We start from the raw sequence: 144179 nt of genomic DNA, 5'->3' as shown, positions 1-144179 counted from the left end.
TGGTAGAAGTCAGCCGGATTGCCAGCAACATTACAACCTAGAAGTACTTCAGGGAGCCATCACTGTCCTTCTTGGAGAACTTTCTTGGTCCATGCTAGCTCTCATCTTCAATGTTTTGGGATCATTTTTCAGTTCACTTGTCAATTCTGAAGCTTTCAAGCCAAAGCAACCATTGTGGGCTACTTTATGTCACTCCTTCCTGACTTTGGGAGATTTAATCTAAGGAAGCATTCGGAGGGCACGGCAAATGCAGCTGGAAGAAAGTTAAAAACAACAAATGAAAGGGGAAGAAATTTAGCAGTGCAAACCCACAAGGTGAGCCTTTCCTTAATCTGCTAAAGGTGAAAGACCCTACAGACCCCCTCCACAAAACCCGCAGCTAGCATGCTCCCGGGGGAATGTCCTGTTTGCTTTAAAAAAAAATTCTCCGGATCAGCAGCCAGCCTGCTCTCATAAGAACATCCCATGTGCTTGAGAGAGCAGGATGTCTATGAGACAAGAAGACTGCAAGGCAGGATATCAATAAGATAGGACATCAACAAAGCAGGTTGACTGCAAAACAGGATATCTATAAGATAGGCCAGGCATCCATGCTGAGAGAGGAAACCATTCATGCCCCCGCCTCATTCCAATCAACCGATAACCACACTTTCGCTTCTGTAAACTTGCTTTTTGCTCTTCCCTATAAAAAGACCTCCCCCCAGTCTGCAGGCGTGCAAGTCCTCCGAAAGACTTTGCTGCCCACAGGTACCTGTGTTTACTCAATAAACCTCTTGCTAATTGCATCCTGTGGTCTGGACTCGGAGTGTCCTGGTTCTGGGGACTTCATTGGAGGAAAAGGTCCTCTCTGAGGGTCTTTCAAAGGTATTTGGAAAACTCGACACTATCATATATTTATATATAAGTTAAATACACAGGCTCTAGAGTTGTGCATCGCTGGCATAAGTAGGCAGATATAGGCATGATGAACAACGTAGGCATTTTGTCTGAAAATAAAACTGACCGGCAGAATGAAATGCAAAACAAAACAAAAAACTAGAGACTCCCAGAGAGTTAGAAACAAAACAAAGACTAGAGACTCCCAGAGAGTTAGAAACAAAGTAAAGGATCACAGACACCCAGAGAGTTAGAAACAAAACAAAGGTCTAAAGACTCCCAGAGAATTAGAAACAAAGTAAAGGACCACAGACTCCCAGAGAGTTAGAAACAAAACAAAGGTCTAAAGACTCCCAGAGAGTTAGAAACAAAGTAAAGGACCACAGACTCCCAGAGAGTTAGAAACAAAACAAAGGTCTAGAGACTCCCAGAGAGTTAGAAACAAAGTAAAGGACCACAGACTCCCAGAGAGTTAGAAACAAAACAAAGGTCTAGAGACTCCCAGAGAGTTAGAAACAAAGTAAAGGACCATAGACTCCCAGAGAGTTAGAAAGCACTGACCTTGATGGCATCACCCTGACTGGGTGAATGTTTTCACCAGCACTGAGAGGAACGTTCACTCTGCTTAAGTCACTGTCACGCAGAGTGTCCACTCTACAGAGAAGAAGTGAATGCCAACTGAGATTTACCCACAAAAGGAGGGAGGGGCTATCACTAAGGCATGCCCCTCCAGTTCTTTCCATCCCCTTTGACCTTGTTCTGTTCCTCCGCACCACCCTACCACCCCGACAGGATGTGAGTTCCAGAAGCTGGATGCTCAGTTGCCTTTTCTAGGATAATAGAGGTCATCTTTGGATACTTGGTAGTGTTCTGTGCTCTGTTTGCATTAATTCAGCAAGACCAGCACAGGGGAAATGACGTACTGAACTACTTCTCAGATGTCCCCGCATATGCCTACTTATTCTCACTATGCAAAACTCCTCTACAGCCTGTTTCGTTAATCACCCTGATTAGACCTGCAAGGGATTGCATACAGCATCAGTCAGCAATGCAATAATGGTTTTGCCGGAGAGCATCAGCATGCAGTGTGACTCTCCTCATTCCCACAATGGAAGTCCCACAAACTAGCATCCGTGTAACTTCCCACAAAACCCTCCAGTCAGTGTCTAGAACTCTCCTCTCTCCTTCCTCACCTGTCCCCTCCACACACCCACTTCTCCTCCTTTGTTCCACCCTTCCCTTGACAGGGCTCTACTCTGTTGCTTAGGGTCTCAATCATCAATCCTCATCCTCCATCTTCCCCTTGCTGATGTGACCTAAAGAATGGGGTCTTTCTCCAGTGGAGAGAGGCCCTCCTCTCCTCCTCCCTAAGGGTAAATGCAGCGGGGCAGGTCAGGGACCTGACTGGGGGGCCACCCCTAGGAAGGCAGTCACCTAAAGATGATGCTCACCAGCCTTCCCCTCCAGATTCCTCAGCCTGTGGCATGGTCCCTAGCAGCTACCATGAGGTCCAGCTCAGTGTGCTTGCCTTGCCTCAGAAAAGCATAGCTACTTATTTTTCCTTTTCTGTCCTTTTCTTCCTTTTGTTGACCAGAGTCCAAGTATGTTTTAAATCTCCCACTAACTCTTTCTGAAGCGCCCCTCTCTGCCATGTGGCTGCTTGTCACCAGGTGGCTGACCTCTGACCTCCAGCTTCATCTGCAGCTGCATGGCTTCTGCTTCTTCTCTTTTCTGTTCTCCTCCTCCCTTCCAGGAAGGTGAGAGGGGCAGCTCTCTTCCTTTCCTTTAAAACCCCAACACATTGCCCCCAAGATCCGGCTGAAGTCTGTTGTCTTTGCTCCTCTCGTTGTGTCTGTTATTAAATTACTTTGTTAATGAGACCAAGAGGAGCCCTGATTTGTCCAGCATCACATCATGTCTTCGGGACTCCCTAAGATGCTCAGTGCATTTCTTCCTTGCCCTTAAGTCTTTAACCAGCAGAGGAAAAACAAGAACAACAGAAGCGGTTCCTGCGCCGCTGATGACACCAGTGTCAGCACACATGGCTTTCTTGTGTTTCTGAACAAGGAAACCCTGAGGTGTTTTTGCTCATTTTTAGGATGCGGTTATTTTAGAGCAGCTGACTGGTTGGGTGGTGTGTGTGTGTGTGTGTGTGTGTGTGTGTGTGTGTCTGTGTGTGCATGTGTGTAAATGGATGAAGGAGTGGGTGGATGTACTGTTAGGTGGCTGGGAGGTGGATAGATGGGTGACTGCAGAGCCACGGACAAGTGAATCAGTGGATGGATGGAGGAATGAATGAACTGATGGGTAGATGCATTGGTGGGTAGGTGGGTGGTTGTGTGGATGGATGTGTGCATGGCTAGATGAATGGGTGGGGGATGGATGGGTAGTGGGTGGTTGTGTGGATGGATGAGTACATGGCTAGATGAATGGGTGGGGGATGGATGGGTAGGTAGGTGGGTGGTTGTGTGGATGGATGTGTGCATGGCTAGATGAATGGGTGGGGGGTGGATGGGTAGGTGGGTGGTTGTGTGGATGGATGTGTGCATGGCTAGATGAATGGGTGGGGGATGGATGGGTAGTGGGTGGTTGTGTGGATGGATGTGTGCATGGCTAGATGAATAGGTGGGGGATGGATGGGTAGGTGGGTGGTTGTGTGGATGGATGAGTACATGGCTAGATGAATGGGTGGGGGATGGATGGGTAGTGGGTGGTTGTGTGGATGGATGTGTGCATGGCTAGATGAATAGGTAGGGGATGGATGGGTAGGTGGGTGGTTGTGTGGATGGATGAGTACATGGCTAGATGAATGGGTGGGGGATGGATGGGTAGGTAGGTGGGTGGTTGTGTGGATGGATGTGTGCATGGCTAGATGAATGGGTGGGGGGTAGATGGGTAGGTGGGTGGTTGTGTGGATGGATGTGTGCATGGCTAGATGAATGGGTGGGGGATGGATGGGTAGTGGGTGGTTGTGTGGATGGATGTTTGCATGGCTAGATGAATAGGTGGGGGATGGATGGGTAGGTGGGTGGTTGTGTGGATGGATGAGTACATGGCTAGATGAATGGGTGGGGGATGGATGGGTAGTGGGTGGTTGTGTGGATGGATGTGTGCATGGCTAGATGAATAGGTGGGGGATGGATGGGTAGTGGGTGGTTGTGTGGTTGGATGTGTGCATGGCTAGATGAATGGGTGGGGGATGGATGGGTAGGTGGGTGGTTGTGTGGATGGATGAGTACATGGCTAGATGAATGGGTGGGGGATGGATGGGTAGTGGGTGGTTGTGTGGATGGATGTGTGCATGGCTAGATGAATGGGTGGAGGATGGATGGGTAGGTAGGTGGGTGGTTGTGTGGATGGATGTGTGCATGGCTAGATGAATGGGTGTGGCATGGATGGGTAGGTGGGTGGTTGTGTGGATGGATGAGTACATGGCTAGATGAATGGGTGGGGGATGGATGGGTAGTGGGTGGTTGTGTGGATGGATGTGTGCATGGCTAGATGAATGGGTGGGGGATGGATGGGTAGGTAGGTGGGTGGTTGTGTGGATGGATGTGTGCATGGCTAGATGAATGGGTGGGGGATGGATGGGTAGGTAGGTGGGTGGTTGTGTGGATGGATGTGTGCATGGCTAGATGAATGGGTGTGGGATGGATGGGTAGTGGGTGGTTGTGTGGATGGATGAGTACATGGCTAGATGAATGGGTGGGGGATGGATGGGTAGGTAGGTGGGTGGTTGTGTGGATGGATGTGTGCATGGCTAGATGAATGGGTGGGGGATGGATGGGTAGGTAGGTGGGTGGTTGTGTTGATGGATGTCTGCACACACACAGGTGGCTCAGCAATCAAGAGTGCACACTGCTCTAGCAAGGACTGGACTTTGGGTCCCAGAACTCATATTAGGTGTGGTTTTAAACAAAATTTCAATCATTCAATTTTACCAATAAAGACTCAAGAGCCAGATTCTGGTGTGAAAACCTGCTAGCTCAGAGTGGTAGAAAAACACCTGACTGACCTTCCTCCTCTGCTGATGTCCCAGAAATAGACCTTTCTCCTACACCATCTCAAACAAAACTCCTCAAACAGAAAGAACCGCCCTTCTACTTCCTACTTCCTGTGTGTCTCTCTATCCATCCTCCTGACTCTCTCTGTCTCTCTGTGTTTTTTTTCCTGTCAACTGGTTGCTTCCTCCATCTCTTGACCTATGAATGACTTTATTTAATCCAGGGGCTGGGTCTGTCATCCAGGGCCTCCTGCCATCTAAGCAGAATGCAGGAAGTGCCCTCCACTGCTGAGCCACTGAGCTGGCTATTAATACACAGTTGTAAACTGGTAGGGCCTATCGGTATTCTGACTAGGGACCCCAACCCGGTGATGCGTGGTACTCTAAAGTAATGAAGAAGTGGACAGCTCAGGCCACTGGCTGATGACGGACACCAGAGGGAAAGGTCATTGTCCCAGGAAAAGCTGGCAGGAAGGCTGGTAACCGACCTTCACCAGACTGCGCAGGTGGGCCCACAGAAAGTTCCGAGCTGCTCTGTGTGTTTTAATTGGACTAGCATGGGATGTCTCCGACAGATGCCAGGTTTGTGCTCAATTAAATCCGAAACAGAGAGCCCTTATGTAGGCAGTGTCCAAAGAGACGTCAACACCCCAGCAAACTCTGGGAGGACTGACCTAGCTGAGACCCTGCTTGCTCCAGGAGGATAAAAGTACTTGTTAGTTTTAAAAGATGCCTTCTTGAAATGAGAGGTCCTTGGACTCCCCACAGGGAAGGGAACCCTGACTGCTCTTAGGGCTGATGAGAGAGGGGGAGTTGGTGAGGAGAGGGGAAGGGAAATGGGAGGCGGTGAGGAGACAGAAATCTTTAGTAAATAAATAAATAATAATAGTAATGAAAGAAAAGGATGCCTTCTCTGAGTGGGTAGAAAAATTCCTCACCTGGACTGAAACTGCCCAAATTGATAAAAATCTCTTCTAAAGAACTGGTCCTTGTCAGGCGGTGGTGGCACATGCCTTTAATCCCAGCACTCGAGAGGCAGAGGCAGGCAGATTTCTGTGAGTTCGAGGCCAGCCTAGTCTACAAGAACTAGTTTCTAGGACAAGCTCCAAAGCTACAGAGAAACCATGTCTTGAAAAACCAAAAAAAGAACTGCTCCTCTAATTTAGCCTCCCCCTAACAATGGGGTCTGACATTGGCTTGGCTTTCATAGCTAAAATCTCTCACTAAGAGGCAGTGCTTTAGGCATAGATTGAAAACTGCATTGTGCATATAGACCTCAGAGTTCCTGGCAGGTAAGAAGAATAAACATGGTGTTAAAAGAAACTCTAACAAAACTTTCACATCATCCAGAGAAGGACGGATCGGCCTCCTTCCTTTGCTTTGGTCTGCTACACCCCTTATAGGGAGTGATTTGCTCCACTCTGAGATTGTGCTTGGAAGGCTTCCTCACTGCTTCTGAGGCTCAGAGAGCAGCAGCTGGCAGAACTCTATAACCATTGCTTTCTCGGGTCACTACAGGCACCCCAGTCCTCCACAAAGACCAATCACTGGACTATCTGAGAGACCCACCAGTTTCCCCATGTTCCAGTCCAGGGACACTGAGTCAGGCTCCTAGTCAAAGAGGCCCTAAAGCAACCTGGAAAGGACCCTACCTGGTGACTCCATCCACTCCTAGGCTAGGAAGGTAGCTGGCATTACACCGTGGATCCACCTCACCCAGGTCAAGACAGTGGGAGCCGCAGATGCTGCCAAGGGGACTGTCTCTGAACTATGAACCCTTGAAATTAAGGCCCTTCCACTCCCTGCTTCTCTGCCTCCTCCTGAGACTCGTGTTTGATGTGAATACAGGATATGGTCCAACCCTGATGGCCCTCAGGCCTGGACATGGGAACTGAGGAAGACAGACACAGGGAAGGAATTCTTGTGTGACTACAGACCAGCAGCTGAAGAACCTGCCTGACTCCATTTTGAAGGCAGGGGCCGTTGTGCTGTATTGTTAAAAACAAGTTTCCATTTACTGTAAGAGCTGAGTTACTGTTTTTAAGTCTGTTTCCCGGATCCTCACCTGCCCCAGCTGATGGCCTCAGCTTGTTTTTGAGTGTGCCCTTCCTAGTCACCTTTCTAATCACATGGCGATCACATGGTGGGGTTTTTTTGGGGGGAGATTTTTCTACATTTCCTTATTGTTCCATCGTCTGTCTTCTGCAGTCCTGCTTTGCAGCTACTTGTGATTTTACTCCTTTAAAGAGGCACAAAAGATGGATTCGGGGCTTCTCTCTTTAATTCAACTTAGGAGGCAGTCATTGAGCAGCTGTTCAGTGCACCCCAATAAAATCAAGCTTGCTTCAAATTTGGCTCAAAATTGTTGTGGTGGTCTTATTCTTGGCCAGTGAGATTAATATTTTCTGGAGGCCCCAGTGAAATTCAAAGCACACACTGAGGTTGCGGGGCCGCTTCAGGAGCATGTGCCTTGAGATGCTCCCAGGTCCCAAGGCTCCTTCTGTTCGCAGACTGTCAAGGTGAACTGCTGTGTGGTGGAATATTAATTTAAGATGCGTTACATTTGCTTATATTGTGGAACAGTCGTGTAATGATGCAAATATGTGCTGCATTCCTTTTTGTTACATTTTTTAACTCTGTGAAGCTGTGTTACTTTGCCTGTCTAAAACACCTGATGGTCTAATAAAGAGCTGAACGGCCAATAGCAAGGCAGGAGACAGGATAGGTGGGGATGGCAGGTGGAGAGAATAAATAGAAGGAAAGAGAAAAGAAGGAGGAGGACTCTGGGGGTCAACCAGCCATACAGCCAGCCACAGAGTAAGAGTGGAAGAAAGAAATACAGAAGTAAGAAAAGGAAGAAGCCTGGAAGCAAAAGGTAGATAGTTAGTAAAGAAAAGCTGACTAGAAACAAGCCAATTAAGTCTGGGCATTTATAAGAAAGAAGAAGCCTCCAAGTGATTTATTTGGGAGTTGGGTGGTGGGCCCCCCAAAGAGTCAAAAGATCAAAAGAGTAAAAATCCTCAGCACTACTGTGCTGGGAAAAGCAGCAAGCATCCGTGGAGACCTCCTGGGGAGTCATAGTCTGGTTCTGTTGTGTGGGATTCCCATCTGGGATGTCAGGGCGTTTGGTGGTACCCAATATTCTCCCATCCAGGGCATACAATGAGATGTCACACCGCCCATCTCAGGTTCTTGGTTTGTTTTATGTCCCGATTATCCTGCCTTTGGCTTCATTTTTACTGTCTCCTTCTGTGTCTTGTACTTTCTGTGTTAATTGGCTTATTTTGGACTTAGGGTGACTGAACTGATTGACAGTGTGGGTGATAGGATGAGCAAGCCTAACCGCCCTCTAGTCTGTGTTCTCAGAGTTTTGATGCGCCTTACCCCTATAGCTAAGGAGGATTATGATTACCCTGTCATCAAGAGTCACTTCCAAACATTCCGTGAAGCTGAATGCACATTCTGTGAACCCACATCGGGGTTAACTGGCCCTCCTGAGGTGCTTTGGATTCTCAGATACCCTCGGTAAGCCCGGCCACCCAGATCAGATTGGGTACATCGTGCCTTGGGCTGAAGCAACTTCTAACCCATCTCCTAGATGAAGGTCTATATGGTCTGCAACAGACAAGGGGACCAAGCCTTGGTTGTCAGCAGATGGACCCTGCGAGAGCCTGGAGCAGGGACCAAAGAGACCCCTCTGAAAACCATCCCACAGGACTCCCAGGAGGAAGAATCCTTCTTCCTCCGTATAATCATCTTTACCCGCTACCTCAGCCCCCATCTTTGCCACACCATTCTCGCCACCATGCTCTCACTCTGTCCTATTTGCACCTCTTCTGCCCAACCATCTAGCTCCTCCCCACCTCCGTGTATCTTCTCCCCACGGCTCCTCCTCACCTCCGTGTATCTTCTCCCCACGGCTCCTCCCCACCTCCGTGTATCTTCTCCCCACAGCTCCTCCCTACTCCCTGTATCTTCTCCCCACAGCTCCTCCCTACCTCCATGTATCTTCTCCCCACGGCTCCTCCCCACCTCCGTGTATCTCCTCCCCACGGCTCCTCCCCACCTCCGTGTATCTCCTCCCCACGGCTCCTCCCCACCTCCGTGTATCTCCTCCCCACGGCTCCTCCCCACCTCCGTGTATCTCCTCCCCACGGCTCCTCCCCACCTCCGTGTATCTCCTCCCCACGGCTCCTCCCCACCTCCGTGTATCTCCTCCCCACGGCTCCTCCCCACCTCCGTGTATCTCCTCCCCACGGCTCCTCCCCACCTCCGTGTATCTCCTCCCCACGGCTCCTCCCCACCTCCGTGTATCTCCTCCCCACGGCTCCTCCCCACCTCCGTGTATCTCCTCCCCACGGCTCCTCCCCACCTCCGTGTATCTCCTCCCCACGGCTCCTCCCCACCTTCGTGTATCTCCTCCCCACGGCTCCTCCCCACCTCCGTGTATCTCCTCCCCACGGCTCCTCCCCACCTCCGTGTATCTCCTCCCCATGGCTCCTCCCCACCTCCGTGTATCTTCTCCCCACAGCTCCTCCCTACCTCCCCCTGTCTTTTCTCCTCCCCAGACTTACTAGGGAGTCCCAATTTCTACTCCGATTCTGGTTCTGGGTGCCACCTCCTTCAGTCCTTGCTCCCTTATGGTCATTTCCTGACAATCGGTACCCGTACAGCCCTTTCTCTACCACATAGCTCTACAACTGGAAGAACCAGAACCTCCCCTTTCAGCCCTTAGCCCCGATTCCTTAATTTCTCTACCTGACTGTGTTTTCCAATGATCTCCCCATGGATGACCGTCAGCAGATTCTCTTTGCCCTTGTCACTCTGAAGAAGGGGAACAGATTCTCATAAAAGCAACTGGAGCACTCCTGGAGCAGCTTCAATGGCTGATGTTCAGATGGCAGTGGTGACTGACCATGCTCTGCCAAGATGGAGACTCCAATGGGACCGCAACCCAGAGAGAGGTAGGAGGTCACTCAGTAACACCAGGCTCTGCTAGAAGGGATGAAACGGGCAGTCTGGAAGTCCACTAACTTATTTAGGTTACAGATGTGAAACAGGGCCAGATGAATCGCCTTCAGCTTACCTCCTGGGTACCTATCAGTTATACACTTCTACAGAGCCAGAGGACCTGGCAAATCTCAAGGTGATTAGCCTGGACTTTGTTACTCAGTCAGCCCCTGACACGTGTAGAAAGATTTAAAAACTGGGTGGGGCTACAGGAAAGAACAGGTCAGAACAGTTAGAAACAGCCCAGAAAGTGTTTGACAGCAGAGACAGCAAAGATGATCTTCCGATAAAGAAGATGGGGCATGACACTATGATTATAAGCCACATGAACCCCATGATAAAAGGAAGAGACTTTTACAAAAGAACCAGTTACAAAGAATTGAGTCTCTGGAAAAATGAAGGCCCACAGCAGATGCAGGTAGCTCCCACCCCAAACTAAGCCAATCCTAGTTATGGAGTATTAGTGAGGCCAAGGCTCTTTCAAACTGGGCACCATAGAAGGCCAACCTGTAAAATTTCTAGTGGAAACAGGGACTACTCATTCAGTATCATGGGAGTCCCCAGATCCTTTACCAACCAAACAATGGAAGTTCAGGGGACATCAGGGGACGTCAAAGAACACAGATGGACCACTGACCAGATTGCTAACCTGGGACTAGGGACTGTGACTCATTCTTTTATTGAAATCCCTGAATGTCCCTACCCTTTACTGGGACAGAACCTCTTGAGCAAGCCCCAGGCAACAGTGTCATTCTCAGAAGACTCTTCTAGGTTGTGATTGGGAAAGCCCTGCTAAGGCTTTAACTGTAACCACCCAAAAAGTGAGGAACATCCGCTCCTCCAAAATCCAGTCCATTCTCTGCTGGGGTAATGGAAAAGTTGCTGATCCAGAAAAGTCCTACAGTTTAGGCAAAAGACAATCCTCCTGGCTTGGCAAAATATGTGCAACCAACATCTGGGGCAGTGCTCATTCGAGTCAAGCAGTACCCTCATCGAAGCCAGGGGTGCCTGTGGAAACCCTGCTGAGGGATGCCACCAACTGGCAGATGCTAAATGCCCATCTGACTCAGTACCAAGCCCTGTCTTTAGATAAGGACAGATTAACCTTCGATAATTCCTTGGCCATCAATCCCACCACCCTGCGGCTGGCTGACGTGACCCTGAGGAGCCCACCCATGACTTCCTGGAAATTCTGGACATCATCCAAGGTATGCAACCTGACCTGACAGATGTTCCTCTAGCCACCAGAGATGCGGATTTCTACACAGATGGCAGCAGCATTCAAGAAGGAACTAGGTGGTAGCGGTGGTCACGGGCCAGAAGGAGGTCGTTTGGGCAAAGCCTTGTCCTGGGGGCACATCCACTCAGAGAGCAGAAATAATTGCTCTGACCCAGGCTTTAATGTGAGCTGAAGGGGAAAAAAATGAACATCCACATAGACAGCTGCTCTGCTTTTGCAATGTACAACTCACGTTCGCGGACAGATATATAAACACAGGGGCTTACTCTGATCATGGAAATTACAGCTTGCAAAAGTAAGAAGGGGAAGGAAAGATTCATTAATCACTTCAGTTGAACTTAACATACCTAGAATAACCCTGTGTGTAATAATAATATGGGAATAATCTCTGAATCCATCTAGCATTCAAAAGTCAAGGAGAAAACTCCTTCTCTGTCAGAGGAGCCTGTCTGATTCCATTTTGAAAGCAGGAGCCATTATGCTGTATTGTTTTCTTTTTCTTTTTTTCAAGATTTATTTATTATGTATACAGTGTTCTGCCTGCTTGTACACCTGTATGCCAGAAGAGGGCACCAGATCTCATAGATTGTGAGCCACTATGTGGTCTCTAGGAACTAAACTCAGGACTGCTGGAAAAGCAGCCAGTCAGTGTTCTTAGCCACTGAGCCATCTTTCCAGCCCATTCTGCTGTATTGTTGAAAACAAGTTTCCATTTACTGAAAGAGCTGTCACTGTCTTTAAGTCTGTTTCCTGGAGCCTGACCTGCCCGATCCATGACCCTGACTTGTTTTTGAGAATACTCTTACCCTCCTTATTCATGGCAACCACATGGGTTTTGTTTGTTTGGAGACTTTTCTGTGTTTCCTTATTGCCCCATCGTCTCTCTTCTGTAAACCTGCTATGCAGCTGCTTGTGCTTTTACTCCATAAAAGGGGTCCAGAGATGGACTCGGGGCTTCTCTCTTTACCTGAAGTAGGAGGCAGCCACTGGCCAGCTGTTGGGTGCACCCCGTAGAATCAAGTTTGCTTCCAATTGGCTCAAAATCATGGTGATGGTCTTTTTCTCTTCTGGTGGGATTAAGAGACTTTGTATTCATCTTGACCTTGGCTGTTGTATGAGAAGTGGCCTGCGTCCCACCACCCAGCTAGCTTAACCCCTGAAATAACCACACAGAAACTGTATTAATTAAATTACTGCCTAGCCCATTATATCTAGCCTCTTCTCGGCCAGCTCTCACATCCTGATCTAACCCATTTCTACCAGTCTGTGTAACACCACGAGGTCATGGCTTACCGGAAAAGATTCTAACCAGTGTCAGTCTCAGGCAGAGATTCATGGCATCTGCCACACTGTCCTTCTTCCCAGAATCCAGTTCTGTGTTCCCCACCTATCTAAGTTCTGCCCTATCAAAAGGCCAAGGCAGTTTCTTTATTTAATCAATGAAAGCAACACATAGACAGAAGAACCTCCGATACCACTTGGCTTACTGATACCCACTTTAAATGTCTGGTTGTACTGGAGGAAGGAAAGCCGTAGGTGTTTGTCTTTTCTGATAGGAATACAGAGTTCACAATTCCTGTGGCTGGGCCCCTACTTGCCAGAAACACGGGAATTTCTATTGTAAAAAAATAGGGTTATGAAACTGAAGCTTTTTGGAAAATTCCTTAAAAAATATTCTGGCCTTTGGGAACAGAGAAAACCTGGGGAATCAGACTCTATGCCACAGACAGGGACCATGGGGATAGAGGTACTAGAAACTTCACCCCTCCCAACCCCATCCCTAGACCTTTGTGTCCTAAATACACCCAGGGCCAGAGTCACCGCCTGATGTCCAGGAAGCTGAGGGTTCCCTGTGCTCATTTTCCACTCTTGATAAGGAGCCCAATCATTTCTAACCAGAAATTGATTAGGATTGCTAGTTATTCCTAGACACCAGCACTGTAAAACATAGGGATAGGAACTAACCAGCCAGCCCATTGACTGACAAATCCACATGACTGGGGGCAGAGCGATCAACACTAGAGGACTCATAAGGGGCTGAAACTTGTCCAGTATCTAAAGACTTTAACCTAGGCCCTTCCCCTTATTCTGATGCCTGCTATTCTGCCTGATGGCCATAGTTAGTTCATAGTTAGTTAGTTAGTTCATCTGGGTAATAGTTCATTCTGAAATAGTTAGTTCATCTAGATAACAGCTATATTACCGAGCCGCGAGACTACTTGGTGGGCATGTTCCAATGATTTGACTAAACGTGCCTCTTCTGATGCTTTCCAAACTAAGCAGACCAGATGATCAAGGACCTGGAGGTATTAAAAATTTCCATTTCTGAATTGTAACAACAATTAGATTCCCTTGCAGAAATGATCCTACAAAACTGAAAAGGCTTAGACTGACTTCTCGTGAGATAAAGGAAGCTATGCATGGCGGTGGGAGAAACCTGCTCTTTCCATGCTAACTGAACAGGAGTAATTAGATTGAGAAACCCCCAAAAGATAAAGAGATAAAAACACCGGTTGTTCTCTTGGTCCCCCTGACTAGCTACTGTGCTATTAGCACTGGCTGGGCCTTTACTTCTCATTCTGATTGGACTAAGAGTGGGGCCCTGCATTTTAAACTATATGGCCAAATATATATCAGTTTGGTAAACTGACAGTCCTTAGGACCAACTACACCTCTTCAGAGCAGGATGAGTCCATGAACTGACTCATTTCCTAAGACTAGTGGGGAATGTAAGAGGCCCCCAATCCTTAGCACAACTGACTCCATGATGGAAGTACCATCCAGGACACAGAACTCAGCATGTAGACAGCACTGCCTGCCAAAACTAACACAGAGGCCTAACCCATCAAAGTCCATAGTTTGGGGAACGCCTCTAAATGAACTGATGTAGCACTTTGGCTTCTGTATTTCCGCTTCCGGCTAACTGGTCTTGTCAACTGCAGTATGTCAGTCCAGAACATGATTCTTATGTTTGAAAGTTCATCCTGAGAAAGTCTGGGTGCTACACTGGGATCGCGAACACCCAGTATGGTCACCGACCAGCTAATAAAGACTTTCTATTGGCTTAAACCTGTGTCCAAGCAGACTTCTCTGGTGAACGCCTCACAAAGGACTGTGTTACATTGCCCTGGCCAGACTCAAGCCTGTTCTCCCGCGTGCCGAGCAACAGGCTCACGCCATTGCTTTAGTTTCTTTTCCATTGCTGGGGTACAACACTCTGCAAAAGCAACGTAAGAGGGGCAGTTTATTCCGGCTCCTATCTAAGAGGCAGCATCATGAAAGAGGAGCGGAGGAGCATGAAACACTAGCTACTTCCCATCCAGGCAGAAAACAGAGGGATGAGCCTATGGCTTGGCTCATCTTCTCTGCCTTGCACAGGGCAGGACCCCTGTCCTGAGAATGGGCTCACTTGCAGCTAGGATGGGTCTTTCAACATCAATTACAAAGTCAAGATAAAAGGTTACCCCACCCTCACCCCAGGTGTGCACAGAGGCCTGTCTTCTAGATAACAATTTACACTAACATTCTATCCATTGTGCCTTAGTTACTGGTGGTGGGCCAGCCATGACCTTGTGCGTGCTAGGCAAGTATTCTACTTCTGAATCACACCCCAGTCCAGCTTGTGTCTGTAAGTTATCCCTGTCAGGCCCACAGAGTTTCTTATATTTATTGTCTCTTGCTGGGTCACAAATTATAGAGCCATCCATGTGGCAAGGTCTCATCCTCGGACATGGTTCATGGTGTCATGGCTGAGTAGGACTTGGGAAGCGTGCATGGTGTCTCTGGTACCAGAAAAGATAGTATCAGGGAGGCTAGCTCTCAGGCAGGTGGCACTCAGGTTAGTTTCTGCCCAGGGACCTCTGGGACCTGTGTCTGAAGTACGGTATCCTCAGCAACAGTGACTAACCTTCCACTTCTCAGTGGGGGAGAACCAGGGCCGTACAATAAGCTATATGTTTTGGGAGTCTCTTGGACAGCAACTCAAAAAGGATAAAGGGGGAGAAGAGGGCTTCTTATGTTTAATATCGGGGGTCCTTGGCCCAGATGAGAAAAGTTCATTAAAACTATATATGCATATTTATACACTGAATTTTTTGTATTAATAGTCTTTAAGGTAAATAGTTAACAGTAAAATTTTTTGTGGCCTTTTCAGACACCTTTATTGTTATTTTACCCACCTCCCTTCTTCTGTGTTTACCTTCCTCTCCCTACCTAAGAAGCACCTCCTTTGCCGTTTCCCTGATCAAATCACTGGTACCCTGCTGTTCCCTTCTCTATTGCTCCCTAACCTTCCTATCCTGGCAATGATCCTGTCTTACTTTCCTGTAGTTACTACAGGCCATGTACTCAGATCTCAGGATTTGGAGCTAGGAGTCCCCAGTAAGAGAGAACAAGCACCATATGTTTCTGGGTCTGGGTTACCTCACTCAATATGATCTTAGTTCTGTCCTCTTACCTGTGGAAGTTCATGATCTCACTTTTTCTTACAGCCGGAGAGCATCCCATGGTGCGCATGGACCACATTTTCATCATCCCTGCCTCAGTCACAGGACATCCAGGTTGTTTCCATTTCCTAGCTATTGTGAGCAGAGCAGCAATGGACACGGCTGAGCAAGTGTGCATCTGTGGAGTAGGACGTCGCATCCTTTGGGACATGGCTGAATCACGTGGTAGAATTATTTTTAGCTTTTGGGGAATTCCCCCCACGGATTTCCATAGTAGCTGTACCAGTTTTCTGTCCCACCAACAGTGAGGAAAGTTCCCTTTTCCCCCACCCCTCCGTCATCTGTTCAGTTGTTCTGCTGAGTTTGTTATACTGACTGGTGGAAGATAAAATCTCCAAGTTGTTTTCATTTGCAGATCCCCAATTACTAGAGATTATTAATAGATTTTCTACTTCCCCGTAATAAGTTTCTCCACTGACACAGGAGGAAGCCAGATCAAGTCGAATTGAAAAAGAATAACAACAGGTCTATTGAACAAAGCAACTTCCAGGCGGTTTCTCAGTCTCAGATCGGGGTCAGGGAAGTTGTGCACCCGTACCAGGGCAGGAAAGTTTTATAGACTGAGGGGTGTCCACCAGAAGCTTGGTTTGTGCACAATGTGAAGGCCTGCCCTCAGTGTTTGTCTATAAAATTGGTTAGTTGCTGTGTGTGTGTGTCTGTCTGTCTGTGACAAAATGCCCAATGGAAGGGATTTGGGGATCATGGGGTCTGGAAACACAATCCACAAGACTGCTGAGCTCAGTGTCTGGCAGCAGGAGGGAGCAGCTTGTTCATATCATGGTGGACCAGAAAGAAGCTTTCTCAGGCTCCCTGAGCAGGAGATAGACACCTGGGAAGCTGTCCTTCTGTCCCCTGACTCCCACAGCGTCTGTCTATATGAAGCCCACATTGGTTTTTCTTTTCTGTTCTCCTCCCTCTTTTTTCTATCCTTTCTTCTCTCCTCCTTCCTTCTCTCCCTCCTCTTTTCCTCATCTCCCCTCCACCTTCTCTCTCCCCTCCTCTTTTATCTTCTCTTCCGTTTCTTCATCTCTCCTTCCTCCCCCTTAAGCAATCCTCAGCCTGTTAAGTAGCTGGCACCCTAGGCACCGTCCCCGCAACAGGCTGGCTTCTGCCATGCACTCTGTGATATTTCCACCCACAGGCTCTTTGTATCCATGGGCACTGAGCTCCGGGCAGGTATGTCCTGCAACTGCCTCTTCTACTTATCATCAAATGATGATTAGGTCTTCCTAATGTCCTGCCCAGAGGAACAGAGAGCCTCTGGGCTCCCAGAGGACCTGAGAGTTTATATTTATCTGCTTCCCTCATGGAAGGTGTCTCCTGAGGATCTAACAGCTGGTAATGATATCAATTCCCCAAGCAACATGGTGAACAACAAAAAAGAACTAGCAGGTTTCCCTGCCAGGGGATTCACACTGGTTCTCAGTCTGCCTGCTTGGGACTAGAGGGATTGGTCACAGAACCTATGCTGGCCAGGAACATTAAACCTGGGGTTGACACCCCTTTGATCCATCTGAGGGGTGACTGGATTACATCCTTAGGGTGCTTGGCTCTACTGAATTACCGGGAAGGTCTGCTTTTCTTCATTTAGTAACAATTTGCTTTCCATGTACTAAATGACTGCTATCTAGATCTCTTTGCCTCCCTCCCTCCTTTCCTCCCTCCCTCCTTCCCTTCTTCCTTCCTTCCTTTCTTTTTCTTTCTTTCTTTTGTCTCTCTTTCCTCCCTCCTTCCCTCCCTCCCTCTCTCCCTCCCTCCCTCCCTCCCTCCCTCCCTCCCTCCCTCCCTCCCTCCCTCCCATGAGACAAGGTTGTTGTTATATTGGCTGCATAGTGGCTGAACTGAGCCTGCCACCACTGCGCAGCAGTGGGAAGTTATGGTCAAGTCACAACGTAAGGACAGAATGGGCTCCAGGGCCTTCTAGAAACTTCTCTTGTCAGCAACTCCCTTGTGCACTGTGGTACGGTCCTACCTGCTGGTCATCTGCTAAACAGTCAATTTTTGTCAGTGGTGGTGGTGTACGCCTTTAATTCCAGCACTTGGGAGGCAGAGACAGGTGGATTTCCATGAGTTTGAGGCCAGCCTGGTCTACAGAGTGAGTTCCAGGACAAGCCAGGGCACAGGGCTACACAGAGAAACGCTGTTTCAAAAAACAAAACAAAACAAGTCAATTTTATTCTTAAAAATTTTTAGTACATATCTTTTAATTAATTAATAAATTAATTAATTTTCAACTTGATCACAGTTTCCTCTCCTTCCCTCCTCTCCTCCCAGTCCTTTCCCCAACCCCTGTGCTTGCTCCACCATCTACTCATTCTTTCTCTACAGAAAAGGCCAAGCCTCCCACGCATATCAAGTTGTAGTAAGACTAGGCATCCCCACTTCTATTAAGGCTGGATGAAGCAACTAAGCAGGAGGAAAAGGTCCCAAAAGCTGGCACCAGGTCAGAGCTACCCCTTTCTCCCACTGTTATGAGTCCCATAAGAAGACCAAGCTACACAACTATAACATATATGCAGAGGGCCATAGGTCAGTCACGTGCAACATCTCTGGTTGGTGGTTCAGACTCTGTGAGCTCCTATGAGCCCGGGTTAGTGGATGCTATGTTTTTGTTTTGTTTTGTTTTGTTTTGTTTTGTGTGATATCCTTGGATCCTCTGGCTCCCACAATCCTCCCTCCTGCTCTTCCGCAGGATTTCCCTGAGATTCACCTAATGTTTGGCTGTGGGTCTCTGTATTTGTTTCCATTAGTTGTTGGGTGAACCTCTCTGAAGGCAATTAGCTAGGCAGCAATCTATGAGTATAGTAGAATGTCATTAGGAATCATTTTATTTACTCTTTTGCAATTGCTAGGCATGTTTGAATCTTAGGTCTCTGGGTTATCTAGCCTCTAGGTCCTGGCCCTCCAGGCAGTGACAGGGGTGGACTCGCTCTCGTGGCATGGGTCTCAAGCTGGACCAATCATGGTTGGTCACTCCCATAATTTCTGCACCATCTTTACCCCAGCACATCTTGTAGGCAGGGCAAATTGTAGGTCGGAGGTTATGTGGCTGGGTTGGTGTTCTAACCCCTTCACTGCAAGTCTTTCCTGGTTACAGGAGATGGCTGATTCAGGCTCTGTACTCCCCATTGCTAGGAGTCTTAGCTGGGGTCACCCTCACAAAGTCCTGAGAGTTTCCACTGCATTAGGTTTCTAGTTCATCCCAGAGATGCCCACTGATTCCAGCTGCCTTTCCATTATTCTCTCCTTCCATCTCCCCCCACACGATCCCTCCTGTTTCCACGCCCACCCACCCATCCAGACCTTCCCCCTCCATCTGTGATATCTATTCTATTTCCCCTCCCAGTGAGATCCACCGTCTCTCCACCCCAGCCCTCCTTGTTACTTAACTTCTTTGGGTCTGTGGATTGTGGCATGATTATCCTCTACTTCATGGCTAATATCCACCTATAAGTGAATGCACACCATGCTTGTCTTTCTGGGTCTGGGTTACCTCACTTAGGATGATCCTTTCTAGTTTAATCCATTTGCCAGAAGATTTCATGTTGTTATTGTTTTTAACAGCTAAGTAATACTCCATTGTGTAAATATACCACATTTTCTTTGTCCATTTTTTGATTGATGGACATCTAGGTTGTTTCAGTTCCTTGCTATTATGAATGAAGCTGTTATGAACATAGTTGAGCAAGTACCCTTGTGGTATGGTGGAGCATCCTTTGAATGTATGCCCAGGAGTGGTATAGCTGTGTCTTGAGGTAGGCCAATTTTCAGTTTTCTGAGAGATTGCCATATTGATTTCCAATTGGCTGTATAAGCTGGCACTCTCACTACCAGTAGAGGAGTGTTTCTCTTTCTCCACATCCTCGCCAGCGTGAGCTGTCTCTTGTGTTTTTGAGCTTAGCCATTCTGACAGGTGTAAGATGGAATCTCAGAGTCATTTTGATTTGCATTTCCATGATGACTAAGGATATTGAACATTTCTTTTTTCATTACTTAAAAAATAATACCAATCCAAATTCCCACATCCTCCCCTCCTCCCATTCCCTCCACACACCCTTCCCTCACCCCCCCTCCAATCTTAAGAGAGGGCAAGGCACCCTGCCCTGTGGAAAGTCCAAGGCCCTCCCCACTACATCCAGGTTGAGCAAGGTATACATTCAAAGAGAATAGGAGCCCAAAAAGCCAGTACATGCAGTAGAGATAGATCCCAGAGCCATTGTCATTGGCCCCTCAGTCTACCCCAACTGTCAGCTACATTCAGAGGGACTAGTTTGATCCCATGCTCATTCACTTCCAGTCCAGTTGTAGTTGGTGAGCTCCCATTAATTCAGGCAATCTGTCTCAGTGGATGAACCCTTCATGATCTTGAATTCCTTGCTCATACTCTCCCTCCTTCCACTCTTCAACTGGACCTTGGGAGCTCAGTCCAGTGTTCCGATGTGGGTCTCTGTCTCTGTTTCCATATGTTTTTGGAAGAAGGTTCTATGGTAATATTTAAGATAATCATCAGTCTGACTACAGGGCAAGGCTAGTTCAGGCACCCTCTCCTCTATTTTCTTAGGGTCTTAGCTGGGGTCATCCTTGTGGATTCCTGGGAATTTTTCTAGAGTCAGGTTTCTTGCTAACTCCCAAATGACTCCCTCAATCAAGATATCTCTTTCCTTGCTCTCATATCTATCCTTCCTCCATCTCCACTATCCCACTCCCTCAAGTTCTCCCAACCCTCCCCTTCTCCAGTCCTCTTCCCATTCTCCCCTTCCTTCTATCCCCCGGCCCCATGCTCCCAAATTTTGTCAGGTGATCTTGTCTGCTTCAAATTTCCAGGTGGATCTATATATGTTTTTCTTTGGATTCACCTTATTACTTAGCTTCTCTAGGAGCATGAATTATAGGCTCAACGTCCTTTGTTTATGGTTAGTATCCACTAATGAGTGAGTACATACCATATTCTTATTTTTGGGTCTGAGTTATCTTACTCAGGGTAGTGTTTTCTAATTCCATCCATTTGCATGCGAAATTCAAGATGTCATTTTTTTTTTGCCCGCTGAGTAGTACTCTAATGTGTATATATTCCACACTTTCTTTATCCATTCTTCCATTGAGGGGCATCTAGGTTGTTTCCAGATTCTGACTATCACAAATAATGCTGCTATGAACATAGTTGAACAAATGCTTTTGTAGTATGATTGAGCATCTTTTGGGTATATTCCCAAGAGTGGTATTGGTGGATCCTGAGGTAGGTTGACATTTCTTTAAGCGCTTCTCGGCCAATTGAGATTCCTCTGTTGAGGATTTTCTGGTTAGATCTGTACACTATTTTTAAATTGGATTAGTTGGTTTGTTGATGTCTAGCTTTTTGAGTTTTTTATATATTTTGGAAATCAGTCCTCTGACAGATGTGGAGTTGGCAAAAATATTTTCCCATTCTGTAGGCTGCCGTTTTGTCCTATTGATGGTGTCTTTGCCTTACAGTAACTTCTGTAAGGTCCTATTTATTAATTATTGATCTTAGTGCCTAGTCTACTGGTATTCTATTCAGAAAGTTGTCTCCTGTGCCAATGCATTCAAGGCTATCCTCTGCTTTTTCTTCTATCACGTTCAGTGTTTGTGGATTTATGCTGAAGTCTTTGATCCACTTGGACTTGTGTTTCATGCAGAGTTATAGATATGGATTTATTTGCATTCTTCTACATGCAGACATCCAGTTAGACCAGCACCATTTGTTGAAGAAAGTTTATTTTTTCCATTGTATATTTCTGGTTTCTTTATCAAAAGTCAGGTGATCGTAGGTATGTGAATTAACACCTGTGTTTCGATTCAGTTCCACTGATCAACCTGTCTTTTTTTTCCCAATACCATGTGGTTTTTATTACTATTGCTCTGTAGTACAGCTTGAAATTATGGATGATGATACAACTGGAAGTTCGTTTATTGTACAGGATTGTTTTTGCTATCCTAGATTTTTTGGTTTTTCCATAAAAAGTTGAGCATTTTTTCTTTCAAGGTCTGTAAAGAATCATGTTGGGATTTTAATGGTATCTGCATTGAATGTATAGATTGCTTTTGGTAAGATGGCCAATTTTATTATGTTAATCCTACTGATCCATGAGCATGGGGGATCTTTCCATCTCCTGATGTCTTCTACAATTTATTTTTTCAAAGACTTGAAGTTGTCATAAAAGTCTTTCACTTGCTTGGTTAGAGTTACACCAAGCTATTTTATATTATGTGTGGCTATTGTGGAGGGGTTGTTTCCCTGGTTTCTTTCTGAGTCCATTTATCATTTGTATATAGGAGGACTACTGATTTTCTTTTTTACTTTATTTTTTTTGTCCAGCCACTTTATTGAAGGAGTTCCCTCATAGAATTTTGGAGGTTGCTTAATGTATACTATCATAACATCTGCAAATAGTGGTACCTTGACTTCTTTCTTTCCAGTTTGTGTTGTCTTGATCTATAGATAGAAGTTTCTGTTCTGCCTGGTCCTGCAGCTGTTCAGTCCCATCAAAACACACAGAGGCTTATATTAATTATAAACTGGTTGGCCTATTAACTTAGGCTTATAATTAGCTATCTTTTACAACTTAAATTAACCCATAATTCTTGTCTATGTTATCCACGTAGCTTGGTACCTTTTCTCAGTGGAGCATTTTCATCTTGCTTCTTCTGCGTCTGGGTAGTGACTGCAGACTGACCTTTTCTTCTTCCCAGAATTCTCCTAGTCTGGTCACCCCGCCTATACTTCCTGCCTAGCTACTGGCCAATCAGTGTTTTATTAAACCAACACAAGTGACAGATCTTTACAGGGTACAAGAGCACTGATCTCCTTTTGTTGACTTATTGCTCTAATTAGAACTTTGAATACTGTATTGAATAGATATGGAGAGAGTGGACAGCCTTGTTTTATCCCTGATTTTAATGGAATTGCTTTAGTTTCCCTTTAATTTGATGTTGGCTTTTGGCTTGCGGTAAAAAGCCTGTATTAGGCTTATGTATATTCCTTAAACCCTGTTCTCCCCAAGAGTTTTATCATGAAGGGGTGTTAGATTTTGTAAAAGGCTTTCTCAGCATCTAATGAGATGATCATATGGCTTTTTTCTTTCAGTTTGTTTATATGGAAGATTACACTGACAGATTTTTGTATGTTGAATCATTCCTACATCTCTGGGATGAAGCCAACTTGATCATGGAGGATGATCTTTTGGATGTGTTCTTGAATTTGGTTTGCAAGTGTTTTATTGAGTATTTTTGTGTCAATGTTCATGCAGGAAATTGGTTTGTAATTCTCTTTCTTTGTTGAGTCTTTGTGTGGTTTGGGTATCAGGATGTCTGTGACCTCATAAAATAAATTTGGCAATATTCTTTCTGTTTCTATTTTGTGAAATAATTTGAGGAGTATTGGCATTAGTTCTTATTTGAAAGTCTGGTAGAATTATGCACTGAAACTACCTGGTCCTGGGATGGTTTGGTTGGGAGCCTTTTAATAACTGTTTCTATTTCCTTAGGTGATATTGGTCTATTTAAATTGTTTCTCTGATCTTGATTTAACTTGGTAGGTGGTATCTAGTGAGAAAATTGTCTGTTTCTTTTAGATTTTTCAATTTTGTGGAGTACAGGCTTTTGAAATATGACCTAAAGATTCTTTGGATTCCCTCGACACCTGTGGTTATGTCCCCCTTTTGTTTCTGATCTTGTTAATTCAGCAAGAGCTGGGCACTGAAGTCTCTCCCCCCCCCCTCTCTCTTTCTCTGTCAACCATGGAGTGATGCAGCAAGAAGGCTCTCATTGACAGGCGTGGTAGCACATGCCATTAGTCCCAGCACATGCAGAGGTTAAGGTCTGAGATGGTGTGACAGGGAGGTGCAATCAATATTGTCTAAAAGGGGTGATGTTAGGGATGTAAGGACCATTGGGGAGCTTCTACCAGATGCCTATACCTAGAGTTTGAGAAACTGTGATAGGTACCCTCTTTATTTTGATTGTGTCTGACAGGCAGCTATGATAAATATTTACCAGACGTAAAGTTCACTGGTGATCCTCATCTCCCATCTGGGGTGCCATGGGTCATTAGTTAGAATATCAAAGCCTGGTATGCATACAAGGAGACCTTCCTGAGTATGTGCCGTGTCTCCTACAGGACCAGTGACAGCCTCCATAGTCTCTGGCCAACGTCAACAGTACTCTCTAGTCTGATCATAGAGAAAGCAAGCACAGGGGATGGGTGCTTTAGAAGTTGATTTAGGTGTCATAGGGACAAGTGTCCCCTTTTGGCAACCTGCTGGTGAGCAGTCTCCACCATGAGAACCATTGAGCATAGGTTTCTTGAATCTTTGAAATCCTAATATAACAGTAGCATAGAGGGGGAAAGAAACCTGAACGTTTCCCATCACCCCAAATCACTCTCCTCTACCTCCAGAACCTTCATTCACACACCACTTTCTTGGACCCTCAGAACTTAAAGCTTTCACATTCTCAGACCCCATTGCCACTGGGCTGCGTTTTCACCGATAGCCTCTCCTGGACTCTCTAGGGAAGTCAGTCCTGTCACACAGAGCCAAGTCTCAGCTTCTCTCCATGACTCCTTCGTGTCTCTTTAAAACAAATCCACCTATGTGTCCCTTATGTTACCAAGTTCAGCTACCAGCACGAGGCACTTCCTGTATGAGCACATGGAAGGGGGTGCAGCTTTAATTCCTTGTTAAACATGCAGTTTCTCTTAAATCTTACCACGACCTTGTCTTTATGGTTTTTGTTTTCAGGACAGGAATTATCTTACAAAAATAGAAAACACTGGCCAGGTGGTGGTGGCACACTCCTTTAATCCCAGCACTCGGGAGGCAGAGGCAGGCAGATCTCTGTGAGTTCGAGGCCAGCCTGGTCTACAAGAGCTAGTTCCAGGACAAGAACCAAAAGCTACAGAGAAACCCTGTCTCGAAAAATCCAAAAAAAAAGAAAAAGAAAAAACTGGCATGGGGTAAGGCCCAGTGAAGGAGAGATGGACAAGGGAGTTAGAGGGAGCTACAATGACCTTTGACAGCCTGACGTAGAACAATTCCCTTACTCTATTAGGACAGGCTGCTGGTTAGAGGTGGGGGGGTCTCTATATGTAAGAGGTACCCCCAGACAAGCTGTTGGTTAGAGCTTGTGGAGGGTCTCCATATGTAACAGGTACCCTGGACAGGCTGTTAGAGCTTGTGGAGGGTCTCCATATGTAACAGGTACCCTGGACAGGCTGTTAGAGCTTGTGAGGGTCTCCATATGTAACAGGTACCCTGGACAGGCTGTTGTTAGAGCTGAGGATCTCCATCTGTAACAGGTACCCTGGACAGGCTGTTGTTAGAGCTGGGGGGGTCTCCATATGTAACAGGTACCCTGGACAGGCTGTTGTTAGAGCTGGGGATCTCCATCTGTAAGCGCTACCCTGGACAGCTGTGGTTGGAAACAGGGGGAGAGAGCTAGTTTAGCTCTAAAGATTTTCAGATCATTTGTGCAATCGCAGAAGTTGCCACCATTATAAACTGAGCATGCTAATTAGGCCATCGGAATGTACTGAGGCCACGCTGTTTGTAACAACAGGGTGAGGCTTTCATAAAATTCACGGCAGTGGTGGGAGAGAGGAGGGGTCACGGAATGAATTCCACTGGAGAAAGTTTCTGTAAGCTCCAAGTGGGAGTTGAGAAGCAAGAAGGAAGCCCGGGAGGGCATGGAGAAGCTGTGAGACTTCCAGGACACAGCGGAGAAACAGGAGGTACAAGGTCACAGAGGGCTTAAGGAAGCCGTGGGACTTAGCAGGTAGCTCCTGGGAGGCAAGGAAAATGACAACTTAGAGGCCTAGGAGGGCAAGGAAAGTCGCCGAACCTGGGACATGCAGGCAGCTCCTCGGGGAGGGGAGAAGTAGCACAAATTCTAGTTGGTCTTAATAATAAAAACCAGAGTCGATATGGGGGTTAATGCTGAAGGTCAGAGAAGCAAAGCGCCAGCCACTGGAGTTACCTCTACCGATGCCCAGACTGAAGGGGCGAGCCTGTCCTCAGACTGCATCTCCAGACTCCCTCTGTCTCCACCAAACCTCAGGCTGCACTGCTCTTCAGACTTGTCCTGCCCTATATTCCTCTCTCTGCCCAGCCGTATCACTCCTGTGCTCTCTGTGCTGGAATTAAAGATGTGTGCCACCATACTCTGACCTCTAGGGGCTTAACTCTGCACTCTGATCTTCAGGTGAGCTTTTGTTACAACACAAAATATCACTACAGTGAGGAAGTTCCAGAAAGAGCTGAGAGGAACCACGAGGGAGCAGAGAGGGTTAGTGTCGTGGTTACAAGAATTTCAATTTGGGGCCTCTCCAAGCAGACTGAGGGACTCATCAGGGAGAAATGTCCTAAATCATAAAGAAGAGTCATTCCTTTTCACGGGATGGAGGCCCAGTAGGGGAGAGGAAGCTTCCTGGCACCCAGGTGAGGCTTTTATAGTAAAAGTAGACGAAGCGGAGACCTCCATAGTGACACCCGCCCTGTAGAAGGGGAGAGACAAGTGGTTAGAGCAGGCAGGGGAGAAACAGCTGGAGAAGCCCAAGGGTCAAAAGGGCACAGCAGGGAGAGAGGACGCTTACTGAGCAGGCAAGGGAGAGATGGATGGTTGTTAAGGTGAACAGAAGTGACTGAAGAGGCAGACTCCAGAATCGAATTTGGTGGGTGGCAGAAGCCGGCAGAAGCGAAGTATTTGTACATTCCTCGGGGGAGTCAGCCCAGCAGCTTGAGTCAGTTTGAAACGTGGAGACGAGGGCATGGCAGAAAGGTCCACGTAGCATTTTCTGCCAGTGCTACCCAAAGAGAGGGAACTCTGGAAGGGGGTGGTGTTTGGAGACCCCGTAATTTAGGGGATGGGACAGTGGTGAAAACGAGGACAGTAGTGGGTGACCCGCAGGGTAACCCTTTTATTCACGTATAAGAAGTTCAGCTGTGGCCAGAGCGCATAGGCAAGGTGCCATCCTTGGACAACATGTCCTAAGTTTTTGATAAGTAATCAACAGGTGTCCCAGTTAGTGACCAGGAACCCGAGGGCATATCCTCCTTTCCTGTAACCTGGAGAGACAAAGGGCAAGTTAGGTCCAGAAGATGCCAGGCTGGAGCCTGGAGGGGGCCTGCTGAAGCCTATGAAGTGGCTTAGCAATGGGTGCAAGAGGAGTTCATGCAAGGGGCCAAGGGCTGCCTCATATAGCATATGGCAAGAAGAGAGAAGGGATCCAAGAGCACGAGAAGCTGGCCATCCCTCGGAAGGACAGGATTTCATTCTTGGTGGTTGCGGCTGTCAGTGACTGAATTAAGTGTTTTCTATCTAGGGTAAACGCCTTGTGCGTTAGAGCAATAGTTAACCCCAGATAAGTCACCTGGGGAGTTGACTGCTGGACCCAGAGGGTGAGACCTTACATCCCCAGCTGGACAGAAAGTTTAAAAAGGCAGAGGTGTCTGTCTGGCTAATTTGCAGGCATGGACTACGAAGAAGATTGGTAATGTACTGTATAATCTTGGATTTAGGAAGAGTAAGTCCCGGAACCCCTGGGGTATGACAGTCCAGAAGAGTTGAGGGGAAGATAAGTATCCGGGTCAGTCCAAGTTAAGGCAAGGGGTATTTTGTGATTGGGGATCAAGAGGTATGAAAAATAAGGCATCCTTGGGGTCTAGAGCAGAGAAATGGAAGGTCCCTGAAGAGAAGCTGATCTGGGCCTTTCCATATCAATCATTGATCAAAAATTGTCCTACAGACCCGCCTACAGGCAACTATCTCAACTGAGCTTCCTCTTCCAGGTATGCGTAGGTTGTGCTAAGCTGCCAGCCCTGATGGCCTGAGGTGCATGGTAGCTGCAGAGAGCTGACTCCTGCCGGCTCTCCTCTGATCTCATATGTACATTGTGGCATAACCAACTTGTCCGCAGAAATAAACAAACAAAGGTAATTTTTAAACATTTAAGATTCGGAAGAGGGGGATGGTGTCATATGCCTTTAATCTTAGCACTTGGGGGGGTTGTATAAAAATAAAATACATAAAGTCAAATTAGGACTGGGAGAGGAGGTTAAAGAGCCTGCTTTGGAAACACAAGAACCTCAATCCAAGTACCAGAACCCAAGTGAAACAGCTAGTCAGCGTGGTATTGTCTTATGATGCCAGTGCTGGACAGAAGGAGACAAGAACACCCCTGGGGCTCACTCAGTAGCCTCCTAGCCTCTTGCTGCGTTCCAGGTCAGTGAGATACCCTAGCTCGACAAATGACAGGAAGCACGTGAGGAGTAACATTTGAGGCTTCTGGCCTCTTCATGGATGCACACACATGAGTACATACATGTGCACAAAAGAAAAAATAAAGACAAAACAGAAAGAGTAAAACAGCACTAGATGCAGTAACATAGATGCAATTCTTATTTTCCTTATGACTGTGACCAAACGCTTGTACACCACGATGCTCGGAAGGAAGACTGAGTCTCCCTTGGTAGAAAGAAAGTGGGTGGAGTTCACAGTGGGAGTCAAGGCTCCTCACATCCTGGGGTCAGGAAGCCAAGAAAGGGGAATGCAGACTCTCAGCTGGCTTTCTTCTTTTTCTCGATTTATTGAGTGTGAACCCTGAGCTCGTGAGACGGTGCTGCCTACCTTCAGGGTAGGTCTTCTAAGATAGACCAGAATGCTCTCCACTTAGAGTGATCCTCCAGCCTCTGCAGCCAGAGTGTTGAGATTAAAGGTGTGCACCACCATGCCTGGCACAACCGATACTAGTTCATGAGCATTTCCCCAAATTCTTCTGGAACTGTAAGCAATGTCTAGGAGTCAGCAGCATTATCCTCAAACATTGCTCACGGCTGCCATGGCTGCCCACAGACGGCTGGCTGCCATCACTCATCAGAGAATCCTCTTTGTTCAGCAAGTGGAAACCACAGCTGGACTCAGTGCAGAGAAGAGAAGATTGCGGTGAGCCCAGCCCTGATGGGTACATCTATATCACTGCTCCTGCATCTGTGGCTCAGGGACCATGGAGGAAGAGGGGACAGAAAGGTGGTAAGAGCCAGAACACCAGGAAGCCTGCTGTGAAACCAGCTCTCCTAGAAATGGCTGCATAAAAACCAGAAAGTGGCAGTATCAATAGACCAGCTAACATGGAAGGAACAAGTTTCACTTGGTCCTACCCCTAGGTGAAGAGCTTTACGCAACTTATGTCTTCTGATTTAGCCCCTCCCAGGGATGAGCTCCCTCACTGTTATCTAATACAACAAAAATGGCCTCATTGGGTTATATTAATATATTTTTGCATACATATACACATACAGACATACATACATATACACATATGTATGCACACACATGCATAAAATGTACACACATATACATACACATATGCACATACACATACATATATGTGTGTACATAGCATAATGTTTCCAGAAAAAGAAGCTACTGATTTGAGAATGACGGGTGTAAGAGGGTTGGAGGAAGGAAAGGAGAGGAGAAAGTGATATAGCTCTGTGTTAAAATTGCTTGATAGAAGAGAAAACAGACTAGAGTGAAAGGAAGTGTCACAGCTCCCACTGCATGCGAAGCGGACAGATGGCGAGGGCTGTATCTGCTTCACCACAAAAACGACCAGATTTACCGTGTTCAAAGGAGAATTTAGTTATCTATTTATTTGTTTACTTTTTTCAGATTTTTGAGATAGGGTTTCTGTGTAGCTCTGGCTGTCCTGGAACTCACTCTGTAGAACAGGCTGGCCTTGACTTAGACAGATCCCCCTGCCTCTAACTCCCGAGTGCTGGAATTAAAGGTGTGCGCCACCACCGCCCAGTTTACTTATTTTATTTGAGACAAGGCGTCTGAGACTGCCCTAGAACTCATTCTGCAGCCCCGGCTGACCACCCCCGTGTCTTGGACTCCTGAGTGCTGGGATAGCAGATGTGTACTACTCTACTTGGCTTTCCTGCACCCGAGTTTTGTTTTCTTTCATCGTCATGATCGCCCTGTGATGAAGTGGACTCTGTCCAGAACGCGGAAGTAGCCGTTTGCTCACCTGGACAAACAGAAGAGGTGTCCTCAGAGTGATGGTTGCCAGGTGGCACAGTTCCCAGCCAGGGCCTGTGTGTGAAGCTGTCAAACTTGGAGCAAGCACTCTCCCTCTGTGTGGGCTGTTATAAGCACAGCTGCCCTGTCCCTTGGCCAAACAACATGCATGCTCTCCTTTCTCTGGTGGGTAGCTCAGGATGATGGTGCCAGGAATGGAGATGTGTCGGAGGGGTTTCTCCTGGAGAGTCATCACACAGGCTTCTCCGGGATCTGCTTTTTTTCTCATCCTGTATCCTTTGGTAGCAAGAAGAGAGTAAGATAATGAGATGAGTCTATAGCCAGCTAGTGAGAAAGACTGCCTGACCTGCAGTATCAGGAAGCTGGGGAGAAAAAGGTTGCTGTTCCCTGGACCTGGTGCCTCACCTGCTCAGTTCCTGGAAAGCTAAACCAAATCAGGCTCTGTTGCTCCCTGCCTGCCATTCAGCTCATCCAACAGGAGTCTCTTACGGACAAAAAGAGAGAGAAGGTGAGCAGATCTAAGGTGCTTCCTCCTGCTGCCCTGGTTGCTGAGAGCCTCGTGTATCCTTCTGCTGGGGGCCATGCCTCCTTCTCCTTCTGTCTGCATGTTCTGGAGACGTCTCATTGCTCTTTCAAATTTTGCAGCAGTTGCCTTCTGTGGACACCACATCACCCAGCTAGCACTATGCTTGTTGTTAATTTAAGTGCTTTGAAGGCATCATCAGTTTCGAGTGTGGTCTGCTTTCTGTGAACTCTGGTGGAAAGGGGATCCCACTCTGGCTAAGGCTGCACAGCAGCATACACAGCAAACACACGTGTGCTGCTTCTCCATAAGCCTGAGATGGAAATGTGGGCCTTATCATGGACATGTTGCTGACTGCAGAGCTGAGCCATGGAGAGCTTCGTGGGTTCCCGAAAGTCTCAGAGCTGGTAGAAACATAGGCACAAAGTGTCTAATGCAGGTTTTCTGGGTTCAGGCTTTAACCATTCTTGTTGCTCTGAACTTTCCTAAGAAATAATGGTGATGGTGGAGATAATGGGGACAATGAAGATCACCATGATGGTGATGTGGTAATGTTGGCCATGGTGAGATGAGGGTCATGGTGGTGATGACTGTAGCGATAGAGGTGACGATGGTGATTGTCATGGTAGTGATGTAGTGACGGTGGTCATGGTGGAGAAGATGGCCATGGTGATGCTGGTAGGGATGGTGCTGATGTAGTGATGGTGGTCATGGTGGTGAAGATGGCCATGGTGATGCTGGTAGGGATGGTGCTGATGTAGTGATGGTGGTCATGGTGGTGAAGATGGCCATGGTGATGCTGGTAGGGATGGTGCTGATGTAGTGATGGTGGTCATGGTGGAGATGGTGGCCATGGTGATGCTGGTAGGGATGGTGCTGATGTAGTGATGGTGGTCATGGTGGAGATGGTGGCCATGGTGATGCTGGTAGGGATGGTGCTGATGTAGTGATGGTGGTCATGGTGGAAATGGTGGTTGTGGTAATGATGGTCATGTTGGTTAGTTGGTTAGTTTTATCACAACTTAACACAAGCTAGAATTGTTTGGGATAAGGACTCTCAATTTGAGAAAATGCTTCCATAAGACTGATCTGTAGACATGACTGTGGGGCATTTTCTTGATTAATGATTGATGTGGGAGAGCCTAGCCCACTATGTATGGTGCCATCCCTACACAGGTGGTCTGGAGTGTGTAAGGAAGCAGCTGAGCAAACAGGGGGGACAAGCCAGTAAGCAGCATTCCTCCATGGCCCCTGCTTCAGTTCCTGACTCCTGGTTCCTGCTCTGGCTTCTCTCAGTGAAGGACTAAGCTGTAAGGAGAAATAAACTCTTCCCTTCTCAAGGTATTCTTGGTTATGGTCTTTATCACAGCAATAGGAAGCAAACTAAGACCATGGTGGTGGTGATTGCGATGGTGGCGAAGATGGAGGTGGTGATGATAATGGTGATTATAGTGGCGATGACGATGGTGGTGGTTATAGTGGTGGTAAAGGTTGAAGTGCTGATGATAATGGTGATGATGGTGGTAGCGGTTACAGTGGTGGATATGGTGGTGATAATGGTGATTATAGTGGCGATGACGATGGTGGTGGTTATAGTGGTGGTAAAGGTTGAAGTGCTGATGATAATGCTGATGATGGTGGTAGCAGTGATAGTGGTGATGACAGTGACTGTGGTGGTGGTGTTGATAGTGGTCGTGGTGGTGGCAGACACAGTGATGACTTACATTTGGACAGGACCCACAGATGCTCTCTGGTTGAATAAAACTCAGCAATATACAAGTAAATGATCTCTCATGATGCCTTTGAACGACCCAACCAAGGCCTTGGAACACAACATCCCACCTGAGACATGGTGCTATTCTGAAAAATCCCTTCACAGACACACCTAACAATCAGGTCTTGCCAACTATGTGGGTATCTCTAAGCCCAGTCAAGCTGACACCTGGAATGAGCCATTACAGCCATATTCTAAACTACTCCAGAATGCAGTGACTTGAGCTGGGCATGGTCACATGTGCCATTTATCCCTGCAGTCAGGAATCGGAGGCAGGGGGAATCACCCGTTCAAGGCGAGTCTGGGTTTCTTAGTGAGACTGTGTTGGTTGCTTGGCATATATCCAGTTGGGTGGAGCTTAGCTGGGTGACAACTCGGGTGTCTTTCATTCTTTTCTGGGGACACTTGTTCTCAGGGTAAGTGCAAGAGGACAGGCCATACCCACACTTCAGGTTGGCTATGTGCCATCAACTAAAGCAGTTCATAGGGCCACGTCCAAGCCCAAGGGGTGGGAGAGCAGTGTTACCCCACTGAAAATGCAGCAAGGCTCTGTAAACAGGAAGGAGAGAATAACCAAGCAGTTCTTCAACCTAAAAAGCCACAGGAGTTAGAAGAGAGCTGACTCGGGCTGATCTCATTCGTGTGAAGGAAAATCAGAACTTTTTGACATTTCCAAAGGACTTCTGAGGAAGCTGGGGTGGCTATTTATGTTCACAGAGTGACTCACAGGAGTCACATGGCATGAAATAGGAAAATTCAATGCTAATTGTGCAGCCCCAGGGCTCCCTGCCTAACAGTAATAACATCTTGTGTTGTTTGGCCTTTTCCAGCTCACAGCGCCTCCAACCTTAGCATCTGACTTCACAGTCAAAACAACCCTTCTCAGGTCTTAACCCGGGAGGGAACACAGGTGGAAGGGACTTGTTCAAGGTAACAAACTTGATGGGTGTAAATGTTTGTATTCCCCAGTTGGTAAAGTGCTTGCTATGCAAGCCTGAGTACCCCAGAAGCCGCGTGTAAACTGGAGGGGTGGTGGGGTAGCAACAGCCTGCCACCCTGGGCTGAGGTGGGGAGGCAGGTAGATCCTTGGGGTGCATTGGCCAGCTAGTCTAAGCTAAACAGTGAACTCCAGGCCAATAACTGGGGGTGTTCTTTGGGCTCTAGGAGCATGCGCGTGCATAGAAAGACACCCCCCCACACACACACACATACACACACACCCAGAGATCGCTTTGTACAGTCAATGCCTATTCATTCACAGACCCTGGCTGCTTCCACGGGGCAAAAAGAGTGGAAGTAAAGAAGCCGCCTCTGCTTCAGCAACCTCATCCACCTGCTCACTTTGCCGCTGAGTCAGCCCTGGACCAAGGCACAGAGGGGCTCCTTCCCTCCTTCCCTCTCCCTCAGCAGTTGGCCGGAGCCCACCAGCCTGGGGCTGTATGTATTCTTCTCACTCCGCAGACCTCCACACTTCTTCAGATAGAAACAGTTTTTGTTGTTGGTAAAGACGTGTGTGTGTGTGTGTGTGTGTGTGTGTGTGTGTGTGTGTGTAACTGTGTGCATCATTGCATGGTGGGCGTGGAGGTCACAGGTCAATCTTAGGAGACCTTCCTTTGTAACCGTCAAAAAAGCTTCTTCCCTCCCACCATAGTGTCTCAGGGATGGAACTCAGGTGTCAGGCTTGGCAGCAAGCTCTTTATCTGGCACCATCCATCATGAGGGCCCCCAAACAGAAGCAAAGAGTGCAACAACCCTGGTGTGGGGGTGTTCCCAACATCTTCAGCGAGCTTTGTTTCCTTGTCTGTGCTTGTCCCTCCCTTCTTTTGTGTGTGGGATATTATTTTAAAAGGTGCACTTTTGTTTCTATATATGTGCATGCACACACAAGTGCAGCTGCCCTCAGAGGCCAGAAGAGGGTGTTACATCCCCTGGAGCCACAGTTAACAGAAGCTGTGAACCACCTGGCTGGGTTGTTGGGAAGTGAGCACTGGTCCTTTGTGATAGCAGTGTTTGCTCTTAATTATAGAGACTGGCATTCGCTTAAAGGGTGTGTGCGCGTGTGAGTGTGTGTGTGTGTGCACCCGCGTGTGTGTGTGTGTGTGTGTGTGTGTGTGTGTGTGTGTGCGTGCGTGCACACGTGCATGTGAAGAGGTTAGAGAACGTCTTACAGAATCGAGGGCTGTTGTGGCCCTATTAAATATTAGTCACAGATTTACCATGTGGTCCCAGGGTTGAAGTTGTTAGACTTGGAAGTGGGCACCTTTACCCAGGGAGCCATCTTGCTGGTCCCTTGCTGCTTCTTATGGGAAAAACAACACTATCAACTCTAAAAAGAAACGCAGGTGTCCAGTGTGGCAGCGGAAGTCTGTGATCCCAGTACTGCGGCGCGCTGAGGCAGGATGTAGAATCCTAAGCTAGCCTGGACTACATAGTGAGACCCTGCCTCAAAAAGAGGTAAGTAGGATCTAGCAGTGATAGCACACGCCTTTAATCCCAGCACTCGGGAGGCAGAGGCAGGCGAATCTTTGAGAGTTCGAGGCCAGTCTGGTCGGGTTCCAGCACAGCCAGGGTTCTGTAGTGAGATCCTGCCTCAATCAATCAATCAATCAAACAAATAATCAACCACTCAGTGAGTAAGTAAAGTAAATCGCGGGGAGCGTTGGAAGGGGTGTGGTACACCCCTTGCCTAGCATTTCCAAGCATTTTCTAAATCCTGGGTTCCATTCCTTAAAGAGGAGAAAAAGATCTTTAGTCTCACTGCTCAGTTGCAGACAAGCGCGATGCACGCAGTCCACGACCCTGAGCCCCCGAGCCGCTTCCCCCTCTCTCTGTCCTGCTGCGGCAACGTCACTCTTGGGGTGGGGGGCAGAAGAAACCTGTTTCCAGAGCATGGATTAGCAGTTGCACCCTAAATACTGTTTTTCTAAGAGCATGAATTATTTAGGTCGCCATCGGCAAAGGGGACATGGCTGAAATTCCTGGCAGCCTCCTGCCTTCCTACCGCCTCAGCAGGAACAGGTAGGTGGAACTGGGTTTCCACAGCTCTGCTTCTCAAAATGCCAGCCCCTCGAAGCCCTCCCTTCCTTAGTTCTGTTCCGCATTGAGAAGTCACCTTAAGGGACACAGAAAACCAAGAAAAGCCCATTGCAAGGAGCGATGGGGGATGCTTGCTCTCAGCTCCTGGTTGGAAGGTCACTTGGCTGCGAATGATGACAGGGCTCGGTCTGTCCAGCCTTCCCCCTAGCTTCGGAGAAGCCTCCCCCTCCTTCGCGCCACAGCTGGAGCAGCTGCCCTGTTCCACATTGGCTTCGCTGCGCAGGTCTCCGCGACCCACGCAGCTCTTTTATGCACCCCTCGGGCTGGTCCGTGGGTCGGTGTACCACACGCTGCTTGCAAGCCTCGGCGTTGACCAGGTGGGATCCTCGCGACTCGGGGAGAACTGGCCAAGGCACCCACTAGATCCGATGCAGGTGAGCAGGGCTCCTCAGAGTGGGGTGCCTGGGGTAGGACCTGGCGTTCGACTAGGAGCTCGGTTTTCCTTTATATTGCAATAGATCTTCAGCCCTCTCTGTGAATAAGTTTTCTTTTGAGTTGATTTCCAAATTTTATTTGATTCTCTGAAAAACAAAACAAACCACGTCTTTCTCTGAAGAGTTTCTCTTGAAGTGTGTGTAAGTGAATAGACTTATTTCTCTCTTTAAAATGGTTTTGGGGGGGGGCGTTGGGACCCAGGGCCTCGCACATGAAAAGAACTCTGCCATTCAGTCGCATCCCCAGCCCCCAAATCCGTTTTCTTCTAACTATTCTCAGCTCTGGGTCTGCAGCCCCTGGCGACCAGTGTCTTTGCCACCTGCTGGGCACACGTGACTGAGCTGTGAGAGTTACTGGCCCAAGTCCAGAAGGCAGCCTGTCCTTTCTCAGCCTGGTAGCTCCCAGGGCGTCCCCGTGGTTGGGGTTTGGGGGTCCCTGGCTCAGGCGCCCTGACCACACCGGTTCCACATGGTCTCTGGTGCTGCTGGGTCGGAGGTCCTTGGGACTTTGGACAAGAACAACTCTGAATGGCCTTCTCTCTCTCTCTCTCTCTCTCTCTCTCTCTCTCTCTCTCTCTCTCTCTCTCTCTCTCTCCTCTCTTTCTTTCCTTCCCTCCCTCTCTCTGTTTCTCTGTTTCTGGTCTTTACTCTGTCTTTTTTTCCCTCTCTGTCCCTCTCCTCTGTTTTTTCTCTTTATAGCTCTCCTGCCTGTCTCTGACTCTCCTCTCTTTCCTTTTCTCTTTACCTGTGAATTTTTTTCTCCTCCGAGTTTCTCCGTGCTGACAGCCTCACACACATCCCCTGCAGGACCCTGGGCCAGGCCCCTTGGGACTGGGATGCACATTCCCCCAGCAATCTCATGTCTTTGTTGCAGGGTAGGGGCATGGGATGTGTCCCTGAGACATGGCCCAAGAAGCCAAACCAGAATAGGACTGGAGCACAGCAGCTTGGGGGAGCAGGAATAGCCAGCACACCCTGAACCCTCTGCTCTTAGCCCAAGGCCATGGGCACATCTGAATAAACCCTGCCCAGAACCTGGTCTGGTTTGGGGTTAGCGGTTTCACATGGCCTCCTTATGTCCTTTGCAACTTATTTCTAGGGTGATCTCAGGTCATTAGGTATGCTTAGCTGTGATATCTATGCTCCCTAATTATGTGGCCTCAAGTCTCTCCCCTCCTCAACACCTCACCCATGGCTGCAGGGAGATCCCCCCTTCCGGAATGCTTGAATTTATCTCTGTTGTTCTGTTTTCCCTTAAGACGCAAGAACCTACAGAGGATCATAAAGATGCCACCCTGCGCAGGCGCCACTTTCCCTCCATGTAAGATGGGTTAGTTCAATGTCATCTTCTCCCAGAGAGTCCATATAAGTGGTCCCTGGGGGCAGGAGGAAGAGGGTGAATTTGACATTGAAAGAAATGATGGGGCAGTGTCCAGCAAAGGGCTGTTCTGCATTGTCTGCGGCCACTTTAGGCTCTAGCATAGGGGTTGAATTATTTAGTTTATTTTTTGCTTAATTTATTTATTTATTTATATTTTTTTTCTGAGACTGGGTTTCTGTGTAGCCTCCTGAGTTAGGATATGGATGTGTGCTAGTCCTCCTGGCTACGTTGTTGGTGGTGGGGGTGGTGGTAGCTTATAGGCTCCAAGGAGGCCCCGGGAAGGGCCAAAGAGGAAGGTTCTATTCTGGGATCTTTCAATCCAGGCTGACCTCACAGTACTAGACAGTTCAGAGCTGCCAGGCAGCTCACTCTGTCTGACCCCTCAGGCAATGCCAAGTTCATCTTGGTGGTGAAAGGGTTGCTCTAACCAGTGTGTGGAGCCACCCTCCCCCAGTCCCCAAACACTGCCCTGGAAGGCAGACCTTGGACAGCAGCCCAGGCTGGGAGATTGTTGGTGGGTGGGTGGGGTTTCTTGAGGATTCTTGGATTCTACCAGGCCAGGGTGAGAACCGCCAGGATTGCTAAAATACCGAGTAGTCTCGCTGGAATGGGAGACCCTGGAGGCCTCACAGTCACCCACCTATGCATCAGGGTTCTCTGTTGGGGACAGTAACAGGGCACCTGGGAGGCTGGGGGTGGGCTACCCAAGCTCCATAAACACAGGCGACTTTTGAATTTACCCCCAGGAGAATGTGTGGCTTCCTTCTTTCCACATAGTGCAGGAGTGTGTGCAATGTATGAAGCTGCATGTGCACACGTGTGCCCATGCGCGTGGAGGCCAGAGGCTTCCTCAGTCACTGTCTGCCTTGTTTCTTGAGACAAGGCCTCTTGCTGAGAGCTTGCAGATTCTGCCAGGCTGGTGGCCTCTGAGTTCTAGGGATCCATGCGTCTCTGTCAGCTCAGGTTGGGATTACAGATGCCACTGTGCCTGACTACTTTTGTAGAAATTCTGAGGAATTAGACTCAGCTCCTCATGCTTGCGTGGCGAGCGCTTTACCAGTCGAACCATCTCCGGCGTCCCTCTCCTTCCTTCCTCTGAGCCACTACACCAGGCTTGATTTCTCCTCAAAACTGTTACAGTACTCAGGACACACGTGAGGTGCTGCAGCTGTCAGTCTCCGTAGCCTTGGGAATCTCCCACCACCCAGACAGGAAGCAGAGACCAATCTGGGTCCCTCCTGTCCCCACCCCGGCTGCAGCAGCAACCACTGTCTGCCATTGATCCTGGGAGTCATGTGCACTCTGTTTCCATACATGGAACCTCATAGTGAGCGGCCTTTGTGTCTGGATTCTCTCACTTCTGATGGATTTCTTCCTAAATGCATCTTTACAGATTTTGGGTGTTAACTGCACACACATGAGCTGTGCGATTGATGGTGGTTTTCATCCTGCAATCTAGAATCACCTGGGAAGAGTCCCAGTCGGAGGCTGTCTGGATCTGGTCAGCCTCTTTGTGGGCTGTCTGGATTACACTAATTGATGTGTGAAGACCCAACCCACCATGGATGGCGTTGTTCCCTAAGCAGGGCACCTTGGACTGTATATACTTAGAGGAGGCTGAGCATGAGTGGGCACGTTTATGCTCCCTGGACTGTTATGTGACTGGCTGCTTCAAGTTCCTGCTTTGACTTTCCTACTGTGCTGAACTGGTCCTCAGCTGTGAGCTAGAAATGAACCTTCTCTCCCGTACATTGCTTTTGTTAACAGCAGACTTAAAGCCAGGACAAGCATTGGAGACGCTCTTACTCACCTCACAGCTCACGTTTCTTTCTTCCTCTTTTCTCGTGACTGCCCCTTTCCCTACACAGACCAAGGCAGACATTCAAAACAGGACCATGTTCTAGCTCAGGCACTGTGGTGCATGCCTGTTATCCTTGCACTCAGGAAATGGAGGCAGGAGGATTGGGAGTTGAATATAAGCCTTAGCTACAAGGCCAGCCTGGGCTACATGAGACCCTGACTCAATAGAACAACAACGAAAAAGAAGGGGTGACTAGACTATGCACACTCCTAATTCTCCCCAAGACCATTTGTGTGTTTGTATTCACGTGCATGTGTGTGCATATGTGTGTGTAAACCAGTGATCAAATGCAGCTTTTCATCAGAAGTCAAAGCTTTTTAAAAGCCTTGGTTAAAAAAAAATATCTTAAATTTATTCTTTGATAATTTATACAACATATCTTTTAATTTATATATTTTTAATTCTGATCTTTAATCTTGTATGTCCTGTGTACACGCAGTCACAGGCAACTGCTGCCATGTGCTGTGGAGGTCAGAGGGCAATTTATGGGAGTCAGTTCTCTCCTTCTACTGTGTGGGTTTGCAGGGTGGACTTCAAGATGATCAGTTTTGGTGGCAAATGTCTTCATCCACTGAGCCATCTCACCAGCCCTGTATACTGCATCTTGACATAAGTTATATGATCCCAAATTTTGGCAACAGAGAGAAAAGGAGAAGGGAAAGAACTGGGGCTCTAGAAGCCGTTTCAAGGGTGCACCCATAATGGCCTGACTTCCTCTCACTAAACCTACCCCTCTAAGTAGCCCTTACCAATGGATTACCCACTGATGACATCATAGCCTCACAAAGCACCCCTCCCCAGGCCCAGCTCTGCTCTTAGTTCACTGGGGACCAATCCTACAACACATGACTCTTGGAGATGACTCAGATCCAAACCATAGCAGCCATCAATAAATGCTTGCTCAAGGCTGGACACTGTGATGCACGAGGTTTACTCACTTGGGAGTAGAGCCAGGTGGATTGCTGTGAATTCGAGGCCATCATGGTCTACATACTGAGACTCTACCTTAAGATTGATAACGTAAAAATATTTGTTCAACAAACAAAGGAGCCACCAATCCTCGTGGCCACCTTAACAAATTGGCAGGTTGATTCATCAACACTTCAGTGGCACAGAGACGCCATGCCATCTAGCCAAAGGGGCAGCAAGAGCGAAGCGTTTGGCAGACATCTGCCCAAGCCAAACTCCGAGGATTCAAACGCAGAGCCAGCAGAAGGAATTTGAAAGACAAAGACATGCTATTAGCAAAGGTGCCTCCTGCTGCTGCCTGGGGCGACTGACAGCAGCTTCCTGGAGGAACAGGAAGAAACACCTGACTCTGTAGACCAGCTGGCTCCTTGCTGCAGCCTAGAGCTGGGCTTACAGGTGCAGTCATCGTGCCTGGCTTGGGACACACGTGTGTGTGTGTGTGTGTGTGTGTGTGTGTGTGTGTGTGTGTAAGGAGCCCAGATGCCGGCCGTGGGTGTTGTTCCTGAGACAGCGTCACCCGGTTTTATGGGAAAGTCTGTCACTGAAATCAGAGGCCCCCCACCCATCTAGGCCAGCAGGTCAGTGGCCCTCATGTGTCCCCCCACCTCCATGTCACTGGCTGTGTGTGCCACCAGGCCTGGCTTTTCCGTGGTTGCTGGGTATGAAACGCAAGTTCTAATGACCTTCTGGCAGGTACTTACTCCTATGCTGTCTCCTCAGTCCTCAAATGCAATTAAAATGTATTGTTTGTCTGTTTATTTTTATTTATTGTGTGGGGGTGTGCATGCATATGTGCACGCTGGTCATGTCTTGGCACGTGAAGGTGCGGATGTACATGTGTTTACATGCACGTACAGGCCCTCGGTTGCTCTCTTCCTTGCTGAACCTGGAACTCACTGCTCAGCTCTTCTCCTTGTCCACTTGCTCACCATCTCCCTGTTCCACCTCCCAGGGCTGGGGTTGCAGGCGGCCTCCGCATCTGCACAGCTTTGACACGGGTTACGGGTATCTGAACTCTGGTCTTCATGCCTGTGCAGCAAGTACTTTTGAGCCTCACAAGCAATTTTAAAGAAAGCATTTTTAACCCATGCTTGAGTGAGGAACCCGAGGATACAAAGGGGACTGTGTTTCATTCTTGTGTGTGACTCTATAAAGTATTTCTGTCTCTACTGATAAGAAAATAGGCTCAGAGAAGTGCAATTGTTTACCAAAGTCACACAGCAGTCAGTGGCAGACTTTGGCAAGGCGCCCAGGCATTCTGGGAAGGAGACATCTGTCTGCTCTGCCCACCAGAGGCTGAGGTTATCCCAGGTGTGTGTGTTCCTTCATCGCCTCTGCCCTGTGACCTGCAACTGGACCTGGCGTCTGTGCTTAGAAGAGGCACAGAAAGGGAGATGCAGATGCACAGGCAGGCAGGGATGTGGCCAGCATCTTCTGCAGCGTGGGGAATGGAAGCATGTTGAGCTAGATGGAAGGGTGAAGAGGAGAGAGGACCTTCAGGGAAGTGAAGGCTGGTTTGTGCCAAGCAGGAGAATGAGGAGATAGTTTCAGCCCAGCGCCCAGCGGGTGCTCAGCATGCATGGCCGCTGGGCGGATGCGGGAGGAGAGCGGAGCTGGTGGTATGCTGGGACTCAGGGACCATACGCCCCATGACCACTAGGCAACAGTCTGGGGTCTCCCCCACTCTGACCTGAAGTCCATGCCAATTCCCTGAGCCCACCTATGTGTGTGCCTGTCCTAGGCACACTGAGATCACGCCATCTGGCTGGGGACGGGCACGGATGGAAAGTGTACCAGCTGTGACCAGGTTTCTCCTCACTAGGGCCCACACTTTGGCTGATGCCCACCTGCCGGTCTCAGCCTGGCATTCAACCTTTGCCATCTGGTCTGGCAGTTTGTTTAGCTCTGCCCTCATGGGACTTTTGCCCCAAGCCATGAGAGCGCTCATTGACCCCAATTTGATTTGATTTTTTCCCCCTCTCACCTTGCTTTATGCTGTCTGAACAATGGTTCTACAGTGCCCAAGATGGAGCAGCTATGAAAACAGGGCTTAAGTTAGATTCCCCCAGCCAGCCTGTTCTGTGGCTGCACTGCTCTGGAGAGGCCCAGAAGCGAGGGTGGGCGGGGCTTCGAGGGTGGGCGGGGCTTGCTGGCTGCTAGCCTGGTTTCAAGGGTTGGAGAGTCAAGCAATCAATATTGATTGACTTGGCTTCATATTAGAATTATAGAATTTCAGTGTCAGCAACAATGCCTAAGTCTATAAAGTCCAGTCTGGTACGAACATAGAAAGAAATAGATAGCATCCCAAGAGACTAGCCCAGTTCAGAGGGAACTTCTTTTCAAAAAAAAATCTTTTAAAGAAAGCCACAGAAACATAAATATGAATGCTTTTGCAACCAAGGAGAGACGAAGATAAAAACCAAGTAGGTGAGCTTCTGAGATAACCAAACCATCAGAAGAGGACTGGCGAGGGCAGTGGGAAAGGAGCTTGTTGAATGACTAACCTTAAACTTGACTCAGCTAGGAGCCCAAGGACAGGGAAAGAATTTCCTTGGAGAAAAGCAATTGTTAAGGAAGATAAGAGATGAAGTCACAGAAACTAAAGCCTAGCCTCCTGAACATCATATATAGACAACATGTCAAGAACTCTAGAGATAAAACATACAGTTAAACTACTTGCTAAGGAAAAGCAAAGTGATGCAAAATTCATTTCTGTTTTACTATAATATTCAAAGAAATTTCCCATTTAGTTCATTTTCTTTGAATTATAAATTTTAATAACAATTTCAAAGAAAAAATGTTGTGAATCCGGAAGTGATAGAGATTAATTCCACTACTGCTAAGCACGATATAACTAAAAAATGATAGGAGGGGTCACCGCTTTACAGTTTCATTTGCACGGGATTAAAATTTAATGCGAATGTACTCAAAAGCTCACGGTATTCTTGAAGCTCCTGGTAAAAAGTAAAATGATACCAGCTTATACTATCACCATTATCCTCTTCAGACCAACAGTTTTGGTAACCCTTGGACACAACAGCAGCGCAAGCTAATCTTTGTGTGCCAAAGCAACAATAACTCAAAAAAAAAAAAAAAAGGAAGAGACACTCATGAGAAGATGGCAAGAGGAAGCTCTGCTGTCCTCAAATGCCACTGGAACTAGACTGTCTGGAAATATGGTGAGATGTTTGGGGAGTCTTAGTCAACCACGAGTCTGACCCAGTAACAAGAAAACAAAGGAAACACAAGATTACACTGTAGCTTGAAAACGTTGTGTTTTCAGAAGAAAACCAAAGCTAACCAGCCAGCTTTGAGCTTACAGAAAATGTTGGCTCAAAATGTAAAATTTAGCACACCGGTTATGTGGTCTGTTTAGTGATCTCTGCCCATCCCCACCCACCCCTGGCCGGTCAGAAGGATGATGGCGGGAACCTTAGAAGGAAAGCAGGTGAGGCAAAAGCTATCTTTCTTGATTTTACAAACACGATGTGAGATCCTTTGACTAAGGCGTTTCCCACATCAATCACATCAGGAGGGCACAAACAAGAACCGCTGTCCCAGGATGGAAAGAACCCCGCTGCAGCTGACATCCCTCTGCTTCGCCACTGCGCAAGAGGAGCTGTTTTCTTCCAGTCTCAGGAAAGATCTTGCTCTCAGCTTGTCTCTCGCTTCTCCCCGCCCTCTATTGATAATTCTGAAACGTTTTCCTCTGTGGTGAGGTTTGTGCTTATTACAGGACGCATGCCGCTGCTATTCGGCAATCTGAAGTGACTGGTCCCCATGATGGACTCACTTCTACAGCGTCACCGAGGCAGTGTGGAACAGAGTCATCACACAGTGAGAGACCGGGTGTGGTGGCAATCTGGGTGGGTCCTCGGCACGGCCTACAATAAGGCTTAGACGTGCGCACAGGGCGATTTCCATGTCTTCCCAGGAGCTTTACAGTTTCTTTTTTTTTTCTAAAATGTTTTTCTTTTATTTTTGAGATTTTAGTTATATAATACCCCATTCCCTTTCCTCCCTCAAAATGCTCCCCAAAATCCTTCTTTGCTCTCTTTCAATTTCATGATCTCTTTTCATTAATTGTTGTTACATGCATGTACACACACACACACACACACATATCTTCTTAAATATAACCTGCTTAGTCTGTAAAATTTTACTTTATGTATGCTTTGGACTAACAGTTTGGTACCAGGGAGCCAATAAACATATCCTTTTTTTGGGTGGGAGGGATTCTTTTTTGTTTGTGCCCTCTAACTTTAATTCTCTCTGCTACAGCGAGCACAGAAAGAAGATATCATCAATCCTTTGGGAATATTGATTTCCTAAATATTTCCTATTTGCTTGGCTACAGATTAGGGCAGAGCAACCCAAGGAGAAAAGGAATTAAAGGAAAGATTGAAACAGTAAAGCTTCCGTTTCAAATTCATGTATACCAAGTTTTCACCTGTAAGTAATACGTGGCCTTGGGTCGGGCATACAGCATCAAAACACAAAAATCCAACACTTGTTTCATTTGCCAACTAAAAATAAAGAATAAGATCTATTAATGTTCACTATAACAGATTAATTTATAAGCCTATTCAGTAATTGAATAGCACCTCACATTTCTGATGTAATGATACAGACAGAATAAAAGGGAATATATTTATACTAAATATATATATATGTATATTTAGTATAAAGTTATCCTAAAGAGCTTCTCTATTCCTCTGCTCAACTAGAACGAGCACAGACCAAGCATTTTACATTTTAGCTAAATTTTTATTTAGGCAATAAGTTACTGTCGGCTTGACAAAAACTAGAGTCCCTTAGGAAGAGGACCCTCAGCTGAGGAAACGCTTCCATCAGATTGGCCTGTCGGCAACTGTGGGGGTGTTTTCTTGGTTAGTGGTTGCTGCTGGGAAGCCCAGTCCAGGGTGGGCAGCACCACACCTGGGCGGTCCTAGGCGGTAGAGGAAGGTAGCTGAGCAAGAGCTGGAGATGAAGCCAGTAGGCGGCCTTTCCCCATTGGTTACTGTTGCTGCTCTGAGTTCCCGCCTTGGCATGCCTCAGGGATGGACTGTGGTGTGGGACTGTGGGCAAATGCACTCTTTCCTCCGCTAAGGCGCTTCGGTCAGTGTTTCATCACCACGACAACAGCAAACTAAGACAGCCTTTCTTCATCACATGAGAGTATTATTGTACTTTATCAGCAAGCAGGGTACTAGGCCATGTCCTGCAGGTACAAGACACAGGCAGTTCTTGCCCTAGGGTCTCACTGACTATTAAGAGATTGTGCCGGGCTAAGTCATTAACAGTGAAGATCTTTGTACAAGATGGGAAGAGCAGAAAAGTGGAACAGAGAAAGCCAGGGTACGGCATCCAGCTGAAATAGGGTGCCCAGGTGTGGAGGCGCTAGCCTCCTCTGCTACAGAGCATGGCGGGTTGGGGCTCCCAGAACAGGGGTGCCAGGATGTCTTAAGACATGTGAGGAGCACTGGGCTTGATCTCATATGGAAGACAGGGTCTTCTGACCACAGGAAGTGAGTCTGAGACGGCAGACTGAGCAAGAGAGTCCGTGCCAGAGCGGGCCTGAGTCAGGCCACAGTAGAGGGATGGAGGAGGGGTGAACGGCGCCCAGGCTTTCCAGGGAGGAGACAGAAGAGGAAAGGCTGCAGGACAGCAAAGGTCTGGGCAACTTCCAGAGTCGGACACTAATAAGGATAAACAAGAACGCTTATGTAGTTTGAGAGTCAAACACACCACATATGATATAATACCGTATAATATGAGCATATAATAGGTTCTCAGGGAAGGGACTTCCCCTGAGATTCCTGGCAAGCCTTTATCTTTATTTTTAATTAATTAATTAATTAATTTTACATGCCAACTGCAGCCTCCCTTTTGCCTCCTCCTGCAACCCCTCCTAGTCCACCCTTTCTCTGTATTCACTCAGAAAGGGGCAGGCTTCCAATGGGCATCAGCAAAAATTTTTTTAAATCAACTCAATACATTCCCCATACTACTGTATTTATTATACAATATACAATCATTTTACTACGTACAAAAGTTTCCACTTCTTAATATTCTTTCATAAATGCTGTCACGTTTTGTTCTTATAACTTCCAAATGATCTGGTTTGTCTACTAAACACTGTGTACATATACTATTCCATTGAACATATCGGCAAAATTGAGGCAATTAAGGGGAAAGGGTCAATTTACCTGTCTAAAATGACGAGGGCATGGAAAGCTGGGAGCAGGTTCCAGGAGCCGTGAGCTCCACTGCCGGGCTCCCCGCCTTCCTTCACTGTGTGACTGTATTTCTGCTCATCACTGTCTATAAACAGGAGCAGATCACCCTCAGCGGGGTGCTGGCAGACGCTGCCAACCGACTCAGAATGGGCAGGATGGCCACTCCTCATGGGTATCATCTGTATCTTCTGCCTGTTTTCATGGAATAATACTATGACTGATTTCATGCTACCAACTAAATGTCACTGGACGAGGGCTCAAAATGTGATTCACAGGCAACCGTTGCAAGTCAGTAGGAACTGGCTTCCCCGTATAACGACATTGTGGGTCATTATCTCCCAGACGTCCATCCCAGGACATCAGTTCTTTCAGGTCCATTCTTTGACCTACCTTTCTGAGTCCTCCATTGTTTTCTTGCCCAGTAATCCACTCGGATAAAAAAAGGTGGGTATTGAAATGACTTCCAAGGACCCAGATTGCACCTGTCTTTTGAATCTAGAAATAGAAGTATAGGGAGGTTGAACGCCCAATATAGTTGAATATCTTAACTTACCAAAGTAATGTAAATGCTTAAAAATCCCTTCTTTATGCATGTCCACATAATGTACGGATTTGGATTATCTCACAGGTTGCTTCCTGATACCAATAACATACAAGTACTATTTCTTAGCCAAAATATTTATAAGCTAATGAAAGATATATTTTTGAAAAAGACTAAAATGTATGGGCCAGCAAGATGGCTTAGTGGGTAAAGACACTTATCCCACAAGCCCAGTGACCCAAAGGCCATCTCTGGAGCTCCCATAAAGTGGAAGAGAGAACTGATTATCCCAGAGTGGTCCACTAACCTCCATGCCCAAACTGTGGCATATATGCCCCATAGCATGAACACAGAAAAATAAATAAAAAACTTGAAAATTAGAATGCAAAATATAAAATCAATTTCCCACAGGATCATAGATACTGTGAATTTTCTTAAGCTAGTCAAAGGCATCCTTTGACAGTCAGGAGGAGCGAGAACAGTCTACAATATGGAAGCGGCTGGAAGGAAACCACTGCCAGCTGCGGCGGCTTGTGCGGCAGCTCAGTGCAGTGGGTCAGTGCCTCAGTGCAGCAGATCACTGCAGGGGCTCCCTTCGGAGGCTCACTTTCAGAAAGGATAATTTCCATTTTTACTAAGAGCCCTGCTCAACAGCAGTGGAGCTTCTGAAGTTAGGCTAAATGGCTAGCTAGGTTTGGCCTGACTCGCCTCCATTGCCCACTGGGCTGTGTGGACGTGTTAACAGTGGCTATGGCTGGTCCTCCTGCCTCTGCCTCCAAAGGACCAGGATTATATAGTCTGCTGCTCCATCCACCTTCTAGTGTAAATTTATAAGGATGAATTCTAGTATTTCCTCAGAGAGTGGAAGCTACTGGTAGAGGAGAACAGACTGGGGAGTTATGTTTGGCTGAAAATAAAGATAAGTAACAAAGTATCTAATTTTAAAGTGAAATTATATACCTTAGAGGCATATATAGGAGTCGCGTGCAGTAGAGGCAACTGAAGATTGCATGAGATTTGAGCATCCAGAGTCTGGGAAAATCTTGGACAGTGGAGGCTAATAGGAAGTTTACACTGCAGACAACACCCACATCCTCCTAAGGCACCAAGGTCAAATAACTTCCCATTTGGTGGGCTAATTCCCCTTACTGATGGAGAGAGATTTAGTCCTTTGTAATCCTGGGTGGTGACAGTTTGCTAGGATCTTTTTGAAACATTTCTGGATTATGAGTTCATCATAAGAAGACTCGGAAGTGGCTATTCCAGAATCGACAGCCACCACTATAAACCAACAGTCCCCTTCATAGTAATATGTAAGGGAAAACTGTGCAGTGATATGGTTTTATATAAAATACAGCCACGTTCAGTCCCAATAAGGTTTTATGTATATAGCATTAGAGCTTTAAAATTTATTGAGCAGTTCCAAATTTATGATCAATTAAAATCTAATATCCTTCCTCGTTAATCCAGAAGATCTGGACAAAATGCTTTAGCTAAATGGTATGAAATTAAACATGGATTGAAATTTATACATTCATGTTAACTGAAATGTAACAGTTGAGAAACAATCACTTAGAAAAATTTGGGGGTTAGGGACTGAACCCAGGAGTGCTAACCAAACACAGTCCAAACCGCACCACGACATGTTGAACTCATTTGTTCTTCAGTGTGTTCTTCTGAATGACGGAGCTGAGCTGCGGAGGTGGCTCACAGGGTAAAACTGCATGCTGTTCGAGCATGACCACCTGTTTGGACCTCAGAATCCTCGGAAAACCAGGCAGGGCTGTGTTCATTCCTGGGACCCTGGCACTGTCGGAGGGCAGAGGCAGGAGCATGCCTGGGCTTGCTGGCTATCAGTCTAGCTCCAGGTACAGCTAAACACCCTGTTTGAAAGGAAAGGCTGAGAGCGATAAAGCAGGGTGCCTGAAATCCTCCCCTGGCCTCTGCATGCATACACACACACACACACACACACACACACACACACACACACACACCCCACACTGCATACAAACACACCACACTGATATACATACATATTAACTCACATAAAATAAAATAATTGATTTATCGCATTGTCACAGTTTAAAGAGTAACCACTCAAAGTGCCCTGCATTAACATCAACACTATTACCAACACTAGAATCGCCTCTGAAATAATCTCACATAATTTTCTTATTTTCTTCATTTCAGCTATAACACACAGCAGTTTTTGAAGCCACTGATTTTCACGTGTGTGCTGTGTTTGTGTGTGCTCCTGTTGCTCTGCGTGTGTGCAGAGGCCTGGGGCTGACGTTAGCTGTTTTCCTTGGTTTCTCTACACCTCACACACTGAGGCAGGGTAGGGTTGCTCTGTCTTAGAGAGCTCTCCAACTCAGCCAGCCTGAGCAGCCAGCTTGCTCAGGGGTTTCCCTCTTCACCTCCTACACGCTGGATTACAGGGGGGCTACTGTGCCCACATGGCATTTTTTTTAATGTGAGATCTGAACTCTGGTCCTCAGGCTTGCAAGGCAAGTGTTTTACCAGCTGAGCCATCTCTGCAGCCCCCACTGATGGTATCTCTGAAACTATAGGGCAAATCCCAAGTGGTTGCATACAAGGGATAACGGTTTTCTTTTTCCTTTTTGCTTGTGATCTTGACAGTTCCCCACCCACTTGCTTTTGCCTTATCCATGCCAACTACTTCGCAGAGTCAACCAAGGCAGAAGGCGCCACTGCTGGGTCTCTCCTGCTTTCCAGGCTCAGCTCAGTGGCCAGGGCTATGGCTCTGGTCAATAGAAAACTGCAAATCCCTTAGCGTTGTACAGCATCTCTCCACGGCTTATCCCACCTCCCTATTTAACCCCAAGTATCTGTGCTCCCAATGCACTTAAGGTTCCAAAAGTCTTGCACATTGCTCTTTTGACCTCCTGCCTTTCAGATGCAGTCTGTGCCAGGCACCAGCACTTTGCTCTTATCTGCCCCAGGAAGTCTACTGCACCCGCAGAGAGGGCTCATCCCTTCCTCCCCCCATCTGCAGGGGGACTCAGACACAGCAAGGAAAAGTGAATCCCAGTGAGAAGTCTGCAAACTCCGGAAAAATTCTGTGCTCAACTTTACCACAGATTAGACAAAACCACAGGCTCATCTTCTGTGGCTCAGAGTCACTAAAGAGAATACAATCAATAAACAGTAAAGACAGGAAAGAGTACAATATAAAAATAAAGAGCGGATGAGGTTGAAATTTATCAGAAAGTCTTACTTTGTTTTAACCATGTCGACGACATAGTTCAAATAATCACCAGTCTAAAAGAAAAAGAGAAATCACTGAAAATTAAGGATGCCTCATGGTTTTATCGACACAACACTTTTACTACATGGAATTTATGTGTGAAATTTCAACATGACCTAATGATTTCTAGTGATTTCACTTTCTAGGAGAAAATACAAAATATACATATTTATTTTAAAGAACACTTACTTGAATACAGAAACTACTGCACACTTCTCTTGTCTAAAGTTTATGACATTAATACACAATTCTTTATAGTTTTACTCAAACTTTCAAAATGAAAGCGTGATTACCATCATGGATGAGGGTGAAAAAGAAAATGATGCCATTGTTGGGGAGACCTACACCCCAATCTTCATTACTGGGCAAGATGTCTTCTATAAGCTCTCATTCATTATTCATCTCTCCCCTCAGAGCTCAGGGATGACCCTGCCCCAAGAGGAAGTGGAAAAAGTGTGAGGGCCAGAGGGGATGGAGGACACCAAGAAAACAAGGCTCTCTAACATGAGCAAAGCTCACAGAGACGGAGGCAGCATGCCCAGGGCCTGCACAGCTCTGCACCAGACCCTCTGTGTCTATATTCAAACTTCCAGTTTAATGTTTTTTATGGGATTCCTCAGTGTGTGAACGCATGAGTCTCTGACTCTTGTGCCTTCTCTTGGGCTCTTTTCCTTTTGTTGTTCTGTCTTGTTCAACTTTGATGTGATAGTTTTGTTTTATCTTATTATATTTTATTTTGTTTTTAATGAATAAATGAATGAACAAATAAATGAATAAAAACCTAGTGACTAGGGTAAAGGTTAACAACTGAACTTTTTTTTTTTTTCTTTTTTCTTTTGGTTTTTCGAGACAGGGTTACTCCGTAGCTTTTGGTTCCTGTCCTGGCACTAGCTCTTGTAGACCAGGCTGGTCTCGAACTCACAGAGATCCGCCTGCCTCTGCCTCCCGAGTGCTGGGATTAAAGGCGTGTGCCACCACCGCCCGGCTATCTTTTATACCTGCTGGAGAAGGTAAAAATCAGTTTTCTCCAATGGAGTGACACTGGGTTTATAAGTGACTCCAGGGTAGGCCTCATGTTCAGGAGTAAATGACCAATGTATGGTGGACTACACAGAGGTGTGTGTGTGTGTGTGTGTGCGCGCGCACGCGTGTGCATGTGTGTGCATGCATGCATGTGTGTTTGTACGTGTGTGTGTGTGCGCGCACGTGCGTGTGTGTGCATGCATGCATGTGTGTGTGTGTATGTGTGCTTTCATTTGGTGTTGTTTATTTGGGGGTGGTAGTCTTTAATTTTGTTTTCTTGGTTCGGGGAAGTTGTGGTTGTACTGGGTTTTTGTTCATTTTTGGAGACTTAGGGTAAGTATTGGGAGGAGGATATGGAAGGACTTCAGGGAGGGGAAGAATCTGATAAAAATATGTTTAAATTTAAAATTGCTTTAAGCAATAAAGAAGGATACATGTGCTTTAAAAAATAAATAAAATTGGTACAGACTGTGACTGCACAGAGCAGACCAAGAGGGGAGTAACCAGCTCCCCAGCTGGACAGCCCAGTCTCTAGTCCCTAGGCCTGGGGCAAAGCCCTGGCTCTGCTACCTGCCTCAGCTTCACTAGGTGGCCAGCAGGTAAGCCACCTGCAGGCAGACTGCTCCAGTATCCCCATATCTATCAGACCCTGCAAGCCTCGCTCTGCTCCCAAACACACCCATCCCGGCGACCTCAGGGGCTCTCTGAGGCACAGACCGCGGCTGCACAGACAGGACCAAGAGGAAAGTGACCAGCTTCCTAGCTGGACAGCCTAGTCTCCAGACCCTCAGTCCTGGTCCACAACCTCGGGCCCCTCTCCCACCCATCTCAGCTGTTCTAGCTGGCCAGCAGGCAAGCCTCCCTCAGGCAGGCTGCTCTAACCACCCCCCATTGATCAGACCCTGTAATCTACAAGTCCCACTCTACCCCTAAACCCACCCCTAACCCCAGTAGCTCCCTGAGATACAGACACCAACTGCAAGGACTGGACCAAGAGGCAGAGACTGCCTGTACCAATGGGAGGAAGAGATGGGTAGGCACAATGCAAGAATTCATTCAACAACCTAAGGAGCAGCACGGCAACACCAGAACACAGTGGTCATACAACAGGAAGACCTGAACATCCTAACCCAGAAGCAGAAGAAAACAACCTTTAATATAACTTTATGAAGATGATAGAGACCCTTAAAGAGGAAATGAAAAATTCTCTTAAGAGATGGAGGGAAAGACAGATAAAAATTTGGAAGAAATCAATAAATCTCTTAAAGAAAGTAAAAAAAAAAAAACAGGTGAAGCAACAGTTCAAATGATTCAAGACTTGAAAACTGAAATAGAGTCAAGGAAGAAAACACAAACTGAGGGAATTCTGGAAATAGGTAAACAAACAGGAACTACAGATGTAATCATAACCAACAGAGATGGAAGGGAGAATCTCAGGCATTGAAGATACAATAGAGGAAATAAATTCATTTACCAAAGAAAATGTTAAATCCAACAAATCCTTAACACAAAACATCCAGAAAATCTGGGACACTATGAAAAGACTAAACCTAAGGGATAGAGATAGAAGAAGAAGAACTCCAGCTCAAAGACACAGAAAACATATTCAACAAAATCATAGAAGAAAACTTTCCCAACCTAAAGAAGAATATTCCTATGAAAGTACAAGAAGCTTACAGAACACCAAATAGGCTGGATCAAAAAAAACCCAAAAAACAAAAATGTCCCCTCACCATATAATAATCAAAAAACAGAACATACAGAATAAAGAAAGAATATTAAGAGCTGCAAAGGAAAAAGATCAAGTAACATATAAACACAGACCTATCAGAATTACAGCCAACTTCTCAATGGAAACCCTGAAGTCAAGAAAGTCCTGGACAGATGTGCTACAGACACTAAGAGACCATGGATGCAATCCCAGACTACTATACCCAGGAAAGCTTTCTAACACCATAGATGGAGAAAAAAAGATATTTTATGACAAAAACCAGATTTAAACAATACCTATCCACAAATCCAGTCTTACAGAAAGTACTAGAAGAAAAGCTTCAACCCAAGAAAGTTAGCTGCATCCACAAAAACATGGGCAACTCACACTAGGAAACCCCAAAGAAGGGAAACACACAAACACTACCACCAAAAAAAAAAAAAAACCAGGAATTAACAATCACTGCTAGTTAATATCTCTTAATATCAATGGACTCAATTCACGTATAAAATGGCACAGGCTAACAGAATGGGTACAAAAACAGGATCCATCCTGCTGCTGCATATAAGAAACACACCTCAACCTCAAAGACAGACATTACCAAAGAGTAAAGGGTTGGAAAAAGATTTTCTAATCAAATGAAGCTAAGAAACAAGTGTGTATAGCTATCCTATCCTAATATCTAACTCAAACAGCCAAAAGACACTTAAGGAACTGCTCAACATCCTTAGTCATCAGGGAAATGCAAATCAAAACAACTCTGAGATACCATCTTATACCAGTCAGAATGGCTCAGATCAAAAACATCAATGATAGCATATGCTGGAGAGGTTGTGGAGTAAGGGAACACTCCTGCATCGCAGGATGGAGTGCAAACTTGTACAGCCACTTTGGAAATCAGTATGGAGGTTTCTCAGAAAATTGGGAATCAACCTACCTCAGGACCTAGCAATACCACTCTTGGACATATACCCAAAAGATGTTCAATCATACTCTAAGGAAATGTGCTCAGCTGTGTTCATAGTAGCATTATTTGTAATAGCCAGAACCTGGAAACAACCTACGTGCCCCTGAACTGAAGAATGGATAAAGAAAATGAGGCACATTTACACAATGGAGTACTACTCAGAGATAAAAAACAGTGACATCTTGAGATTTGCATGCAAATGGGTAGAACTAGAAAAAAAACCCACCCTGAGTGAGGTAACCCAGACCCAGAAAGACAAACACAGTATGTGCTCATTCATAAGTGGATATTAGGTGTAAAGCAAAGAATAACCAGCCTACAGTCCATGATTCCAGAGAAGCTACATAACAGGGAGAACCCTAAAAGAAACATGTATGAATCCCCCTGGGAAGGAGAACTAGTCAAGATCTCCTGACAAAATTGGGAGCATGGGGTGGGGAGAGAAGGGAGGGCAGAAGGGGAAGAGGAAGGGAGAAGGGAAGGGGAGAGGAGAACATGAGGGAATGATGGCAGAGATGGGGGAAGGACAGAGAGGGACAGCAAGGGAAGAGATATCTTGATTGAGGGAGCCATTATGAGGCTAGCAAGAAAACGGGCACTAAGGAAATTTCCAGGAATCCACAAAGATGACCCCAGCTAAGACCTAAGCAGTTGTGGAGAGGGTGCCTAAACTGGCCTTTGGCCTTACCCTGTAGTCAGATTGATGACTATCTTAATTGTCATCATAGAACCTTCATCCAGCAACTGATGGAAGCAGATGCAGAGATCCACAGCGAAGCACTGGGCTGAACCTAAAGTCCAGTTGAAGAGTGGGAGGAGCAAAAATATGAGCAATGGGGTCAAGACCATGATAAGAATACCAATAGAAACAGCTGACCTGAGCTAAGGGGAGCTCACCGACTCTGGCCTGACAGTAGGGGAACCAGCATAGGGTCAAGCTAGGCTCTCAGAATGTGGGTGACAGTTATATGGGTAGAGAGGTCTGTGGGGTCACTGGCAGTGAGACCAGGTGGAAGGGCCTTGGTCCTGCCTCAAGTGATGTGTCAGACTTGTTACTCCCCATGGGAAGCCTTGCCCTCCCTGAGGAGTGGATGGGGTTGGTGTGGGGGGAAGGTAAAAGGGAGTGGAAGGAAAGGAGGGAGTGGGAACTGGGACTGGTATGCAAAATGAGAAAAGATTTTTTTTAAAAAAAATTAGTAAAAAAATAAAATAAAATCAGGATGGTGACACACACCTTACAGATGTTAAGACAGTTACAAATAATGTCTAGAACAATTCACAATTTCTCAGACGTAGAATTTAACAGGATTTACCAGAACTTAATAATGCGTATACCAACATTTTATTGAGCTAGGAAGATCTTATCTCTATAGTAACAGTTTTAATACTCTATTTGAAAGTTACAATTACAATTAAGTTATTTAATTTATAATTAAATTGAATAATTTTGTGTTTTGCTGAATAAAAGAATCCTATGTTAAATAGAATTTGATTTTAAGAGTCATGTGACTCTCACATAAGATTCCTGTTTACACACATAGTTCTCAGTGGTATCGAATAAGTACTAAATATTTCATCTAGATTCTAAGAGTATCTGTGGGATACTTCCTTTAAGTGCAAAAAAAACCCCTACAAAACAAAACAAAACATGATGGGATAGAAGCTGCTGCTCAGGGCTTTGGAGGCTACAGAGACGGATGAGGGAACCTCATTTCCCATACATACATCGGCAACAGAGATAATCACCACGGAGTCCTTCTCTTCTTCAGGGGTCATCCTGGACAGGACAGAGGTCAGCGTTTGCTTCAAGTAGGTGTAGTTCCCTCTGTCAACGGTGGTGATTCCCAGTGCGAAAGACACTGCGGACAGAGGCACAAACATGGAGGAAGTCATGCTTTACCATCAGACCATGCTTGCCCACGCCTGTGAGCTGGTCTTACACTTGCCTTTTAAAAAGGAGCGTTTGAGCCATACTACCAAAATACTGTCTGTGCCCTGACTTTCATCTTCTGCTGTTTGCAGTGGACTGTGAATAAGTGCTCTAGAATTCAAACTGTTCTTCTGTTGCAGAATCTTGTTGTAGAGAAAACTTTTGTTAATACAGCTAACTCAGTATACTTCCTCCCACAATCTCTGGTTCTCCCGTCTTCTTCCTGAAGAGACAGCGGAGTCCCAAGTGGGAAAGACACTCTGAAATGTTGTCATTTGTGGAAACCATGAACGAAGTCATTTCTAAACGGTTTGATGGAGTAAATATGTATCTCAGATGACTTTAGGTACCTGTAAGGAGTAAAGCATCAAGACGCACAGGACCCAAAAGACCTAGGCAGGAGCTAAGCTTTCCTGGGTATCTTGTCACCCTCACGTCTGACTGTGTAAGGGCCACACCAACCTTTTCAGCTTTTGATTTCCCCACTGTTTATGTTTTTTATATTTAGTTTGGGCTATCTTTATCCTTCATGCCTAATATTTTACAGTTCCTATGTATTTTTTCCTGTTTCTACTGTAAGCAGTAGCGCGCGCACACACACATACCATTCAAAATGCCCTGAAGGCTCTAAAGGGGGATTCTGATGGAGACAGAGGTATCTACAATGTGATTCCTCTAGTCTCAGTTTCACGGGTCTAAGTTAGGGTAGATAGTAATTAGCCTCACTGCCCTGGGGTCTGGGGACTAAGCAGAGTAATGGAAAAGGTTTAGTTTGGGTGGGGGGAACACAGTTAAGAATTTAGTAGATGCTAAATGATGCTTCAGAGTTCCACTACCTCCACGCTCCAGACTTTTGGCTGTTGTGCCATGCCGTCTCCGTCGCAACTACTCAGCTCTGCCACCGTAGCGAGAGCAAACATACATGAACAGGGCTGTATCCTAGCAAAAGTTATGTAGAATCTGACAGCTGGGGAGACTGACCCGAGTTGGCCCTCGCCCTGGAACAAATGAGACTTGTGTCAGACATTCTGAGACTTGGCTCGGTGTCTGCTTCTCGCTGCAGTGCTGTGTTTTGATCCGTTATGTATGATGGGCTTGAACTCATGCTTCTATGTGGAATAGTGATGCATAGCTGTAACCCCAGCGATCCGGAGGTAGGAAAAAGGCATTATGAGTTCAAGGTCAGCCTGCGTTACTGATGTGGGATTCCCCTCTGTATGCTGTGAATACCATTGGTTAATAAAGAAACTGCTTTGAGAGTATAGCAGAGCAGGGCAGAACAGAGATACGCGGGGAAAACTAAACTGAGTGCTGGGAGATAGAAGGCGGAGTCAGAGAGACACCATGGAGCCGCCAGAGAGGAAAGATGTCAGATGCCACCTGGAACCGTGCCTGTAGGCCACAAGCCTCGTGGTAAAATATAAAATAATAGAAATGGGTTAATTTAAGATGTAAGAGTTAGCCAGAAATATGCCTAAGCTATTGACCAAACAGTATTGCAAATAATATAGTTTCTGTGTGATTATTTCAGGAGTCTGGGTGGCCGGCAACAAACAAGCAGCCTTGCTGGTTGTGGTGGTGCACACTGGTAGCATTTGCTGAAGGAGGCAGAGGCAAGAGGATCACAAACAAGCAGCCTCCTTCAACAGGTTACACAGTGAGATTCTGTCTAAAAAGAAAAAAGACCTAAAACCATGAATAAATAAACAACCATCCTCTCTTTGAAACCCATCTTTGCTGATATTGGTCATAAGAAGGTGGGAAGAATAGGACAACCACAGGGTAACAACAGGCTTGTCCAAGCAAGGAAAACCCTTTGTGGGGCACTTAGAAGATGCTTCATGTGTACTGGACATACGTCATAGATGTTCATGTGTACTGGACCTATATCATAGATGCCCCATGTGTACTGGACATATGTCATAGGTGCTTTGTGTGTACTGCACATACGTCATAGATGTTTGTGTGTACTGGACCTATACCATAGATGCTCCATGTGTACTGGATATATGTCATAGGTACCTCGTGTGTACTGCACATATGTCATAGATGTTCGTGTGTACTGGACATACACCATAGATGCCCCGTGTGTACTGGACATATGTCATAATGCCTCTGTGTACTGGACACATATCATAGATGCCTCATGTGTACTGGACATACGTCATAGATGCCTTGTGTGTATCTGACATATGTCAGTTAATTTTCTAAGCATCTGTAATGAAATTGAACTTAAATTCAAGTCACTAAATGTAATGATTACTTTTTCAAAATTCACACCTAATGGCTAGAAGTCTACATAGTAGTATCTCACACCTTCAAATCTAAAAGCTTGGCCATAAAATCTGAGGGATTTCTTGGAGGAGGGGGAAGATGGGGACCATTGAGAAGGGGGTGGATGAACAAGGGACGGTAGTGAGGGGACAAATATGACCAAAGAGAGATGATAAACACATGTGCATACACACGCATAACACACACACAAAATGACGCACACACAATGACACACATACACAATACACATGACGCACATATATCCCACAACGAAACCCATTATTTTGTATGCTAACTGAAAATTTAAGATATAGATGCTTCCCCAAATCAAAATACTTGAACTCAGTTTCCCAATTCTAACTGTTCTTACCGCCTGCTTTTCCTCTGCTAGTGGCTACATCCGGGTAAATTCTCTCCACTGCCCTCAGATGAGGGAGGAAGAACTTCAAGCCTTCGAATCCGTTGGGACGTATTTTACTCTCACCCAGTCTGCTCACTTTCCTTTCAACTGGAAGAGAAAGGAGGGTCCCTGAGTTCACAGCAATATGTTTTTAAAATGTTTATTTGTGAGGTAGAAGTGGGGGCTGTACACCCTAGCATGCATGCATGTGTGAGGTGCCTGCTGGGGCCTGAAGGTGGTATAAGGTCCCCTGGAGCTGGGGTCACAGCTCCTGAGGCAGGTGCTGGGAGCAGAGCTCTGGTTCTCTGGGAGGATGAGAGGCACTGGGAACTGCTGAGCCATCTCTCCAGCTCAATGCAACTTCTTAAAAAACGAAGGATAGTTAATTCAGCCACAAACTTAGTGCTCAAGGAAAGATATGCAAGTTATTGTTATCATAATTCTATATGGTAGAGTTCAGTGGTTACTGATGAGTATCTATTTTAAACCAGTGTTTAATTTCAGCCCAGCACTACGAGCTATACCAGAAACAAGCAAAACTGCCAGTCCTGGACCTAGGGGCATGGATAAAAAGGGCTGTAATCTGTGATCTTGCTACTTTGATTGATATCCCTTGGTTAAAACTTGTAACTTTATAATTTTTTGTAGCCCCTTAACATTCAGCAACTCTATTTTCACCATTCCCAAATAATCCCTTCTACAGTTTTGAAAAAGGCAAACAAAGGAGGGGCTCATATTCGTAGTAGCAATGTCGGAGAGATGGGGATGGAGAAGATGGACGGCCCCTCGAACACACGGTGGGGAGAAGGGTTGCCTGCTGGTTGCCCAGAGGTGTGTGAGAGAAGAGGGATGCCAGCTGATGCCAGCTGCTGACTGCTTCTGTGAACTGATCGTGGATGTGGTAGAACCCAGAGAAAACATGAGGAGTCACTGTCACGGTGCAGACGGGGAAAGCATATCATCCGTGTGTCTTCCCTGAGCTCTGCATGTCTCACAGTAAAACAGCGTGTGAACTGGACTGTGCACTCGGGGGAAAGTGACCTAGAGTCAGAAGCACCCAGGTCTAAACCCCCGAGTTCATGGAAACAGATGACCATTCACAAAGGCAAAAGCAGCACGCACGGAAGTCTGACGCGTTTGCGATCTGGGCGATTTCGTACTTCATTTGGTTCAAGATTTGCACTAGATTTTGGCGATGATTTTCACTTTCGTTTTTTAAACGTAGCATATTTTTCTTAAACTCCGACATGCGGTTTCTGCAATTAGTTAGTTGATTGCCTGCAAAGGAAGCAGAAATATCTAGTTTACACATGTAGTGGGCAAAACGAAGTTTTCCAATAACAAAGGGGTTGTATATCGCAGTATACATGGGGGTTGTACATGTAGTCCACTATATATGAGGGTTATACATACATGGCACTAACATGGAGGTTGACACACATGGCACTATATTTGGATTTGTACATATATGCCACTATATGGGGATTGTACATAGACATAAGTGAATATATATCATAATATACATATAGCATATACAGATGGCTAAAAGAACAAATTGTTAAAAAATATCCATAGTGAGAAATGATATTACCAATGATCATTTTTATCTTTTACTTTGCGTTTTATGTTTTCCAAATTTTCCTTATTATGAATATATTCAATTTGTAATCATAGAGAAAACCCACTGGCCTTCCTATAAATGAATGTTTAATTGTTTCTCTGTGGAGCTGGGCGGTGGTACACATGCCTTTAATCCCAGCATTCAGGAGGCAGAGGCAGGTGGATCTCTGTGAGTTTGAGGCCAGCCTGGTCTACAAGAGTTAGTTCCAAAATAGGATCTAAAGCTACAGAGAAACGCTGTCTCAAAAAATCAACAAAAATTAAAAAAATTTACAAAGAGTTTATCTGTGGAAAGTCGAGGATGTTGCTGTATGGGGCTTGCCTAGCACACACTGGGCTCTGAATTCCAGACCCAGAATAAACAAAATATAAAATAAAACCACAATGACCAGGAACATAGTTGGGTCTGAGGATATTCAACACGGGCAGGCATAGAAGCCAGCTAAGGAGGCTGAGGTTGCTTAGTCATGAAGGAGGGAATCATCCCAAGCACCATGTGAGGGGGGCACCGCACGTTGGTTAGGTATCTTAGTTAGGGTTCTATTGCTGTGAGGACAACACCCTAGAGGAAGGAATTCAGAGCCACCTACGAAGTTAGAGAAGAGGTTCTCACGGACACCTGTTATCTCACGTAAGCCATCCTTCTCCATCCTTCTCAGCATTAACACGTCCGCATTGCCCTTCAAGGCAGTTAAAAGATGTGTCAGGGTAAATGAGGACCAAGAAGCTTCTAACCACAGCTTTCTTGTTACCATTGTTAGAGGTTAGTAGGGAGTGAGTCAGAACTGAAAAAAAAATCTTATAGGTGTGCAAAAGGCAGGATGTTTACTGCAATTCTACTTAAAAAATTCAGGATGCAGAGGCAGGGGGATCTTTGTGACATGTGTTCAAGTTTGCCTGGTCCACACAGTGAGTTCTGGGTCAGGGCTATGCACTGAGGCCTTGTCTCAAACAACCACTACCGAGTGTTCGGTACCTTGCCGTATATGCTCCCAGAGTCTTGCCTACTTCTGTCTCTCATTTTACCACATAAATATCAGGGAAATACAGGGAGATAACTCAGTGGATGGTTTGTTTTATATCAGAAAATGTGGATTTCTGTGGCAAACAATCCCCTTTTTTCTCCCTCCCCTTCCCTCCTTCCCTCCCTCCCTCCCTCTCTTAAGGCCAGTATGCTGGCTGAGCAAGAAGAGAGACTCTGGAGCAGACACTTTAGAACAAGACCTGTGTGTGTGTGTGGGGGGGTGAGTTTACGAATTCCCAGGGTCTGAGACAGTGACTTCCTTCAGCTCTCACACAGACGGATGAATGAAGCAAATGAATTTGCCACATAGGAACTGATCTTAGTGCTTCTTGGGCTGAATCGTGTTTTCATCAAAGAACTGAACTGCCCAGTGCCCATTTCACGGGTAGCGTCTGAGGTGTAGCCGTAGTGTACAGTGTGGAGAATTCCCTGGATAACTGTCTCTGCCAAATAAACCGTGTGTTGGAGTTGTTACCTTGCAGGTGATGCAATCTGCCTGAGACAGTCCCCTAAGGACCAATTTGGTCCACATGAAGAGAGAGTTTTCCCTGGAGAGCACTATTCACAGAAACAGGCACACAGAGGTGTTTAAAGACATAGCCGACAGTTGGCCCTGCTTCTTGTGTAACCTCTGTGGGGAGTCCAGGTATCCCTGCTGTAGTAAGGAGCTTGCAGTGCTTACCTAGGCACCCAGGCAGTGAGCAGGGACAATGCTGTACAGAATCAGTGTGGGAAGTTTGAGTTAAACAGCAACTACAAGCGTTGCTCCACTGAGCATCCTTGTGGAGCTGTGAGACAAAGCCCAGTTTATATGAAGAGTGGACCAAAGTGACTTTTTTTTTTTTGGTTTTTCGAGACAGGGTTTCTCTGTAGCTTTGGAGCCTGTTCTGGAACTCCCTTTGTAGACCTGGCTGGCCACGAACTCACAGAGATCCGCCTGCCTCTGCCTCCCGAGTGCTGGGATTACAGGCATGCACCCCCCCCAAAGTGACTATTTTTATGTAGATTCTCTCTCCATAGCCCTGGATGTCCTATAACTCTACAGACCAGGCTGGCCTTGAACCCCTAACCCACAGAGATCTGCCTGTCTCTGTCTCCTAAGTGCTCAAATTAAGGGCATGCACCACTATGCCTGGCTAGTGACTTCTATCTATTAAAAGCAAACAAATAAACAAAAACTCCAAGGGCCTGGCAGGATGGCAGGAAGCGCACTTACCACCAAGCTTGATGCCCTGAGTTCAATCCCTGGAACGTACATGGCAGAAGAAGAGAACTGACTCCCAAATGTTGTCCTCTGACCTCCACACCTGGACCATACCTCCCCAATAAATAGATGAATGCAAAAAAAATGTAAATAAAAGGCTCCAGGGCCGGAACTACAGCTCAATGGTAGATTCCTTACCTAGAACAAATGCTGCCAAAAATAATTTTAAAAATGTAAAAAGTTCCTGATATGGTCCTAAGTATCGCTGGTTCCCACTTTTCATAACAGAGGCCTTCGAATTGCTCTCAGATTTAAAAAAAAAAGGATAAAACTAAGTGTGGGAGCACACAGTCAGCACCCAGGATGTTGTGGGATATTTGCACACTGTGTGAAGATGTATTTCTGTATTGGTGTAGTCGGGAGGTATAGGCGGGACTTCCGGGCAGAGAGAGAACTCTGGGAAGAAGGAAGGCAGAGTTGCCAGCCAGATATGGGCAGGGAACAGAAGGTACAAGATGGAAGAGAGGTAACAGCGTGTGACAGGGTGTAGATTGATATAAATGGGTTAATTTAAGTTATGAGGCCTAGTTGAGACAAGCCTAAGCCAAGGCCAAGCTTTCATTGTTAATAATTAGTTTCCATGTCATTATATTTGTGAGCTGGTGGCCCAAATGAAAATCTGACTGCACCAGGAGGCTGAGGCAGGAGGACTGTGAGACTCAAGCCAGCCTGGCTGCCTAGCAGGACTGTCTCAGAAAGGGAAAGAAAGAGAGGAGTCCACATCTGCGTGTTTAAATTCTCTCGTGACCCCTTATGAAAACAGAGAAAGAAGTGAAAGTATTTTACATCTTAATTAATCCATTATATCTAGATGGTATTTCGTTGTGAAGGTAAGTAGTGGGATGTAGCATGAGTTCTAATTGGTCTTAATTGTAAAAACCCAGGGTTAGATATTGGGGTAAATGCTGAAAGATCAGAGGAGTAAAGGAACAGCCACTAGGGAGACCTTTTGCCTGTGCTGGATTCTCAGACCAAAGCGGGCAAGATCCTGTCCCCACAAATCCTCAGCTGAGAAGGGAGAGCATGTTTCAGATTGCTCCCTGCATTCTAACTGACAATGGTCAAATCACACTACAGTCAGATACCTTGAATTCCCCAGGAGTGGCCCTTTATCAAGACATGACAAACAGTACCGCGAGAGCTCACAGGCTGTAAGAGTGCACACCCACTGCCTTAGCCTTGGGGGTGCTGCGAGTGTGCCCACACCACCTGTCCCTTTCTCAGCACCTGTGGAAGGTGCCTTACTTTATTAGTAGGTAAAAAGATGCGTGTTCTTCTACATTCGAATGTGTGTGTTGCCCACAGGTGCACATGCGTGTGTGTGAACATACCGCAGCTCGTGTGCAAGTAAAGGACATGTGTGAGTAGGTTCTCTCCTTCTACGGCTTCTGGTCATTGAAATCAGGTCAGCAAAGTCCATTTACCTGCTGAGCCTGACCCAGTGTATGCTTTCGAGAGTCATCCCTACAAGTGGGCCAAGCTGTCGTGCATCCGTGTTCACTGCTGTAACTATTGCACTGATCAGAGTGCATCGCAACACGCTTTCACGTTGTTGAAGGATGCTTATAGGGATGCCGTGGATCAAGAACCTTTTATTCTGTCTTCTAATAAGTGTATTCAAGTACTCTCCTGGAATATATTGGATGCAAGCATTTTATTTAAACTACTAAACAATTTCCATGTGTATGTGTGGCATACCCCCTCCTGTTTGTATAGGTATGTAGGGGGATTTTCCCCTTCCAAAGAGAGTCCGGGAGAGATAAAATATGGTGCTCCAGGGTCAGCCTTTTCTCCCCCAATTCAGGCTGAGGCATGTTTCTCTGAAAATTGCAAACCATTGGACCTGATGAAGAGGAACAGGGGGAACAAGCTAAACCAAGAGAGACATCTGCGCACAGCTGCCGGGCAGGCAGGTTGAAGTGGTATAGATCTCTGGTTAGCTGTGGCCCGAGACAATATTGCAGGGTCACCACAAGCGTGCATCTTCTTGGTAAAGATTCCTAGTTGAAAGGGGCTATGGCAGAGGAACAGCTCATGGAGACCAGAGGGCACATCAAGGAATGAGTAGCCAGTTGGGAAACCCCAGCAAGACCCCAAAGCAGCCACAAATAAACCCACAAAGAGACAGCATCAGACGTCGGCCACAGAAGCATCAACTAGAGAAACCAAAACCACCCGAGACCTCGACTCCGACCTACCCCTCCCTCCTCGAAACCCCCCCCCTCCCACTCATCTGCTCCTCCCAGAAAGGTGCAGATGGTATTTGCCAAAGGCGGCACCGTGGTACCTTCCCATCAGAGGTCTTCTGCTATGTGACCTCATCCTCCATGCACCATGTAAAGGTTGGGGACCAGTCTGTGCGTCTACCCTGTGTCGCCTCCACAAGGGCGACATGGTCAAGTCCGATAATATCCTTCCCTGATGTGGGAGTGATTTCTTTCTAATCTGTTGCTTTCATTGATTGGTTAATTAATAAAGAAACTGCCTTGGCCCATTTGATAGGCCAACCCTTAGGTGGGTGGAGTAAACAGAACAGAAAGCTGGGAGAAAGAAGCTGAGTCAGGCAGTTGCCATGATTCTCCCACCCCAGACAGACACAGGTTAAGATCTTCCCTGGTAAGCCACCTCGTGGGCTACACAGATTATTAGAAATGGGTTAGATCAATATGTAAGAGCTGGCCAATAAGAGGCTGGAACTAATGGGTCAGGCAGTGTTTAAAAGACTACAGTTTCCGTGTAATTATTTCGGGTAAAGCTAGCCAGGCGGCGGGACGCAGCCTCGCGGCTCCTAACACTACACTTCCCTGTCCCCACCAACATCTGAGCTCATGCCGCAGTCCTAATGCTTTAGCTATAGTTGTTGTCCCCTTAAGCCCAGTGGAAACTCCTCAGAAAGGGGGGATTGTCGTCGATCCATCGCTTACAATGGAACAGCTACTGACTTGTTCACTCATTTACTCAATCATTGGGTTTGTTTGTTTGTTTGTTTTGTTTTCCAAAAAAGTGTCTGGCATGCTTGTTCTGTGCCATACACTTCTTTCTTGGACACTAGATTCAGATCAGGGGACAAAACAAGACAAGAACAGAAAAGTATCTTCACCTCCATTCACTGAGTTTAAATATTTTCAAACAAATCGATTATTAATACTATGAACTTAATTAAAAGCAAAAATGCTATCTGTCCATAAAATTTGTTATTTATTTATTTCTTGCGCCTATGTAATTCTGTCTGGCCTCGAACTCATAGAGATCTGCTTGCTTCTGCCTCCCGAGTGCTGGAATCAACAAACATCAGCTAATTTTTAAAGGGAGAAAGGACTAGGTGCTAGATCTGGCTGTCTTTCTGTGACTCCAAATTCGCACTGATAATATTTAAAGCTATTGGGAAAAGAGGAAAGGTGCTGGCGCACTTGCAGTGTCTGGAGGAGGAGATCTGGAAGAAGGAAGAGGAGATGAGAAGGGCCGCTTTGGAGGGACCTGCCAGCGCGAGGCCAGAGGGCCGGATCCATCAGCACGTGTCTCATGGTGGCTCCCAGGACCGGTTACAGCCTAACCGCCAGGGGACGTGGGGCTGTGCCCTCCATCGGTACAGCCCTGGGTCGGGGCATGGGACCTCTAGGGTGTCCCTCATCTCCCTTCCTTCCTGACATTGGCGGTGGGACTCCCGAGTGAGGCAGGATGGGGATCGACCGTTCCTGTCCCCGTCCCCCTCCTTACTGGTTTGGTCCATCTTGAAGATACAGAAATTGTAGAAGCAAAAGAGCAGGATCGCAACGAAGGCGAACAGCAAGTTCACGTTCTTTGCCTTCATCGCGCCGGCGTCACGGCGGGTGGAGGCGACCCGCGTAGCTGTAGGCTGTAGGCTGCACGCAGAGGCTGGCAGAACGCGGCACCTGCGTCCCGAACCACGCGCGTGCAGTCCTTAGGGTCCCCAGCACTTTAGTCTGGTCAGATCGCGGTCCCTTCTTGAGAGCACTTATGACCCTCTGGCTAGGGCTGCGGGGTGATTAAATGTGAGAAACTGTGGCCTTGGACGGGATGGCTCTGGCTCGACACCACCGACTTAGCGTATTTTTCCTAAGCGAACTCTTCAGAATTTTGATTCAAAGGTGGAAAACACACGGCATAACCTCGAGGTACCTTCATCCCTGTTTCCGATGTGACCTTTCCACTCTGAACTCTCTTGGAGACTCAAGGGCAATGCTTGGGTGATAAGCAATCTCTTTTCTGCAAGCGCACCCGGGTTTCTGGCCCCTTTGAGAGTTCAAAAAGATTTGGATTCCCATCTGCTTGATAATGCCATAGTGTATGCTAAAGACCCAATTTTCTGTCAGAAACTTTTTAAGCACAAATATTCCAATGTCTACCACCAGGTGGCAGTATTACGTTTCAACCAAACCAAACCAAACAATAACAATGAAGTATTTGAATGGGTCCTGGTAACAGAAAATCCCCAAATCCTTTGAATGTGCTGGAATTCTTGGGTCCCTATACCACACTTGGATCACTGTTCATATATATGTTCATAGCTTGTTAAACAGACTCTGGTATGTCTTCTTCCTTTCCCCTGGCAGGCCCTGAAGGGAGTATGATTTATTGTTGCTCATGGATTATCTCTGGAGGTCCAAAGTTATTTTTAGCTCCATATTTAGTCAAAGATACATGGACAGGAATGGGCTCTGACTCCTGGCTGGATGACCAACTGGCCAGCTTCTCCCTACAACTATCCAAATCTTCCCAAGGCAAATCACCATAGTGCCCGCATCAGCACGAAAACACGCTTGATTCTCATACGTAACCACGTTTACATACAGTCTTACACTAGCTGTGACAGCAATCAGAGAGACCAGATATCCTTGGGGAAAGGCCACAAACAACATTTGTCACCAACCGTGCTAGACTTTTCTCTGAGTGCGATCAGAGAGTTAGTCTGATTTATCACCCAGATGCAGCCCATTCAGTCTGCCGGACTGCTGTTCAGCTTACACAATGCCTGGCCCAACAGTGACTTTCTTAAAACATGGCAGCTATGTTACATCAAGATGGTCCAGCGCTATCTGCAAGAACCACCTCTCTTTCCTGGGCTACCTAGGGTCAACAGAAGACACAAGAGGAGATTAGGATTTCTGCTTCCTTTGTTTCACAAGGAAAGATGACATTTCCTGTGTTCTTCAGGAATTTGTCACTGCCTGGCATTTGGTTCTAGCGAGCACTGGACCAAGCCGAGGGCTTTCATTTTGACTGTCTTGTTGAATCTACATGAAGGGCACGTCTGTGTCTCACAAAGGCATTTGACTTTAAGATGGTAGTGACAAGGACCGTAACCATGCCAATTCTAATTTTGTAAAGTCGAGAGTTATGTATTTTTTCTTATTTCTTCCTCCGCACTGTCATCACTATTGGTTGATGCCCTGTAGATCACGCCGCATTATTTACATCAAAGGCTTGAGTGTCTGTGGACTTTGGTGTCAGATGGGTCCTAAGGAAAATCGCTCATAAAGCCTGAGGGATGACACTTCCTTCCTGGGACAAAGTTTTCTGCATCCCAAGTTCATGTGAGTTCATGCACAAAAGAACAGTGCTGTTTAAAATTCGGGTCCTCTGTGGAGCAGATGCTTGAGTTGTAACAAGGAGATGGTTTAGTAACTATTTCGGGCAGGTCTCACCATTCAGCAGGCTCTCAAATCAACAGCTGTATGGTTTTTCCATCTTAAGAAATGGAGATACAACAGTGTGGCTAAGAATTAGAATGGAAGGCTGGAAAGACAATTTGGTGAGTGTTTGCCATCGTCAGCATGGCTGCCTGAGTTTACAGCCCCAGCAAGGATGTGAGAATTCTTCTGGATCATCATGTACTTCACACAGTCCTAGAGCTTGGGAGGAGAAGACGGGAATACTCCTGTAGCATGCTCCCCAGCCAGGCTATCTAAACTGGTGAGCTCTATGTTTGGCTAGAGATTCCGTTCAAAAAATAAGGTGTAACTGAGGAAGATGGCCAGGTGCCAAACTCTGGCACCCCTCCACCCCCACACACAGGTAGCCAGACTTCATTACAATGTAGCCTTTGGCTCTTTTAGGTATAAAGCCTGAAAGGGCCCACAGTTAAATAGAGAGACCTAGAGAAGATGGTCCCATTTTCACCTATCTTAGAACTGCACTACTTCTTAGCTGGCCCCATAGAAGAAGAAAGCCAAAGAGAAAAAATGCAATGAGCATCTTCTCCTGGGAACAGTGGGGGTTTAGTATATACAAACGAGCACACACACACACACACACACACACACACACACACACACACACACACACGCAGGCACACCCAGAAACAGCTACAAAAAGAAACAAAAATCAGGCTAGGGAAAAATCTCTTAGTGGAAGGAAACTGGCAGCCAGTTCCTGGGCAGGGATGCAGCTGGCCTGCAAAGATCCAGGAGCAACCAGGGCAGACAGAGATTTCTTTTACGTCTCCCCTGCCTCTACACAGAGAACTGTGGACCTGCAGCCCCTGTGCCTTCGGTGGGCTCTGGGTTCTCCCCCTACTCCATTCGTTTGACAGCTTTCACAATTGATACAATTTTTTCACCTTCTGGGCATTCCCATTGTCAAGATTTGCCACTCAGGGCCTGCTTAGGAACCTGTAAATCTGGATGTTCAGAGGCTACAGAAACAGAACCACTTACTGCAGGAGCCTACAGAAGAGAAGGAAGGCTGTCTTCAATACTTCTGCAGAGGCTTGGCTCCTGAGACTTCTCTTCTTTCTTCCCTGGGCTCACTTGAACCACCTCTAGGATGTGACCAGCAGCTGCAGGCAGAGGGACTCTTCACTCCAAGACTGTGCCTTCTAGCTACAGAAGGGAATTATCCCTGCAGCTGTTCCAGCCGCCTCCACCCACTCTGCTCTAGACTTCCAGACCTGTGGCTTCTGAGTTTGAGTCTCCGGGCTTTGTTACCTTGCTGGCCCAGTGACCTGCTAGAGCTGTGTGCTTTCAGAAGCTGTAGGAGCTCTACTAAGAGTTCAAAAGTCTCCATTTAAACAGTAAAATCCTGCATGACAATGGTTTAACGTAGCTTTTATCTTCCTGTTTGTACTCTCTGCCACCTGCCCACTCCATCCTGGAAGGAGGGCCCGACAAGAACTTGATTGGGGACAGAAAGGAGATGGTTTGCTTCCTCTGGGACGAAGATGGTGGTTTATGTGTCTTTCATGCATTTCTGTTCTACAAATAGAATCTACCTTTAAGATGATAGTTGAGTAGCGGCAAAGGGTGTACCGCTCACTTCATTTGAGTTAACCAGGAGATGAATGGAGCACAGACAAGACATTGGCTTGAATATTTCTGGAAGTATAAGGAACTGAGCAAGGGAAATAGGGAGCCAGGAATCTTGGTTGGGTGGGAGGATTCTTCAGTTATTTACTTTTTGAAACAGAAACTTACTTGTGTTGCCCTGCCGGCCTTGATGTCCCAATCTTCTGGCTGGGATCACAGGCATGCAGTACCATGCCCAGTTCAGGGATTTCTTCTGTTTCATTTTATTTATAACATAAGATGTCTTTTGTACTTGATCTTTTTTTCCACTTTGCCCTTCTCTAACCCTCTGGCCCCTCACTGCTTCTTAAGCATTTAATACATTCCTAATCCAACACCTCTCCACTTACTGCTCACGTGGGTCAGCCTTCCTCCTGAAGGGGTCCGAGCACGCTCCCTTGCTCCCTCCCATAAAAGCTTACTCTTATTGTGCTGACTCTGCTGTACCTAGCTCCTTCCTGTACTCCCTAATCCCCTTTGCCTAATCTCCCTAGTAGCGAGCAGCTTCACCCGATACAATGTTTTTGCCGGTTGGTTTTGTGTGTAGCCCCTTGTAGAAGACAGTCTAGCACAGTATACCAGCTAATAAACTGTACCTTTTGAGGTTTTAAAAATGTGCACAAATTATTCCTCCAGTAGAAACAATATTTAAGAAATGAATAATAATAAATGAATGAGAAATGAATAAAATAACTTTGATAAGTTAATCGTTCAATGTTCTTCTTCAGAAGGAAAAAGTCCAAACTTCGCAACTTCTCGTTGCACACACAGGCCACCCAAATTCCTTTGCAACATCCATAAAGTCCAGTCGAGCCAAGTTTCCTTTGTTTCTCATAAAGAGGGGAAATAATCACTTCTCAGATTAGGAAATGTAGGTGAAAGTGCTGTAGTAACACCCGAGGCAGAATAGTCTTTGAAACCCGGGAGCAAAGTTTCCAGGCCAAGTCCACCGGGACCACGTTGACACTGGGCGTGGCAGCCCGCCCCCCGTTGCCAGGGGAACCGTCTGGCGTCCGGCGCACCAGCGGCAGGCCCGCCTTCCGCGCCAGCGATAGGCGGGAGCGAGGGCCAATCGGAAGAGGATAAGGAGGCGTGGCTCGGAGCTCGGCACCGCCTTCCCCCGCCCCCAACCCCGGCCTCCGGTGCCGACTTCCGGGTCGCAGTGTTTGCGGGGAGCGCTTGGCATAGAGCGTCGTTTCCGTTGCCGGTGTTTGCAGCTGGCGGAAACCGAGGCAGCGCCAGCTTTTCCTAGTTCTCCCGCTCCTGTGAGGTGGCTGCTGTTTTAATCTTCTCTCACCCTGCGTTGCTGGCGTGCGGCCGCGCAAGCCTCGCGGGGGTCCCGCGCTCACCCGCAGGGGGCCGGGGCCGTCGGGGCTTTGTGCAGCGTTCCCGCGCGCGAGAGGGGCGGGACGGCGCGGTCCCCACGGGGCTCGCGCAGGACATCCCGGGGCCCGCGGTCGCCCGGACGGCCTGCCGGTGCCTGGCACTTCTGCAGCCTCCGTCCCGACGAGCGCGGACGGGATGCCTCATTTTAAAGACCCAGATCCGCGCGTCTGGCACCGGCACCCAGTGCCCTGGCCTGCGGGGATTGCGAATTTGACAGCTCCTCGGGCCCCCGCGCAGAGAGGGTGTGTCTGCGAATCCTAGGCCCGGAAGGCAGGCGAGGAGCGGTTTCCTTTCGGTCCCCGGCATCCCTCCTCCCTTTCGTTTAGCACTCGAAGAGTTTTCTTCTAAGACCCAGTTGTATCAAGTGTGTAGGTTTTGCGGGATTTAAAACAAAACAAAAAACTTTTTTTTTTTTTTGGCATTTCTGCCCTTCGTCTATTGACTGGAAAAATCATGAGTTCGTCAGGATGCCATCTGCTCGGTTTTCAGCCTGTATGCTTCAGTTTGTAAGCCACTTGTGCTGGCGTCAGCTGACCGAGACAGCTGGGACACGCTCTGCACCCTGGCAAGAAGAGCTCATTCTTGGGGAAGCCACATGTGATGTGTGGTTGATTTGAAATTGTTGCTCGGTTCGTCTTTTTATTCTCAAACTGTTTAGTTCCAAGTTTGAAGGGATGAAAAACAAAAGAATCCAAAATACGAAATACTATTATTTGGTAAAAATGTAAGGTAGTTGTTCTTTTAAGCCATTAAATAATTTGGCCAGTTTTTTTCCCTATTTTTTTTTTTACAATTTTTAAAAAAGTGAACATTTGGCCCAGAGATAACTTGACCATTTAGTTAATTAGTATTTGATTTATGCTGTTTATTGTTTCCTTACCTGACTGATTAAACAGTCACAAAATAAGACACCATGAAATAAAAGGTTTTGTTATTATTTGGGATTTGGGGAGTTGGATCAGCTTAATTTGTTTTTCAGTTTTAAAAACCCCAGTTTAAGGCCGTTAAGCTTGTGTTCTTCTATCCTCCAGGACAACATGTTTATTTCTCTGTGGGAGTTCTTCTATGGGCACTTTTTCCGGTTTTGGATGAAATGGGTCTTACGACAGATGACTGGGAAGTGTGAACTGCAGCGAATTTTTGACACCTATGGCGGCGCACAGAGGACATACAGGATAGGTAATGCTACTCAAAAACCGAAAAATTCACGATTAATAAAAACGTAATTGAATGCTCTCTGTCTACCCAGTGGTAATGTACTTGTGTGTTCTGATTAAATCATCGCAACTGAGTTTCTTAAGCTTTTTGGTCCTTGAGTCCTTTTAACTGAACACTGAATGATTGTATATGAAAAACTATTTATAGCTACCCAAAGAAGAAATATTTTGAGTTTCTTAAAAATATATCAGTTAGCCTGGCAGTGGTGGTGCATACCTTTAATCCTAGCTCACAAGAGGTAGATCAGGAGGATCTTTGTGAGTTCAAGGCCAGCCTGGTCTACAGAGTGAGTTCCACGACAGCCAGGGCTACACAGAAAAGCCCTGTCTTGAAAAATCAAGCAAACAAACAAAAAAGCATCGGCTATTCTTCAGATTATGCTTGCAATAGTTTACTGAAAATTATTCTTTCTTCCATTTGAAACTTTACACAAATATATGGTGAAACGATTGGAAGAATCAGGATCTTTTCCTACATCGTGGCCTCATTCTTCTCACATCCTATTCTTATTCACGAATGGGCAAACTGCTCATTAGTCCTAGAAAAGGTTACCAGAACCGGCCAGGGCCAGGCTTGTAGAGATGGCCACATGGCTGCTGAGCACTTGGAGTGTGCGTGCCGTCAACAGGGCCAGGCTTGTAGTGTGCATGCCGTCAACTGAGTTGTGCTGTACCCATAAGGTATACACTGGATCTCAGAGTCATGTAAAAATTGTAAAGATGTCATACCTGTATGTAATATGTTGAAGTGATAATTTTTTGGATCTGTTAAGCTATAGTAATATAAATTAAATTTCTAATTTGATGTAGCTGTGGAAATTTTATACAATATATATACATATATATGTATATATATACATACACACACTCACACATACCTACCTACCTACCTACATACATACATACATGGGCTTATTTTGGCTTGTGTTTTCCAACATTTAATTGAAAGTATTGCTCTGACTTCAAACTCAGATAGTTGAGAAATGTGATTTGAAGTTAGTTTAGGTGTAGTAAGAAAGACCTGGGCAGAGCCACAGCAAATGTTGCTGTGTTAAGTGGAAAATCGAGAATTAACCAGTTCCTATTTTATGTTGATCAAGATTGCCTCAAATGAGGAATCATGACCCTTAGGGCCAAGGGAGTGAGGCCTGGGCAGTGGGCCCTGTACCCAGGGTGGCGCTGGAAGAATGGCAGGAGCATTTCATGGCCATTCTTTGATTTTCCCTCTTGCCTGCTCAGAAGACCCACACACCTCTTGATACAGGTCTCTTTGGGCTGCAATGGTTGGCGCTTTATAATTTTTGGGAAGAGCATATTCAAGGCTTTACTTTGAGGCAGAAAGCATTTTTCTTAAAATTCCCAAAAGGAGAGCATTCTCAGTGTACCAGAAACTTTTTGTTTTTTTTTAACAGACCAACACAGATATTCTTGTCATTCTTGGCACAAAGGCCAGGATACAGAGAGAGGCTGTTTGCTCTTTGCATGGTACAGGAAAGGTGGTGAGGCCGTCCGGCCTCTGCTCCTTTGTTCCTGTGCTGTTCCGTCGCTGGCCACTCACTCGGGCTGGCAATGGAGAGAAAGTAGTGGTTTTGAGTGCAGTCTTCAGATGAATTTCTGAGAGCTGAGCTGTGGGCAGACACTCTCACTATGGCGGTCTGCATAGAAGCAGAACATTCTGGGGAAACGGGTTGACACCAGCTTGGTACTGTGTTGAGGGGAGATCGTTCTACCTTCATCTTGATCCTATAAGATCTTGAGATGATTGCCCTGTTGTTCATGTGGAAATTGTATCTTAAACTGTGAGAGTGATTTTTCGTTGCATTTATATTTTTACTATTTGATTTTGGTCTAATGCAGAAAATACATTTAAGTGGTAACTTTTTTTTTTTAATTTCAGAAAACTCCTTGACATATTCCAAGAGTAAGGTAAGGGCATATTAAAATGCTAATTCTACAAATCTTAACATAAGCATATATTTTTCTTTAAAAAAGATTCAACTGTGTCCTCTTCTGAGGCTTTGCCTCTTTATTTTGCAGTAGCAGTTGGTAGCTTTTGGAGACCAGCATCTTAGGAAAGCCCTCCCATCACTGTGTCCTCAGGGTAGCTTGTGTGAGAGAAGAGCAAAGCGATTCTGGCTGGAGCAAACCTTGCATGTTTACCTTTTGACCCAAAGCGAGTCCCGACGTGTGCCATGTAGCCGCCAGCTTTTGCCATCTAAGAAACAAAGCCAAAGCTGCAGGAGCATAAAGCAGGGTTGCACATGTGTGCTCATGCACATGTGGGCCAGCTGCAAAGACCCTTTATCATGTTAGTGTCACGGTCTCAGGTGTGTTCCACCTGTCCCATTATAGGCCCCAGGTGTGGGATTCAGTGTTGGCAGAGGGAGTGGTCTCTCAGTGACTCACTGGAAGCCTGACAGTGTCCTCTCCATCTGCATTCCCGGTTTACCTCAGTGGTCAAGTGCAAAGCAAGGAGTCCGCAGGTGCAGTCTGACTCTGTGAAGCTAAGGCAGACTTGTGGTTGCCTGAGTTGCAGTGGTGCAGAGTCAGGACCAGTACACCAGTCTGCCACGTGCAAGCCACAGTGTTTGATGCTAGCGTTAATCAGATCACAGTGTTCTGTGTGTAAGAATTACTGGGGTAGCAGAGACAAGCGTACAGGCACGTAGGTCATTATTTAACGCTGTTAAGGACGATGGCCAGCATTCACAGTGACAAAAGGGGTAGTAAGCACGTAGAGATGATTGCTCACGGTAAGATTAAATATTGTTTCCACATTGTTAGTTCAGTTTCCTGTGTGTGCATCTGCTTTAGATATCCGTATATGTTTGTACTTGGTCCTGTTGTAAACTGTGAATCATAAATCATAGTATGCACATGGACATGGCGCAGTCTGCAAGTGTTGATAAGAGTTGCTGACTCACGCTGGAACAGAAGGGTGGTGGGTTCTGCACGCTGAATGCTTCTTTCTGGAGAGTTGCCGCTCAAGTGGGTGCTTACTAGTTCCGGTACAGCCTCACGATGAACTGTGTGAGAACAACTTACATAGATAAACACGGGGACACTGGGGAGGGCATAGAGTTGTCTTTTGTTCAGAACCCAAAATGATTGTTTTTTCCTCTGAGAATGCGGCATCTGAAAAATTGAAAGTTTCTGCTCTGGTTCTCACGCACGTACACACACACACACACACACACACAGAGGCAGATCTCCATAGCAGCCTGTGCATTGTAGTGGGCCTTCTTGGACACATCATCTCTCAGGGCTGTCAGGACAGGTTCAAATGCAGCAGCTCCAGCCCTCTGGAGCTTGTTGGAATGTAGGCACTGGGCCCCACTCCAGAAATCCTTGTTTTGCTTCTGATGTGTTGGTTTCCTGGTGACCCTGGGTCCTGCAGGTCAGGTCAGGGCCATGCTAGGAGGTTCAGCCCTGTGTCTTGCCTACTCCCATTCTTTCTGTAAGAAGCCACGTGGACCAATGGATGCTAAGCAAGTTGTGTTTCTTTGTATCGTAAATCTGGGAATATTTGAGAAAGAGCCATCCTTTGACAGGGGCTTCCTTGTGGTCTGGAAACCACATTGTGACAATGTAATAGTCCCTCATACCACACCTTCAGAGCCAGCATTGCCCCAGCTCCTGAGGAGTGTGTCCTCTCAAATGCTTTGACACCTGGAGCTTCACCTGCCCCTACGTTGCTCATGGTTGCATCTGATTTAGCTCTTGTCCTGTTCCGTGTCATCACCACTGTGCTGCCGCTCCAGACCGCCACACCACCTGCCATCGGGCGGTGTGCCATGAGAGCCGGAGTGCTTGTTCTCCCAGTGAAAGCTTAAGGGACCCCATCTCCAGTTTAATCAGTTCTGAAGTCAGGAGTGCTCTGACCACTCTCTGCTTGGAATAGTAACCCGCAGCCTCCCCTCCCTGTCCTTTTGCCTTCCTTGTTGTGCAGTATTTTACTCTAGTTCTCCATTTTCTCCTGCCCTGAATGAAGCATGGTGTTTGTAATTTGCATCTGTGTCCCTAGAGCCTGCACCAGTTCCTAGCGAGTAGTAGTGCTCTGAGTACAGACAAAGCGGAGATGAGCGGTTTGTAGCCGCAGGGTCTCCACATGGGCATGTAGTGTTTGCTCCCTTTGCTTGTTCTCCTGGAGAGGTACAGGATCTGAACTCAGCACCCATGCAGCAGCAGAACCGCTGTAATGAGGATCAGCTGCAGCAGCAGCATCTGGTCTCAGAAGTTATTAGTGAGATTTTATGTGATAAACTAAATATCAGCAGGATAGGAGGTAAGATGTTGGTGAACTCTCAACGAGGATTTCATGACTGCATTTCAGCATCCTGCAGTGTCTGCAGTGACTGATAAAGAAGTAAAATTGATGCTGAGTGATTATCGCCAGGAGAGAAGTCAGGAGTGGCACGGAGAAGGAAGGTGTAGACTCGACAGAGCAGTGATTATCGCCAGGAGAGAAGTCAGGAGTGGCACAGAGAAGGAAGGTGTAGAAATGACAGAGCAGTGATTATCGCCAGGAGAGAAGTCAGGAGTGGCACGGAGAAGGAAGGTGTAGACTCGACAGAGCTGTGTTTCTCACCTCCCTGACGCTGCCACCCTTTCATACAGCTCCCCATGCTGTGGTGTCCCCAGCCATAGAATCATTTCATGGCTACTTCATAACTGTAATTTTGCTATTGTTATGAATTGTAATGTATATATCTGATATGTGACCCCTGTTTAAAGGTCGTTTGGCCCCAAGGTGGTCAAGACTCCACAGGAGTGCATTAAATAAGCAGAATAATATTCTAATTTCACCTTACTTACTAGTTTCTTTAAAGATGTCACTTGAAATGTTAAGGTTGTATTCTTATGCTATCACCATTAGAAAAGTAAAATACTGCTCGGTGATAGTAGCGTACACTTCTAATCCCAGTACTCGGGAAGCAGAGGCAGGTGACTCTGTAAGTTCGAGGCCAGCCTGGTCTACAGAGTGAGTTCCGGGACAGCCAGGACCACACAAAGAAACCCTGTCTCAAAAAACAAAATAAAACAAAAAACTGTAAAGTAAAATCCTGATGTTTTGTAGGACACTATAAAGAGAATAGCTAATACTCCACATTCAGTTAAATAGTAGATGCTTTGTTGCCTTGAAGCCTGAAATCCAAAGCACGTTTGTTAGTACAGGGAGATGGGCTTGCCAACGTACACATGCAATTTGTGCATATTTCACACATTATATTTACTTTAAGAGAAAAATCTCATTCTGGTCTTGTGTTATTTCCATCGACTGGCTCTGCGTTTTATTGCACGAGAAGAAATCTGGACAAAAACTCTGATTTTATTGCTTCCTACTTGTTGGCCTTTGTGCAGTTGGCTTGAACCTCATCAGTACCACGTGATGGTTTTACGACTAGAGGCATTAATATGAAGGCAGCATAAGAAAATCCATCTTGATAATATTGATGATGATATAGTTAAGCCAGGGGACAAACATCTATGAAACTCTCTTATGTATTAAAATGCTTTGCATTCCCAATGCTTGTTATGAATAACAGCAATTTATTCTATTAAGGCTTATCCCCAAAAGTGATCTCAAAGTATGGCTGCCTTTTATTGTAAATTGTTTGACAGTTGAAACTTCTTTGATTGTTAAAAGTTAAGTCTCACTTACTCAGTTACAGACTACGGACTGCTTATAAATTATCTCCTATGGCTGCTAAAATATGAAAAATTTCAATATCTGGAGTATAAGCATAGTATTGATTCCATTGGTCAAAGAATTTTGTTGGAAACAGAGAAAGAAAATCAGAGCATAATCAACATTTGTTTAGCATACCAAAGCAAATTTTAAAGACCTGAACTAATTTTCTGTATTTGTATCTTTAGAGACCTGAGAAGATACTAAGTCTAGAGTAAGCTGAGGAATTTACAAATAAGGCAGAAAAGCAATGAAATTATGAAACATACAAAAGTAGACTACCAACAAGCTCAGAAACTGATTTTTAAAAAAGATTAATAATATCAATAACCTCTATAACTGACCAAGTATGAGAGAAGAAAAATGCCGAGTATGTAGACAAGATATCACCCTAGCCTAGGTTCTGAAGTTCTGTGAGCGACTTCATGCCGGTAAATCCTGTAGCTTAGATGCAATGGAAAGAATTTGTAGAAAAGATAGTTTATCAACTAATGTGAAAATAAACAAAAGACCTAGCTGGCCATATATTCAAAAAAAGAAATCTCCAATTTAAAATGTTTAAAAAAATCTCCATCATTGGCCTAATTAATTCTCTTTTAAAAGATATTTGAACCTTTGTATTTTTATTTTAGGGTGTTTGCCGGCATGCATGCTTGTGCACCATGTACATTCTTGGGGCCCACGATGGTCAGAAAGGTATCAGATCTCCTGGAGCTGGAGTTACAGATGGTTGTGAGCCACTGTGTAGATGCTGGAAACGAAACCCAAGTCTTCTACAAGAGCAGCTAGTGCCCTTAACCATTGAGCCTTCTCTCCAGCCTGGCCTAATTCATTGTCACCAAACATTCATGGAAAGAAGAAACAGTGCCACTGTTAACAGAAAGTCCTAGGATATAGAGGTGAAAAAAGCATTTTTTATTTTTTTGAGGACAGACTAAAACCAAATAAAGAAAGACATGTAAATAAAAAGTACAACTCAGTACCCTTTATGAATGTGATACAAGAATCCTTACAGAACAGCAGCAAGGATAATAAATTATGATTGAAGTTTAAAATCAGTGAGTATAATTTATTACCACACTAACAAAGTCAGAAAAAATATGATCATTTTGATGGATACTAAAACATCTGATCATGTTTAAAAACTCCCACCTGAAGGCCAGCGAACAGTCTGCAGCTGGCACAGAAAACTTTCCGATAGTGAATGTCTTGTCATGTGTAGTGGAAATATGGCAGATGAATTGTGTTTCTCTGTTTCTGCTCGGCATCATTGCTGGAGATCCTGGGAGCCACAGCCAACCAGAAACAAACCCAAGAAATAGCTGGCCAGAAAGAACTATTAGCAGAAATGTAGTCTGAGAGTGTGGACAACCCTGGAGTCCTCAGAGGCTGCTGCTGTGTACTAACAAGCAAACTGAACAGTCTGGCAGCAGGTAGCTCACTGCTGTCTGTGTTAGCAGTGAGCTTCCGGACCATGAGAGAGCAGTGCTACCTACCACAGCAGCCAGAAGAGCACACACTGGGGAGTTTAGTAAACACTGTCTTCAGCCCTAAAACTTGTGGAGAAATTGTTGAGAAAAAAAAGTGTTGAAATAGGTGGAGCGGCGGGGCTGCTCCCCAGCACCCCGCCGCCCGCACGGCTAGCTTTACCCAAAATAATTACACTGTATTCTTTTAAACACCACTTGGCCCATTTCTATCTAGCCTCTTCTAGGCTAGCTCTCGCTCCTGGACTAGCCCATTTCTAATAATCTGCTGTAGCCCACGAGCTGGCTTACCAGGAATGATCCTAACCTGCATCTGCCTGGAGTGGGAAAATCATGGCGACTCTCCGACCCAGCCTCTTTCTCCCAGCCTTCTGTTCTGTTTACTCCACCCACCTAAGGGTGGGCCTATCAAATGGGCCTAGCGGTTTCTTTATTGCTTAACCAATGAAATCAACAGATTGATATATGACACTCCCACATCAAAAAAGAATAAAATGAAGCCTGGTATTCATCAATTAAAAGGCTCATTGTTGTTAAAATATAAGTTCCAAATTGACCTATGAGTTTGTGAAGTTATTTTTCTGTTTTATTTTGTTGTTCTAGACAGGGTTTCTGTGTGTAGCTTTGGAGCCTGTCCTAGAACTCACTGTGTCGATCAGGCTGGCCTTGAACTCAGAGATTCCCCTGCCTCTGCCTCCCAAGTGCTGGGATTAAAGGCATCTGCCCCACCATCCAGCGAGTTAGCAAAATTTTAATTAGAATCACATTGAGTATGTTTTGAAGAAACTGACAAGCTCATCTACAGGCTTATGCAGAAATAGAGGGAGGGGTCGGGATAGCTCAAATGGTCCTCTAAGAGAGCCAGATTAAAGGACCTACCAGGGCTTTGTAAACAAGGAAGTTTTCAGACAGACCAGACAGACCCCACAGAATGGCTACCTTTTAATATGTTGACACAGTACTTCGTGGGAAAAGAAGCTGCCAGCAAGGGCTGCTAGAGAACTGGGTGCTGGGTGGGGAGCCCGGGCTGCAGACAGGAAGACAGCTCTTAGAGTCTGTTGCTGCTCCTTTTTAACATTGATTTTAAAACTCTGCATCTTTTTGACAATTTCATAAATATGTAATAGTTCATAACCATATTCTTCCCATTTTCATAACTTATTTTTTTAACCCACTGAGTTTAATTAGGATTTCTTTTATAAAAGAAACTAGGAGGCTTTTAGAAAACTGTAAATGTTTGCATGATTCCAGCTCTTGGAGATCTGAAGGAAGTGTGGTTTCTTTTTGCATTTTAATATGTTCTTGGTAAGACTGATTAAATGTCTCAAAACAGACTTCTACGTCAACTCTCCGGGACTTCTCTCATTCAGCTGTGTCTCGATACCCAGGTCCTCCAGAGTGCCACACGAGTTGCTGAGAGTGAGTTGGACAGATGTGTAGCGGACATAATGAAGGAGAAGAACATCTGCCGGGAGAAAGACACCAGGTGTGCTGCTCCCTCTGTGATGGCACGGGGCTCTGTAGCGTGCTGTGCCCAGCCCTGCTCAGGTTACCTGGGGAACAGGTAACTTGTGGGTTGTTCTGTGTGCACTTCAGAGTTTCATTGCTGTGTGGTGGAGTGTTCAGAGATGTGTGACAGAAAAACAGGCCTCGCTTTGTTGTGATAAGAGGTTTGAGTTAAACTAACAATGTTATCCTTTCAGTTTTCAGATATGCATGAGGACGTGCTTACTGCAGATATCCGGCTATAAGCAGCTCTACCAGGCTGTGGAAAATGTGAGGAAAAAACCCTATGATTCTGGCAATGCGCAGCATGAGAAACTGCTCCTCAAGGTAAGCGCTGGCTTAGTGTTCCAGCAGGCAGGCAGCTTCAACTGTGAGCACTGTGTGGGTTCTAGAAGCTCATTCAGTCCACCCATTTGTTTGCCTCTTGGAGAATGTGTGTTAGATTTCATTGATCGGGAAAGATTGTAGATCAACAACTTTTTAAAAATATTTTTTTTAATTTCATGTACATTGGTGTTTTGCATGTGTGTTTGTGTGTTTATGTGTTTGTTGGATCTCCTGGAACAGGAGGTACATACAGTTGTGAGCTGCCAAGGGAATGCTGGGAATTGAATCCAGGTCCTTTGGAAGAAGAGCCAGTGCTCTTAACCACTGAGCCATGTCTCCAGCCCCCTGATCAATAACTCTTACTTGATAAGCATTTTTTAGAATATATTCAGGTAAATAGAGCTTCTAAGATAAGTTATCCATTCATAAAAGGGGGGTTCTTCTGCCTCTAGGCAGGGGTGCCTGGGCCCCAGAGCTTCCGTTTATCCAATTTTTTTTGTGGAGGTTGGGCTTTCCCTCAGCAGCACAGAAGCTATGAAAATAGATGCCCCCTTTGCGCAACAGCATTGGGGCATCAGTCAACAAAACTGCCACAGTAGACTACAACTGTAAGAAAGGACAGCTTCCTGTCACTTGCTCCTGGTGTGCAGGGTGTGCAGGCAGTGACACCGCTGTGGTAGAGAGTGCTGTAGCCCATCCAGTCTGGCTCTTCCTGCAGGGAAGGGGATTATAGGGCTCTGGGGGATGGGCTGGCCTGCTGCTGGTGCTAAAGTCCTAGAGCTTGGGGAGAGCTGCCTTCTGCTCAACTGTGCTCCAGTTCACACTGCCTTCAAGGGGGCTGAAGGGGTGCTTTTGAGTATGCTTGCTTTCCTTCATACTTTTGGTCTTCCTCTCTCCCTCCCCCTCTCTCCTCTCCCTCATCCTCTCTACTTCACTCCCTCCTCCCTCCTCATATTAGAGATTTCTTGGCATTTCATGTGGTGTGCTTAGTTTTGATTGACCCTCCCTACCTGCCTCTCCTCTCTGCTCCCCATCCCTGCTTAAACCCTTCTCTCCCAGTCTCCTGTTCCACTTTGATCTCACCCATAACCCATTAGCATATATTGCACCTGGAGTTAGAACTGCACATAACCAAAAGTCCTATGAAAGTAACTTTGGGGAGAGCTTAAACACAGCAAAACTGGGGCTGGGGCCAGGGCCAAGGCTCAGCACCCAAGAGTGCTTACTGCTATTGCAGAGGACCTGGGTTCAATTCCCAGCACCATCTGTAACTGCAGCTCCAGGGGCTCTGACACCCTCTTCTGGTCTCAGAAGGCATGAGGCACACACATGGTGCACATAAACACATTCATAAACATAAAATGAAAATCTAAACAAACAGAAAAACCTTTTTTGGAAAAATATAAATAAATACTTTACCTAATTGCAAAATTAAAATAAAACTTGATATTATTTTGAGGTTAATAAAAGGTTACTATGTGGGTTGAGCTTATATTTGAAGTAATTTAAAGCATCCTAGATGAGTACTCTTATCTTCATTCACCTTAATTTGAGATGCTTTCTGTGTAACACCTGCCTTCCTGAAGGGATAAGACACACGGCCTAGCGCCTGCTCCAGGCACCTTTCCCCTTGGCTGTCCCTTATGCAGTTCAGCTCTGGAGGGAGTGACAGTTGCTGACTCTAAGTTTAGCTCAACAGTCCTGGGAAGAAAGCTGGAGTTGAAGTAGTTTTAAGTATAATCCAAAAACATGTTCACCAGCTTTTGTCAGTGTCTACGTTTGGGATACAAACTTCCACCTTAACCTTATGAAATCAGAATCTCCAGGCTACGGCCCATACTTGTATTTATGAATATTAAATTTTGAGTATTAAAAGCTCAGTATGATGGCATGTACCTATAATCTCAGAATTCTAGAGATTGAGGCAAGAGGAAGGGGATTCAAGACTCTCCTGGGCTACATAGCAAGATGCCCTCTCCATAATCAGACATCAAATAAGAACTGGGCAGTAATAAATAAAGGACAATGAGCTTATAATGCATGTTCCTAGAGAAGCTAAGTAAGAAGGTGAACCCAAAGACAAACACATAGTCATCCTCATGAATATTAACCTTCATCAGGCGATGAAAGGAGACAGAGACAGAGGAGCACGGGACAGAAATCTCAAGGTCAAAATCAGGAGCAGAAGGAGACGGAGCGCGAGCAAGGAACTCAGGACCGCGAGGGGTGCACCCACACACTGAGACAATGGGGATGTTCTATCGGGAACTCACCAAGGCCAGCTGGCCTGGGTCTGAAAAAGCATGGGATAAATCCGGACTAGCTGAACATAGAGGACAATGAGGAATACTGAGAACTCAGGAACAATTGCAGTGGGTTTTTGATCCTACTGCACGTACTGGCTTTGGGGGAGCCTAGGCAGTTTGGATGCTCACCTTAGGAGACCTGGATAGAGGTGGGCGGTCCTTGGGCTTCCCACAGGTCAGGGAACCCTGATTGCTCTTCGAGCAGATGAGGGAGGGTGACTTGATCGGGGGAGGGAAATGGGAGGTGGTTGAGGGGAGGAGGCAGAAATTCTTAATAAATAAATAAATAAAAGAACTGGACAGTAGTGGTTTTATACTGCAGCCCACACATTGAAAGCCTTATGCTATGGTCACATTCCTTGTTGATGTCAATGAGCTGTCTGGGTTGCTAGTAAGAGAGTGGGCAAGATAAAGTCCAATGTAATTGTTGGATTTAGCTTCAGGGCCAGAATTCTGGAAGGCCAATCTTGACAGTTTCTTAGGTGACGGGACACTCTTCCAACACTCAACAGTGCCTCATGGCACTGAAATGGAGGTGGGGGTGCAAGCATTTTGTTTTGCCAAGCTTTTCAGTTTTTTAATCAGTGTCTACAATTCTGTTTTTGTCTGATGACTTACATTGGATCTTGAAACTGACTAAATTTTCTTAAATTAGTTTTCATTGACTGGTTTGTTCATATCTAATGAAGGGAAAGATTGTTAGTCAACAACTCTTGATAACACCTTAGTGTTAAAGATTCTACTTGTTTATAAGTAGGCCAATTAAAAAATAAATTTTATGAAATAGTCTCATGTACACACATACACTTATCTCTTGAATTTTATTAATATTATTTCTTCATGGTTCTCTCCCTCAGGCCTATTTTATTTTATTTGTTTTTGGTCCTATTTTATTTTATTGGATTAAAGATTAACTACCCAATATTATAGCAAAACCTGTTCAAACCAAATTATGGGTCCATTTATCCAAGACTGCTCTTAAGCAATTTAATTCTAGTAAATATATATATATGTGTGTGTGTGTGTGTGTGTGTGTGTGTGTGTGTGTGTGTGTGTGTGTAGCTAACATATATATTTGTTTACTAATCAATATGTTGCCATATATTGTGAATTATGACTTATAGACTGTAAATCATATAGAGAATGGGAAGTCAATATATATATATATCAAAGAAGTTGTATATATATCAAATGATTAGTAAACATAGGCAGGTCATTGCTCCAGATGTCTGTGATTTTGATTTAAAGAAATGATTCTTTATAACAGTCTTTCGGATTGGAATAGTACACCATGTTTTTAATTCAACCCTTGTTGGTCTTAGAATTTGCCTAAAAGTTGTTGAGTTCAAAGTATTCAATTATGAGTTACTTAAGCTAAGAAAAGGAAAATGTCCCAGTAAACCAGGAACATCATTATCATTTGTAACACAAAAGCATGTTTTCACAGCTTTGGAGTCTTCTGATGCCTACGGAAAAGTTGAAGGCCCGGATCTCCAAGCAGTGGGTGGACATTGGTTTCCAAGGTGATGATCCCAAAACAGACTTCAGAGGCATGGGCATACTTGGACTGATCAATCTTGTGTAAGTGAAATAAGTTTCCTTTCCTTGGGTGAATGCAATTCCTTGTTATTTCCCGTCTCTTTCAAATCTAGTGAGAGCGGACCTGTTGTTTCGTATTGACTCTGAGTTTTCATAACTATAGTCCACATGTTTGCTAGGGTGCTGACAGCAACCAGCAACATAGTGTGCGCGCATGCGCATCCGCGCATCCCCTGTGCACACCTGTGTCTGTGATGACTCACCAGCGTTTGCAGTGCCTTCCTCCTCCTTTCTGTTTCTGCCCTCCTGTTTCCACTGTGTGGCTCTGACTGCATTTGGGAAAACAATCAGGTTAGGTGACATGCCCCTCACTATGTCTGGCAGTTGACCTGGACCCAGCTCTGTTTATCATGGCTGTAACAACTTGGCTTTTCCCTTAGTACTTGGGCCATGCGCATGGAACCCTAAAATACGTCACAGCCGATCGCCAGCACTACTCTAGTACACTGGAAGACCCAGCTCTTTACCAGTGGTTCTCAACGTGTGGGTCACGGCCCCGTGAGGAAAGTTCCATGATTCATAACAGTAGCAAAGTTACAGCTATAAAGCAGCAACAAAATAATTTTATGGTTGGAGTCACCACAACGTGAGGAACTGTGTTAAAGGGTTGCAACACAAGGAAGGTTGAGATAGAGTTCTTTTATAAATATGCATGTGTTTAGACTGCAGTCTTTCAGTTTACCTGTGAATTATGATTTATACACTATAAGTCATTTAGAGAATGAGAAGCCAATAATTTCTTTGTTTTTTTACTTTCGAGAGATGATTCTCTGTATAGGCCTGGCTATCCTGGAACTTGCTCTGTAGAATAGGCTTGCCTCGAACTCACTGAGTTCTGCCTGCCTCTCCAGAGTGCTGGGATTTAAGGCATGCATCACCACTGCCTGGCTCTTTGGATAATTTTACTGTGAAAAAAATCTGAAATTGAACTAAACTAAGTTAATACTGAGAAAAAATATTTAGGCCAATATGGATAAAGCTATTGGGGGAAAGATATGTCATAATGAGACTTCAAGATGTATGTTATTTTAAATTATAAAAGCATGTATGCTTTGGTAATTTCTAAAATCTTAAAAGTTCTATATAATTCTTCTTCCTTAGGATAAATCAGACAGTAATCTTTAAGGAAGATGAGCAACTTCCCCACCTCCCTCTGAGCCTGGGGCTTTAGTCATTTAGCAGTCTGACTCTTGACTGTGTTGAGGGTCTCAGACCTCTAGATGGAGTACAGGGCTCTTCCCTGAGCTGATGTGAAGAAGGCCAGGACTCACACAGGACTGTGATGTCTGCTTGTGAGCAGTGGGATAGAAATGCGCACTCCAGCTGTGGCAGAGAGGAGACAGAGACGGGCGGCCCAGCTGGTGCCCTCTGAGTATTGTACAGGCCGGAAATTAGCAAGTTTCAAAACGAGGACTTTTTTTTTTTGTAAGTAAATAGGAAATCCCTTTGTAGCTGAGTTCTCTGTTAAGATAGTCTTGCCATCTACCTGTGTTCCTTATTGAGAGGCCTGATTCCTTAGGATTAAATTTGGACTCTGAGACCTCTGTGAGCCATTGAAGGGGCTTGAAAGGGGGGTGGCTGTGGGAACAAGGCTGTTGTTTAGATGGTAGCATTTGCTTGTGCTGTGGTTTTCACGCTACTCGTGAGTGTAACGTTTTCATTTCATCGTCTTCCTTGTTCAGGTATTTCAGTGAAAATTACACCAGCGAAGCACACCAGATTCTTTCCCGTTCAAATCACCCGAAATTAGGGTAAGCTGGACAAACATTAAAGAAGCTAGACTCTAGCAATGAAAATGACTATATAAATCTGAAGGTATTTCAAAATATGTCTTAAAATGATGTTATTTTAATGCGTGATAACTATAGAAATGATATTATAAACTATTTTAAAGAAAAATGACCAAAAATGTTCTATGTATTCCAGTAAATTGTATCATATGATATAGTTTATAAAACAAAGATGGGGGCTCAAATTTTTTTTCAAAAATTATTTCAGGGGTGGTGGTGGTGCATACCTTTAATCCCAGCACTTGGGAGGCAGAGATGGATCTCTGTGAGGTTCAAGGCCAACCTGGTCTACAAGAGCTAGTCCCAGGACAAGCTCCAAAGCTACAGAAGAACCCTGTCTCGACCCCCCCAAAGTCTCTTTAGCTACTGCCTTATGTTATATATGTTTATTTATTTATTTATTAAAGATTTCTACCTCCTCCCCGCCACCGCCTCCCATTTTCCTCTCCCTTCCCCAATCAAGTCTCCCTCCCTCGTCAGCCCAAAGAGCAATCAAGGTTCCCTGCCCTGTGGGAAGTCCAAGAACCATCCACCTCCATCCAGGTCTAGTAAGGTGAGCATCCAAACTGCCTAGGCTCCCACAAAGCCAGTACGTGCAGAAGGATCAAAAACCCAGTGCCATTGTTCTTGAGTTCTCAGTAGTCCTCATTGTCCGCTATGTTCAGCGAGTCCGGTTTTATCCCATGCTTTTTCAGACCCAATGCAGCTGGCCTTGGTGAGTTCCCGATAGAACATCCCCATGGTCTCAGTGTGTGGGTGCACCCCTAGCAGTCCTGAGTTCCTTGCTCGTGCTTTCTCTCCTTCTGCTCCTGATTTGGACCTTGGGATTTCAGTCTGGTGCTCCAATGTGGGTCTCTGTCTCTGTCTCCTTCCATCGCCTGATGAAGGTTAATATTCAGTATCTGTTACTTAGTACGCTGTTGTTGTGTGTGTGAGTGTGTATGTTTACGTGGGTGCACCTGCATATGCACCTGTGTGTCTTTTCTGTGAACACGCATGTCTTGGAACAAAGATATGGGCTAGAATAGTGATTCAGAGTAGAGTTGGAAGACCTCAATGCCTAGTTCCTGCGTTGGTCAGGACCGCAGTGGAAAGACATGGAGAGTTTTAGACCTAGGGAAAGCTTCATAAGCCACGGTTGAATGAAGACTGGGCAGCTAATAATCTACAAACAAACAAAATAAATAAATAAACAAATTAGAAAATGAATTTATTTGGCCAAGCACGATGGTGCATACTTTTAATTCTAGCACTTAGAGGTAGAGGGAGACATATCTTTGTAAGTTTGAGGCCAGCCTTGACTACATAGTGAGTTCTTGAAAAACAACAAAATAAAAATATTTTAAAAACCTACATTAAAAAAATTCTTCTTTACAGCGGGAATACCTTCAGTCAATAGTCTTTCAGGTACCAGCCCACTTTGGGCATAGTCTCATGTACTATAAATGCAGACAAAAGGCATGCATGGGTTTCTTGGGAACCTCTTGGCTGTTGTATTTGGTTCCAGTTCCCAGTGCAAGCAAAGGACCGCAGATCACTACTCTTTCTGTGAGTTTATCCCCAGGTAAACAAACCTTTGTTATGCTCCACTCCAGGCTGTTGTGCGACTCTTTTGTACACCAGCACTTCTCATGTTCGGTGAGGCTAATTACCTTGTATGGATTGACTGATCACACAGACGCTAGCAGTAGTGGAAGACCCTCAGAGCAGCAAATGAGGCCTTTTCTCAAGTCTGCTTGGGCTCCAAGTAGTGCTGCTGAGACACAGGTGGCTAGGACTCTGCGAGTGCTCAGACACCCCTACTATGCATCTCCCGTGATGACTTTTAGGGTCTGGCTGCTCCAGCTTCCTATTGTTGTACTCCCCTGTTCCGATCCTAAACTCCAGCACATTCTTACCTTTGCTGAGAGTTAACAGCTTGGCTTTATCTCTTCTCCCAGACTGTGAGCTTTTGGAGAACTGAAGAACCCTTCACTTCAGACTCATGGTGAATAATCAAAATATGTTGGTTAAGAGGTTCACCACTGGGAATTTCCAGGAGCAAAGAATGGCAGCTGTCCTGCAATTTCAGTTAGAAATACACTCCATTGACTGAAGCCTCTGAAGAGAAGAAATTTGGAGGATCCACAGGGAGAAAATGTCTATAATGGGTTACAGAGAATGCAGCAAGCTGTCAGAGAAGAAAATGTAGCGTGTCCATGTCTTCTGGGCCCCAAATTACAGCAGATGTCATTTTTTTCATACTTTAAAATCCTATTACTTCAAATTCATTGTGCAAAATATTTATTATAATTCTTTTTAGAACTTCCTTATTGCTGCCGTATATGTGATGTGAATGTGTGCCAGAGGGCACATATGCCACAGAGCCTGTCTGGTGGTCAGAGGACAGCTTTGTGGAGTCTGTTCTCTCCTTGAACTTTATGTGGATTTTGGGGACAAAACTCAGGTTTTCCAGGCTTGAATGGCAAACACCTTTATCTGTTGAGCTGTTTTTCTGGCCTTCAATACAGTTCTTTCAAATAATTATTTAGTGTGTATGTGTGTGTTCCTAATGTGTTCAATGGTATGTGCTTCAGGTTCAGGGTTATTGTATGAAATGTGTTACTACTTAAAGCATCTAGCACAGTGGACAATTGGATCATGATGGCAGTGACCAGCATTGATGTCCCTTTGATGTGTGCATGCATCCATTTCATGAAGAGCAGCAGGCTACGAACCCAAGCACTTGGAGCCCGTGTCCAACCTTCCACTTAGCCAACCCTTTTGCCTTTTGGTCACAGTTCCCATTACTTAGCTCTACTCAGGTGGATGCCGTGAACCAGGGCCTCAGAGACTTAGTGCCTCTTCTTCACTTGGACTCAGAGACTTCCAGTGTTCTCCAACCTCCTTGCTCAATCAAGGCTGCCCTGTGGTGGACACGCGACTTTCATTTCCAGCCTAGCTGAGGTAGCTGCAGTGGGAGAGGATACAGAGAGCAAATTCTCCTTGGATAGTGGAGTGTCTGACTGCAGCTGTGCAGACAGTCCAGGCTCCATGCTGCTGCCTTTCTGGGGCTCCACCAGGGTTGCTGAGAGCATAGGGAACCTTCGGCTGGCTATTTAATGGAGTGCTGTATGGATGGAAGCGTTGAGGGTGGAGACCAACAGTGGCATGGCCAGGATACCTGGCCTTCTAGGTAAGCCTGACCTCACACAGATAAAGTTACTGCAGGCTGAATCCCCAGGCCCCTGCCATCTGTGTCTGAGGCAACCATGCATTAACCAGTTTCTCTCCACTATCCAGCAGCTCCATGATTCTTAGCATCTAAGTCTAAGTCACATATATTCCATACCATAGACTATTTATCAATCAAGCTCCTGCCATGTGGTATAGGACCCCTCTTCCCCTCTAAAACCATTTTCTTTTAAAAATAATTTGCTTATTTTTTTTAAAGATTTATTTATTAATTGTGTATACAGCGTCTGCATGCATGTATCCCTGCAGGCCAGAAGAGGGCATTTTATCATAGATGGTTGTGAGCCACCATGTGGTTGCTGGGAATTGAACTCAGGACCTTGGGAAGAACAGTCAGTGCTCTTAACCTCTGAGCCATCTCTCAGTCCCTAATTTGCTTATTTTGTTTCATGTGCATTGGTTTGCCTGCATGTATGTCTATGTGAGTGGCAAGTCCCCTGAAACTGGAGTTACAGACAGTTGTGAGCTGCCATGTGGGTGCTGGGAGTTGAACCTGGGTCTTTGGAAAGAGCAATCAGTGCTCTTAACTACAGAGCCATCTCTCCAGTCCCATCCCTCTAAGCCCTTTAAAACTGGATACCTAGCTTTGTCTGGTAGAACAGAAGCCTGTCTTGCTTTGGAGTCCTGCCAAATGGTGCTGCCTGCCTGCCTGCCTGCTGCATTGATAACTCTTTTATAAATCTCTCACTGAATGACAGTTTGTCTTAGAGCCTCGCTCTTGAACCCCCCTCCTTTCCTTTTTTTCCTTAAAGAGGCAGTGAGGAAAAGCAGGCAGAGGCACCAGGTCAGGCACCCACAGGTTGGGGAGGTGGGGAAAAGGACAGATGAGAACCACTTAGGGGACACATGGGTCATGTCATGGATCCTGAAGATCCCACTGATTGAGGGGTGGACCTGTCTACTTACTTTATTTCCTTCCTGGCCAATGGATGAGCCATCCCTGTGCACTCCACCTGTGAGACCCATCCCCTCTACTTGCTTTCATCTCATGCCAATTTTCTCTTAATAGTCCTAGATCCCTCTCACAGCACGGTAGCATATTCTAATCTGTCTTTTTCTTGATCCCCCATCCCTCCCTTCCTCTTTATTGCAATCTTTTTTTTTTAGAGGCTGCAATATTTATTTGGTTGCTCATATGTTCTCTTCTCTTAACTGATGGGAATCTACTCCATTCAGGCCCCTTTTCCCACCTCTCCCAAAAATTCAGTTTTCCACAGTCTTCTATAATAGTATCATCTACAGTTCATACACTTAAGCCTATGGTACCATTTTACATTCAATCCATGTTGAAATTACCTGGTGTGAGTGAGAAGGAAACACAGAGGATCACGCAACAAACCCGCTTAGGAGTTTATTAGAGGGCGCGTGTACAGGCCTGGGAAGTCAGTGTGCAGAGAGAGAGATGGAGTCCAGCTTTTAAAAGCTGCCTAGCACATGTGCACAGGGGGTTGACATGACTATGTCATACACAGATGACAGGGCTCACACATGTGTGCAAGGGCTTAGCTGAGCCATACGTGACCACACATGTGCACATGGGCTTAGCTGAGTCATATGTGGATGATGTAATCTATACTGCACTTATGTCATGTGGGGCTCTTTAACATTCAGGCACTTCTGCCTGAGGGTTTGTCTGCACATGCATGGCTCCTAGAACCCGGAAATATCAGCCTTATTGATTACAGATATGATAATGTGTGATTTTTTTTCCCCCAGAGCGATGGGAACAAATGCCTATTCCCCATTGATAGAGCACCAAATGAAACTAGTTTACTTGAGTGTGGCTTCATGAACCAGAGAGTTTGCTAGGGTTATGTCAGGAAAATAGGTTGTGGGTGACTCAAAGCTCACCCCCAACATAGGCAATGGAAATGACATCCCTGGAGCTCTCTTCATGACTTGCAGGAGCTTGTCTGTCTGAGGGCATCTTCCCTACAGCAGTCACTGTTTCTCTGACCTAGAGAGAAATGAGAGCGAGAGCGAGAGACAGAGAGAGAGCGAGAGAGAGAGCTAGAGAGAGCGGGCTGACCTTCAGGGCTTCCATACACTTGTAAAGTCTACTTTCTGAGCCTTGTTTCCTTCACATCCTTCCCACGTCTTACGTGCCTCCCTTCTCCATTGAGAGGCTGCAGGTTGAAGCTGGATCAGAGAGATGGGGCATGAATAAAGACAGCAAAGGGGAGCCATTGCATAGCTCAGGGAAGGTGCAGCCAGAGTCTGGGGTGTAAGATACCCAGCTTTCTTGTCTCTAACCACCTGCACCCCTAGCAGGAACAGGGGGATGGCCTCAGGAAAGAAGGCTGTGAATTTCAGGTGGCTGGGCACAAATGTTCTCCCTCTACCTTGCTTTTACATGGAACCTGGCACATTCTTTCTCACAGGAAACCCGTTGATAATCAAGGGTGATAGAGCGCCATCACTGCCGCATCATCGCAGTGCAGTGCCCGTACCCACGCCTATACATCACCCCAAGCTGGATGAGGAGAGTGAAGTGAGCATTGTGTTATAAACTGCAAAGCCCATTAGTCACTCAGCTATCAACCATAAATATGACAGGTCCATCCATCAATCCTGCACCTTTTTTCTGGTCTTGGGATGCATGCATTAGCAACTTAATGGATTTAGGAGCATTTTCTCCTATAGACTTGAAACAGAGAGTATTTTATGATTAGCCTCACGGGCCATGAGGGAAGGAAAAAGGAGTCACCTTCTGCCACAGTGCTCAAATCTTTGTGGGTCCAGAGAACAAAATGCCACTCACTAAAGCTGCTGACATTGGCTGCATTTAGGAGACCTCAAAGACACCAGAGCCTGGCCCAGCAGTCAGGGACATCAGTGGCTGTGATATGCGTCTCGCAGCTCTGTGCCAGCTGGCCACACTTGTGGCACTTGACTGGAAGGCTCTCTGTCTGGGACCAGTTTTCTCCAGGATTGCACAAATTCAGGATCCCAAGTCACATCCTCGTTCTGTGTCTACTGTGGGTGTGCTAATTTTATGTCTCAGTCATAGGTTTCTGTCTTCTTCAAGATTGTTCTTCCTGTAAACCTGAGCTGCTTGTCTATCATCCATTAGCCTATCTTTGTAGTCTCTGTTTCTCAGTACTTCTCACACTCAAGGCCCTGAAAAAGATCAGTTTAGGTAAAGTCCTCTCCTTTCCAGGCTTGTAGAGAGGGATGTGCACCCCAAGGGATGTACACCCCATGGAAGAATCAGAGATGATGAGACCCTGGTTCCTTCTGGTCATGGGAGCCCTTCATTGTCACTCCACCCTGACTTTAGGACTTGGCCATGATGGATTGATGGGTTGTATTTTTTGTGCTTGGGCTGTCCTGTCTGGGATCATCCTGGTAGGCAGGAGATGCCCATCCTGTAGGTGTGGAACTGGATGTCCTCTGCACATTGCTTGGTGGATGATGGAATCCAATGTGACCTGGATCTGAGGTTTTGGAATTATACAGATCTAAGGAGGGATCCCTATTGTGTGACCATAGGTATTTTATTTCATGAGCTGATTTCCTCTCCAGGTGGGCACTGATGCCAGTGGATGCATGTATCAATTGCTTCCTCTGGGTTAGGTGTTGTGTTGAACTAACTTGTGACTTGATGGATGAAGCTCATGTTCTCACACCAGCTCCAAGGGTAGGAGCTCAACCTTGACCAGGCAGGGGCTGGACTGCAGAAGGCCTAACCTACTGAGGCAGTGGTTCTGCCAGGGTAATTTACTGCTTTTAAGGGGTTGCTAATTTCTGGAGGCTTTTCCGGCTGTGAGAAATGGCTAGGGAAGCCACTTCCCCCATCCTAATGAGGAATTATCTACTGCGTTCGCAGTGGTGCTGTGAAGCCCCATTCTAGGACAAGAATATTGGTGGGGCCATCAGGGACACAGTTATGTGAGACCTGCTTTCTCCATACTTACCAAGAAATATTTCTGCAACTCTTGGGGGCAGTTGTCTCCCTCTTACGTGGGACACCAACATTCTACCACAATTATCAATACACGTGTTTGTTTTCCAGCAGACTACAAGTCTTTAGAGTCAGGGTCCCTTACTCGTTTATATATTCTTAAAATCTACCATAATTTTGGTTATAGACATTCTCTGTGTTTGTGGGATGAATAGTGAAGGTTTAAAAAAAATCTTACAGGGTTTTATTTATTGTGGTGGTTGGAATGAAAATAGCCTCCATAAGCTCATAGGCAGTGGAATTATTTGAAAGAATTAGGCCATGTGGCCTTGTTGGAGTAGGTGTGTTCTTGCTGGAAGAAATGCATTTCTGGGGTTGGGCTTTGGGGTTTCAAATATCCAAGCCAGGCCCAGTGGCTTTCTCTCTTCCTGCTGCCTGCTGATTCAATTGTAGAACTCTCTGCTCCTTGTCCAGCACCATGTCTGCCTGTGTGCAATCATGCTCCCCACCAGGGTGATAATGGACTAAATCTCCGAACAAGTCAGTCCCAAAGAGAAACATTTTCCTTATAAGAGTTACTGTGGTCACAGTGTCTCTTGACAGCAATAGAAACCCTAACTAAGGCATTTATCAAGAATGGAATTTAAAGCTTATGTACCTGAAAAGGAAAGGAAATCTGACCACTGTCAAAGTATTCCAAGTTTTATACAAAAAGATGCTCAGAATGAATACATTTATTTATTCTCTCTCTCTCTCTCTCTCTCTCTCTCTCTCTCTCTCTCTCTCTCTCTCTCTCTCTCTCTCTCTCTCTCTCTCTCTCTCTCACTCTCTCTCAGAGGACAGATTGCAAGAGTTGGCTCTCTCTTCTACCACAGACACCTTCGGGATACACTTCAAGTCCCCAGGCTTGGGACAGGCTCTTCCACTCGCTGAGCCATCTTGATGCTCCAACCTTTTGTATCTTATTTATTTAGACAGAGTCTTATTATGTAGCCAAGGCAGTCATTGACCTTAAGATCTTACCGCTTCAAGGTTTGGAATTCAGGCATGTGCCATCATGCCCAGTTGTGTTTCTAAGATCACAGCTTCCTGTACTAGCAGTTTGATTCCCTCCATGTTCTCTTCTACATGTATACCCATGCATTCTAAAATTACATATTTACCTATGGATGTTATTACATATTAGTTTTGTGTCTTGTATTTTTTCCAACAGGGTTTTATATAACCCAGGGTGACCTTGATCTTGAACTCCTGATGATCCTCCTGCCTCTCCCTCCCATGTGCTGAGGTTACAGGCTGACTATTCTTTTCACTTTATTTTCTGGGTACAGGAGGATGAAGCTTTATCCTCGCACATTTTATATCACAGTTCCCTAGTCCATGCTCTCTTTTTCGCCCCTGGCTTCAGTGGTGCAGGCCCAAGGCTATGAACTGTGTTGGAAGGGCAGCTAGAGGCTTGAGGATGCTCTTGCCATGTGGCAGGCAAGGTCGGTCACATTACTGCCCCTCCCTCTTGTTGAGATTTGGGTGGGAATGGGCACCTATTTCTCTCTGCAAGAGGTGAGGCATAGGAGAGGGCTGCAAGACGTCTCCAGCACTCCTGGGTGAGAGCCAAGCTTTATCTCTGAACTACACAACCCTCCCGAGTGTAGGCAGGGCAGAAGCACTCCAGCAGGGACTTCTCCCCAGCAGATGAGGTGTCTCTAAGCCTGCACTCAGTGCTCCTGACTGGTCATCCCTGTGAATCACCTCCCCATTCCCCATCTCCCTTAGTTCTCTTGCTATTGGCTGTACAGCTGCTGAATTCTGTTTTTCCTGGGTTTGTCATGAGGAGGCATTTCCACACTAAACAAAGACTTAATGTTTTCCAGTGTCTTATTTTATGCTCCTCCTAGCTCTCTACGGTGAGTGACTCATTCATTTATCATTCCTCTTGAGCAGACAGCGTGCTGCCAAAGCACCGGGCACGCAGAGGTCGAATAAACACCATGAGACCAGATCAGGGACCACTCTGAGAGCTGCATGGAGTGGATCCAGCCCTGGAGCAGAGGAGGGAGGTTGGTGGTGTTACTGGAACACTGGTGTCACCTGTCACTCACAACTTCGGGTAGCAGAGGGTTGAATCTTTAAGCTATACTTCACTCAGAAGGCTAGCAGCAGAAGAGGAAGGAAGCAGAAGACTGCCTTCAGTCTCATCTCAAGCCAACCGGCTGCAGGGCACCCCAGTTAAAACGGTCATCACAGAGTTCAGTCTTGGTCCTGGTATTCACAGTGTCAGTGTCTCTTTCCTTCCATCTCCTGTACTTCCTCCTCATTATCTTCTGTCTGACAGCTAAGTTCCAGGTACTTCCAGGAACACTGAGTATGCTTAGGTGCTGCTACTGTTGTTCCTGCATCCTTCTAGGAGTCTGGGTGGAGCAAGTGTTAACTCAGGACAAAGCAAGCCATTGATGCCATTGTACAATGTCTGCCTGCCTATTCCTCTCTGCAATACAGAGTACAAATGTGTCTTTATGAGATACAGGTAATAGTGCCGTGTATTCATTACTTCTTTTACTTCTGTGACCAAACTCCTGGTAAGAAGCAACTTAAAGTAGGGTTTATTTTAGTTCACAACTTCAGAAAGGATACAGCCTGTCATGGTGAGTAGGCATAGAGGCAGCAGCATGTGCGACTGGGCATACTGTCTGCAGTTAAGATAAATGCTGATGATCTATGCAATTCTTTCTTTTTCAAGGTCTGGTCATTTATTTCTTACCATTCAAGACTCATTTTTGACTGGACTCAGAAGTAGAAACTTTCAGTGAATACAGCCTACATCCCTTGGCAATCTGTTCCTGACATTTTTTATTTGGCTTCCTTCAGTCTCTAGGCCTGAAGTTTAACCTACTCCACAAGCTCCTCCTTGTCTTTGTGTGTGCATTGTTTCTTCAGAGAATATGTTGGCATTTGTGTTGCAGGGAACCTGGAGTAACAGATACCGATTTGGGCATTTTGGTCTTGGGCTTCTTGCCTTCTTTGCTTAGGGGCTTCCTGACAGTGTATTAGTAACTGAAAAACTTTCTAATTCTGCTGGATTTTGGGGGTCCTAACTGCTTAGACATGGTAACTTTTATCAGTCCAGGAAGAACTTTCTCTAATTTGTTTTTTCAGTAGCTAAGTTGAAAAGACTCAGATTTACCCACAATGCATCCAAGGACAAACTGTGCTTCCTTCTCTATTTCTTGGTCTAGAGCAAGAATGACCATTATTCAGCAGCTGGCACACTTCCCTGTGGGCCAAGACACCTGGCTTCATGAGATAGCCCTTCCTCCAACCAGACTTCACCACAGTGGACAAGTGACAAGGCTGTCTTCCACACTGACTGTGAGCTGCAAGACTATGTAGAATGGGAGCCAAACATGGCCATGAACTTGCCACCCTTGGGACCAAGGCTATGCTACTGCCTCAGAAACATTGCCAGAGCCTCCAGGGAAGCTCCCATTCCATAAGGGCTTCCTGTAATTACTCTTTACAGAGTCTGTAGCTGAAGCGACATTTATCCCTCTCAGGTAAGAGTGGTCTGACCTGGCTTCTCACTCCCATACTGCAGGTGGCCTAGGTCCAAACCCAGATGCTGCTGCTTTTCCTATAGTAGCCAAACATCAAAATTTGAAGGCCCTTGCTAATAACTTATTTCTGGGATTGGCAGGATACTGGCTCATAACAGTGGTTAAGATGCTTCTATCAAAAAAAAAAAGCTTCTATCATTCTGAGTGGTGGTAGTGGGTAGTGCATACTTTTAATCCTAACACTTGGAGGCAGAGACAAGTAGATCTCTGAGTTTGAGACCAGCCTGTTCTACAGAATGAGTTTTAGGACAACCAGTACCACATAGAGAAACTCTGTCTCAAAAAAACAAATAATAAATAAATAAATAAACAAACTTCTATCACAGCCTGAAGGAGTGGAAGGGAGTATCTGGTCTCCACATTGGCATCAAACACTGGAGATGAGGATGGTATGGAGTCTATGACACTAAGACACTACCTACACAGTCTCTGGATTGGTTTTGAAGCAGCACTTACAGTGGTACCTGGCATGTTGTAAGCAGTCGAATACTTACCAAACTTGTTGCTTTGATAATACATTTCATTTAATGACTTTAATTAGTGGGGCAATGCAGGCCTGGCTTGGAGAGGCATGCCCTGCTTTCCCTTCCAGAAGATGGTTTCCTAGGTTCACCTTTCTTGTTCCCAGTGTCCCTGATATCAGTGAACCACCCAGGCCTTCTGTCTGTCAAGGCCCCACATCTACTTTGTATATTGCACTTGGTTTCCATGGTTGTACTCTAACCCTTTGTGTTTCTTTCTGTAGAATTGGGTGAGAACAAGATTAGCCTTGTGGAAGTGACACAGAGGGCAGAATCAAATCAGATAGCCAGCCCCAGGGCTGTTTTGTTTTTTATTAAGGAAAGGATGGCTTTGACTTATGGCCCAGTGAAGTAAGTGCTGTGGTGGCTCAGAATCTCCCCCACTAAGAACTAAGTCTCCCCCACTTAGAACACAGTGACAACAGCCTTATCTGATGGGGTGAACAGAGGGGCAGGTGACTCGCTACTTAGTTCAGGGGTCATCGGTTCAATAGAGACTGTGCCGAGGCATCAGTACCTAGATACAAGTTTGGGGTCCCTGTACTCACTTTCCATGAATGGAATTGTGTGGGATGGAAGGACAATTTGTGCTTGGGAAGTAGATTGTGGTGTCTTTAGGATATCTATGCTACACATACAAAGTTTTTGGTATTCTTCACCTGAAAACGTGGATTTCATTCTTCTTCCATTTGCTGTGTGTTCATGCAGAATGACCCAAAACCAGTAGGACAGCTGGTGTGGGTTTCTGAAATCAGGACATGGAAGGCACTGTTTGCTCTCTTGGGTCATCCTTTCAGAGAAATCTAGTGACCTTGTTCTGAGGAAGTTCAAACAATCTGTGAAGAGCTACATGGTAAACAATGGAGACCTCCGTTACCTCCCCATGATCCAGCCAGAGTCATGGAATAAGACAGAGCAAGTGTGCTAGTTCAGGTCTCCTATTTTTGTTTTTGTGTATGTGGTATATGTACATGTGTGTGTGCTGTATGGACATGTGGATATATGTGTGTGCTGTATGTTCGTGTGGATGTGTGTGGTGTGTCTGTATGTGTGCATAGTGTGTATACATGTACATGTGTGTGTGGTATATATGTGTGTGTGTGTGTGTGTGTGTGTGTGTGTGTGTGTGTGTGTGTGGTTTAGACAGAGGTCAATATCAAGTGTTTTTCCTGATCTCTTTCCAACTTATTTTTTGAGGCAGGATCTCTCACTGAACCTGGCATTCATCTATTTGGCTACGTTGGCCAGGCAATGAGTTTCAGGAATCCACCTGCCTCCACTCACTTCTGCTAAGCACTGGGATCATAGAGAGCTCTATCATGCTGGACTTTCAAGTAGGTGCTGCGGGTTGAACTCAGATTCAAACACTTGCACTAGTTGGCACTTTTCAGACCTCTCTCTCATTTTCTAAAGCCAAGGGCCAAAAAAATTTTTTTTTCCAATCCCTCCACTGGAAGATTTGCCTGGTTATCGAAGATGGCCAGTTCAGTCTCTGGATCCTCCATTACTAGGATTCTTAGCTAAGCTTACCCTAATAAATTCTAGGGAGTTTCCATTGCACTAGGTTCCTATCTTACCCCCAAATTCACACCCCCAACACAACTCCAGTTGTCTCTCCCTAGTCTCTCTCCTCACCCCTACCTGGTTCCCCCTGTTCACATTCCTGCCCATCCCCAGTCCACCTGTGGAATCTTCTCAGGGAGTTCCTTGTGTCACCCTCGAACCCTCTTTGTGACTTAGCTTCTTTGAGCCTGTGGACCATAACATGATTATCCTTTACTTATCAGCTAATATCCACTTATGAGTGAGCACATACCTTTGTCTTTCTGGGCCTGGGTTACCTCACTTAGGATAATTTTTTTTTTCTAGTTCAATCAATTTGTCTGCAAATTTCATGTTGTCATTGAATTTTACAACTGAGTAATACTTTATTGTATAAATGTACCACATTTTCTTTATCAATTCTTCAGCTGAGGAATATCCAGATTGTTTCCACTTTCTGGCTATTATGAATAAAGCAGCAATGAACATGGTTGTGCAAGTGTCCTTGTGATATGATGGAGTATCCTTTGGGTACATGTCCAAGAATAGTATAACCGAGTCTTGAGGTAGACAGATTCTCGATTTTCTGAGTAACTGCCATGTTGATTTTTATAGTGGACAGTTTATATTCCTTTTTATTTATTTTTCAAGACAGGGTTTCCCTGGATAGTCCTGGAACTGTCTTGGAACACCTTTGTAGACCAGGTTGGCCTCAAACTCATAGAGATCCTCTTGTTTCTGCCTCCCAAGATCTGAGATTAAAGACGTGCACTATTACACCTGTCTTTTTAAAAATTTTCTTGTTTATTTTAAGATTTATTTATTTTTGCTTCTGTAAGGCAAAGAACACCTTCAATGAGACAAAAGAGCATCCTATAGAATGGGTAAAGATCATCACCAACTCCACATCTGATAGAAGTCTGATCTCCAAAATATATAAAGAACTCAAAAAGCTTGACATCAAATAATCCAATTAAAAAATGGGGTACAGGGTTAAATGGAGAATTCTCAATAGAAGAATCTCAAATGGCTGAGATAAACTTAAAGAATTATTAAACATCCTTAACTATCAGGAAAATGAAAATCACAATGACTCTGTGCTAACCATCTTACACCTGTCAGAAAGGCTAAGATCAAAAACACGAATGACAGCCTATGTTGGAAGGATGTGGAGTAAGGAAAACACTCCTCCACTGCTGGTGGGAGTGAAAACTTGTATAACCACTTTGGAAATCAGTATGGCGGTGTCTCAAAAAATTGGGAATCAATCTACCTCAAGACCCAGTAATACCACTCTTGGGCATATATCAAAAGGGTGCTCAATCATACCACAAGGATACCTGCTCGTAGCAGCATTATTTGTCATAGCCAGAACCTGGAAACATCCTAGATGTCCCTCAACCAAAGAATGGATAAAGAAAATGTGGTACATTTACACAACAGAATATTACTCAGTGATAAAAAATGACATCATGAAATTTGCAGGCAAATGAAAGGAACTAGAAAAAAAATCATCCTGAGGGAGGTAACCCAGACCCAGAAAGACAAATACAATATATACTCACTCATAAGTGGATATTAGATGTAAAGGAAATGATAACCAAGCTACAATCCACAGCCCCAGAGAAGCTAGGTAGCAAGAAGGAACCTAAGAGGGACACATGGGTCTCCCTGGGAAGGGGAAATAGATGAAATCTCCTGGGTAAATTGGGGATAAAGGGGTTATAGGGGAGGGGATGGGGGAATGGGAACATGAGAGATTAGGATGATCAAGTTGGGGGAGGGATGGGGAGGGAGAGCAATGAAAGAGATATCTTGATAGAGGGGGCCATTATAGGGTTAGGGAAAAACCTGGAGTTAGGGAAGCTCCTAGGAATCCACAAGGATGACCCCAGCTAAGACTAAGCAATAGTGGAGAGGGTGCCTCCTGCAATCACATTGGAGACTACTCTAATTGTCACCATAGAACCTTCATCCAGTAACTGACAGAAGCAGACGCGGAGATCCACACAGTCAAGCCCTGGGCCGAGATCCATGAGTCCAGTTGAAAAGAGGGAAGAGGGATTATATGAGCAACAGGGGTCAGGAGTCAAGATAATCTTTGGGAAAACCATGAAGACAGCTGTCCTGAGCTCGTGGGAGCTTACAGACTCTAGATTGACAGTTAGAAAGCCTGCATGGGACCCACCGAGATACCCTGCATGTGGGTGACAGTAGTATAGCTTTGTCTGTTTGTAGGATTCCTAGCAGTGGGACCAGGACCTGACCCTGATACATGAGCTGGTTTTTTGGTATTTATTTTCTATGGTGGGATGTCTTGCTCAGCCTTGATACAGGAGGGAGGAACTTGGTCCTACCTCAATTTGATAGGCCATGCTTTGCTAACTCCTATGGAGGGCCTTACCCTTTCTGAGTGGAGATGGAGGAGGAGTGGATAGGGGGAGGGTAGACGCGAGGTGGGAGGAAAGAACTGGAGGAGGGGAAACTGGCAGGTATATAAAATAAATTTAAAAAATTAAATAAAATATTTTTAAGAAGAGAGAAAAAGATTTATTTATTTTATTTTATCTGTATTGATATCTCACTTGCATGTGGGTCTGTATGAGGGTGTCAGATCCCCCTGGAACTGAAGTTACACAGTTGTGAGCTGACATGTGAGTACTGAGAATTGAACCTGGGCCTTCTGGAGAAGCAGCCTGTGCTCTTAACACTGAGACACCCTCCAGTGTCTCTTAACAGGGCAAGTCTGGTGGGTAAATGTGATACAGGGACCGCAAGTGCCTCCTAAGCCTGCCTGAAGTAGTGACCTTACCTTGGCATTGCCCTCCTTCTGCAGGTCCAGAGAGGCTGGGGAGTCTCCCCCAGTTCTCCTCTGGAACGCAGTTTAATTTTTTGAGAGGGTTCTGCTATCTGGAGGAATTAACTGTTTTGTCACTTTGTTTGCTTATGACATCATTAGCTATGGCAAGTTTAGAGGTGGGGAATACTGGAAATCTTTCAGAAAAGGAATGAAGCTATATTTTTAAGAGGTGTTAGGGAAATGCTTAAATAAAATAAAATGCCCCCTCCCTCAGTTTTTCCATGATTCTTTTCCCCTGGGGTTTTAGCATGGAATGAGAGTGTTAGGAGCTGCTGGTTAGAGGTAAGAGTGCTGAAGTCAGACTTGAAGCAGGCGAATGAGCCAAGTGCCCTATCGGCTCCTTTAATATCCTTGGCCAGTGGGACCTGTCACCATCAGCAAGGGAAAGGAAAACGTGGATCCGTAACTCCAGGGTGTTACCGTAAGGGACAGTTCATGGCGTGCAGGAGGGAAACAATCTCCAGGAGCAGGAGTGGCCTTGGTCTGCCTGCTGAGGCTGGCTGCCTGTTTAAGTCTGCCTTCCATAACCATGGTGCCTTTCCCAGGCCATTGATACCACCACCATCATCACCACCATCATCATCATCACCACTACCACCACCACCATCATCATCATCATCACCATCACCACCACCATTATCATCATCATCACCATCATCACCATCATCACCATCATTACCACCACCATCATCATCATCACCACCACCACCACCATCATCATCATCATCATATTCACCACCACCACTACCACCACCATCATCATCATCACCATCACCACCGCCATCATCATCATCATCACCATCATTACCACCACCATCATCATCATCACCACCACCACCACCATCATCATCATCATCATAATCACCACCACCACTACCACCACCATCATCATCATCACCATTATCATCATCATCACCATCACCATCTTTCTTTTTCCTTGCACATATAGTTGTGGTATACTTTCATATGTGTATGTATGTGTGTGTTTCTATGCACATTCTCACATGTGTGTGGAGGCCTGAAGGAGATGTTGGGTGTTTTTCTCCTTTGGTTGAACCCAGAGCAGGTGGATTTGACTGTTTAGTCGGCCAGCTTGCCCCAGGAACACTGCGATTACAGGTGGGCCACTGACTCGTGGCTTTTACAGGGTTCTCACACTTCCACTTCAGCCACTCTGAGCCCTTGCCATCATTGTTGATTCCACTCTGGTGAGTGGGGACTTTTCTATCTGAGCTAAGTTCCATGTGCCTTCCTGGGAGGTCTGTGGAGCACTGATGTTTCCACCTAGGGAGGGGTGTGATGGTTCAGTTCTGTGCTTATAGCAGGTTGGAAAGGAGAGTGTTTTTCTCACAGTCAAAAGGGCTCCAGTGCAATGTGCTGCATATGTGATTTATACACACGAACTGAACCCCAGGCACTGGTCCTTGAATTAAGGAAGCAGAGGGGCAAGGCTGACCTCTCTAAACCTCCCAGATGATAGAAAAGATGGCAGTGCCATGGGCATGTCAAGGAGAGGTACGATCTTGCTCAGTGAGTCCTGCGAGTGCTGAGTCCACACCTTGCCACCAAGTTCCCAGGAAAGACTGCTGCACCCCTGCCCAGGGCCACATTGGATCAGATTCTGAACCCTTCAGGACTAATTTTGAGTCCCCGTTGTCCTGCCTTTAACTCTCATCCAAAATCACTTCTTTGCTTTTGCCACAGGCCAGGCCGAGACCAGAGAGTGGAAAATGAGTGTTCTGTCCCCTGTATCCCTAATGAACATGCTGGGAGCACAGGGTTTACATTCCTCACCCTTGCCCAGCTGATGGCGTTCTGTTGATCTGAGAGTGACCCTTTCAGGAACATAGTTCATTAGTGAGCGTCATTGCTTCCGATGAGTAGTTAGTTTCAGGGGATGAAGGGTCCATGGATTAATGTAAGCCATGAATAGAACAGATGTTTAGCTCATCTCAGTTGATCTGCATTTCTTCATTCAGACTGAAAAGGAATCAGTGGTGGCAGGAAGACCCTGCTCATCACTGCCAACAGCAGCCTGAGTCTTCTCTTCTCCTCCGAGGACAAGCTGGATTCAGAACTACACCACAGATGTGATTAGCTAGACTGAACCACAGTTAGTGAGTTTACTAAGGATTTAGACAGAGACACACAGGAAGACGAGAGTAACACCCGAGGTCTTTGAGTCTTCTCAGAATGAGCTGCATCTGGGTGTCTTTGGAATGGCTGTGTGTTTGACTTTGTGGCCTTTCCTGGCTCAAAGGGTAAAATTCACAACAATCCTAACATTAAGCAAAGTTTAAGGGACATTTTAAAACTATGTAAAACTTGGGGCTGGAGTGTAGCCCAGCAGAGTGCTTGCCTAGCATGTGCGACAACCTGGGTGCTAGCCTAGCACATGCCTATAATCTCAGCACTTCGGAAGTAGAGACAGGAGGATTATCATAATGAAATTGAGACCAGCTTGTGGTATGTGAGACCCTCCATGTTTTAAAAAATTTTAAGTGAAAACATGAGTTGACTGACTTTCAAAACATTATTTTCTTGTGTGAGTCTGTGTGCTTGTGCGTGTGCACACACGTGGCATGGTGCACACATGGGGATGTGAGGACACCTTGGAGTTCTTCTTTCCTCCAGGAATTGAATTTGGTTTGTCCAGCTTAACGACAAGCGCCTTACTCACCGAGCCATCTTGCCAGTCCTACTTCAATTTTTTAAACTTAGATTTTCCTTTGCAAGTGAAATTATAAAGTGTTTTATTATGAGGCATGCCGTTTAGAATTCAGGATGAGAGAGAGAGACAGGAGTGCCGTAACATTCAAGGTCACAAGCGTTCTGCACTAAGCGGGCACAACTCTTCCACTGTTTTGAGACCTCTCTTTGAAGAGGGAATAACGACTCTGCAGCCAGCCTTGGCTTCATCTTCAGTAAGGAAAGGTGAGCTAAAGCCCTAGGTGACTGGCTTCTTTCCCTTAGAGTGCCCCCCCCCCCCGGTTTCTTTGTTTTTTATTCCCCCGGTTTCTTTGTTTTTTATTCTACCTTATGGCTCGGGGGACGCTTGGGCCACTGAGGATTAGGATCTAAAATGGGGGTCCCAAGACCTGCACTTCCAGCATATCCTCGACGCTCCTGGGAAATGCAGGTGATGGGAGAGAAGCCTTGCTCTCTGCCATCTTCCCCTGCTCTGTAGAGAAGAGAGGGGACCACTAGGTGGCAGTGTTGGCTTAGGAGCCAAGACAGGCAGGCGCCTTTTGAACTAGAATGTCCCATCATCCCACTGCCTACTTATTTCCCAACTCCCGGCAAGGGTCGGGGATACATATATTTTAAAGAAAATCAAACTAAGCCTCAGAATAAGGACGTCCCTAAGGGAGAAAATTCAAGGAAAGTGCCTCGGTCTCCGCAGTGCTCTCAAAGCCAGGCTGACTCCATCTCTGGCCGAGGTGGCCCAGGGAGCCCTGTCCACCTGGAAGCTCTTCAAAGACCTTTGGTTCCAGAATCTGTACTCTGCCTGCTCCTCATCCTTGATCGAGACATTTTTTTGAAGATCACTGGATTGTAAAGATTCTGACCTTTCTCCCCCCCCCCCCCAAAAAAAAAACCCAGCATGGGTCTAGACATTACTCTCTCTTAAAGTTCCGTGTTTTGGCGGTCTGATTGGGAAGCCGTATCCTTCCATTTTTGGCTTTGCTACTAACAGGCTGTGTCCTAAGGCAGACGTTCAACCTTTCCGAGCCCCTGGAAGTTGGGGCATGGTGTGTGTCTCAGGTTTGTTAAGAAACTCCAATCAAATGCCATTAGGCCCAAAGGTACTCCGTAAGCTGCAGAGCCCTGTATGCACAGAATGAAGCCACGACTGGACCCAGGGCAGCAAGGGGTCGGGAAGGGTCATGTTTTGAAGGAAGGTGAACAGCCATTAACACCAACTCTGTGATGGCTCCTCTCCGTTCCTCAGCACCCATCTCTGCAGCACGAACCACCCCTTACACAGCAGGTGGAAAACCCCAGACATGAAAGATCTGTTTATGGGCCCCAACCTCTGACCACGCTGTAATGATTTCCCTCTGCCATTAAAGTCCATTTCTCATCTTGATCTCTCAGACCCCCACAGTGTCCCAGACTACACCCCTTCTAGCCTGACCTCCTGGCCCATTTCCTCTTTCCTGCCTTGTTGCTCCGGAGTCGCCTTTTCTTTCTTTGATTCAGGCCTCAGTATCAGTGCTTCCTTCTCAGAGAGCTGTACAGAGAAGAGCCACGTGGTCTAGCAGCCATCAAGCCCTCTGGTAGCACAGCTCTGTATATTAACTTCCCTGTACAGCACTCTGAACTATCTGACATCTCACTTGTCTGTGAGTCTCATTTGTTTAGAGACAGAAGAGCAACACAAGAGCAAACCCCCATGTCTAACAGCCAGAGCTAACGGCCACACTCCCCATGTCTAACTGTCAGAGTTAGCAGCTAGACTATGCCTCCTAGGAGCCTGCCCCATGACGTAGGAGGCCCTGTGCAGTTACCTGGAGCCTAACTGCTGTGGTCCCCTGTGTAAGCGGCCAGTCTCTGGAAAGACAGCTTATCCTATAATCTTACTAAACAAGATAGTGGGCTGCCTGACCCTTCTATCCACCCTACATAGCCCATAAAGACGCTGTGGGATAAGAGCAAGTGACTTCTTCACAACTGATTAAAAAACTCCACTTCCTCTCAGGGCTGTGCCCTCTTTTCTGGGATCTGACGTCTGTCCTGGCCATGTATCTCAATAAGCTGTCTTTCAAGCGTGGTGAATTCTCCTGTCTCACCACCATCTGTTTTCCAGACTGCTGCCTCAGTGCAGGGCGTCTCCCTGGCTAGAGTAAAGCCAGCATCCAGAGGAGACACTTGCCTCTGAGTTCACCTTGTTCCCCACGGTTTAGAAGGAGCCACGCCAGCCTTGTTGTATGTACACCATATGTTTCTGTTGGGCAGTGAGCATCTGAACAAAGCTCTGCAGTGCTGATGCTGGAGCCCCAAGGAGGGTTCCAAGCACACGATGCCACATGCGGTTTGGATCATGTGCTTTTGCTCCAGCTCTTCATAGCCCACCTAGAGGGATTGGAGGCGGTAGGAAGGCGACACCTGCCAAATGACCACATTAAAGCCTGCGTTTCCTCCAAAGCTGGTTAACTGCTCTGAGCTGGGAGAATAATTAAATCCCATTTTATATGATGTGATGTTGTTGCACACTCGGGGATCTGTTATAATTGTTGAACAGGATGGAAAATAAAGCTTCCCAGTGCTGTAATTAACTTTTGCATTAGAACTGATGTCAGCTCGGAAGGTCCAACACCTCTGGGGCAAGTTTCTTTCTCTCCTCTGAGCGTCATGATACTCGTTCACCCTGCACACTCTGGCTATCTAAAGGAGCAGCCTCTAGGGATGGGTCTCATTGAGCACCACTTAGTGATGGGGAGGGAGAGGGAGGGAGAACCCCTGTGCATCCTTCAGAGTCACTGCAGCGTCACCTCAGCTCCAGGCTTAGGGATTCTTCCTCTCTTCTCCTCTCTGGTGGGAACTGGGCGCACCTGGTGAACCTCACACTTACTGGAGGCCATGAAGGTGTGTGTAAATGGGAGATATGCATATTTGTACCCTTCCCCTACCCTGTGACTGACATTTTTAGGGTAAAAAAATCTGGGCTTTGTACCCCTTATAGGATATCATTTGGTTCAATGGTTAAGAGCACTGCCTGCTCTTCCAAAGGTGCTGAGTTCAATTCTGAGCAACCACATGGTGATTCACAACAGTCTGTAATGAGATCTGGTGCCCTCTTGAGGAAGAGAACTGATTAGTCATCCTCATCAACTTAGACCATAAAACCCAATATGGACCAGTTGAGCAGAACCGCTATATATGGACTGCCCATGTGTGCTTCAGCATTGCAGGGCATGAATTTCATTTCATTTTCAGTAGAAAAGGCCAGCTATAGTGATCAGAGAAAGAACTAGGGACAGGGAAAGGAGTCCAGTGACCCCAAGTCTGTCTTTGGGGTCCTGATATGAGCTTTAGTTTTAAATACAGATAGAACTGGGGCAAAGGGCATATAAGAGATCTCCATCTTTAAGTCTGGCTTGTCACCATTATTGTTCTGGTTCCACCAGGTGGTCCAGAGAAATCCTTCTCACTGTTACTGCATGAAGGAGTTCATTGGTCCTAGGAGGTGACTGCTTCTGCTCCAGGGACCAGCCTCGTCATCACGGTTAACTCCCCTTGTCTGAGAGGACAGGATGTCCTTTGAGGATCTGCTATTCTCAGGACCAGGTGACACCGGAGGGAAAGTTAAGGACAGTGACTTACATCTCTACCGCCAGTCCAAGTGAAGACTAGAAGGTGTGGACTTCCATCTTGTTTTAGTTGCTCTGTGGGCCCTAGGGAGGACTCAATGTTTTCTAGTAAGAGCAGTTTTTTTTCTTTTCTTTTTGGTTTTTTGAGACAGGGTTTCTCAGTAGCTATGGAGTCAGTCCTGGAACTCGCTCTGTAGACCAGGCTGGTCTTAAACTCATAGAGATCCGCCTGCCTCTGCCTCCCAAGTGCTGGGTTTAAAGGTGTACAGCACTACCACCCGGCATAAAAGCAGGTTTTAAAAGATTTTTTTGAAAGTCTATTGAATTATTTACTTATCTATGTGGCCCGTGTGTAATCATATGAGTGCCACCACACATGTATGGAGGTCAGAGGGCAGCTCATGGGAACTTCCACCATGTGGATTCCAAGGATCCAACTCAGGTCTTAAGACTTGATGGTGAGAAGAGCTGGCAGAGCCATTCTACTGGTCCTAAAAGTAGCTTCTAACTGACTACTTTGTCACTAGACTGTGTGCCCTGAGGGTCGTGCTGGTCTCATACCTCATCAGAACCTGGCCCGAGGACAGAGTCTGGAGTTGTTCAATAAATATCAGATGGCCAAATGTTCTGACTCATTCCTGTGTCTACAAGAGCTAGGTCAGTGCAGTGCTGTTTTATAGAATGAACGCATAAGAAGCCATCTTTCGGGCACAGCAGAGGAGCAGGGGTAGAGGCAGAAGATAGAGGAGGGCTGGAGCCTGTTTTTCTAGCTCAGCCTGTGTAAGGACTACCTTGGGTTGGAGCATGCTCAGAGCAAAAACGTACTGTCACATTGTTCTAGAGGCTAAGGTGCAGGGGAAGTGTCTCCCGATCCAACCTACTTGGCTCCCAGGTGGCCATCTTTGCCCTATGCTTCACCAGGTCTTCCCCTGTGCCTGTGTGTGTCTTCACCTCTTGTAAGGGCTCCTCTATTAACCTTGCTTAATCTCCATTGTCTCTGTGATAACTATGTACAAACAGGGGTCAGGGCTTCCACATAGTATGTTAGAGGTTTCAGAAAAAAATTTTAATGGGGACACAGTTGAGTCCATAATGGAACAGAAGGCACTTTCTGTTACCACTCTAGCGGATAGAAAGTGGGCCAAGAGGTTGCATGCTTCCTCCTCTGGGGATGATCCTTGGCCTTTTTAGGCACTTCGTTGACGCTAAGCAATCATCCTGGAAATATCTCTGATCTTGCCACGAGGGGGAGACAGAGCGCCTAGCAGGAGCTCCACCTGCTCTATTGCAGGAAGCTGCTCTGTCCTGTCCAGTCCTATCTGCCACTAGCCTCAGATAGAGACCACAGCCTGGGAGCCAACAGAATGGTATAAAAAGATCTATCTGGCCTGTGCATTGCAAGTCCCGGATGAGAGAGGATTTAATTCTTTTCTCTGCTGTAACAGAATGCCACAGTCTAGGAATTTTATAAACAAAAGCCCACAGCTCTGGAGGCTGGAAGGTCTGAAGGCATGGTGCTCGTCTGATGAAGCCTCTGTGCTTTGTCACAAAGGGACAGAAGGGCACAGAGAGGCAGACACCAAGGGAGGGCACGCTGCTCCAGCAATCCAGGCTCAGTAACTCACTCCTGTAATTACCACCAGAATAATGGTGTCAATCACCTCTTAGAGGTTCCGCCTCTTTTTTTTTTTTTTCCTTTTTGAAACAGGGTTTCTCTGTGTAGCCCTGGCTGTCCTGAAATTCACTCTTTAGATCAGGTGGGCCTCAAACTCAAAGATACCTACCTCTGCCTCAAGTGTTGGGAGTAAAGGTGTGCACCCAGCAGGGTCCCACCTCTTAAGACTGTCACGATGGTAATTCAAACTCAGCATGGACTTTACAGAGGCCATCCAGCGTGGTGGGTGTTCTGAGCCTCTTCATTCTGTAGAACTCCATTTTCCAGCCACCGTCCATCTCTGCCATTGGGGGCAGGACTGTGTGCAGAGCCCCACATCTGTCCCTAGGCTCCAGCTGTTAGGAATGAAGCAGTGGCCAGGGCTTCCTGTGTGCCCTCCTTGTTTTCTATTCATGGGGCTTTTTCCCCCCTTCCTCCAAGCTGGGGTATGAGTCCCAGATAGGATCAGGATTATCTGGTAATACTTAATGAAGGGCCTCCTGGCACCTGTGCAGTTTCTTAAGCTCCTGCTATCCGGCTGAGGGGATGATGGAGATCAGCACCTGCCTCTGCCCCACACCCTGTGGTGGTAGTGCGGAGGGGGCTCCCCTCCACCCCACCCCCAGCTTTGGCCAGCTTATGCGGGCTTGCTGTTGTAGCTGTGCTCAGGGTACAGCCCTGATGGAGCCTTTCTGTCTGACCTAGGAGAATTCATCTTCCTTAACTGCTTTAAGGGAGAGCCAGGCTGTGTCTCTCTCCTGTCACCGAAGTGAATGCTGTGGACAGAGTAGTCTGAAGGCCATCAAAGTCACTTTCGACTCTGTGTCCACAGCCCAACCCCTACTTCGCTGTGCACACCTAATTTCTAGATAGCCCTTTGGGAAATTAATGGAACATAAAGGAATCTTTCTGACATTTCATCATTTTTTATAAATAACCCAGGTAAAAGCCACTGTTCTCTTTTGGCATAAACTTTATGTAGGTCACAGTTTGCAGGGACATAGAAAGCAGTGTGTGACCCAGGTTTCATACAAAGCAGGGTTTCCTGTGATACCTGACCTGGGGGGTCAGAGGTTGGAGAGCTGCCATGACAACTGAGGATGTTCACCTTCCCAGAGGCCTTGCTTCAGGCAATGGAGGCAGGGGTCCAGAGAGCTCCTAGGAAGCTGCTGAGTTGTCCCGGGGCCTCTAGAGGCTTCATCCAGTTCCCTTGCTCATACTCCCTGGACCTGCTGTTCCTGGAGAATGACAGTGGCCCCATTGCCTTTACATGTCTGGTCTCATGACTTCCCTCTCAATGACAGACTGGATTCCAGAACAGACCCTGCAGGGGATAACAGGATACTAGATTGTGACATCCATGGCTGTGGAAGGACTTGCTCCTTCTGAAGCTTCCCCTCCTTGGAAGGAGTCCACGGGCAGGCAGAGGGTAAGAAAGGCACAAGGCTGTGTTCATGCCTAGATGATGGGGAAGACTCAGACTCTATTGTAGAGGAAGAGCTAAGAAGTCAGGACCTTCAGAGAGAGAGGAAATGGGTGGAGGGGGGGAACATGAGTTCTGAAGGCTGGCCAGCCTGGCTGCACGCTAGCCTGATTTCTTCCTAAAAATGTCCTTGGTCCCTTTCTTCTCTTCCTCCCTACTCCTCCTCCTCTCCCCCTCCTTTCCTCCCCCCCCCCGTTCCCTTTCATCAGCATAGGAGGTCTTAGATGTCACCCTGCATTTTTTGAGCAAAGTGTGATCAGTGGTCCTCCTTCCCTTTCCCCCAACCCTGCTACCACGGACTCCCTTGTGACCTCACCACCCTCTGCAGTCTACCCTTTTCCATTTGTCGTGTGTCCTTTTGGCTGCCCTTCACCCTTTTTCATCACCTGCTTTTATCTTCATTTAGTCTCCTTTTTAGTTTGTTAGGTGATACCCATGTAGGACCAGCCATGACAAGCTCAATAGAGTCCTGAGTCTCAGTAGTTTACCCTAAGGCAATACCTGGTTCCAAAAAAGACCACAAACTGAGACCACCCAGGAACAGATCATCCAAAGGAAATTCCTACCATTGTAGATAGGAGCACCTTCCAGCACACACTGGTAGCTTTTCACCAGGACACCCCTAGAAAAATGTCAGCCAATCAGGGGTCCTGGACCTTAGAAATCCCTCACCCCCATCTACTATAAAAGCCCAGCTCTAACTGACCTCGGGACTCTCTGATTACTCCAATACTTTGGACACATGAAGAGACCGAGTTTGCAAACTTGTGTAAAAATAAGGCTCTTTGCTTTTACTTACAGGACTTGGTCTCCTAGTTGGTTTTGGGGGGACTCCATGATCTGGGCATAATAACCTGTACCTTTCCTTCTCCTTGTGTGTGTGTGTTTGTGGTATGCATGTGTGTGGGAACATGAGTGTTGGTTTGGTGCATGTGAACATGTATGTGTGTATGCGTAGAGGCTGGATGATGATGTCAAGGGTCTCCCCAGTCACTCTTCCCCTTATTCTTTGACGCATGATCTCTCAGTCAAACTCAGAGCTTGCTCATAGGGTTGCTCTTGCTAGCCAGCTAGCTTTGGGGATCCCCTGTGTCTGCCTTCTGGACTGGGAGTGCAGGTGGGATACCACACCCACATGCCATTTATATGGGTACCAGAGATCTGAACTCTGATCCTCTTGCTTGCACAGCTAGTGTTTTAATGCAGAGCCTTCTTTATCACTCCTGGCCCGGCTTCATGACTAGACTGGTCTCAGTTTCCTAGTTTAAGAGCTAGCCAATACTCATCTATCTTATAGTTATTCTGAGCATCTAATGAGAGAGTGGTGCATGCAGCATGGGAGTGTTTAAGGTAACATTGTTTATACAAATTAAAATGTGGAAACAACCTAAATTCACATCAAAAGGGAAATAGCTAGATGAATGATAGAAATCTATGATACAGAATACTATACAACAGGTAAGAAAATCAATGGAGGGCCAGTGACATGGCTCAGCAGGTAACAGCACTTTTTGCCCAGTGATACAAATCTAATGTCCTGAACTCAATTCTCAGAACCCAAGTAAAAGTAAAAGGAGAGAATCAATCCCACAAAGCTGTTCTCCGAATTTCACATGGATACATACCCATAGATACACATGGTCTACACACTCATAGATACACATCATACACACATGCATGTATACATACATGAACACACTAACATACAAATAATAATTTTGAAAAAAATTGATCAACAGTATTAATCAGAAAGATCTCTAGGACAGTTCAATGGCTAAAGCTATTTGCATAGTACCAATGCCAAGAAAACCACTTTCAGTGATGGGCACTTCCACAGCTTTCTTAGGGCTTTCTTAGTAGGCAGCACCCCTGGCTACCTGTCTCTCACACTACTACAGGGTGAGAGTACTTGAGGTTCTGCCAGTTTGAATGTGAGATTACCAAGACATTGTTGGAGTTCATATTTGTCGTGGTCTTTGTGAAAACCAGTGTGGTCTGACACCATTTGTGTTTAGAGTCTGGACAATTTAACACTTTGACTAAAAGTATTTACCTTTAGTTGCTTTAAAGAAGTCAGGGAAACACTGGCTAAGTGGTCAGATTGTTCTGGAAGACAAAGCCACTTAAGGAAGCAAAGATCTCTTTGTCTCAGGGTTTGAGAGAGTTAAGTTGTGGTCATCAGACTTCAGGTTCAGGGCCTGTGCTGAGGCAGCACACTGTGGGGAGGATGTGTGGAGGGAGGGATGTGTGGAGGAGGGGGATGTGTGGAGGGGGGATGTGTGGAGGAGGGGGATGTGTGGAGGGAGGGATGTGTGGAGGGGGATGTGTGGAGGGGGATGTGTGGAGGAGGGGGATGTGTGGAGGAGGGGGATGTGTGGAGGAGGGGGATGTGTGGAGGGGGATGTGTGGAGGGGGATGTGTGGAGGGGGATGTGTGGAGGGGGATGTGTGGAGGGGGATGTGTGGAGGGGGATGTGTGGAGGGGGATGTGTGGAGGGGGATGTGTGGAGGGGGATGTGTGGAGGGGGATGTGTGGAGGGGGATGTGTGGAGGGGGATGTGTGGAGGGGGATGTGTGGAGGGGGATGTGTGGAGGAGGGGGATGTGTGGAGGAGGGGGATGTGTGGAGGAGGGGGATGTGTGGAGGAGGGGGATGTGTGGAGGAGGGGGATGTGTGGAGGAGGGGGATGTGTGGAGGAGGGGGATGTGTGGAGGGGGATGTGTGGAGGGGGATGTGTGGAGGGGGATGTGTGGAGGGGGATGTGTGGAGGGGGATGTGTGGAGGAGGGGGATGTGTGGAGGAGGGGGATGTGTGGAGGAGGGGGATGTGTGGAGGAGGGGGATGTGTGGAGGGGGATGTGTGGAGGGGGATGTGTGGAGGGGGATGTGTGGAGGGGGATGTGTGGAGGGGGATGTGTGGAGGGGGATGTGTGGAGGGGGATGTGTGGAGGGGGATGTGTGGAGGAGGGGGATGTGTGGAGGTGGATGTGTGGAGGAGGGGGATGTGTGGAGGAGGGGGATGTGTGGAGGGGGATGTGTGGAGGAGGGGGATGTGTGGAGGAGGGGGATGTGTGGAGGGGGATGTGTGGAGGAGGGGGATGTGTGGAGGAGGGGGATGTGTGGAGGGGGATGTGTGGAGGGGGATGTGTGGAGGGGGATGTGTGGAGGGGGATGTGTGGAGGAGGGGGATGTGTGGAGGGGGATGTGTGGAGGAGGGGGATGTGTGGAGGGGGATGTGTGCAGGAGGGGGATGTGTGGAGGGGGATGTGTGGAGGAGGGGGATGTGTGGAGGGGGATGTGTGCAGGAGGGGGATGTGTGGAGGGGGGATGTGTGGAGGAGGGGGATGTGTGGAGGGGGATGTGTGGAGGAGGTGGATGTGTGGAGGAGGGGGATGTGTGGAGGGGGATGTGTGGAGGGGGGGATGTGTGGAGGGGATGTGTAGAGGGGGATGTGTGGAGGGGGATGTGTGGAGGGGGATGTGTGAGGGGGATGTGTGGAGGGGGATGTGTGGAGGGGGGGGATGTGTGGAGGGGATGTGTGAGGGGGATGTGTGGAGGGGGATGTGTGGAGTGGGGGATGTGTGGAGAGGATGTGTGAGGGGGATGTGTGGAGGGGGATGTGTGGAGGGGATGTGTGAGGGGGATGTGTGGAGGACGGGGATGTGTGGAGGAGGGGGATGTGTGGAGGGGGATGTGTGGAGGGGGATGTGTGGAGGGGGATGTGTGGAGGGGGATGTGTGGAGGAGGGGGATGTGTGGAGGGGGATGTGTGGAGGGGGATGTGTGGAGGAGGGGGATGTGTGGAGGGGGATGTGTGGAGGAGATGTGTGGAGGAGGGGGATGTGTGGAGGAGGGGGATGTGTGGAGGAGGGGGATGTGTGGAGGGGGATGTGTGGAGGGGGATGTGTGGAGGGGGGTGTGTGGAGGAGGGGGATGTGTGGAGGGGGATGTGTGGAGGAGATGTGTGGAGGAGGGGGATGTGTGGAGGAGGGGGATGTGTGGAGGAGGGGGATGTGTGGAGGGGGATGTGTGGAGGGGGATGTGTGGAGGGGGATGTGTGGAGGGGGGGATGTGTGGAGGGGGGGGATGTGTGGAGGAGGGGGATGTGTGGAGGGGGGGATGTGTGGAGGGGATGTGTGGAGGAGATGTGTGGAGGAGGGGGATGTGTGGAGGGGGATGTGTGGAGGAGGGGGATGTGTGGAGGAGGGGGATGTGTGGAGGGGGATGTGTGGAGGAGGGGGATGTGTGGAGGAGGGGGATGTGTGGAGGGGGATGTGTGGAGGAGGGGGATGTGTGGAGGAGGGGGATGTGTGGAGGGGGATGTGTGGAGGAGGGGGATGTGTGGAGGAGGGGGATGTGTGGAGGAGGGGGATGTGTGGAGGGGGATGTGTGGTGGGAGATGTGTGGAGGGGGGGATGTGTGGAGGGGATGTGTGGAGGAGATGTGTGGAGGAGGGGGATGTGTGGAGGGGGATGTGTGGAGGAGGGGGTGTGTGGAGGAGGGGGATGTGTGGAGGGGGATGTGTGGAGGAGGGGGATGTGTGGAGGGGGATGTGTGGAGGAGGGGGATGTGTGGAGGAGGGGGATGTGTGGAGGAGGGGGATGTGTGGAGGGGGATGTGTGGAGGAGATGTGTGGAGGAGGGGGATGTGTGGAGGAGGGGGATGTGTGGAGGGGGATGTGTGGAGGGGGGATGTGTGGAGGAGGGGGATGTGTGGAGGGGGGATGTGTGGAGGAGGGGGATGTGTGGAGGGGGATGTGTGGAGGGGGATGTGTGGAGGGGGATGTGTGGAGGAGATGTGTGGAGGAGGGGGATGTGTGGAGGAGGGGGATGTGTGGAGGAGGGGGATGTGTGGAGGAGGGGGATGTGTGGAGGAGGGGGATGTGTGGAGGAGGGGGATGTGTGGAGGGGGATGTGTGAGGGGGATGTGTGGAAGAGGGGGATGTGTGGAGGAGGGGGATGTGTGGAGGGGGATGTGTGAGGGGGATGTGTGGAGGAGGGGGATGTGTGGAGGGGGATGTGTGGAGGAGGGGGATGTGTGGAGGGGGATGTGTGGAGGAGGGGGATGTGTGGAGGAGGGGGATGTGTGGAGGGGATGTGTGGAGGGGGATGTGTGGAGGAGGGGGATGTGTGGAGGGGGGATGTGTGGAGGAGGGGGATGTGTGGAGGAGGGGGATGTGTGGAGGGGGATGTGTGGAGGAGGGGGATGTGTGGAGGGGGATGTGTGGAGGGGGGATGTGTGGAGGAGGGGGATGTGTGGAGGGGGGATGTGTGGAGGAGGGGGATGTGTGGAGGGGGATGTGTGGAGGGGGATGTGTGGAGGGGGATGTGTGGAGGAGGGGGATGTGTGGAGGGGGATGTGTGGAGGAGGGAGATGTGTGGAGGAGGGGATGTGTGGAAGAGGGGGATGTGTGGAGGGGGGGATGTGTGGAGGAGGGGGTTGTATGGAGGAGATTTTGAAGTGAGTGGCCACCAGGAAGCAGAGTGATAGACTAATGGCCCAGGAACCAGATATTCTCCTGGACCACCCCAGTGACCTACTTCTTCCAGCTAGGTCCTGCCTCCTGTTTCTAGAACCTCCCCCAAACAGTATCAGCACTGGGTACAAAGCCCCCAATGCATGTTTCCGAGGCAATCGTCTGTGTAACAGACCAGCTTAGGGCAGAGGACACTGTTTTGAATCATTGTTTCAAAGAGATTTCATACTGCCAAGAGTGTATAGCAGAGGGTCTTCATACCAAGGAGGACCAGAGAGTGGGTGGAAGCAGAGGCTGTGATCTAACACTGAAAGGCCTGCCTTCAGTACTCGCTCTGCCCCATCCAAAGGCTCCACAGTCTTCTAAAATGGCACCACCAGCTGAAGACCAATTGCCCAGAATATGAATCAGTGAAGGATATTCTAGATTCAAACCATAACGGGACACTTCATGTTAAACATAGCAGGGTAACCATGTGGTTTAGTGTCCTTACCCTCCTTCAGATGCTGTCGCCCTTAGAGGGAGTGCCAAATTCACAAACATCATTTCCTCGGGAGACCCTGAGGAGGGTCATTGAGCTGATGTGATTGGCTAAGCCCTCAACGAGCCCTCTGCAGACTGGCCTCCATTTTCCCTGGTGACCTCTCACAGCCGAGTTATTTAAGCTCCTTGGACCTGACAGCTCCATCTTAAAACTGATAAGAAAGCAATTCCCGGCAGGCCTCGGAAGAGTAGGCAAAGGAAGCTTCAGGCTTAGTGGCTTACTTCTCTCATGGGCTCAGGCAGACGTGGCAGGCATGAGTGGGGTGGTGCAGGCAGTGAAGAACTGTCAGGGAAGCAGGGCTGACCCGTAAGCACACACCTATCCTTCGACCTTTTATGTTTGTGACAACCCCTCTACAGGGGAAAATCCATCCTCGTTAGACAGGTGTGTTACAGAATATTTCACTTAGTTACAAGGCCACACTCAGGAGCACCTAGTGTGTGCATGTGCATTTATGTACATGTGTGTACAAGCTCGCATGTTTGTGCATGTACAGTCTGTGTGCATGTGTATATGTGTGTATGCATGTGTGGTGTGTACGTCATGTGTGTGCATTTGTGATATGTATGTGGGTGTGCATGTGCGTGTGTACATGTGTGCTTGTGGTGTGTTAATGTGTATGTGTAGTGTATGTGTACATGTGTGCGGTGTGTGCATGTGTTGTGCACGTGTTGGTGTATGTGTATATACGTATATATATACATGTGTGTGGTGTGTATATGCATGTGGGTATGGTGCTTGTGTCTGGGGTCTGCAGTGGGAGAAGATGAAGCTGAGAGCAGGAGATGGAGGACAGGAAGGGACTGGAAGGTGCTGAGTGTCAGCTGTTCTTTTCTTTAGCAAGTAGCCCTCTGCCCCCAACCCCATAGTCCAACAGTGAGTTTCTTTCTGTCAAGAGTCAACACAACCTCCCAGCTCCTGTTTGCATTGTCGTTATCAACATCATAATATTGTCTAAGCGCTTAGCTCAAAACCAAGACAAAATCCCCCTCCCCTCTCTCAGGCCCCTCCCTTCTGTCCACTGGGCTGTGTCGGAGTCCTCTTCAAGGGTGGTGAATACCAGACATTCTCCTGACGTGCGTACTTTTCACCTCATTCAGAACCTGCATCAGTTGCAGCCAGCAAGAGGGAATGGAAGGACAGACAGGAATTTCTCTAGATGGTTCTGTCATCTTTTCCTACCTGGATTCAAATGGGATCATCAAGGACAGGGTTCTGGTTGGTACTGCAGTGGACATAGTAATTACACTCTCAATAGACCCCTAGATAAAAAGTGCACAGAACGTTGGATTGTTGGACAAACATGTCACCACTGAGCACTGACCTGTCCTAAGTCCTGCCTCTCTCCTATGATGCTAGATAAGCAGATACCACACCCTTCACCTAACCTGCCTTGGTGCAGGTGGGAAGCACAAACTCTCCTAGAAGGCAGGAGAAATAGAGACTCCTCTCAGGAGCCTGGGACCTGCTTTTCCCTGCGCCCTGAAACCTGGTGAGAGAAGCCCACCTTTGAAAGAGTCTTTCTGGTTCTCCTTCAGTTGTGTTCCTTTTCCTAGGGAATCTGAACAACTGCAGCACTATTCCTCTCGTTTAGTCAGGCTCGGGCTACTGAGCACCTTGGAACTTTCTGGTCAAGTGCTATTGAGGCTACTTCTAGCACAAGCATCCCTTCCCTTGTCATTACTGTCAGGGGTGGACCATTCTGGGGGGGTACCCTACAGCTCAGACAGGTGCCAAGTAGCTGTAGGGGTCTATATCAAGCTTGCCTGTGTATGATCATGGATTCCCATATGTGCATGTGAGGCCATAGAATGTATTTTTTAATTTGTATTTATTTAAGTTATCTATCAATCTGTCTATCATCTATCTATCTATCTATCTATCTATCTATCTATCTATCTATCTATCTATCTATCTATCTATCTACCTACCTATTTTGCTTTTACATCCAGACTGCAATCCTCCTCCCCACCTCTTCCCAGTTTGTGCCCCCATCTTCTCACTCCCCCATTCCCCCTTCAGAAAAGGGCAGGCCTCCCATGAATATCAACCCGCTATGACATATCAAGTTACAGGAACCTTGTCTCCCCCTCTCCTATTAAGGCTGGATGAGGTAACCCAGTAGGAGGAAAGGGTCCCAGAAGCAGGTAACAGAGTCAATGGGAGTGGCCAGCCAATGACTGGTCCAGTTTGAGACCCAGACCATGAGAGGAAGCCCACCTCTGACACTGCCTGGAGGGTCAGAACCCAGAGGCTGGACAGCCCCCCCCCCATCTCCCTTCCCCTAAAATGAAATAAAATAGAATTTAAGAGAAAAAAGGGATAAAAAGGAAGAAAGGGAAAATCTCGTCATGGAAGCTGCAGTGTGGCACAGTGAGTCACACAGTGACCCTTTATCTGTCCATTTTTATAGGCAGATATTCATTGCAAGGAATCATTGGTTTGGTCTGACCCTGGGCTCTCACTGGGACTTCTCCTAGACATCTTGTTGCTACCTGTGTCATTTAGATCCTGCAGTCATGGCTCTACAGAACTGACCCCCATCCTCCCATGCTCCAGCAGATCACAGATGCATGGATATTGGGGTAGGCCAAGACATAACCCTGGTTCTGGGCCTGGGTAGTTGCAGGGTTGGTCAGCCCGCCAGCTCTTCCGTCTTCACCACCAGAGTGAGCTCTCCAGCATTGCCCTGGCTACTTCAACCCTTACATGATGAGCAAGGGATGGGACCAGTTTTCCTGCTTTCACATCCTCGGATCAGTTCTTTTCCACCTACACTTCAGGGCCAGCTCTACTCTGCTGCCCAGGCGAGGTGTTGGGGCCGCTCTCCGGAGTGCTGCAGCAGATGAGGGGCATTGGACAGCTCTCCCACTCTTATGACCTCAGGGTCCTCTCTTCCACCTGCTTTAGGCCTTGCGGGGTGGGAAGGGGTGGGGGACATCTCTCCCCCACCCATGCTGCCACATGACAAATGAGTAGTGGGGACAGCTCTTCCATGCTCACAACTTCAGGGCTGCTCACCCATATCTCTGCCAACAGGGTTGGCTCTATTGCGCTGCCCAGGTGAGGTGCGGGACTTCTTTTCTGAGTGTTGCAGCTTCTTTTGGACATTTTTATGTGAGTTCTGGGTGATGGATCCTGGCAAACACTTTCATTTCCTTAGCCCCTAAATTTATTTTTGTCACAAAAAGCATAAAACTGCGTGTTGTTGAGTACTTAATGTATATACACACTGTAATGTTAAAACACAGCTAAATATGTTTGTCTTCGTGAACATTGATACTTTCTTTAAAATTACATTTATTTATATATTTAATATGTACAAGTATGAATAAATACATGTCATGACATATACTTAGAACTCAGAGAAGTGTGTGTGTGTGTGTGTGTGTGTGTGTGTGTGTGTGTGTGTGTCTGTGTTGGGGGTTGGTTCTCTTCCTCTGCTTTGTGGGTTCTAGGGATGGAACTCAGGTCTTCAGGGTAGGCAGCAAGCAACTTTACTTGCTGAGCCATCTTCCTGATTCCAATTTTTTTGACAATTTCTTCTCTGTGAATGCCCTCTAGATTCCTACAGTGTTTGGAAACCCAAAGGACACTGTGGTCTCACCATCCCCACCTGTGCAGCCACAAGCCAGGGCTTCCTGCGCCCATCTAACTGTGACTGGATGAATGTGGGCCTTCTTTCCCCATTCCATCCTGCCTCCGAGTATAAGAAATTTATGTATGTGCCCAGGCTGCTTCAAAGGTATTTGGAAGCTGGGGCAGATATTTGTAGTCTATGCTCGTCTGAACAGCTTATGATCCTAAGTGAATGCCGGCAGCACCGTGACAGCCGAGTCACAGGTCACCTCGGGGAAGGAATGCTGCCTGGGCCCATAGGAACCTTCTACTGTCCAGAACCGAGTCTCATCTGGACCAGAGGAGGAGTGTCAGGAGGAGAGAGGAGATCAGAGTCTCCTGAAATGAAAGAAGGGGCCAGTGGCCCTTGTGGGTCTTCCAGACTGACGTTGCTGTGGCTTTGGCTGGCCATGGACCCTGGGGTGGGGCTTAGAATGACTGAAGAAAGCTCTTCATAACACACCAGTGATCATGAAACTACGCCAGTGCAGTCCTGGGCCTGTCACATGGGCTATCTATCTATCTATCTATCTATCTATCTATCTATCTATCTATCTATCTATCTATCTTCTATTTATCTATCATCTATCTATCTATCTATCTATCTATCTATCTATCATTTATCTTCCTATCTACTATCTATCTATCTATCTATCTATCTATCTATCTATCTATCTATCCTTATCATCTATCTATCTATCTATCTATCTATCTATCTATCTATCTATCTATCTTTCTATCTATCTATCTATCTATCATTTATCTTCCTATCTACTATCTATCTATCTATCTATCTTTCATTTATCTACCTATCTATCTATCCATCTCTCATCTATCTATCTATCTATCATCTATCTATCTATCTATCTATCTATCTATCTATCTATCTCTCTATCTATCTGTCATCTACCTACCTATTTTTATTTTTACATCCAGAATGCAAGGAATGTTCAGAGGGAACTCTGTGCTTCCATCAGTGCAGTGGCCCCATGAGGCTCAGTTCCAATTCTCTCAGGTGAACGTCTTGCTTATCCATGGGACCACCCCAAACCCTGCTCCATGGACCTCTGAGCAGACTGAGAAGCCTGAAGTCTCCTCTTCCATGGGACATCTTCACAGAGCCTCTGTCTTTTCCTTAGTCCCCTCTTTGCAAAGCCACCAGCTAGCCTGGTCCTTCAGATCTTCTACGTCCTAATGAGTGTGATGGAGATTACTTACAGTCTGCCCCTAAGCATGATGTGCGGCACTCGGACATGCTCTATAACTGTCATTCTAGTCACGTGACTGTTATGAGTCATGTACCTTCTAATGTGCAGTGTTTGCCTTGAACAGTTCACAGGTGCATACACGTGTACCCCAGGATCCCATAGAGCTCTGTTTCCAGAGCACAAGGGACTTTCCATGGGAGATGACCCTTGGGCTCACCTGCTAGGAAGGGCAGGTTGATTGGCAGGTGTGAGTGGGTTGGGTTGGGAGAAACTGGTTGACCCATGTGGCCCCTGGACTCAAGGGACTCAAGGGACCCAAGCTGACGCCGAGGCCTAGCTGGCTATGATGTCATGGGTGGTGGGCAGCCCCTGGCTCTCCCCTGCTTGAGATGTACTTTTCCTATCTGATGCTGTTGCTCCTCTGAATATTTGACTCAGGAGCCCTGCCACCCTCTCTGTGTCTCAGTGTGGTTTGTGAACCGTGGAGATCCTGCTCTGGGGTTGATCATGCTTCAGGCTGTTTTCTCTCTTATCTGCCTTCTTCCCTTCGGATTCTCACAGGGCTCGTAGGGGCAGAAGTGTGACTGACTTTCCCCCATGTCCCCAGTACTCAAGGTACAGTGTCTGTATAAGGGTGAGTGCTGATTTCCCAGAATCACAGGGTCTCCAAGGAGAGACATCCATGACTCGATGTGATATGCTTTATTATTATCTTTTTACATCTCGGTCCCAGTTTCCCCTCCTTCCTCTGCTCTATGGGGGTGACGTGCTTTAACAATAAATGCAGTTCAATTCATGTGTACTCTGAATGTGCAGGAGTGGAGGGGCAGGGCTAAGCTTGAGAAAGGGAGAAAACGAGGCCCATGGCTTGAGAAAGTCCACTCACTGCTGCAGGTCTAACATGCCCTGGCAGTCCCCGCTGCAGTTTGTGACAAGATCCCTTCGCCGGTCGGGGCAGTTCAGAAGTAAATTTGTGGGTTGTGGGCCTTGATGTTTGGCCACTGAAATGTTCCCAGAGACACATTATCTGCCTCACAGCCGCTTGGGTACTGCTCACCCCGCTGGGTCCCTCCCACAGCATTTGAGTCAGGTCTACTCTATCTGCAGATAAGAAAACTAAGCCTTACACAGGGGATGCAGCATGCATGGGAGGTGGGAGGTGGGGGGATGATGTCTCCAGTAAGACCAGGGGTTGATCATAGGGGCTGCAGAGTACACAGGGAGATTCCCCCAGTAAGACCTGGGCTGATTGAAAACCCCTCCCCTTCCGGTGCTGCATACGCTGATTGGCCGCAGCAGCTGCTGACTCGACAGCCAAATCACCTTTTCTTTTCTTCCTTTCTTCTTCTTTTTGCCAAGGTCTCGCTATAGGGCCTCCATCTGCCACTGCCTCCCAAGTACAGAGATTCAAGGCCTGTGCAGCCTTCCATTGCCCTTGCTTTCACCTTTTCTAAGGTGCTTATCAGTTCTGCTTCTGTCCCCCGCTTCCTACGTTCATACCACAGCGGACCCATTTGCCTCCATGCCTTTCCTGGCACGCTGGAATGTTTATGAATCCAAAGGGGCACTTTCTCCCTTAAGTTTCTTTGCCAGGGATCATGAGAAAATCCTCTTCTTGTATTCATCTGCCCCCTCTATGCCTTCTGCTCATCCATTCTCATCTTCACACCTCCAGACCTGTGTTTTCAGCCCAGGCTAATACTGTCCTTCTCCACGACCCCTTGCTGCATTATGGGGGACAGGGAACCAAAAGCAGTCTTCTGGAGAGCTAGTCTGTTGTTCAGGAGCAGACGGCTGATGTGAGTGACAGAGCCTGTGAGTCTCAGAGTGCAGGAGTGCCCCCAAAGTGCCAGCAGCGGGTCTCAGGTGAGTCTGTGGAGCTCCTCCACGAGAGTCCAATGAGTCTAGTGTGTAATGAGAAGACAATGAAGATGACTGGAAGACAGCATGGCAAACCTCCAGAGAGGAGAGGTGCCAAAGAAGAAGTTTCCAATCAGGTTGGTGGCTTCATCCCTTGCTGCCAGGTTGATTGTAGGGAAGTGGGCACTTGGCTGTCAGAAGGGCACAACAGAATAGCTTGTGTTCCAGAATTTTTGAGCCTACTCTGGTTTTGTTGCTGGCAGTTTTCTCTGTCCCTGCTACTGTTGTAGTCTCAGCCTGGGCTTTGGTTGTCACTGGTTGCCCCTCCCATCCCGTCACCATGAATTCTCCCTCTCTAGGTGTGTGTGTGTGTGTGTGTGTGTGTGCAAGCATGCATGCTTTTGTGTGTACCATATGTCAACGACTGGGGGCCTTCTTCATTCAATTTTCACCCTATTTTTGAGGCAGGCCTTTCAATGCATTTGGAGCTCGCCAGTTCAATAGGTCCGAGGATTCTCTTGTCTCTACTTCGCCTATGTTGGGATTACATGCACTCTTGGTTTTAGTACGTGGGTTCTGGGGCTTAAACTTAGGTTTTCTTGCTCTCAAGGCAAGCCAACCACTATTGAGCTGTCTCCCCAGCCTTCTAGTTTCATATTTAAACTATAAGCTGACAGCCTAAATTTTCCTCCAGCTCTAAGCTCCAGGCTCATTCCCCTTGCTGCCCAGGTTTTGGATGCTGTTATATTTATTTCTGACTTACTCCTCAGCCTCCACTATACTCACATGTCACTGCCGAGCAGAACCTGAGTTGCTCAACAGGGTGATCACCATCTTTCACCTCGCTGTCCTACAATACATAGGAACTTGTCAGTTAAAGTGTGAATTAGTCTTCTAGATAGAGAGGCATGGAGTTTCCAGACAAAACAGCCACAGATGTTTCTAGAATGACTCCTGTTTTCTAAATTCTCATGGGCAAAAGCTTGTGATAGTGAAGATTTGAAAGCAACATGGGAATGACTAATACAAAAAGACTCACTGAGCTGGGTGTAGTGACTTGCACCTGTAGTTATATTTGGGAGGCTGAGGCAAGAGGATTGTCACAAGTTTCAAGCCGGCTTGAACTACATGGTAAATTTCAGTATAGCTTGAACCAGAGAATAAGATCCTGTTTCAACGAACCAGTTAACCCACCCACCAACCAAAAGACCATCTCAGAGCATTCCAGAAGAGTGTACTCAAATCCAGTACTGCTACCTATGTGTCTCTGACTCCTGTTAGCTTTCAGTGCCTCCAGTCCCGATGCTAGATGGATTTCCTCATTGAGAAAGCTGCTATCCTCTATTCTCAGCCCCAACCAGAGAGTTCAAGAGAGCTCGTGGTTCAAAAGGATGTGAAGAATCCTTATTTGATCCCTGATGGCAAGTAGGGGGATAAGAAGATCATGTAGGACCCTTGTTTACTCTCTAGTTAGGTTGTTTCTCAATAGGATATGGAAGAACCAAGGAGAGAGAGACAATGTGGACCAGCAGACAGGAGTCTGTTGATCTGAGTTCACATCAAAAAAGTGAAAATCAGAACTAATACCAATACTCCTCAAATTGTTTCACACAATAGAAACAGAAGGAACACTGCCAAACTCTTTATGAGGCTACAATTACTCTGATACCCATAAAGACATTACTAAGAATGAGAATTACAGACAAATCTCACTCAAGAACATTGATGCAAAAATACTCAATAAAATACTGGCAAATCGAATCCAAGAACACATCAGAAAAATCATCCAACATGACCAAGTAGGCTTCATTCCAGAGATGCAGTAATGGTTCCACATGCGAAAGATCTCTCAATGTAATCCACCATATAAACAAACTGAAAAAAAGAAACCACCACATGATTATCTCATTAGATGTTGAAAAGCCTTTGACTAAATACAACACCCCTTCATGATGAAGGTCTTGGAGACAGCAGGGATACAAGGAACATACCTAAACATAGCAAAAGCAATATACAGAAAGCCAACAGCCAACCTCAAACTAAATGGAGAGAAATTCCCAGTGATCCCATTGAAATCAGGAACAAGACAAGGTTGTCCACTCTCTCCATATCTATTCAATATAGTATTTGAGGTTCTAGCCAGAGCAATAAGACAACAAAAGGAGATCAAGAAAAAAATCAGAAAAGATGAAGTCTAATTCTTACCATTTGCTGATGATATGATAGTTTACATAAGCAATTCCAAAAATTACACCAATGAACTTCTACAACTCATAAACACTTCCAGGAATCTAGCAGGATACAAGATTAACTCTAAAGAATCAATAGCCCTCCTTTACACAGATGATAACTGGGCTGAGAAAAAAATCAGAGAAACATCACCCTTTACAATAGCCACAAATAGCATAAAATATCTCAGAGAAGCTCTAACCAAACAAGTGGAATTCCTGTATGACAAGAACTTTAAATCTTTGAAGAAAGAAATTGAAGAAGACACCAGAAAGTGGAAAGATCTCTTGCGCTCCTGGGTAGGTAGAAGTAACATAGTAAAAATGGCAATCTTACCAAAAGCAATCTACAGATTCAATGCAATGCCCATTAAAATCCCAGCAAATTCTTCGCATTGTTCAAAAAAAAAACAATACTCAACTTCATATGGAAAAACAAAACACCCAGATATCACGTACAACAAAGGAACTTCTGGAGGCATCAGAACCCCTGACTACAATCTACTACAGAGCTATAGTACTGAAAACAGCCTGGTATTGGCATAAAAACAGACAGGAGGACCAATGGAACCAAATTTAAGACCTGGATATCAACCCACACACCTACAAACACCAGATTTTTTGACAAAGAAGCAAAAGATATAAAATGGAAAAAAAAGCATATTCAACAAATGGTGCTGGCATAACTGGATATCAACATGTACAAGAATAAAAATACATCCATATCTATCACCATGCACAAAACTCAATGGACCAAAGACCTCAATATGAAACCAACCATACTGAACCTCAAAGAAGAGAAAGTGGGAAGTACCATTTGAACACATTGGCACAGGAGACCACTTCCTAAATATAACCCCAGTAGCACAAACATGGAGAGAAACAATCAATAAATGGGGCCTCCTGAAACTGAGAAGCTTCTGTAAAGCAAAGGACATGGTCAACAAGACAAAACAACAGCTTACAGAATGGGAAGAGATCTTCACTAAGCCTACATTGGACAGAGGGCTAATCTCCAAAATATACAAAGAACTCAAGAAATTGGTCATCAAAAGAACAAATAATCTAATAAAAAAATGGTATATATACTTAAACCGAGAACTCTCAACAGAGGAATCTAAAATGGCTGAAAGACACTTAAGGTATTGTTCAACATCCTTAGACATCAGAGAAATGCAAGAAAAAAAAACAACTCTGAGATTTCACCTTACACTTGTCAGAATGGCCAAAATAATAATCACTGATGACAACTTATGCTGGAGAGGATGTGGGGTAAAGAGAACACTCCTGCATTGCTGGTGGGTGAGCAAACTGGTACAGCCACTGCTTTGGCAATCAGGATGGTGATTTCTCAGAAAATTAGAAAACAGCATACCTCAAGACCCAGCAATACCACTTTTGGGTATATATCCAAAATGTGCTCAACTATGTTCATAGCAGCATTATTTGTCATAGCCAGAACCTGGAAACAACCTAAATGCCTGTCAACTGAAGAATAGATAAAGAAAATGTAGTACATTTACACAATGAAGTACTACACAGAAGAAAAAAAAATAAGGTCTTGAAATTTGCAGGCAAATGGATGGATCTAGAAAGCATCATATTGAGTGATGTAATCCAGACCCAGAAAGACAAATACAATATGTACTCACTCATAAGTGGCTTTTAGACATAAAGCAAAGAAGAATCAGTCTTCAATTCACAATCCAAGAGAACACAGACAACAAAGAAGACCTTAAGAGAGACATACATGGATCTAATCTACATGAGAATTAAAAAGACAAGATCTCCTGAATAAATTGGGAGTGGGGAGATCATGGGAGAAGGTAGAAGGGGAGGTGGGAGAAAGGGAGGGGAGAGAGAAAAATATATTTCTCAATAAAAACAATAAAAAAGAATAAAGAAGGAAAACATAAAAAAGGTGAAAACCTGCACATGCAGCTATCCTGTGACTATTCACCTAGACTCTCACCTGGTCCTCACTGTTCAGTCTATGGGTGGTCAAAAGTCCTGCCCAGAACGAGGAATCTATGGTGAAAATGTGATACTGTGGCCACCTCATTAGGGGCTGTGGGAGGCTCCTGCCCAGCCCATGGATGGTTTTAAGAGCAGAATTCCTGGGTGACAGGCGGTCATGCTCAGCAATGAATCTTGGACTGGGGGAGGTGGGAGGAAACTCTCGCCGGGACCTTGCTGTTAGTTATATCTCTGCACTCTCCCAGAAATGGACTGTCTCAGTCACGCCATGGATCATTTCTCCTGGGAAGCAACGGTGAGCCCCATTTCTGATAAGAAGATGTTGAAGGACAGGTTCTCCCTGATGCTGGAAGTCACAGAATGAGAAGTGGTTTTGACTGTGAGTTCAGAGTTGTTGCTTGCTCGTGGGGCACCTGGGTGCACATTAGAGGAGCATCAGCCTATTTTATGAAGACTGCAGCGTGTCTCTGGATGACTACTTTTGTGCAGTGCAGAACTTGAACAAATGTACTCTGTAGCTCTGCTCAGGCCTGAATCCTAGTCCTGTGCTCTCCCAAGAATCCTGGGCCACTTCCTGCTGGGTAGGAGCAGCAGACGGCCTGATTTAGCCCCTCTGCTGCTCCCTGCAGACAATCCTTCGATTTGGGTGAGAACCATAGAATCAGAGGACAACTGAATCACCCCTTATTCTGCAAGAGTTGGAAACTGACAACCAGGAGGTGGCAGTGATAGCCAGCACACATCCTGAGTCCCAAAGAGTGGTTAACTCAGGGAGATATGGTCCTGGTCAAGGCCTCAGACTCCCTGTCCATACCCTGGGGCCTTATCTGGTAGCACCAGCATCCAGGTTGTCTGCAGGCCCTGTGATATGAAACTTTTTCTTTCTGTGATGCTGACAGTCTCCTCATCCTTAGCAGTCACCCCAGTTTTTTCTCCAGACACCTTGCAGGAAATTTGACAAATGGCTTCTTTCTAGCGGGTTTTATCCTAGGGGTACAGCCACCTCCAGGGATTGGAGGAAAGTGTCATTTCCCAGGCCACACTGAATGAGACATCTCCTTTCTCTGCCCCCTAGCTGGTCCTCTGTATGCCAGCACAGATAGATCATTCTTTAATGACTCAGTCCTGGGTCACCAGAGCTGCTGGTGAGTGACATGCTCAGACTGTCTTACCACTGGGTTATTCAGCCAGAGCTGGCACAGTCTGCAGGGACCAGAGCTAGATGGTGGTGGTGGTGGAGAATGATTGGGGGTCCCAAAAATGGGTTGGGCACAGAATCATAGATAATATGGCCCCACAGTTAAGCGGTTCTCCAGCTTTCTGCCTATGCCAGCCTACTTGGTGCTCACACTCACCTACCTTCCCTGGATCTGGCTGGAGCCGCAAGGTTGGAACAGAAACAGGTCCCAGGACTCTAGATGCCTATGCTCCCATTCTCTACCCGGATCATAATTCCAGCCACAAACTTATCTAGCGGAGGGTGATCCTTCTCTTCCCTTTACCTTTTCAACCCATGCCCTGCTGGTGACCTGGGTTTATGGGAGCACCTATCTCTTCCACAACTGCAGCCACCTTATCACTATGAAATTACACCAACCTACCCTGTAATAGGCAGGACAATTTGGCTCTGATGTTTTTATAGCCCCTTCACACTCTGCCAATACCTGCTCAGGAACCTGGCCTCTAAGGAACTCCCTGTCTGCCGAGAAGGCAGAGGTGAGTAGGACATTGGCAGAGATCAGGTCTCACAGGACTGTGGGAATAATCCAGAAATGTGCTGTTTGCTTCCTTAGATCCAGAAGGAGTCATTTCCTGCTTTGAGTCCTGAGTCCAGCCTGTAGGAACAACACAAGACTTTCCAGGCAGACAGAGAAGGAAAGATTTCCCAGTCACTGCACAGTGGTGTTCACCCCTGCCCTAACCAGCCTCCAAAGGTCCCTGTTTAGCCCAGAAGGTATTTGAATTTTGTATGAGGGTACAGACACTGCCTCCATGATGCTCTTTCATAGCATCTTGGTGCCCTGGTCTGGGCTACCAGGCTGGAGGAGGGAGGGGCTGACTGCATGGGGATCCTCAGCCTTGCTGTTTAGTTCAGCAGATTTCTACACTGGGTTCCAGGCCTGCAGGTATCTCACTCTAGCCCTGCCTAGTTGTACAACCCAGAGCAACTGCTCAGTATCTCTATGTCTCAGCAAGGTGCTCTGTTGCTACCAGATCCAAACTACTTACCACACCAGGAACCAATGAGCTGAGTTGTGCTATATATTCTTGCAATGTCCTCTACACTTGTGTCTTGTGACTTAGAACATTCTGGAAGAGAGTAGTTGGTGGTTCCTATTGGCTCTTGTGATATGTAGACCTGCTTTTACCTGCTTTTATAACATGGGCCAAAGGGAGTTTGTTCTTGTATCCTGGCTTTTCTTTCCTGTTGCTATGATAGAACAGGTAGAAAAAGTAATTGATAAGAACATTTATTTGGTACAGTTCTGAAGCCTAGGTCCAAGATCTAGAGAACACATCTATTGAAAATGATCATATTACCCAGAAGGGTAAGATAGTGGGTGGGAGCAAGAGGATAGTGGGAACTCATTTTATACCAAATTCAGTCTTGTGATGAAAATCCCATTCTCATGATGGCTAGCTCATTCTTACTATGGCTACACCACTCCCTTGATTACAAGCCCAATTTTGTAGTAGCTAGCCTACTCTCTTGATAGAAAATCCACTTCCTTAGTGACTAGGCTACTCTTATGATGGCCTTTCCATTCTTTTGGTAACTGGTCCACTTCCCAAATAAAATTGCTTCATGAAGGAAGGCAGAGCCCTCATGACATAGTCACCTCTGCTTACTCTTTTGTGTTGGGGCTTGAGTTTACAACATAACAACTTTGGTGGGGGGCACATTCAACCCTTTGCTTCCTGGCACTCCCCTTACATCAGCTTATATCTGGCTCCTACTTTAGTACTCCCTCCTCCCCATTATTTTTCTCTCTTGAGTGTTTAAAATGAACTTAGATACCACCCATGTTTAGAAACTCATCAGCCACTGTCTCTTGTCTGTCTCCTCCCTAAGCATATACCCCAAGAGGTGGGACGGCCATCATGAGAGTGGAGTAGTTTTTGAGAGACTGGGCTAGCCACCAGAAGGCTGAGTTTGGCATAAAATGGATTTCCTACTGTTCCCCCATTTCTCATCCTTTCTGGCTTCCCTTACCTCACTCCTATTGGTATTCTTGACACTTTGTCCAGCAAACATCTCTCACTGTGATCACAATGTTCTCTAGGTTGTTAAATCCACAGATACTTTCCAGACTTTTCTTTTATAAAACCCCTTCTCTTTATTTCACACAAGTATCCCAACTCTCCTGTTCACTCTCTGGAATTTTGTCCTCTGTCTATACACAGGTAGAATCAAGTAGGATGGAAAGGAAGAAAAAAATTAAGAAGGCATGAGAATGCAAAGGAGCCAGCCCCTTAATCCACCCTGAGTCTGGCTGAAAGCTCTTGCTAGCTGAGAATCAAGAATTCCAGCACAGAGGATGTGGGGGTAAAGGGAACACTCCTCCATTGCTGATGGGAGTGCAAACTGGAACAGCCCCTTTGGATATAAGTATGGCGATTTCTCAGAAAATTAGGAAACAACCTATCTCAAGACCCAGCGATACCACTTTTGGGTATATACCCAAAGGATGCTCAATCATACCACAACATGTGCTCAACTACGTTCACAGCAGCATTCTTTGTCATAGTCAGGACCTGGAAACAACCTAAATGCCTGTCAACCAAAGAATGGATAAGGAAAATGTGGTATATTTACACAGTGGAGTACTATACAACAGAAAAAATAATAACTTGAGATTTGCAGGCAAATGGATGGATCTAGAAAACATCATATTGAATGAGGTAACCTAGACCCAGAAAGACAAATAAATATGTACTCACTCATACGTGGCTTTTAGACATAAAACAGAGAAGAATCAGCCTATAATTTACAATCCCAGAGAACCTAGACAGCAATGAGGACCCTAAGAAAGACTTACATGAATCTAATGTACATGGGAAGTAGAAAAAGGCAAGATCTCCTGAGTAAATTGGCACATGGGGACCATAGGAGAGGGTAGAAGGGGAGGGGAGAGGAAGGGAAAGGAGAGGAGAAAAATATATAGCTCAATAAAAACAATAAAAAAGAATTCCAGCATAATTAACATTTGATATGAAGGCTGTTGACACAAAGCCGGTGTTCCTTTTATGTAGAGATATTATCATATATAGAGATATTATGTGAGAATGTTAAAATAGCAATAAACCAGGTTTCAGGCCTGAGTGAGTATGACCTTGACTTTGTTCCTTCCAGAGATATTTTCTAAGATATTTTTAAAGAATCCTACAAACTGTCAATTTTGACAGTGAAAATACCCTAGCTTTCCCTTAAACTCTTGTCATTAGAGTGTTACCCTATCATATATAATCCTGTCTGTGCACCACAAGAATCATTTAAATTCCTTGGCAAACTTTTAAAGAGAACTTCAAACTCCAGCAAAATCCTGTACATGTCCATTGCAATACAACGAAACATGATTTTTAAAAGGCACTCATATCCACATGCCTCTGTTTCTATAAGCCCCAGTGCTAAGGAGAGGGAGGAACTCAAGGTGTGTGTGTGTTCAGGGGTCATCCTTCGGGGCTATCCACATTGTTTGAGACAGGGTCTCTTACTGTCCTGGATCTTGCCAGGTAGGCAAGATTGACTGGCTAATAAACTCCAGGGATCTTGCCTGTCTGCTTCTTCAGCTCCAGGATCACAAACACATGCCCCCTTGCTCTGATATTTATGTGTGTGCTGGGAATTTACTCATTGTGTTTCCAGGCACTTCTTGCTAATCTCCTGTCTCAGGTTTGCAGGCTAAGGTGGCTCCTGGGAACTTCAGTGCCCTCTGGGTGAGTTCTTGAAAGCTTCCTTTGATGTGGTGGACCGAGTTTACCTGGGGCAGCTTCTCTGCCTTTAGAGCCTTTGCTTTCCAACAGATGTGCAAGTCTCTCATTCCCTATATCAAATTCCATCATAGTTAGGACACAGAGAATGGTGTGTCATCTTTCAGTTACTGTAACAGATGAGCAGATTATAGAGAGGAAAGTTTGTATGGTTCACGACTTCAAAAGTTCAGTCCTGTGGCCTATGGCCAGTGGTGAGGTGATCCATCACAGCAGAATTACATGGTAGAGCCAAACCTCACAGCTGGGAAGTGAAAGATTAGAAAGGACTGCACACCCAACATTCCCTTAAAGGGTGTACTCCCTGGGAACAATGAGATCACCCCTAGGCGCCAAGCCTTGGAAGGTCTACAACTTCCAAGCAGAACCAAGATCCTTTGTCACATGGGCCTTTGGGGACAGTCCCTATCTAACATCAAGTAGCTTCCATTTTCCTAAGAATACTACACACACACACACACACACACACAGTGTGGGTGAGGTGTATTAGTATCTGTCTTTCCCCAAAACATAAACCCCCTGAGACCAGAGCCATAATATCTGTGTGGATTCAATCGCTGGAAATGAGGCATGAATGAGAAATAGAATTTACACAGGACACAAGATTAACTAAAAAAAAATCAGTAGCCCTCCTTTTCACAGATGATAAATGGACTAAAAAACAAATCAGAGAAACATCCCCCTTCACAATAGCCACAAATAGCATAAAATATCTCGGAGTAACTCTAACCAAACAAGTGGAAGGCCTGTATGACAAGAACTTTAAATCTTTGAAGAAAGAAATTGAAGAAGACAACAGAATATGGAAAGATTGCTCATACTCTTGGGTAGGTAGAAGTAACATAGTAAAAATGGCAACCTTACCAAAAGCAATCTACAGATTCAATGCAATGCCTATCAAAATCCCAGCCAAATTCTTCACATTGTTCATACGGAAAAACAAATCGTCCAGATAGCCAAAACAATCTTGTACAACAAAGGAACTTCTAGAGGCATCACAATCCCTGACTACAAACTCTACTATAGAGCTACAGTGGTATAGGAGGTCCTTCTGTATTTGTGTTGCTTTTATTGGCTAAATAAAGAAACTGCCTTGGCCTTTTGATAAGACAGCAATTAGGTAGGTGGAGCAGTCAGAACTGGATGCTTGGAAAGAAAAGCAGACAGAGAGCCGCCATGGAGCTGCCAAGTCAGACATGCTGAATCTTTTCCGGTAAGCCACGACCTCGTGGTGGCATACAGATTATCAGAAATGGGTTGAATCAAGATGTGAGAGTTAGCCAATAAGAGGCTAGAACTATTGGGCCAGGCAATGTTTAATTAATACAATTTCTGTGTGATTATTTCAGGGGGTTAAGCTAGCTGGGTGACAGGATGCAGCCCCCTCCTCCCACTACACGACAGAACTGAAAACAGCCTGGTATTGGCACAAAAACAGACAGGAGGACCAATGGAACAAAATTTAAGACTCGGATATCAAGCCATACACTTACAAACACCGGATTTTTGACAAAGAAGCAAAAGATACCAAATGGAAAAGAGAAAGCATATTCAACAAATGGTGCTGGCATAACTGGATATCAACATGTACAAGAATAAAAATACATCCATATCTATCACTATGCACAAAACTCAAGTCCAAATGGACCAAAGACCTCAACATAAAACCAACCACACTGAATCTCACAGAAGAAAAAGTGGGAAGTACACTTGAATGCATTGGTACAGAAGACCACTTCCTAAACCCCAGTAGCACAGATATGGAGAGAAACAGTTAATAAATGGGGCCTCCTGAAACTGAGAAGCTTCTGTAAAGCAAAGGACATGGTCAACAAGACAAAACAACAGCTTACAGAATGGGAAGAGATCTTCACTAAGCCCACATTGGACAGAGGGCTAATCTCCAAAATATACAAAGAACTCAAGAAATTGGTCATCAAAAGAACAAATAAACCAATAAAAAATGTTATACATACCTAAACAGAGAACTCTCAACAGAGGAATCTAAAATGGCTGAAAGACACTTAAGGGATTGTTCAATATCCTTAGACATCAAAGATATGCAAGAAAAAAAAACAACTCTGAGATTTCACCTTACACCTATCAGAATGGCCAAGATCAAAAACACTGATGACAACTTATGCTGGAGAGGATGTGGGGTAAAGAGAACACTCCTGCATTGCTCGTGGGAGTATAAGCTGGTACAGCCACTGCTTTGGCAATCACTATGGCAATTTCTCAGAAAATTAGGAAACAATCTACCTCAAGACCCAGCAATACCACTTTAGGGTAAATACCCAAAGGATGCTCAATCGTACCACAAGGACTTGTGCTCAGCTATGTTCATAGCAGTATTATTTGTCATGGCCAGAACCTGGAAACAGCTTAAATGCCCCTCAGCCAAAGAAAGGATAAGGAAAATGTGGTACATTTACATAATGGAGTACTACACAGCAGAAAAAAATAACATCTTAAGATTTGCAGCAAATGGATTGATCTAGAAAACTTTATATTGAGTGATGTAATCCAGACCCAGAAAGACAAATATTGTGTGTACTCATTCTTAATTGGTTTTTAGACATAAAACCAAGAAAACCAGCCTACAATTCACAATCCCAGAGAACCTAGACAACCTAACTGGATCTAATGTACATGGGAAGTAGAAAAAGACAATATCTCCTGAATAAATTGGCACATGGGGACCATGGGAGAGGGTAGAAGGGGAGGGGAGAGGATAAATACACACACACACACACACACACACACACACACACACACACACACACACGTGTGTAGGCCACAAGTTCCCAACACAGCTACCGTCGACTTGTTTCTGAGCAGTTTTCCTTTGCCTGGAGAACACTAGAAATGGAGGAGATAAACAAGTTCTACAGAAGCAGCTTTTGCAGCCCCATTTCAGCTGTTCAGAGAGATCCAGACCTTGGGCATCTCACCAATGTGCCTGAGTTATTACCAACACTTTCCTGTTGACAAAATTATTTCTTACCCTTATGTTTTACAGGTAAAGCAATAAAAATTATTGTCAAGGGTGTTATTTCAATTTTTAACGATTAATAGAATGATGGTGTTTGATGGAGGACTGGCAACAGAATATACTCCCCACCACAGGCAGGGCCTCTTTATTTATTACCTTTGGGCTTTATGGTTTCCATAGCAATAAAATTCATATTCAACCAGTTGATTACCACTTTAGTAGCTAATAGAATCACTGTTTTTGTTTTTAAACCTTAGAATACAATGTTGTCCCATCAACAATAATTTTTAATGTTTTTAAACCATTGGGTCTTTTTGTCTCTTACTCCATGATCTGAATTTATTTGAAGGGGTTTGTGGGGGAATAAACTCCTTATAGAGACATTCAGGAAGTGTGCCTGGAGCTGGAGGATTAAGGAAAGTCTGAGACAAACAGGACTCCTGAGCCCAGACCTCAGGCTTTAGAGTCATGCAAATGCAAATGGCAATCCTGGTCTGCCTGGGTGCTCAGAGAAATTTCCTGATGGGAAATACTTCCCAATGCATGCTGGGGTAAGGACTCAAATGAGGGTGTTTGCAGCAGGTGTGGGCAAATGCCTCATGCAGAGGCACTCAGTGCTTTGATGGTTGTTGACTCTGACTTTTTTTCTCACAGAAACCGTGTGTGGGCAAGTGTGTGTGCATGTGCCATGGTATATTTGTGGAGCTCAGAGAACAACTTGTGGGTGGTGTTGTGCTTTCCTGTCACTTTAAGGGACAAGCCACGCCCACTTTCATTACCTCTGACCTGCCGGCTGCCATCTTGGGCCCTTCCTTTTCTGCTTCCTTGATGTGCATGCTTTTTATTATAAGGAAGACCTGGGAATGTTATGGTTTTGGTCCCTTTAAGAGACAAGCCATACCCATTCCCCTCCCCATCTGCTGAGGCAGGCTGATCTTCAGCTTCCGGCCTGAGCTTGCTCTCTTTTCCATCTTCCTCTTGGAGAGGCAGCTTCTTTTCTGCCTCTCTCCCCACTTCTCTGCTTCCCCCCTTCTCTGTCTCTTTCTCCTCTTCTCTCTCTCTCTCTCTCTCTCTCTCCCTCCCTCCCCCCTCTCTCTCCCTCTCTCTCTGTCCCCCCCTTCACCCTTCCTCTTCCATAACTCCCTGAATAAACATTCAACCTCACCCTGCATGTCGTGTCTATCCATGTTTCTGTCTTCTGCCCGCCCGCCATGTGTCTCCCTGCCTGGAACCAGCCATTGCTCAGGGACCAGCAACCGTCTCTGCCTGGGGCCCACTGCCTGCTGCCACATGGCCCGCCACCACTGCTCTGAGACCAGCAGCTGTCTCTGCCTGGGACTGGCTGCTCCCAGGGCCCATTGCCTGCCACCACATGGCCCGCCGCCACCATTTGGGACCTACAGCATTTCTGCTGCCTACTGCCGCAGGGATCTTGGAGCATTTTTAAAAAAGAACAACAGGTGGTGCCACCCCAGGCGTGTGGTCCTGTGTTATAAACAAGCAAGCTGAGCAAGGCATGGAGAAAAAGTCAGCAAACAGCTTCCTCCAAGGTCTCTGTTTCTGTTCACCTCCAGGTTCCTGCCTTGGCTTCCTACTTTGATTTCCCTCAGCCGTAGATTTTAACCTGTAAGCTGTAATAAACCCTTTCCTCTCCTGCCTTGCTTGAGACAGGGCCTCTTTTGTTATTTTGCTGTGGAGTGTGTCAAGCTAGCTGACCCATGAGTTTCAGTTTTTTAGTTTTTTATTGAGCTATACATCTTTCTCTGCTCCCCTCTCATCTTCTCCTCTCGTCTTCTACCCTCTCCCATGATCCCATGCTCCCAATTTACTCAGGAGATCTTGTCTTTTTCTACTTCCCATGTAGATCCATGTATGCCTTTCTTAGGGTTGTCATTGTTGTCTAGGTTCTCAGGGATTATGAGTTTTAGGCTGGTTTTCTTTGTTTTATGTCTAAAAACGACTTAAGAGTGAGTACATATGATATTTGTCTTTCTGGGTCTGGGTTACCTCACTCAATATGATCTATTCATATGCCTGCAAATCTCAAGATGTTATTATTTTTTCTGCTGTGTAGTACTCCACTGTGTAAATGTACCACATTTTCCTTATCCTTTCTTTTGTTGAGGAATATTTAGGTTGTTGGTCACTCTATATTCCTGGAGGTCACTCAGTGGACCTGGGGGTCACTTTATAATACCAGAGATCGTTCATGCATGCCCCCATGAAGGTTGCTTGCTTGGGGCTATTTCTACTTTGATTGTTGCCTTGGGTCTGCTCTGGCAGAGGTTGCTGGCTCAGAGCTGCTCAGGTAGAGGTTGCTGGTTTGGGCCTTATCCAGTGAAGGTCAATGGCTTAGGCCTGCTACCTCAGAGGTTGTCGATTCATGACCCGTCCTGCAGAGGTCTCTGGTTTGGGCCTGCTTTCTCAGTGATGGCTCCCTTATACCTGATCCTGCAGAAGTCTCTGACTGAGGCCTGCTCCAGCAGAGGTTGTTGTCTCAGGCCTGTTCCTGTAGATGTTCCTGGGCTGGGCCCAGTCCTGCAGAGGTCCCTGGCTTGGACCCTGATTGGCAGAGGCCTGTGGTTCAGGTCTATTCCCTCGGAGGTCCCACAGGGTCTCAGACTCCAGCCTACCCATAAATTTTTGTGATTTTCCTGTCTCTGCCTGTTATCTCCACGTAGGAGCTGGGATTATGGATGCTTACTGCCACACCCAGCATTGTGTGGATCCTGGGGATCTTAGTTCAGGTCTTCTTAGCGGAGGCCCACAGAAATGGGTCTGCTCCACCTTGACTGAAGGTCAGAGAGCTTAAGCCTCTTCTTGCTTCTTCAAGGCTGTTGACAGGAGATTTAACTGAAGGTGTGACTATTAACAAAGACATCTAGACCCAGGGTGTTGTTGCTTGGTGTTTTGGGTATTTAGATGGTAATCACTTTGTTTCTTCCTTGTATCATGATAAAAAAAAAGTCTTTTCCTTTCTTCCCCCTTTTTTGAGTTGGAATACTTAAAGATCATAAGAAATAAACAGAGCAGATTTAGTATTCACTGAGTTGCCCTCCCAGCACTGTCCTATGTCTCTGGATTTTTTTTTTTTATATCTCTGTCTATTCTGCCTAACATTTCTAACCCACACATCCCTACCCTTGAATGTACAAACCATGGAGGCTGGACCCTGACGGATGTCACCCCACTATGTGGCTATAACACCTCACAACCCAAATGACAACCACTTTACCCATTGATTATCTCAGAACAGATACTTCACTTCTAGCTCTGTCGGTATCTCAGGAAAGCCATTTAACCTGACTGGGAGGGGGTGTGTTTGGAAGGCTTCCCACAGGTGACCCATCAGTTTATTCTGAAAGGGTGGGTGACATGGCTACTGTGCTGGGTAGTTTCTGTCAACACAAGCTAAGAGTCTCCTGGGAAGACTTTACCTGAGGAATTGCCTTCACCAGACTGGCCTGTAGTGAAGTCTGTGGGGACATTTTCTTGATTAATGATTGAAATGAGAAGCCCAAGCCCACTGTGGGCAGTGCCACTGTGGACAGCTAGTCCTATGTTTTATAAGAAAGCAGACCATGTAATCCATGAGGAGCAAGTCAGTACGCAGTGTTCCTCCAGGGCCTCTGCTTTGTTTCCTGCTTTGAGCTCCTTTGGCTTCTTTAGATGTTGGACTCTAACCTGTAAGATGTATTTTTATTTTTATTTTTTTTGGTTTTTTGAGACAGGGTTTCTCTGTGGTTTTGGAGCCTGTCCTGGAACTAGCTCTTGTAGACCAGGCTGGTCTCGAACTCACAGAGATCCGCCTGCCTCTGCCTCCCGAGTGCTGGGATTAAAGGCATGCGCCACCACCGCCCGGCTAACCTGTAAGGTGTAATACCCCACCCTCCAGTTGCTTTTGGTTGCAACATTTTAGTACAACAACAAAAACAACCTACAATAGAAATTGGTATCAGGAACATGGATATTTCTGTGAGAGCCATAACTGTAGCAAACTTTTTTGGACCACTAGCCCTCAAATTATAATACAAAGACTTATTAATATTTATGAAAGCTCAACCTTATCTTATGCTTGTCCTCCTAGCTTTTATAACTTAATTTAATCTGTTTCTTTTCATCTACATTTGCCTTGGGGGATTTTACTTTTCTTTCATTCTGTATTTACTGCTTTCCTGCTTCCTCCGTGTCTGTCCAGCAGCTGCCTAATTGGCCCAGGCTGTGTCTGTCTGTCTGTCTGTCTGTCTGTCTGTCTGTCTGTCTGTCTCTCTCTCTCTCTCTCTCTCTCTCTCTCGCGCGCGTGCGCGCGCGCTTGTTCCATCCTAGGCAGGCAAGGTAAAAACAGAATCACATCTTTACCTAGTAAAATGCAGCGTAAACAAAAGCAACACATCTTTACATAGTTAAACCAATATTCCCCATCAGCTAACCATGTTGTTTTAGGTAAGACTGTGAAAGTGTTTGGAACCTGGGACTGGAAAAGCCACTGAGTACATGGAGCCCAGTGGACTGTTCTGTTGGATCTTGGAAGATAGTGCTGAGAAAATACAAATAATGGCGTATGGATTGTGAAAGGGTAAGTAAAGACTCTATCAGGGTCATTTACATGATGTTATGAACTAAGAATCTTCGAAAGTGAAATCTTTGCTTTGCTAAGACAGCTGATGCTTGTTAGCTTCAGTGGGGGCTGAAAAATCAGTTGTGATTAATAAGAGACCAACTCCATTGAGGTGGGATCTTCTGGACAATGTTTCCTCAGTACACACAAACTGTGGATCAGAGAAAGCCAAGCCTATATTTCAAGCTGGCAGTCAAACATAAATCTTCGAATCTTCTATGTGATGCTGCTTTTGGAGGCCTTTGCAGGACAGAAGGAGTCATGGAGAGCAGTGGAGGCTTGGCGTTGTCAGAGACCAGGAGGAGCTGCTGGTGAATTTGAAGTCTCAGCTGTAGACGTAGAGACTCTAGGATTAAAGGGGCCATAGACAGAAGATGAGGCATAGCACCGTGGACATGGTCAGAGTCCCCAAAGAGCCCAGGAGAGGCCCTTGATGAAGGTCTTACCTCAGTTGCAGTGAAAACGACAACATACAGAGATGCCAGGACCATGGCATGACCTGCAAGGATAGCAGCGGGTTTAAAGTAGAGCTGGTACAAGCATGTAAGACAAGCTGTGTGTGTGCTATGAATAACAGAGCAGGAGAAGTGGCCCTGCCCAAGCCCTCTGGAGACCAGAAAATCATGAACGAATTTCAGGCATTGGAAATTCATGTCTTTACTCTGTGGGTATTTGGTTTTGATTGAGTGTTGTTCTTTTAATGCCCTGCTTCTTCCATTCTGGCATAAGAAAGTGTTTAAGGTGTTTTTGATTTTACAGGAACCTATAGGTAAGAGTATTTGGATAGTTTAAAGAGATTTTGAGATTCTAAAGGGTTTGAAGTTTTAGAAAACTGTGGGACTTTTAGAGTTATACTATGTTTCATGTTGCAATATTAACACGAGGCTGTGGGGATAAACAAGAAAGGAAAGACTATGATTCAACAGTGATGTGTTTGTGTGTTAAGTTGACAAGGGGTCAGTTGTGCTGCTTAGTTTTGGTTATCGTCACACAAATAAGAGTCAGCTAGGAAGAAGAAACCTCAGGTGAGGAATTTCCTCATTAGATCGGATTGTGGGCATGACTGTGGGAGTGTTTTCTTGACTCATGATTGATGTGGGAGGACCCAGGTCACTGTGGGCAGTACCCTGGGCAGGTGGTCCTGTGATTTATAAGAAAGCAAGTTAGTAAGCCACAGAGCATGTGGTGGCTTGAATGAGGATGGCCCCTACTGGCTCAAATATTTGAGGGTTTGTTTTCCAGTGGAAGACTGTTAGAAAAGATTAGGAGGAGTATCCTTGTTGGAGGAAGTGTGTCACTGTGTGGTCTTTATGGTTTCAAAAGCCCATGACAGGCCCAGTCTTGCTCTCTCTGCCTCTATCTTGTGGATAATATGGAAGTTCTCAGCTACTGCTCCATATTGCCATGCTCTCCACCATGAAGGTCATGAACTAACCCTCAGAAACTGTGAAGAAGCCTGCAATTAAATGCTTCACTTATGAAGTTGCCTTGTCCACCAGTCTCCTCACAGCAGCAGAACCGCAGCTAAGGCAGAGAGCGTGCCAGCAAGCAACGGTCTTCATGGTTTTTCTTTTGGTTTTCATATTCCTGTTTAGGCTTCTCCTAATGGTGGACTCTAACCTGTCATATGTAATAAACCCTTTCCTCCCTCTGTTGTATTTAGTCATGGTGGCTTATCACAGCAACAAAAAGCAAAGTAGAACAACTAATTTGAAAGGAACAGGTATAGCTTTCCAGGTGGGAGACTGGCAAGGACAAAAAAATTAAAGCGAGGTAGAGTTCGTGCCCAAGGATGGGAGACTAGAGCAACAGATACAGGGCAGGGCATTCCCATGGGCTAAGTGACCCCTGACAGAGGGCTGTGTGACTTTGAGCAACTCCCTATACTCTTCCCTTCTCAGTGTATGAAAATCTATTAATCATAACACACAGAGCTTGGAGAGCCTGCAGGCTATCTTTGGATGAAAGAGAGCATTATCATATTAGCTAATTACATGCATTAAAATAAATTAATTTTAAAACTGGTTTAATGAGATTAATACATTTGTTGCTTAATTACCCATCACCACCATGGTAATAATAATGGATTCCAAACTTAGGACAAGTGACAAGTCTTTCCGTAAACCACGGACAGGTGACAAGTCTTTCCGTAAACCGTGGAGTTGAAAACCACAAAGAGTACACAGAACAGAGGGTCTTGGAATGTCTCTGGACTTTCAAATTTCTGCAGTGAGAAAGGCCAGAAAGGGGACAAAGGGGGTGTTTCAGCCCTCTCTCAGGTGACTTGCAGTATCTGAAAGAGGGAGTATACCATGTGGCCTACTGGGTTTCATCAGTACTGCGTCTGGGTTCTCCTTAGAGTAAAGCCGGAGTCAAAGCCTGCTGTCTCCCATTGAGCTCGTCCATCTTGGCTTTGGCAATGACATGCTACCCAGTTCTCTGAGTTCCCTGCCTCATGGACACTGGATATCCTACGTCCCCAGCAGCATTTACTGCCCTTAGCAAAAGGATGGTATTTTGGCTTTTTTTTTCTTTCCTGTTGACCTCTCTTCATTGTGTGGTTCCTGAGATGCAAGAAACAGTTCCCTCCAGGCAACCCAGTGGCAGCTAAATGAGCGTTTTACTTGAGGGCCAAGGAGAAAACACCTATGTGCCCTGAGGACTGCTTCTATGGTGCCTGCATACACATTTGGCAATGTTACAGATGATTCTGGGTATAGCAATTCTACTAGTATTCTTGTTCTTCATGTTTTTTTTCTCCTTCCACACCAGTGGATTCTGAAAATATGGATGTGCTGTATGATAATATGAGCCTTTCTGATCTGATAGAGTGGGCAGGCATTAAAGCTGTAAAGCAGGTAGGTTATGGGAAAAAAACTGACTGATAAAAGAATTGGCGAAATTTGGGAAAAATGCAGAAACTGATCATTGCTTGGTT

At 46.2% G+C, this 144179-nt stretch overlaps 2 protein-coding genes across 6 annotated transcripts; one reads left to right on the top strand and one right to left on the bottom strand.

Annotated features, from left to right (window-relative positions):
* Positions 1 to 41101: 41101 nt before the first annotated feature.
* On the bottom strand, positions 41102 to 65805 carry LOC142853062 (alpha-1,3-mannosyl-glycoprotein 4-beta-N-acetylglucosaminyltransferase-like protein MGAT4D). Its single transcript, XM_075977995.1, has 8 exons — positions 65712 to 65805; positions 59209 to 59364; positions 58057 to 58194; positions 55208 to 55341; positions 49752 to 49795; positions 46360 to 46464; positions 44181 to 44256; positions 41102 to 41194 (listed from the first exon to the last, which is right to left on the bottom strand). Exons 1-8 carry the CDS (start codon positions 65803 to 65805, stop codon positions 41102 to 41104), a joined length of 840 nt encoding a protein of 279 aa, XP_075834110.1.
* A 4654-nt stretch (positions 65806 to 70459) lies between these two features.
* Positions 70460 to 101113, top strand: LOC142852085 (ELMO domain-containing protein 2-like). Of its 5 annotated transcripts, none has more exons than XM_075976478.1 (8): positions 70460 to 70568; positions 71716 to 71863; positions 73799 to 73827; positions 80466 to 80563; positions 80781 to 80910; positions 84664 to 84797; positions 86498 to 86566; positions 96977 to 101113. In XM_075976478.1, exons 2-8 carry the CDS (start codon positions 71722 to 71724, stop codon positions 97128 to 97130), a joined length of 756 nt encoding a protein of 251 aa, XP_075832593.1. In that variant the 5' UTR covers positions 70460 to 70568; positions 71716 to 71721; the 3' UTR covers positions 97131 to 101113. The 5 variants fall into 5 exon arrangements, with proteins under 5 accessions (XP_075832593.1, XP_075832598.1, XP_075832597.1 ...); XM_075976483.1 differs by lacking the exon at positions 96977 to 101113 and adding an exon at positions 88546 to 89565; XM_075976482.1 differs by lacking the exon at positions 96977 to 101113 and adding an exon at positions 87069 to 87201.
* Positions 101114 to 144179: the final 43066 nt, after the last annotated feature.

Source organism: Microtus pennsylvanicus, chromosome 6 (genome assembly GCF_037038515.1).
Source record: "Microtus pennsylvanicus isolate mMicPen1 chromosome 6, mMicPen1.hap1, whole genome shotgun sequence".
In the NCBI taxonomy this organism is placed as follows: domain Eukaryota; kingdom Metazoa; phylum Chordata; class Mammalia; order Rodentia; family Cricetidae; genus Microtus; species Microtus pennsylvanicus.
The sequence above is the reverse complement of the archived record's forward strand: the minus strand, read 5'-3'. Positions and strand labels throughout refer to the sequence as shown.

Excerpts from the sequence above, each read along its gene's own strand:
- LOC142853062 (XM_075977995.1), bottom strand. The coding sequence starts at position 65,805 with ATGAAGGCAAAGAACGTGAACTTGCTGTTCGCCTTCGTTGCGATCCTG. Across the intron at positions 58,195-59,208 it reads CGCAAACGCGTCAGACTTCC|TTGAAAGGAAAGTGAGCAGA; the intron begins GTGCGTGCTGCT and ends TTTCTCTTCCAG. Across the intron at positions 46,465-49,751 it reads GTCGACATGGTTAAAACAAA|ATTCAAAAGACAGGTGCAAT; the intron begins GTAAGACTTTCT and ends TTCTATTTCTAG.
- LOC142852085 (XM_075976478.1), top strand. The coding sequence starts at position 71,722 with ATGTTTATTTCTCTGTGGGAGTTCTTCTATGGGCACTTTTTCCGGTTT. Across the intron at positions 73,828-80,465 it reads TGACATATTCCAAGAGTAAG|GTCCTCCAGAGTGCCACACG; the intron begins GTAAGGGCATAT and ends CTCGATACCCAG. Across the intron at positions 84,798-86,497 it reads CTTGGACTGATCAATCTTGT|GTATTTCAGTGAAAATTACA; the intron begins GTAAGTGAAATA and ends TTCCTTGTTCAG.